Genomic DNA, 133,804 nt, shown 5'->3' on the forward strand with positions numbered 1-133,804 from the left:
TCACAGAGTATACCCATGTTCAAGTTTACCAAGTATGGATCACAAGCCCCCTTCTGCAAATGTGAAGGCCAAAAAATTCTAGAAACCCCTTTTCCTATATCTTTGCAACAAAGTCCTGTGGCAGTGAAAAGTGGCCTCAGATGAGCTAAGGCTATTTAAAGTTTATATTTATCACATTTAATCTGAATACTGATGTTTCACTGCAGACAAACCAATGTGTTGATGTTAGGTGTAGCTCCTGAACTCATTAGGAATGGTAATGTAAAAATGGTATCTGTACCTTTTACTTTCAAAGTAAAAAAAAAAAAAAAATTCCAAAACAAATATGATTGCAAAGATTTCCAATAAGAGCTTGCAGATATATGTACCAAAAAGCTCTCCAAATTGGTTGAACCAATTTACACTTCCTCCAGCAGCATGAGAGAATTCATGTTCCCCCATCTCTATCCAGACTTGATAGAGCCAGACCTTAAAAGTTTTTCCTATCTGACCAGTCAGAAAAGCTAATCAGGGATGCTTTAATTTGCATTTCCTTGGCTTTCAAAAAGGATGAACAGATTTTCTTATGTTTACTGGCCATTTTGGTTTCCTCTACTGGGAATTGTCCACTCACATGTCTGTCTGTCTGTCTTTTCAGTTATCATTTCTTTGGCTCTCCACAAATGGACTCCAACACCATATTCAAGCTATTATAATATTCAGCTGTTGGAGAACTTGGATTTATTCTGACAAACTTATGTTTTTTTCCCCGCTTGAGATAATAAATTTAGAAGAGAAACTAAGACATTTCCAGTAAGGATAATTTCTGCCTTTCCCAATACAAGAAGTATTCAGGGCCCATAGTATAAAAATGGCCGAAAAAAGACATTTCTCCCCCTCCCCCCAACTAATTAAATTTTGAATGCATTTAAGTTTCTAGTGGATGCAAAACCTAAATTATTCAGACAAGCTGGTTTATGACTTAAAGGTACTCCAGTTTGCCACAGTCTAATGTGTATTTTTGTGATGTCAATGTTGAGTTAATGTCAACAGTTGAGCTAAATATACCTGTTTGGTCACTTAAATGATTAACTTAAGCAACTTCCTCCATGGGCAGGGAGGAAGACTGGAGCATCTCACAGGAAGTCACCCTCCCACTAACAGGAAGTTGCCTGCCCACCGACAGGAAGTTTCAGATGGAAAGTCACAAAGCTGCGAGGTTGACAGTCGCAAAGCAGGGAGGTTGGCAGAGCTAAGCCTGTGGCTTCCTCCTTCAAGCAGATAGTGGAAAATTATGGAAAACCTGAAGTTGTTCTTGATCACTGTGTTGCTGAGGCTGTGGGTGAAATGAGTTTCCTAACACATATTTTGTTGCCTGGGTCTAATTTTTATTTTTGGTTTACATGCAGTCACACATTGTGGATGAAAGGACTACACTCAGAAGAACATAATGAGTAGAATATTGTGGCTGCATCTTAACCAGAATATAAAATTATTTCCATTTGAAGAGTCCTTTGCTGTTACCAAATGCTTTTTTAAAAATTTTATTTGAGTTGGGAGGCACCTGGGTGGTTCAGAGGGTTAAGCTTCTGCCTTCAGCTCAGGTCATGATCTCAGGGTCCTGGGATCAAGCCCTTCTTCAGGCTCTCTGCTCAGAAGAGAGTTTCCCACCCCCCCTCTCTGCCAGATGGACTGCCTACTTGTCTTTAAAAAAAAAATAAAGTCTTTAAAAAAATAAAAATTTTATTTGAGTTGGGAAGGATCAAGGGGAGAGGGAGAGAGAGAATCCCAAGCAGACTCCATGCTGAGCCCAGAGTCCTGTGCAGCTCTCTATCTCATGACCCTGAGATCATGACCTAAGCTGAAATCAAGAGTTTGACACTTAGCCAACTGAGCCACCCAGGCATCCTTACCAAATGCTTTTATATTAAATATATTCTTTGACACATTTTTTAAAACATTTTATTTTTAAGCAATCTCTACACTCAATGTGGGGAGCAAGCACAACCCCGAGATCAAGAATCACATGCTCTACCAACTGAGCCAGCCAGCCAGTCTCCCCTGATATTTTTTTTTTAAGAATTTACTTATTTATTTGACAGACCTAGATCACAAGCAGGCAGAGAGGCAGGCAGAGAGAGAGAGAGGGAAGCAGGCTCCCCACTGAGCAGAGAGCCCGATGTGGGGCTTGATCCCAGGACCCTGAGATCATGACCTGAGCAGAGGCTTTAACCCACTGAGCCACCCAGGCGCCCCTCCCCTGATATTTTTAATACTCCTTTGAGATGGAAATTGTTGGTCCCTTTTGTCATTCAAGAAAACTCAGGCTCCAGGAGAGGGAGTGGTTTCTATTTAGTTCACCTAAAGGGCAGGTCTGGGGACTAGTGTAAGGGGATAAGTTATAGATGGGTCTTGAACAAGGACCACATACTCAAAGGTCTACTGGGCTGGCAGGTAATGGAAATAATTAAAAGTGACTGGGATGCAGTAGGGAGTGGTGGGGACTGTGGCAGATCAGAGAGGTCACAAATCCTTATGTGAAGGTGGCAATCCTTGATTTCCAACATAACATTGCTATGTGGGAATGTAGTAGGCCCAAGGTTGCCAGAGTTTCTGATTTTTCAAGAGAGATTATAAATGCAGACTTTATATCAAATACTCTGATTTTGAAATGTTTACAAACAATTCAAATTAAGGAAATCTGGGTAGGTGTTTTTGGCAGTTGATGAAAGGGAGTTGAGGACTCCTAGCAGAGTAAATATTTGAATACTGTTTTAAGCACTGTCCTGAGAACTCTACATGTATTATTAATGGAATGCTTTTCCCAATTCTGTGAGGGAGATAACATGAAGGTTTCCATGTTACAGACAGCTGAAAATGTAACTAAGTAAATTTCTCAGGGTCATGCAGCCAATAGAGAGCAGTGCCAGGATCTGGCCAGCCAGTGCAAGGGTATCAAAGCAAGCATTGTCCGAAGGTGGGCAGTGGGATTGGTCGGCTTTGGTTGCAGGTAGTAAGAGGATGGATGCATCATTCACAAAGAATTTTAAAACAGTAATAAAAATGGGCTAAAGTTCATCTGCTTTTTATTATCACCATGCACCATCATTATTAATGTTAGTGTGTGTTTATTATTTATCACAGTGATGAAATACACAAATCCCTGGAAAAACTCCAGCAGGTCTGAGTTCTAAGGAATTGGTGAGGCTACTGTTGAGGAGTTTTAAAAAAACCTCTTCTTCGTGTTGGTGGCAAATACATGTAACATAAAATGTGTCATCCCAGCCATGGTTAAATGCACAGCGTAAGCCTATTCACGTTGTTTTGTAACCAATTTCTAGAATTTTTCTTCTTGTAAAACTGAAACTCTGTCCCCATTAAACAAATCTCCATTCTCCTCCCCCAACCTCTGGCAGCCACTGTCCTACTTGTGAGTCTATGAACTTGATTCATCTAGGGACCTCATGTAAGTGAAATCACACAGTATTTTTGTGTGTATGTGTTTGACTGTCTTATATCGCTTACAGTGTTCTTCCGAGTTGTAGCTTGTGTTAGAATTTCCTTTTCTTTTGTTTTTATTTAAAGGTTTTATTTATTTATTTGATAGACAGAGATCACAAGTAGGCAGAGAGGCAGGCAGAGAGAGAGGAAGGGAAGCAAGCTCCCTGCTGAGCAGACAGCCCAATGCAGTGCTTGATCCCAGGACCCCGGGATCATGACCTGAGCTGAAGGCAGAGGCTTTTACCCACTAAGCCACCCAGGTGCCCCATCCTTTTTTTTTTTTTTTTTTAAGGTGAGGAATATTCCACTGTTATTCTTCTGCTATATTTTCCTTATCTGTTTATCTGTTGATGAACATTTATGTTACTCCCACCTTCTGGTTACTGTGAATACTGCTGCTTTGAACATTAGAGCACAAATATCTATTTGAGTCCTTGATTTCAGTTGTTTGGGTACATATCCAAAAGGGGAGTTGCTGGATTATATAGTAGATCTATAAAAATAGAGGAAACACCAGACTGTTTCCATACTGGCTGCACCATTTTACATTCCCACCAGCAGTGCACGAGTGTTCCAATTTCCCTACATCTTTGTCAACACTTGTTTTGTGTGTACGTGTTAATTTTGAAGTAGCTGATGAGTATGAAGTAATAGCTCGTTGTAGTTTTTCATTTGCATTTCTCTAATGAATAATGATGTTGAAAACCTTTTCATATGAGTATCGGCCATTTATAGTTCTTTGGAGAAATGTCTACTCAAGTCTTTTGCCCACCTTTTTTTTTTTTTTTTTTTAAAGCGGGCTCCATGCCCGGAGTGGAGCCCAACATAGGGCTTGAACTCATGACCCTGAGATCAAGAACTGAGCTTAGGTCAAGAGTCAGATGCTTAACTAAGTAAGCCACCCAGGTACCCCTTTTGTCCATTTTTTTTAAAATTTTTTTTAAGATTTTATTTATTTATTTGACAGAGAGAGATCACAAGTAGGCAGAGAGGCAGGCAGAGAGAGAGAGGAGGAAGCAGGCTCCCTGCTGAGCAGAGAGCCCGATGCGGGACTCGATCCCAGGACCCTGAGATCATGACCTGAGCCGAAGGCAGCGGCTTAACCCACTGAGCCACCCAGGCGCCCCCCTTTTGTCCATTTTTAAATTGTGTTGTTTTGTTTTTGTTATTGATATGTTATAGGAATTCTTTATGTATTCTGGATGTTAACCCCTTAACAGTATATATTTTGTAAATACTTCCCCCCTTCTGTAGGTCACTTTTTCATTGTTGATCTCATGTTTTTATGTGTAGAACTTTTGAAGTTTGATGTTGTCGAGTTTATCTGTTTTTACTTTTGGTGCCTGTGCACTGTCGAATTTTAATAACATATAAGCTATAAAATAATTCACTTACAAAATTTAGGCTGTAGTAAACAATGTATTATACATGGATGTTAATTCAGGAAATTCCTAGTTACACAATTGACTCCCCAGACACATGGATTTAGCACATGTTTTTGTTGCCAGAGTAAGTTTGTAATGTTTTTGGCATTATTTGAATTTGCTTTGGGGATAGTTATTGTCTCCAATCTCTAGGGCAATACACACTCCTATGTTTACACAATAATTTCAGAATAAACAACGATAGTATAGTGATTGTGAGGACAATGAAATGAAACCCTTTGTGATTCAACCATTTTGTGCAACCACTTATAATTCTTATTTGGTTTAAATTTTACTTAAAAAATTTTTTTAAAGATTTTTCCATTTATTTATCTTGGAGAGAGAGAGAGGCAGAGGGAGAGGGAGAGAGAGTCTCAAGCAGACTGTGCACTGAGAACAGAGCCCAATATGGGGTTCCATCCCAGGACCCTGAGGTCATGACCTGACCCAAAACCAAGAGTCGGACACTCAACCGACTGTGCCACCGGACACTTTATTTGGTTTAAATTTTAAAACATGCAACAGAATGCCAACCATAAGGGGTAATATTTTTGATAAGTGCAAGTCTTACCTTATACCTGAACTGTTTTACTGAATCTGCATATTAGCCTGAATTGGAAATTTATTTTTTCATTTTGTCTTTTTTTAATTTAATGGTTAGTACACTCTAATGTTATTCATTATTGCAATAGGCAACTACATAAATGTAAGTTTAAAAATGCATTAATGTCATTAATTATGATCCACTGTCTTTCCCTTTTTTGATGGTAATATTTTATTTTTTTATTAAATACTTTATTCTTTACTGGCTTAAAGCTCAATAAAACAGCAAAAAAATCATTTTCCCCGCCATTATTATGTTGCATTTAATGTTCACTACTGAAAATAAATTTAAAAAATGATCCTCCCTAGGGTGTCAGATACTGGAGACATGATGTATCTAGATGTGTCCAGGCTGGGAGAGGGGTGTGGGAGCTACAAGTAAGAGGTGACACTGTGTGGTAAGTAGGGATGTCTTTCAGGGCCTGAGGACTGTGGGAAGGAGTTTGGATTCTCTTCCAAAGGCATCTGGGAGGCTCTAGGGGACCAGCCGGGGAAGGAGTGCACTGTGATCTGTGTTGACTATTCCGGCTCCCACGTGGAGCTGTGTGGCCTGGCTGGGACATTTCGAGGAAGCCAGGGGTAGGATCTGCCCTCCTCTGGTTTTGGTGCCACAGAGATGTCTGAGGCTCCCTCATGTGTTCAGCCAAGGGCTGTCAGTGTCAGGCTTCATGGACTGGGTTGACACATGTAAGCCTGAGCTTCTGAGGGGGTCTGACAGTGTGGAGCTGTAATCAGAGTGCTTGAGGTTGAAGGAAGCCAGGGGCAGAGGATGAAGAGCTCCAGCAGCCCACAGGAAGCTAACCGGCTAAAGTAAATGACCACGGATTCTGATGGAGGATGAACGTGGCAAGTGTGAGACCTTCCGAGAGTATACGCACGAACAGAAATCAGATCCACAGGCAGGCAGCTTGTCCGCACATTGATAAAGAAGAGCAATTTCTGTAATTAAATAGTGCCATGATCTTACACGCAATGATGTTTTGGAAATCGTTTTGCAAAGGCTGGAGCCATTCCAAAGCTCCCAACCTCTTTCTTCTTTCTCTTACTTTTTTATTGAAATGCTGAGTGTTCCAGCTCAGAGACCCACGAAGGTTCATGTTGGGTCTGCCTTTCCTAAATTCCCATGACCAAAACCTAGCTGCAGACTTGTGCAGCAGGGAAACCACTGGTGCTGTGGTGGGTGGCCAGAAGTATGCTACACAGCAGGCAGACTCAGCAGGAGGGGGCTCTGAAATACATACCTCTATGTACTCTGGTGATAAAGGGGAAACACAGAAATCGCCAGAGGAGAAGCAGGGATAAAGGGGAAACTTAGAAATTAAAGGCCTACTTCAGTCAATTGCAATATGTGAATCTTACTTGGGTCCTGGTTCTTAAAACACAAACTATGAAAAAAAAATGACACTTAGGAGACAGTCGGAAATTTGAACTCACTGGATATAAGTGAGGAATCATTGTTAATTTCTTAGATGTGACAATAGTATTGTGATTGTGTATATATAAAAGACTTCTCCTCTTTAAGAGATACACACATTGAAATACAGACGAAATGATAGGATCCCTTGGATTTGTTTCAGAACGACATGGAGCGGAGTTTGGGGTGATCTGCAGAAGGCATGGGATTGGCCATGGATTGTGGTCATAGGACTGAAGGGTCATGGGTTTCACTATACTACCCGATCTACTCTTGTGAATGTTTGAGATTCTCCACTGCAAAACTAAAAAAAGAAATTCTTGCAAAAAGGTGGTGGATAGGCTCTAAGATGACAACATCCCATTAGGGAAAAAGTTACCGGCATTTTATTTTCTTGAAGATTTACTTATTTCATTTGAGAGAGAGAGAGAGGAGAGAGAGAAGGGGCAGTGGGAGAGGGCCAGAGAGCATCTCAAGCAGACTCCCTGCTGAGTGTGAAGACAAAGTGGGGCTGGATCCCATGAGATCATGACCTGAGCCAAAATCACAAGTTGGACGCTTAAGTGACTGAGCCACCCAGGTAGGTGCTCCTTACCTGCCTTTTAAATTATCCCTCCACCCTTATCCACTCAAGGAACAAGGCCCTTTGATTGGGCCAGTCTGTCTTCCATATTGTCTAGTGCTTGATCATATCCCAGTTACAAAGGTAGAGTAGGCCTCCGGCTCTGAGGCTTTGGTGGGACACCCTGTCTGTTTGTAACTTGATGGTATCCCTTTGTCTCATTGTATTTATTTTTTGGCTACTTCTGTTTTTGCAACTGGTACTGGTTTTCTATTTACAGAAGTGACAGTTTTCTTCTTAAATACATGTATGTAAACAACCTCATTTAAAGGCAAATAGTACAGAGGTGCCCAGATGGCTCATTCAGCTGAGTGTCCAACTCTTGATCCCGGCTCGAGTCTTCATCTCAGGATCGTGAGTTCGGACCCTACACTGGGCTCCATGCTGGGCGTGGATTATACTTAAAAGAAAAAAAAAAAGAGAGAGATTACAGGTGGTACTCAGTTATTGTAGGATTTTTTTTAGGGTGGGGGGAAATGACAGAAGTGTGGGAGGCACTGATACCAGTCACAGGAAACATTTCCTTATTTTATTTATCATGTCAACGACCTCTAACACAAATCTGAGGTCCCTTCCATGCTGGAGGTTCTCTGTGCCTGGAACAAGGTGGTCTGCTCAGGCCTGCCATCTCCTTGAATTTCAGATAAAGCACTTGACACAGAGAAGGTGGGCCAATGGCAGGCAGTGGAAATGGATCACACAGAGAAGGCGGGCTGGCAGAATGGACCCCAACCGGGCCCAGACACCATCCATTACTAGGTTCAGAGTCAAAGGAGGAGGACAAGTATAAGGACAATGTAAAGGGGAAAATGTTTTATCCATCATTTTGTTGTTTCCCATTGGTTGTTTTCTCTTGGGGGAAATTTCCTGACTGCTAGGGGGTTGGCAAGCTATGTCTACCCAGATTCTTTAAAAAAAATTTTTTTTTTTAAATTTATTAGAGAGAGAGCTCACAGGAGTCTGGGGAGGGCAAAGGGAAGAGAGAGAGGCAGATTCCCACCAATGGTAATGTCTTGCAAAAACAGAGGCAAATACTGCATTCAGAAAACTGACATGATCCAGTCAAGATATAGAACATTGCCGTCACCACGATGGTTTCCCCCATTGAGCTTCTATAGTCACATCACACCCAGGCCCACTTGGGCAGACCCTCACACTTGGCAATCACCCAGAAGCTCGCCATTTGTAGAACTTTGCCTCTTCAAGGATGTTGTATGAATGCAGTCATACAGTATGGAAACTTTGGGGATTGGCTGTTTTCCCCCGGAAAGTCATCTGAGGTATCCACGTATCATTAGCTTTCTCCTTTACTGCTGAGTAGGACTGCATGGGATGGGTGGACCACAGTCTCTTTAACCATTATCCGCGTAAGGACCTCTGTGCTGTTTCCACTTCAGGGTTACTCTAAATAAAGCTTCTATGAACATTTTATGGACAGCTTTTACATAAATTTTCACTTTTCTGGGATAAATGGCCAAGAGTATGTATGTTTGTTTTTAGTGAATTGTCATATTTTACAATCACAATATTTCACCTGCAGAAAAAAACCATGTTCCTGATTTCAGTAATCACAGCATCTGGAAAGATGGGGCACAGCAACTCATGATCCTAATGGCCAGAACACTCCAGTCCCCTCATGTCCTGTCTAGTGCCTTTCTCCTGGTTGCCAATTTAAGCGGGCAAAATTGGAAATGATGAGTTTATATCTATCTATCTATCTATCTATCTATATCTATCTATCTAGATATAGATATCTACCTAGATATAGATATATCTATATATCTATAGGTTGATATATCTATATATAGATATATCTATATCAATCTATATATATAAGTAAAACCGGGATGAAGTGCTTAGATATAGATATATTGATCTAAAGATATATCGCTCTATAGATATGTATCTACATCTACAATTTCTCCACTCAAGCAGAAAACACTGGTTGCCTATGGGGAAGGGCATCTGGTTATACGACAGTGAATGGGAGTCACTGTTACTGGGAGCCCTTTGGGGTCTTTTTAGTTTAAATCATCTGTGTTACTTACTCAAAAATGAATGAAATGTGAAAAAGAGCACTGAAATTTCTTCATGGATCCCGCCTCTGGTGCTGCTTTCCCCATACTGACGTCTCTGTTTCTTAAGAGAAGAGAACCCATTGGAATTTCCCCCTCCTACAGCACCTGGTTCTACACTGGGAAAGCCCCATAGCACTGGGATCTAGTTTCCCCTAATGCACACATTCCCTGGTCTGAGATCTTAAGGCTTTGATCCCAAAACACACCCAAACATATCCGAAAGCCCAATGACCCCTGGGAGGCAAGCACACACATGTGCACCTCTCTGAATCCCAGAAAAATTAGTGGCCACCTCCTCCAAGAAGCCTTCCCAGCCTGATTGATATTCAGCATCTTCTTCCCTGTCCTGCAGTGGCATTAACGTGTGCCTTTCTGGTTACAATTCAATGCACACTTCCTGAACATTTTGCTAAAGCTGGGCTGGTGCACTCTCACCGCACCCCTTTCCTGACCTCCCACTAGACTCCCGCTACCCTCTGTGAGTGCAGTAGGTGAACTCTTTAGAGACACTGGTGCATGTTGTGACCTCTGAACCCATGGCTCATGCAAGTCAGGACAAAGACCTCTACAAACCATAGAGCACAAAATGTAGACTGAATTTAAGAGCTAAGATTTCTGCATGCAGACGAATTCAGTGATGCTGAACTGAGGGGAGAGCGGGCAGAGTGTGCTCTGGCAGTATTGGCCCTAAATCCACCCTTTGGGTAACCTCTCTAGGACTTAGAGAAGACAGCAGGTGTATCACAGAAAACAAGGGCTTTGGGATCTGAAAGCCCTAGCACTGCCCTTCTTGTTGGGTGATCTTTGGGCCACTTAGTCTGTTTCCTCCTGGAGAAATGGGGATCGTAAGTTCTCTCTGGCAAGGCTGTGTGGAGGTTAAAGTGGGAGGAAGCACCCTGCCGGCCTTCAAGTGATTCAGCGGTTCGCTGCTGCTTATGGTACCGGGTCCCTCTTCTGTAAAGTACGACCAGGACGAAGGGCCTTTCGGCACTCCGCATCCCAGATTTCCGAGGTGCCTGTCCCTTTGCATGATGACGGTCAGTCACTCTGACCGAGCGCACCGTCATGGTCACGGGAGCTCGGCGGCCTCGTTTGCCCTTCTCCAGGCCCGGCTCAATCGCCCAAGGCGCTGAACAGAGCCGAATGAATGACTGCACGAACGGCTAGAAGGCTCCACACTGGCGCCCAGTAACAGCCAGCGAGTTTAAAACCACGGGGTGTGAGCGTGGAGACCAGAAAACTGCGCAAGGATTCCCCCGAGGTCGAGAGGTGCCCGGCAGGCGTGCGCGTTTAGGCTGACTCCTTGCGGGCGCGCGCCGTAGCCCCTCATTCCGGGCCGGAGCGTGGCTCGGGCTCGGGCCCCATCCCCCACGTGTCCCGGGGCGCGTGCCCCATCTCATTACCCCCCCCTCCCCCGCCCGCACTGCGTGGCCCAGGGCGCGCGCGCTCCAGAGCCTCCCTCCGCCCGGCGTGGTCTAGGGCGCGCGGGCCCGGGCCGGGGGTGGGGTCGCCGCGGGCTCGGCCCCCTCAGTTCCCGCGCTCGGGCTCCGCCGGGGCCCAGGAAGTGGCCCTAGGCCGCGGCCCTCGCTCCGCCTCCTCCCTCCCGCGCTTATCACCTGCTGGCCCGGCGCGCGCGGGCGGCGAAGGAGGGCGCGAGGGGGAGCGCGCGGGCGGCCAGGCGCCGGGTCGCCGGAGGTGAAGCGCGGCGAGGATGGCGGCGGCGCGGGGCCGGGGGCTGCCGCTGCTTCTGCTCGCGCTGTCGGTGCTGTTGGCGCTGGGCCCCACCGCCGCGGCGGCCAAGCTCAACATCCCCAAAGTGCTGCTGCCCTTCACGCGGGCCACGCGCGTGAACTTCACGCTGGAGGCCTCAGAGGGCTGCTATCGCTGGTGAGGCGCGCGGCCCACGACCAGGGGAGGGAGGAGGGCCCTCGGGCCTGGGAGGCCGGCGGGCGGGAGCGCGCTGCAGGTGCGCCGGCGCGTGAGAGCGCGACCGCAGCTCCCGGGACTGGTCCGGCGGAGCCTGCGGGCACGCGCGGCTTCCGGGCCGGGGCGGGCGCCCGGGCGGGCGCCGGGGCCGGGGGGGGGGGTGCCGGCGGGGCGGCCGGGCGCGCCCCCAGAAGGCCCGCGCGCAGCAGGTGCGCCGGCGCGCGCTGCCCGGGCACTGGGGCGGCGGCCAGGCGGTCAGGGCGGGCCGGAGCGACCGGCCGCGGCTGACTCGGCGGCGTGCTCGCGGGTTGCAGCCACCGCGCATGGCGCCGCCTGGGCCTCCGCGCCGCTCGAGCTGGAAGGCAGCGGGGCCTGGCCCGCAGCTAGCTGTTTGTGGTTTGTGCGCCAGGAGGGGCGCAAGAGTCCGCCTGACCGGAGGAACTGCGTCGGATGCTGCGGAGGGCCCCGGGAAGGCCTTACCAGGAAAGGGGGTCTTCGGGACTTCCCCTGTAGGGAGAGGAAAGCACTGGAGCGCCGGGGATGGGAGGGTCCACGTGGTCTTACTTCCCCTTCTTGTCCAGGATTCCGGGGAGCAGGTGGTCGAGGCCCTAGTCTGGAGACGCAAGTGTCTTGATTTTGTCTAGTGATGGGGCACTCATGCCCCGTACCGGACTGGTGTGGGAATTGGGTTTGTGGAGAAGCCAGAAAGCCATGTGTGGGAAGAATCCCATACGATGTTCAGCGTCTTTGGGAGGAACGTAAACCTTTGATGAAAGGTGTTGCGTAGGAAATCCTAGAGGCCCATTTTACAGATGAAAAATGAAACGCAAGGAATGGTTGGTGATTCACCCCACGTTGTCCAGGGTGGGGTTAGGCTTTATGCTCAAAACTCGGGCTTTTCTCAACAGCTCCCCTCCTGGTTTCCTGGGGGTACTCAGGAATTCTACATTCATTGTGGGGCGGTGGGATCTTGGAAACCCCAGAAACTAATGAAACGAGAGGCCTCTCTGCTCCCCCTTTTTCTGCTTAGACAGAGAGACCTGGCTAGGCCCCTGGCTGGGCAGGGTGATGTGGTCCAGACCTTCTGTCCAGCGGACTGAGCAAAATGCAGCTTTTACTCCTGTGGGCTGGAGACAGCCCTGGGTGTGACTGAGGCCCCACCCACACCTCACAGCCCCACCTTGCTACAGATGAAAGGAGGCTCTCTTTGCCTCTCCCTTTCTTTACCTGTTTGATGCCTGGGTCAGATGACCCAGGTGTTTCCACTGTTACAGAGAACCAAATGCGTGCGTGTGTGTTTCAGGTCTGTTTCCAAATCAGTTTGTGCATATATGCAAGGATGGGCCCCCAGAGCTCAGAGGAGCATTCTTCCTCAATAGCAGTAGTTGAGGCTGTTTATTTTCAGAAAGTCAGCCTTCTGAAATAGGTCATGCTATGTTAGCCAGTTGTATTTTGGATTTAGTTATGCACCTGGAGGGGTCTTGTTCCTGGCTGGGTATCAGAGGCTGAACTTGGGCTTAGGGTTTTCTGTATCCTTGACTAAGGCCTTGTCTTGTGTGGGATGATGAGCTGTTTAGTCCATACTTTCAGGAGATACGTGCTCGTTCTGGCTGAACTCATCTGTCCTTCTTGATATATGGGCAAGAAAGAGGAAGCTGGTTATTAAAAACAGGTGCCTTTGGGGCGCCTGGGTGGCTCAGTGGGTTAAGCCGCTGCCTTCAGCTCAGGTCATGATCTCAGAGTCCTGGGATCGAGTCCCGCATCGGGCTCTCTGCTCAGCAGAGAGCCTGCTTCCCTCTCTCTCTCTCTCTGCCTGCCTCTCCATCTACTTGTGATTTCTCTCTGTCAAATAAATAAATAAAATCTTTAAAAAAAAAAAAATAAAAAAAAAAATAAAAACAGGTGCCTTCAAGTGAATCCCTTTGGATGTATTTGTATGCAACTTCCTTTGAGATTCTATAGCTGCACTCCCCCCCCCCCCTGAGGTAACCTCCCCCCACCCCCAGTACGTTTTCTTTTCTGAGAGAGTCTGGTGCTTTTTAATTTGCTCATATAGCTGCTTAGGAGGAAGGTGGGGAGAGAAAGCAGTCCTAATTTCTTATACATCAGAGAAGTGCTAATACCTTATAACTTGTTTTGCATCTGATCCATAATTTTTATTGCAAATGTGTGACTGCTTAGCTTAAGCGTTTCCTCAGAGGTGTTGTGATTTTCCCCTTCACAGGAAAATCTTCCATCAATCAAGCATTGAAAATACTTATTTTTAGTAGCGCTGCTCCTACTTGAGGCCTCTGTTGCTTTAGTTTTTGAAGAATCTCCTCTGGAGATTTTTAAGAGTTGGCAAGCAGACAACACTGTGTATCCTCAGTTATCTAAACCTGGGAGGAAAATATCCTCTTCATCCAAGAAGTTCATCGTTAAGTCTGAGATGAAGACCAAAATATAAAAAAAATTAAAACCCTCCTGGACCTTGGGGGAATTTTTGCTCACTCCTTTAAATTGGGGGCCAGGCTCCGAGATGACTGAAATCACGGCGTGTCTCAGCCAGTGGCTCTAAGCTCATTTTTCCCATTTCTTGATTTTAGGGCATCAAATAACTGGACAGTTTTCGGGCCCTAGGAGCCTTAGAGATCCATGTAGTCTGAACTACCCACATTGTCCTCTGAGCCTCTGAAAAGGAGGGGCTCTATGTGATATCCCGTAAACACAGGTGGCCCCCAAGTAACAGTGGTTCCACTTCGATTTTTCAACTTCACAATAGTGCAAAAGCGATGGGCAAATGTAGAAACCGTACTTGGAACTTTGAGTATGGATCTTTACCCAGGCTAGCGACATGCAGTACACTTTCCCATGATGCTGGGTAGTGTCAGCGGCCACAGCTCCAGGCCACGTGATCACAGGGTCAGCCACCAATACCCTTACAGCCATCCTGTACTCCTACAACTTTCTGTTTTTCACTTTCAGCACAGTATCCAGTAAGTTACATGATACACTCGGCACTTTATGATCAAACGGTTTGTGTTAGCGGATTCTGCCCAACTGCAGGCTGATGCCAGTGTTCCTAACATGGTTAGTGTAGGTCAGGCTCCCACACCAAGGGAGGGGGCGTTGGTGTATTAAAGGTACTTTCGATTTTTTTTTAAAAAAACATTTTATTTATCTGTGTATTAGAGAGAGAGCACATCAGGGGGAGGAGCAAGGAGAGGGAGAGGGAGAAGCCGAATCACAGAGCATGGAGAATGAGGCTTGATCCTAGGTCCCTGGGATCATGACCTGAGCTGAAGGTAGATGCTTGACAACTGAACTACCCAGGCACCCCTCGACTTAACGGTATTAGGTTGGGTCTTTCGGGGCCTAACCCCGTCACAGGTAGAGGAAGAGCTGTGGTGATAGTCTCTGGGTTGTGTGGAAGCTCACAGGGATGCCCCTGTTCCCACCGCATTCAGGGCTTGAGACCTCTGCACTTGCTGGATGCTGATTGAATCCTTCCCATTGCATTGCTGGTTATATGAGACAAGTCTCTTATCCTTTTTTCTATTTTGTGTTACTGAAAGTATTCATTAGATCTTTTTTTTTTTAAGATTTTATCTTTAAGTTGTCTCTACCCCTAACACAGGGCTCGAACTCACGGCCCCTGAAATCAGGAGTTGCATACTTGGCCAACTGAGCCAGAGCCAGCTGGGTGCCCTAGGTCTTTTCTTTTCTTTCTTTTTTTTTTTTTTTTTTGGTTAAGGTATCCTTTTATATACAAAATGACATTACATGGAAAATGGAAAATTGGGAAAATAGAGAAAAAGAGAAATATACCATAATCTTTCAACTGTAAAAGGGCTCATCACCGCTTGGGCTTTCTTCTAGGCACAGGTTTTCACCCTTGGAGCTTGTACTTGGTGTTTGGGCCCCTCGGTACCCTGCTCTGTCAACCACCAGCTCACATTAAGACTCTATTTTTCTCCAGTGCTTCGTTATCTTCCTAAGCTTTAGGTGTCTGAGCGCCGTTCTGCTTGGTACCTGTTCCATTATCTGCCCATGCCTTTCCCTGTGATTGAAGTCCCAGGGTGTTTTGGTTTCCCCAGTGCACTGCCCCGTCTTGGAGTGAGTGTCTTCGGCTGGTTTCCTGGTTGGGTGTGTGTGTGTGGCGGGGGTGTTGTGCAACCTCCTGGGCCTCTGGGTGAAGCAGGCCTCTTGGCCGGGGGTGTCTGACTGGATGGTGAGGGGAGGTGGTTGGCCTGGTAAAGGGCATCCTCCAAGCCCCACTGAAGTGCCATGCCCAGAATTCCCCCCCTTTCCTGCTCTGGAAGTTCTCCCCAGGGCACCCCAGAGCTGCCTGGAGTGTCTACCAGGCTTGGTCCTGAACCAGGGTGCCCTTCTCAGTCACAGGGATAAGGATTCTTGGGGAGGCAAATGGGTCCCCACTCGGTAGGCTTGTCTTCAGTGTGTGTTGTGTCCCACACTCCTCAGATCCCCCTTGGGAATCCATGGTTTTGAAAGAGCCAGCAGTCCCTCTGTCCTTGCTGACCTGTAGCGGTGCGAAGTCCAAGGCCAGCAGCACCTCCCTCCCTGCCCCTCCCCGCCCCATTACAGCCTGGGGAAAGTGGGAGAGAAAGGGAGAGGGGAAGGGTTTCCTCTGGCTCTTCCAGAAAACCCCTCTACACACTGAGCCAGGCTGGAAAGTCATCCAGCCTGGCTGTCTTCTGCTCAGAGGAGGCAGGAGAACCCAGGGGAAACTGGAGAATCAGGCACTATCATTAGAATAAAAAATATACACTGCGAAAGCTTAACCCCAAAAGTGAGTTTAATTTAGCCGGAGGCCCACCAGTGCTCACTGTGAGGACCCATCCTGCTCAAATGCCCTGGGGAGGGTTGTGGGGGGGGGCCTCACTGATCAGCGATGACAGCTGGGGGTCCACTTTCCAGGTGAGGAGTATTTGTGACTTAGAGCTAATCCAGGCACCTTTCTGGTCCTGGGTCATGGGATAGCAAAGAAGCAGATGGCACTTCCTGGAGCCTGGAGCTGGCTAGGAGCATTCAAGAATCAACCCAGATGAAAGTAGTGGCTGTGTGGCAGTAAGTCTGCGATGGACATAAAACAGCGGGCCGTGAGGTTTGCAGAAGACGGTGGGGTGTGGTTTTGGATGGGCTGGCCGGGAGAGCCCTTTCTGGAGCTGACCGGGACCTGAGCGGGTACCAGTCAGGGCCTCTGGCAGAGCTCACCAGCAGAGCAAAGAGAAGGCGTGCCGGTGAAGGGGAAGGGCGGGGTTAGAGAGGTTGGCAGGGCCATGCCATGTGGAACCTTGTGGGCTGTGGTGAGGAGGCAGGGAGGGGCTTGCCGGGGTCAGGACTTGGTCTGTGGTGGCTAGGGACCAGCTGGCTCTCAGGGCCTTGCTCTCTGCTCTGCATCTGCCGTGAAGGGCGGCGCCTGCAGGGCTGCTGGGGCCTTGCTCAGTTCCCTCCCATGGCCCACGGTGGGAGCTGCCGTGGGTACGTGTGTTGATTTGAGCTGACCTAGTCCTGGGTTGTTTTCCTCCTGCTTCCTTTGTGGTCTGAGCTGCCAGCCTCTCTGGGTCCCCGAAGGCCTGACCCTGCCACAGAGGGGCCGGAGTCTGCAGGTATATGGTGGGGGGCTGTGCTTCCCTCTGCCTCCACCCACCCACCCCTGTTCTTCGTGCATCTCACTTCCCCTTCCTGGATTCTCACTTTCTGGCCTGAGCCTCCCACGTCCTTGGGTTCCCCTGCCCAGCTCCTGAGCCTGTGTTCTGAGGCGCGGGGAACGCCCCACCGCAAGGCAGCAGGGCCCCAGAGCTCCCAATGTCTAGCTCCCGGAGTCTAGCAACATGGTTTTGTTTCGTGTTTGTTTTTATGGTTACCTGAGATGTATGACAAATGATACGGGCTTTCCGTGTACACTAGCAATACACAGTTTACTTTTAAAGGACTTTTTCTTTAAAGAAGCATCTATTTAAGAGAAAAAGAAATGAGAAACATAAGACACAAGGCTTCGCTGGCTGTGACTAGACCAGGAAGGGCAGCATAAAGAAGGAGGCCTTAGTGGTGGGGACAGGTGGGCAGATATGCAGGTGTGTGGCCGGGGGAACCAAAATAGCAGAACCAGGGTTTTTTTTGTTTTTTTTGTTTTTTTGCTAATCTCTTGGTATTATTTCCCCCAGTTGATCTTAAAAACAAAACAAAACCCTTTTTTTGGTAAGAATGATGACTCATGGCAAAATTGGGGAGCCAGGGATCAGGAGCCGGCGATTGGAAAAGCCACGTTCAAAACCAGGTCTCTGACCTCAGAGCCAGCTTGATTCTGGGGTTGGCCAGTGGTTGGTTTAATAAAACCAGTGACACTTTTCAAAAGCAGTGTGAAAGGTACAGGTGGGATAGTGATTCAGGAGAGGGTTGAGGCCATCTTCTGACAGAATCTGGGAGCCCAGGCCCTCCAGATGGGCAGCCCCCAGGCAGGGGCAAGAGGCCTTTGGCCCTGTTTCAAATAGTTGTGTCTTCAGTACAAGGGAGTAGGGCAGTGTCCGGACCAGGGGTCTAGGACTGGGCTGGACTAAGCCGTTTTTCTAGGAATGTGACCTTGGGCTGGTGACTTAATACCCATGCGGAGGTCTCCTCAGGTATCAGGTGGTTTTTGTTTTGTTTTAGTTTTAAGGAGGCTCCCCACCCAACACGGGGCCCAGCGCCGGACCTGAACTCACAACCCCGAGATCAAGACCTGAGCCGAGATCAAGTCAGAGGCTCAACCAACTGAGCCACCACCCAGGTGCCCCCCAAATGGGAGTCTTAATGAGATGCTCAAAGCAAATGAAACATTTGGGGTGCATTTCGCTCTGTGCCTGACAGAGAATAAGCATCTAGTAAATGCAAGGGTTTTTTTGTTTCTTTTTTGCTTTAAAAAAAAAAAACCAGTAGTCTGAATGAAATCAAGCAATAAGCCTTAAAGTATTCAGCCAGGGGTGTTTCTTTTGTCTAGACTCTTCTGACTATATGCAACAGGAAACACAAGCCAAAATAGTTTAAACAAAACAAAGAAATGTTGCATTGGCTCCCCAAAACGGAAGCCCTGGCAGAATTTGTTTCCCGCTTCTGTCTGCAGGGGTTTACATGATTGTCAACAGGACCCGTGTTCTCAGTCCTTGTGTCTCTGCTTTGGCCAGGTGCTCTCCTGAGATCCAAGGTCATAGGTTCAGCCATACAGTCCCCAGAGTCAAGTCTAGTGGGGCACGCATTGCCCATTCTGGCTAACTTACCTGGGCACGTGCCAGGGTCTGAGCCCCTATCTGGTTAGGGGAGCACAGAGTCGACTGGCCAGACCGCAGCCTCCTGCCTTCTAGTGTTGGGAGGAGTGTGAGCATTCTGGAGCCTTTTGGTCTGAGAGCAGAGGAGAGGCAGCACCCATGGAAAAGCTGGGTGTCGTTACTGAGAGAGGCAGATAGAGGCTAGGCAGCCAAAATTCAACACGGGTCCCCTACGGGCGTGATATCCTTGCCTCCTGTTGCATTTAGGACATTTGGTGAAATTAAGTTTATAATTAAAAACCTTCTCCTAAAGAAAATTCCAAACCTAGGTGGCTTGTTTATAAATCCTATGAAACATTTAAGGAAGGAGTAGTACAAGTTTGTTTTTTGGTTTTTTTTTTTTGTAAACTCTTTCAGGAAAGAGACAGGAGCAGTTATTTCCTAATCATTTTCATGAGGCCAACTTTCTGCTGATCGCAAACCAGACAAAAACATTACAAGGAAAAGAAATCCACAGGCCAAAAGCACAAACTTCTTTCACGAAATAATAACAAATCAAAACCAGAAAACTATTAAAAAGACGGATGAGTCATCTTGACCCATCAGGGTAAATCCCAGAAATGCAAGGTTGGTTTAACATTAGCAAACAGTATAATTCACAATATCTGTAGAATTAAAAGAAAAGCCATGTAATTAATTGTCCCCATAGGTACAGAACAGTCAGTGCCTATTCGTGATAAAAATATGTAGCAAACTAGGAATGGAAGAGAATCTATAACCCGATAAAGGACATCTGCTGGAACTTGTACCAGAGTCTTATGCTAGGGGCAGTGGGGGGGCAAGAAACGAACGAGCCACAGGCTCTGTGCACACACTGTCTCTGAGGGAAGTCTGACGAGAAGAGGGTCGTGGCTGAGGCATTGCCTTGCACCACTTGGGCTTGCTGATCCTTTTGCCTTGAATGCTCTTCTCCCAGATAGTTGAAAAGCCAACCTCTGCCTCTCTTTCAGAGTTATTTAAGGCTGTGTTCATATGTCACCCCCTCTGATAGGCTTCCTCCAACCCTCCTGCCTTTCCCATCCCTACTTTATGTCTGTCCCTAGCCCTGTTGTGTAAGATCCTATATTTACATACTTGGTTTTTTTCATCCTTATTTCCCACTGAGACATAAGCTCCATGAAGTTGGGGACTAATATGTATTTTGTATTTTGGTGTATCCCCGACACTTAGAAAAGTACATGGAATATGGCATATGACTCAGTAAATAATGGATTCAGTGAATGAAGGAAGGAATGGTCCTACCCCAAGGAAGACCAGTGGGGCTGTGGGTGCTGAGAGGAGAGGGGAGGGGGAGGCTTGGGGATGGGTCCATGGAAGAGTGGCCATTGCAGTGGGAGAGCTTGGGCGGGTGAAGTGGCAGGAACAGCAGCAAAGGAATGGAGTGCCGGAAGTGAGAGCAAGGGGGAGGGGGAGGGGTGGGCTTCCGAACAGAGGTTAGATGCCAAGTGCAGTGGCTTGGGGTCTTGTCAGCGGTGTGGCCTTGGGCCAGCAACCCTGTCTTGGGCCTGAATCTTTGCTTGTGGTTCTTGGGGATATCTGCCTTGGGGATGGGGGGCCCTGATGAAGCTGCCGTGGGGGCCCCGACAACAGGGACCAGGGGAAGGGGGTGGACAGGGTGAGGCATAAATGGTCGCGATCTGGAAGGACCTGCATTGTCTGCCTGTCTGCCTGCCTGCCTGCCTTCATTTATTTTTAAGATTTTATTTTTAAGTGATCTCTACATCTGCCTGGGGCTCAAACTCACAACCCTGAGATGAAGAGCCACAGATTCCTCCAGCTGAGCCAGCCAGGTGCCTGTCTAACTTTCTTTAAAAAGCAAAGTTGTTGTGGTCAGAATTGCACCAAAGACCCCTCCTTTGGGAACCTCCTTTTATTTCCTGATCTTTGGAGCTTACTATGTACAAGTCCCGTGATGAGAGCTTTGTGTTTTCTACTCCACCTAATCACCCCAATCCTTTGCAGCAGGAATTATTTTTATTCCAGTGTGTAGAGGAAGAAACAGAGGCCCAGAGAGGTTAAATCATTTGCCTAAGGTCAAACAGCAGGTGTCACCCCAATATCTTAGGACGTGCCCTGGCAGCAAGCAGACTGCCCCAGATGAGAGAACAGAATGAGACATGTCTCCGGCACCTAGGGCTGCTTACCAGACTGCACCAGGGACTCTGGGACGCCCTTGGAGCCTGTCCTGTGGGCCCTGGGCAGGGGGCGGGGGTGCTGGTGTTGGGAGGGTGGGGCAGACCTGCTGAGCACCAGCTGGGAGGTACAGAGGAACCCCGGATGTGCAAGCTGGAACACCACAGATCCTTTCTGCAGAGTGGCAGTTAATTTAAACTGGGGGGCAGAGGCGGGTTCTTCGGCAGAAAAGCCATGCGAGCTAGGACCTGTTTCTTTGGCGGAACACGATGCTGTATGCAAACGAGTTGGGCTGTGGTAGCAGAGACCTGGCTTCCGTGGGTGGCAGGTGACACTGCGGGCATCTCAGCTGTCAGGCCCACATGCAGACCTGCCTCCGGATGTCATTAGGGCTTGTCTGTCTCCAAGCCCTGTTGTGTCTGGCCTCCGACTCCACACCCACCCTTCCTGAGGATGCTACATGCTGAGGATGCTCAGGATGCGTGTGGCCCCTGTGTTAGCTCCCGTGGCACACAGTACACTGTCCTTTACAGGGGACTGACACGACCAGAGAGGGGTCTCCCTGGTGTGTTCAGAGCTGCCAGTACTGCTGGGCAAGTACATGGTCCTCGTGTTTCCAGACACCTTGGAAAATGGCAGCGGATACAGTAGCACCAGAGAGAAGGTATGGCTGGTGGGCGAGGCTCAGGCCCTCACACTCCTGGACCCCACAGGCCCCCCACTGCCTACAGACACTTCCTGCCACTGTCAGGCTTGGGCCTTTTTTTTTTTTTTTTTTTTTTTAATTTCTGACCCATATTGGAATTCGCTTTTTCCTACAAAATGGCTCACTTTTTAGGATATTGATGTTGTCGTCAGTATTAACATGCATGAGTGCACAAGTTGGATATGTTTGATTTTCCTCAAATGCTTGAAACCGAAAGAATAATAACGAAAATCCATGAAGAGTCCAGGAAGAATAGTTCACCTGTGTATCCTCTCCAGTGTTGTGTGTCACTCCATGGAGAAGACACGAAGTGGGAGAAACAGCTGACCTGTTGTTGCACAGACTTTCCTGTGACCCCTGGCCCTGCCAGTTATAGTGGTGTGGCTCTGGGGAAATGGCTGCCCCTCTCTGAGCCTCGGTTTCATTGTCTCAGACAGGCCTGCCGGAGGATAAGCAATCTGACAGACGTATTCATCCCTGGGTGTAACACGTGGCGGGCAATTCCCTTTGCTGTCTTCTGGCCTCTTCCTGTATTAGTAAGGATTCTCTAGAGAGACAGGACCGATAGTATGTAATTTTATTATATATAAAGAGATTTATTAGGAGGAATTGGCCCATGTGATTATGGAGGCTCACAAGTCCAAAGATCTGCAGGGGTGTGGGCGAGCTAGAGACCCAGGAAAGCCCAGGATATAACTCCCATCCAAAGCCTGGCAGGCTGCAGACCTGGGAAAAGCTGATGTTTCAGTTTGAAACATCAAAGGCATATTCTGAAGGCAGGAATAAGCCAGTGTCCCAATTCAAAAGTGTTCGGGCAAGGGAAAGCCTTTCTTACTAGGAGGAGGGTCAGCCCTTTTGTGCTATCAGGCCTTCAACTGATGGGGTGAGGCCCACTGACATGGAAACATGTCAAGGAGACACATAAGATTAATTATCATACTCCCTCAGCGCGCGCGTGTGTGCACACGCGCGCACACACACACACATATTTTAAATTTTTTAAAAAAGATTTTATTTCTTTACTTGAGAGAGAGGGAGAGAATAAGCAGAGGGAGGGAGAGGGAGAATCAGACTCCCTGCTGAGCTGGGAGCCCGATGCAGGGCTCCATCCCAGGATCCCAGGATCATGACCTAAGCTGTAGGCAAACGCTCAACCAACTGATCCACCCAGGCGCCCCCATATATATATATTTTTAAAGTTTTATTAAGTAATCTCTCCCCCCAACATGGGGCTTGAACTCACGACCCCGAGATCAAGAGTCACACACTCCTCCAGTGGAGCCAGCCAGACAAGTGTCCCATGCTTTTTATACTAATCAAAAAACGGTCCCTGGAGGTCTCAGCACCAGCCAGATGTGAGCTGCTTCTGCCCATCATCCCGTCTCTTATCTCCTCTGGCACTCCCTCTCTCAGTCTGCCTGGCTTGACATGATTAACAACTATGTCTCAAGAATTACCCGTCCTTCCTCTCTGGGAAAGGTGATTCATCTCTTGCCAGATCCTGGAAGCAGAAACATTCCAGAATTGCATATGTGTGGCCAGCTCTTCCGTGCCCAGCCCCAGGGCCAGCCTGACTTTTCAGGAGCATGTATCTGTAAGGTGTTCTGAGCCCACCTGGAGAGCTGCAGAATGCAGAGACCCCACTTCTGTGTGGCCGGGAGGGACTCGAACTGCAGAAGACCCCCAAATTTGGCGTTGGATCATGTATGTCCTGGCCCTCAGCATGGCCTTTAACTAGTCCCTTCTTCTTTCTGAGCCTCAGTTTACTTCCGTGTACAATGAGGAAGGCACAGCAATAGTTCTCTAAGTTATATCTGCTGTTGGGGAAATGTTTATATTTAGAAGTTGAAATAGTACAAAAAAGAACAAAGAATAATGTAATGAATACCAATACTCATACCATCAGAGTTAGCCATCGTCAACAACTTCTGTCCTTGTTCCTTGTCTGCTGCTACGGCCCCAGGTTTTCACCCCTAGCCCCCGCAGTCTCTGGTTGGACTTTGAGTCCTGACGGGACCTGCCCGACAAATTCCCGACAAACACTTTTCAATGTGCTTTCTTATCTGTCTTTCACTTGAACCTCACTGTGACCTGGGCACATAAATTGCTGGGTTCTGTGGCTCTTTTGTGCCCCTTCAAAGTACGCCCGAAGCAGGCAGGCCTCAGGATGTCCCAGAAAGATCAGGTAACTGAAAAGAGCCCTTCTGCTAGTTAACAAAACCACAACCCAAGGCTGTCCTAAGCTGTCCTGTAGGGGGCTGTCCTGAGGCCTTCTGGCTTCAGCTGTGGCCTCCTGGAGCCCACAGAGAATCCGTGGGTGACACCAGCAGGCTGGTGTGGGTGTGGGGGTGGGGGGGATGTGGCACACTCTGCTCAAATCCTGGCCGTCTGCCATACCTGCTGACATTCTGGCATTTCCGCATTTCTCACAAGGTGCTCTCTGGCCCTCCCAGCTGCCCCATGAGGACAGAGTGTGGCTCCCGTTGCCCCAGTGCAGCCGAGGCCCGCAGGTGCTGCGGGGACTAGTGGCTGCCTTCCCTGCACGAGATCCCACTGTCTTCTGGTTAGGACACAGGCCCCAGATTGGGGTGGGCACCTTCCTTCCAGGCAGCTGTTCTGTCTTATCTGAAGGCTGCACTTAGCGCCCTCGTATCAGCCCGAACTGTGAAGAGGGGGAACTTTCCCAGGAGGCACTAAGAGCACTCTGTGGCCGCCAGATCCCACGCTGGTCCTTGGCAGGGAGCAAAGGATATTCCCAGGACAAGCGGTAAATTGAGAGTCGTGTTTGCCTCCCTGGCTGCCCACCTGTGGGCCGGCCCTCAGAGCTGGCCATCCCCTGCCTTTGCCACTCTCCTCGAGTGGTGGTGAGGGCCTGCAGGACAGCTGGGCCAAGTGTTGGGATGATGACATCTGGGATATGCTGGGTTGTATCCTAAGTCTAGTTAAAATTAACTCGCCAGTTACTTTATTTTTATTTTTTGAATTTACTTATTTGAGAGCCAGAGAGCAAAAGTGAGAGGGGAGGGGCAGAGCGAGATGGAGAAGCAGACTCCCCACCTAGCAGAGAGCCTAGAGCCCGACATGGGGTTCGATCTCGGGGCCCCGGGATCACAACTGGAGCCACAGGCAGATGCTTAGCCAACTGAGCCACCCAGTCATTCCCCGCCTATTACTTTAAAATGGCTTTTTCATAGAAACTTGAAAAACAGGGATGAGTTGGTGGAGCCCAGGATTTCTAGGGCAGCGACGCTGCTCAGGGTCAGGTTATTGATGGTGGCTACATGTCCTCATTCCAGACTGTACAGCCTTGAGAATGAACCCCCATGTGAACTGGAGGCTCTGGGCAATAGTGATGTGTCTGTGGCCTCCCCCGTTGTTGCACATGTTCCCTCCTGTGAGGCATGTCGACAACGGGCAAGACAGTGTGTGTATGTGTGTGTGTGCTGGGGGTGTGGGTAGAAAGTATGGGAAGTCTCCGTACTTAGCACTCAATTTTGTGCAAATCCCAAACTGCGCTGAACAATATTCATTTCACCTGTTAAACTTTTGTTGACAAGGCCATTAAAAACCGATAGATGGGATCTGCCTTATTTCTCTTGGACAGGGCTGCCTTGAGGCCCGCATCTGGATGTAACCTAGTTGGGAGTAAGAGGTGTGCTGAGGCTACCAGGGCCTCTCTGGGGTGGCTGCGGAAGGGCTGGGGATGGGGGGTGGGGAGGCGGGAGAGAGATTCTCCGGCCTCTCCAGCTTGACCTGACCTAGCTCCATTCTTCTCTGCCTCTGATTAACTTGCGCTGTGCAGCAGCGGGAGGAGAGATGGCTGTCCCTGTCTCATTCTTGAGACTGAGATTCAGAGAGTGGGGAAGGGTTTTCAGCCCAGACCAAGAATCCCCATGTCTGGCTGCCAGGGGCCATTGAACGTGAAGTAGACCACACTGTTTCTCAAATGTAGAAGCGGAAAATAGGAATTGTCTTTTGAAATAGACCTTATTATTATTTTTTTTTAGAGCAGTTTCAGCTTCATAGAAATTAAGCCAAAATTACAGAGATTTCCCATATAGAATCGCCTGCCACATTCCCCACTGTTAACATTTGTTGTAATCAGCGAACCTATATCCACACGTCATTGTCACCCAAAGTCCATAGCTTACATCATGGCTTCTACTTGACGTCATACATTCCGTGGGTTTGGACAAATGTGTAACAACCTGTGTCACCATGATAATATACAGAATGGTTTCCTGCCATAAAAATCCTCTCTGCTTTGCTTGTTTATCCATCCTTCCATTGTTTGTTTGTTTTTTTAATTAATTGTGGAATAACTTTAGATTTACAGGAAAGGTAAAAAGGTAGTACAGAGATCTTTTTACACCCTTTTGCCAGCTTCCCCTAAAGTTCATGTGTCACACAACCAGGAACCTTGGTCAAAATGAAGAAACCAGCTCTGGTGAATAGTCACCAACCTCTAGACTTTTCGGAGGTCACAGTTTTCCCATGGAGGTTCTTTTTCTGCTCCTGGACCCTGTCCGGGATCCCACATTACGTTTCTTTGTCCTGCCTCCTTGGTCTCTTCTGTTCTGTGTGAGTTCTCTAATTTTTTTGTTTCCACACACAGTTCTGTGTGTGTATACATGCCCGTGTGTGTGTGTGTGTGTGTGTGTGTGTGTGTGTTTTAATGGCCTTTGAACACTACTTTAGAGGGACTCCAGGGTGGCTCTGCCTTCAGTTCAGGTCGTGATCCTGGGGGTCCTGGGATCGAGTCCCATGTTGGGCTCTCTGCTCCGTGGGGAGTCTGCTTCTCCATCTGCCTCGTCCACTCCAGCTCATGCTCACTCTTTTTCATGCTCTCTCAAATAAATAATTTTTTTTAAGATTTTATTTATTTATTTGACAGAGATCACAAGTAGGCAGAGAGGCAGACAGAGAGAGAGGAGGAAGCAGGCTCCCTGCCAAGCAGAGAGCCTGATGTGGGGCTCAATCCCAGGATCTTGGGATCATGACCTGAGTGTAAGGCAGAGGCTTTAATCCACTGAGCCAATCAGGTGCCCCTCAAATAAATAAAATCTTAAAAGGAAAAAAGAAAAGTACGTTAGAGTCGCAGAGCCGCTGGCAGCTAAACAGAGTGCGTTCCCACATGCCATGAGGCTCATTGCCTCTCATCACCTCCTCTCACCTTCTCATCTGCATATGCATTCCTGCCCCACTTTGTCGTCTTTCCTTAGTTGCTCACATGCTCTTTTCTCAGAAGAAATACCACTGCGAGGAGACCCCGGTGTATTTCCTCGGGGGCTGGGGGTTCCTTCCATGACAGTGGGTGAGCTCTGTGTTCTGAGTATGTTCATGGCGGTATTGATCCGGGCACCCCCCAAGCTGCTCAGTGTGGGTCTGTGATGTGTGTGCCACACTGTCATCCTTAGGTGCGTCTGGTGGGACCACTGTGCCTACCTGGCTCTGGGAGAGGCTCTCGGTGACAAGCCAGAAGACTTGGAGAGGTCTTTTGGGCTCTGTTTCACACCATTGCTTTTTACAGCAGGCGTTTTTTGTTTTGTTTTAAACAAGTTTCTTTCTGAATACTCCACATCGATGGTGTTTTGAGGAGTTTAAGCGAGGGGCTGGGAAGGAAGCAAAGACCGGTAATTCATGCTGTGTTCAGGCCGCTGTGCTGAGCACAGCCCCTAGGAATGAGTGCTGGACACTCTGCACAGGGGACACCCATTCCCTGGGTCCTGGAGTACACTGTAAGCGCCCTGAGGGCAACACCTTGTCCCCTGCTCCATACAGTATGCAACGGCTTGAATTGTGCACCTGCTTCAGATCCTTCCGTGGCTTGTCATTTCTCTCAGAATAAATCTAAGCTCTTTGCTTGTGGCCTCTGGTGCCTCCCTAATCTCGGTTCCTGCCATCTCCTTGGAATCAAGCCCTGCCATCTCCTTTAAGGACTCCCCCCGCCCCAGGTTTATTGAGTTGTAATAGATGTATAACATATGTATGACGTGGGGCACCTGGGTGGCTCAGTGGGTTAAAGCCTCTGCCTTTGGCTCAGGTCATAATCCCAGGGTCCTGGGATCAAGCCCCGTATCAGGCTCTCTGCTCAGTAGGAGGCCTGCTTCCCCCTCTCTCTCTGCCTGCCTCTTTGCCTACTTGTGATCTCTGTCTGTGAAATAAATAAATAAAATCTTAAAAAAAACATATGTATGACATATAACATAGTATTAGTGTAAGGTGTACAACACAATGAGGTGATACATGTGTCTATTGCAGAATGATCAAACAAGTTTTATCTGGTCTGGTCCATCAACACACATAGTTATGGTTCTTTTCTTGTGTTGACAACTTTTAAGATCTATTCCCTTAACCAACTCAAATATGCAGTACAATACTGTGAGCTGTAGTAACCACGCTGTACCTTCCATCACCAGGACTTATTTAATTATAACCAGAACTTTGTACCTTTTGATCCCCTTCGCCCATTTCCTCCATCTCCCACCTGCAGCAGCCGCCAGTCTGTTCTCTGCTGCTGTGAGTTTGGTTGTGAGTTTATGAGTCTTCATACAAGTGAGATCGCACAGTTTTTGTCTTTCTCCCTCTGACTTATTTCACTGAGCGTGACACCCTGAAGATGTATCCATGTTGTCAGAAAGAGCAGGATTATCTTCTCTTCTATGGTGCAGTAATATTCCACTGTGTGTGTGTGTGTGTGTTCCACATTTTCTTTATTCATTTGACCATCGATGGACACTTAGGTTGCTTCCGTGTCTTGGCTGTTGCGAATAATATAGCAGTGAATATGGGGGCTGCAGATATCTTTTCAAGTTAGGGATTTCATTTACTTTGGATATATTCCCAGAAGTGGAATTGATGAATCATATGGTGGTTCTATTTTTAATTTTTTTTTTTTTTTTGGAGGAACCTCCATACTGTTTTCCACAGGGGCTGTACCAATTTGCATGCCCACCAACTGTGCAGGAGGGTTCCCTTTTCCCCACATCCTTGCCAACACTCGTTATCTCTTATCTTTTTGATGATAGCCATTCTAACAGGTGTGAGGTGTGAACTGTTGTGGTTTTGATTTACATTTCCCTGTGAGGATCAGACTCCAAACTTTAAAAAAAATTCTCAAGGAAAGCCATTAGCAGCTTGGGGTGGTGGTTAAGAACACAGGCTGTGGCCAGCATCTCCACCTCCTTGACCTTGGCCTCTGTCCATCTCCTTGACCTGAGTCCCAGGCCTCAGATCACACTAGCCCTCCTGTTTTCTGAGTGCTCCTGGCTGCTCCCACCTCAGGGCCTTGCCCCAAACATCCGATCTTCCTGTGGTAGGCTCTGAGAGGCCTCCCCCAGCAGCTCCCTCGCGCCCCCTGTCGGCAGAGTACCAAAATGACACTCCGCTCTGGGAAGTAGCCGCTCTGGTCATACCCACTCATTCCCATCCTGCCTGGATCCCAAAACTGTCATCAGGCTGTGTCATAACCAAGGTGAGAAACCATGGCACTGACCTTGGGTCACTCCTTCCGTCACGCTCTCCCTTCCACCTGTTGTTGTCAAACCCTGTCTGTCCATGGGAAGGCAGCTCATAGATTTTAATGGTCTGTTTGTGTGTGGTGTGTCTTTCTCCCCAGCTTCACCTTAATGTCAGCTCCGGGCACACTAGATTTTACGGTTGTTTGCTATATTTATAGTCAGTGATCTCCAGGTTTTATGGGACTTATTTGGTGGTGGTGAATGCTGGTGCCTGCTATGACACACAGTGGTTCCTCCTTACCAGACCCCAGAGGCAGTTTTCCCACCAAGAGAGAATTCTTCCTAGTTCCACAGACTAGTCTTTTAAGGCGACTATCTACTGAACGTGGAGGTTTTTCCCCCGTGTTTGGTCTCCTGGTTCATTTGCTCGGTGGGCACGTGCGTGTGGAGGTCCCATGCACCCAGGTGGTCATGCTCCTACAAGAGGGGCCTCTGCCGGGCCCTTCTTCCTGGGTGGGAAGATCCTGGACACTGCCCACATCGATTCTGTGTTTCAGTCTGGGATGGTGCCCGGGATGGGGAACTGCAGCTTTGGCTTCAGGCCCCAGCTATGCCTCCTGGGGTAGCTCCAGAGAGTAAATTCTGACCTTTTTGCCCCAGGTCATCGACCCGGCCGGAAGTGGCCAGTATAGAGCCACTGGGTGCCGACGAAGCCCAGTGCTCCCAGAAGGCCGTGGTGCAGGCCCGCCTGTCCCAGCCTGCCCGCCTGACCAGCATCATCTTCGCCGAGGACATCAGTAAGAGCTTTGAGTGCCCTGTGGGAATACCTGGGGTGGGGGGAACAAGAGATGGGAGGCGGCACCCCCCATCACCTTCCCTGCACCTGCCCCCCCACTGAGACCTCAGCCCCACAGCCCGCCTCTCTCTCGTTGGGTCAGAAGATGCCCAGGCAGGACCCACCCTGGCCCCTCCCATCAGCGCTGTGTCCTGTTTTCCCTCTGTGGAGTCTGCCTTTCATTTCTAAATAATTACTTGTTAACCAAATAACTCTCAATGGGTCTTGAGTCAAAATGAAAAAGAGTTGTTGCAGTTCTTTTCCTGCCCATGTTTAGTTTAACCTGTTAGGGTTGTAAACTGCTTGGAAGACAATTAATGGCATTTTCTGGCATGCTTTCTGCCATTTAACATGATGCAAAGTTTTCATTTTTATAGGGTTATTTTTAATGGCTCAACACTATTCCTCACAGGGGCTTGTCCTATAAGGATCCCCTGCTGTTGGACATTTAGACTGTTTTTGGTGCTTGTGGGGTGTTATATAGAAAAATAAATATATTTGTCCAGGGGACAACTTAGGGATCTTTGGAGCTATTTGCTACCAAGCATAGGTTCCCAGTTTTACATATGAGTTGAAAGATTTTGATGTGGTGCTTTCTAACGAGGTACTGTGAATGGGGCACAGGTGGTTTCTACGGTGCCTGGAGAGTGGGCAGGATGTTTTTGTGTCACCTGCTGTTATTTTTACACTGGAGAATTCCCCGGGTAACGCCATTTATGTATTGCACTTAAGGAGCTAGTAAAAAAGGCTAGTAAAAAACCCTTTCATTCTGTAGTACAGTTGATGGTCTCATATAAAAACCAGTGTAAGCAGACGAACTCCGGGTGCAGTTCCTAATTGGAGCACAGGGACAAGCATTCCAAACTGCATTATCTTCTTTGGTGCTAACTCATCGTAAAGAGCCCTGGGCTTTTAACTTAGTGGTCACACCCCAAACAAAACCAGATTTTCTCCAAGGAGTATTCTCGTGTGCAGCTCTAAATGCTGGTGCTCATGTTGCTGAAGAACAAGAGAGGCCATGATAATGCCTCCGAGCCCTTACTCTGCACGGGTCTGTGCTGACTTCCGGAAGGCCCGTGTGTTGGTCAGCGGCTTAGATGCTGAGAGTCAGTGTGGTTCTCCCAGCTCCACATCGTGCTGGTGGTTCTGTTGGGTGCTGACGTCCTTGCCAAAGTGAGAGAGCTTCTGACCCAGGAGACCCTGGAGGTGGGAGTGGCAGTCAGGGTGCCACCTTTTGTGCCAACCCCTCCATTCCCATCCCCCAGCCACGGGCCAGGTCCTCCGCTGTGATGCCATCGTCGACCTCATCCACGGCATTCAGATCGTCTCCACGACCCGCGAGCTGTACCTGGAGGACTCCCCCCTGGAGCTGAAGGTCCAAGCTCTGGACTCCGAAGGTGAGGACAGGCCGCTGGCAGTTTGCTCGCTGTCCCCTCATGTCTGGCCCTGCCGTTCCCCTGGGGAGGGCGGTTCCAGCCGAAGGCAGAGCTGGTGCTGGGGAGACGCTGATGAGGTCAGGACCACTCGGACCCATAGGGGGTTGACACTCCTTGGCCTCTGTGGCAGGGCCTGTGAGATGAGACATTTGGCAGTTCCTAGAGGCTGATTCTGTGCCCAGGACAGTGCTGGGTAAAGCATGTCTTCAGGAAGCTGACCTCCGGTGTCTTGGCAGCAATAGGAAGCTGGGAGATGCTCCCTGGATGCACTGGAAATGGTGGGAGTGTCCTTCTTGCCCAGCTTTGAGGGCTGGGGTTGGCTTCCTGGTCTAGATTGCAGGGTGCACCTGGGCATGTGTGTGTGTGCACTGGGTCGCCTCCCTATGCTGGCCCGAGTGCCGTATTCACTTTACTTCACCAGACTCCAACATTGGATTGTTCTGGCGTTCTGAGGAGATCTGTTCTTGGACTGTCTTGGGAAGTCCAAGTCTTGGGAAGTCTCGGGAGGACTGTTCTTGGACTGACCTCTTGGGAAGCTAAGCAAAGGGAAATTTGTAGGTTAAGATTCCCGTTAGAGAAAGTGACTCAGGCAACAGATGTCTTTCAGAGGAGGGATCTCCCAAAACGTAAACCCAGTCCTTGGCTCACCTTGCCTTTGAAACCTTCCCTGGCCACCCCACCTCCCTCTGCTCAAAAATAAAATTCTCTAGATTAGAACTGCCCACCTTAGGGTAGTATCTGCACTGAGGGGTGGAGAGTTATTTGTGGTAAGGGTTGTATCGTGCTTTGTATGGTGCTCAGTAACATCTCTGGCCTTCACCCACAAGAAGTAGAATTCCCCAAGTTTGTTATTTAAAGATTTTATTTGTTTGTTAGAGAGACAGAGAGAGAGAGCACAAGTAGGTAGAACAGAAGGCAGAGGGAGAGGGAAAAGCAGGCTCCCCACTGAGCAGGGAACCCAATGTGGGGCTCCATCCCAGAATCCTGGGATCATGACCTGAGCCAAAGGCAGACGCTTAACACACTGAGCCACCCATGCACCCCAGAACTCAAGTTTTGATGACCGGAAGTATCTCCAGCCATTGCCAAATGTGCCTAGAGGACAAAGTCACGGTTCTAGAGCATCAATCAGGCCCCTTCTTCCTGTCCATTCATTTATCAGATAAGCTGCCTCACTTCTCTGATCTGTTCTCTGGTCTGTGAAACTGAGATGGTGGTGCTTACTTGGGGCTTGCAAGGATTCAGTAAGAAGCATGTACAGAGCTTCGTGCTGGGCAGCACAGAGCCGGTCTCAGTGAGCCTGGTGGCATCTGAGCAGTTCCACCTGCTGGCCATCCTGCCAGATGCTGGGAAGGAAGGGCTGCCTTCTGCCCCAGTAGCTCAGGCTATAGGGGGGACCACATGCATTTCAGTAGGTGCTGCTTGTCATCAAATCAGATGTAAGGCGACCTGGGGCACACTGGAAATTGGGTGTGGGGGACAGAATTTAGGATGGTCTCTTAGGGACATGCTGTTTGACCAAGCCATGAAGAGTGTGGTGTTTGCCCACCTTGGAAGGTCATTTTCTTCTTGAGAAGATGAAACTCGCAGCAGGGTGGTGGGGCGGGGGATGCAAAAGGTAAAGGACCTTGCATTGCCCACATGGGGTTTGCACTTGGTCTTCAAGGGAGGGAGCTGGGGGAGGGGTTTGTGCAGTGAGATGATAGGAGCTCCCCACGGGGATGAGTCATTGATCTTGGGAACAAATGACCACACTTGACGCCATGCTGGGGCCAGGCACTCTTCTGAGCACTTTGCATGTTCTAACTTCATTTCACAGCCATTGATGAGATTTAGGCACAGAGGGTGAACACACACACACGTGTGCGCAGGGAGAAGACATATAGTTAGTATGTAACACAACCAGAGTCTGAGCTCCGGCCTGGTCCTGGTCCCTGAGTCCACTCTCTTGGCCTGGGCTCAGCAGACCTTTCCAGTGAAGGGCCAGAGAGAGTAAATGTTTTAGACTTTACTGGCCACACAGTCTCTGCTATAACTACTCGGCGCCTCCCACTGTCACTCTAAAGCAGCCCTAAATGTTGCATAGTGGCTGTGTTCTAATAAAACTTTATTGACCACATACTCTTTTTTTTTTTAGATTTTATTTATTTATTTGACAGAGAGAAATCACAAGTAGACGGGAGAGGCAGGCAGAGAGAGAGGAAGGGAAGCAGGCTCCCTGCTGAGCAGAGAGCCCAATGCGGGACTCGATCCCAGGACCCTGAGATCATGACCTGAGCTGAAGGCAGTGGCTTAACCCACTGAGCCACCCAGGCGCCCTTGACCACATACTCTTGACTACTCTGTTTTATTTCCTGTCTTAAGTTACTTGAAAAAAAAAAAAAAGAATTGTATGCCATGACATTCATCCATTTAAAGTGTACAGTTTGGTGGTTTTTAATATATTCACAAAGTGGTACAGCCATCACACTAGCTGATTTTAGAACATTTGCGTCAGTACAGAAAAGAAACCAAGTACCCTTGAGCAGTGCCTTCCCATTCTTTCCTCTCTCCGGCCCCTGGCAACCACTACTTTTGGTGTATATAGATTTGTCTATTGTGGACATTTTCTATAAGTAGAATCATACAATGGTGCAGTCTTTTGAGTCTGACTTCTTTCACTTGGCATAATGTTTCCAAGGTTCATTCACGTTGTGCCGAGTATTTCCTTCCTTTGTATGGCTGAATGACATCCCACTGTGTGGAGAGAGCACATTTGTTTATCCATTCATTTGTTGATGGACATTTAGGTTGCTTCTACCTTTTGGCTGTTGTGAATAATGCTGCTGTGAATATTCATGTACAGGTCTTTTTGTGGACATGGATTTCATTTCTCTTGTGCTTCTTCAGGGGTGGAATTGCTGGGTCACAGCATAACTCTGTGCTGGCCTAAAAGTAATAGCAAAGGCAGCAGCCCAGTTTTCTGGAGCTTTTGCTAAGCAATGTTTTTTTGGCTTCTGAGATCCAACAGGTGGGGTGGGGCAGGACCTGGGGCCCATCTGGCACTAAGTGCCTTACCCTTTGCACCGTAGAAGGAGCTTTTCCAGATCCCAGATGCTCTTATCTGGGTTGCCAGGCAGGCAGGGAATGCAGATGAGGGCTGTTGTGGGGGGGGCAGGGGGGCAATAGGGCATGGCAGGGAGTGTGGCAAATCCAAGACCATGATCCCACCTAGCAAGGCTGAGCCAACCACTGGTCTCCAGAGGGACATTGGCCCAGGAATCCAGCTCTGTAGACTTTCCAAGAGAACTTGGGAGTTGAATTTATTTGGTGCATTTCTTCATTCGAGATGATGGGACTTAACTCAACAATGTAAAAGCAGCATTGCCTAGGTAAAAGCAAAGCTACAGCTCCTAGGAGATGGGGCCTCAGAGCCACTGGTTGCCATCTCCCACCCCACTGCGGGGTGTTGACTGATGCCCAACCAGACCTTGTACGCACACTAGAGTGTTAGGACCCACTCTGAGTCCCGTCTTCAAAATCATTACTGGGCCCATTTGGGCTCACATGTCCTGACATCCCGAACTGTAAGCCAACTGCAGAGCTAAGTCTGGCTTGGGTGGCTTGCCATTTCCTCCACGCTGGGACCCTGGGAGTCCCAGGATCCAGGGGAGAGATGAGCTGTCGCCCTTCATCCCCTGACTCTTGAGGCCTCAGTTTCCTTTTCCTGAAATGGGGGCATAACACCTGCTTTGCAGAGGGGTGGTCCTGAGTGCATTTTCCCCTCCCCCTGGCTCCAGGGAGTTAACTCTGAGCCTTTCTGCTCCCCCCACTTCCCCCATCTTTTCCTGCAGGGAACACTTTCAGCACCCTGGCTGGGCTGGTCTTTGACTGGACGATCGTGAAGGACACGGAGGCTGATGGGTTCTCGGACTCCCACAACGCTCTGCGGTAAGAGGTGCCTCACCTTTGCAGGAAAAGCAGGAAGGAGGTGTCAGTTGGCTCCACACAGGGTGGGGGACTTTGAGCAGCACCATCACCATCGGCAAGGAACCCAGGGTCGTCAGGATGCTGGCTGGCATCCCCCATGACTGAGCAAGGACGAGCATTTCGGCTCCCACAGCTGTGTGGGAACCTTGCTGCTTCTGCTCTCCGCTGGGGTGTGCTCTGGGTGTGGGAAATTGTGGAGGAGGCTGGCATGCCCAGCTGTGGAAGAGAAGACTTGCCCCAGATAATGGAAGCTGTCCCATGGTACAGGGAAGGGTTGCCTGTGGCCCTCCGCTGGGGGTCAGTTAAAGGGGAGGCAGGTTGTGGCTGGGGAGACATTTCCAGCCCTGTGTTCCCCAGCACTGGGGGATACAGATGGGCTTGTTATGTGCTATGTACCACCATTTTTGCCATTTTTCAGACAAAGAAACAAAGATTTAAGCCACTGGTCAAGCTGGTAAGTGGCAGAGCTAGAATTGGACTTACATCTATATAAATCTTCACTATCCAATGGTTGGTAGCCACCAACCCTGGCTATTTAAATTTAAATGAGGTAAAATGAAAACTCCAGTTCCTTGGATGTACTGGCTGTGTCTCACGTGCTTGTTTGCTATGTGGCTAGTGGTTATGACATGTTGCACAGAGAAGATGGGGAGCAGAAGGTCCTGTTGGCTGGTCCTGGTGTAGACCCAAGGACTGGGCTCATTTCCCTTGCTATCCTGCAGTGCCTCAGGCCTTATCGAATCAAGTTTTAGTCTCTTTTAAGGGAAGAAGATCTAATTTTTAAAAGTATTCTCTTATAGTCTTTATAAAATTTTAATTTCAGTATAGTTAGCATACAATGCTATGTTAGTTTCAGGGGTATAATATGTGAGTCAGCACTTCCATAAATCACCCAGTGCTCATAAAAGTGCCCCCCTTAATTCCCATCCCCTATGTCATCCATCCCCCCACTCACCCCCCCTCTGCTAACCACAAGTTCTCTGTATAATTAAGACTCTCTTTCTTGGGTTGTCTCTCTCTCTCTTTTCTTTTTCCTTTGGTTGTTTATTTTGTTTCTGAAATTCCACTTGTGAGTGAAATCATATGGTATTTGTCTTCCTCTGATTTATTTCACTTAACATACTCTCTAGTTGTGGAGGAAGACTTAACTTAAAAAAGAAATTCTTTTAAAGATCTTGTTTATTTATTTGACAGAGAGCACAGGCAGAGGGGAGCAGCAGGCAGAGGGAGAGGGAGAGGCAGGCTCCCCGCTGAGTAGAGAGCCCGATGCAGGACTCGATCCCAGGACCCTGAGATCATGATCTGAGCCAAAGGCAGATGCTCAACTGACTGAGCCACCCAGGTGCCCCTTTAAAACTTTGCAGCTATTTTCAGCTTACAGAAAAGTTGCAAGTATAATACAAAAAGTGGTGTCCCTGAACCGTCTGAGAGCCAACTTGATGTCCCTAATTATTTTAATGTGCCTTTGCTACCACGGAGACATTTTCTGGCTTACGCGCAACATCATCAAAATGAGGAGATGAACACTGATGCCTACAGTCATCAGACCTCATTCAAGCCTTGCCAGTCTATCCTAGTTATATTGTTCATAGGAAGCACAAAACCCAGCCAGAGTCGCCTGCTGTCTGTTGTCCTATCTTTCTCAGCCTAAGATAGTTCTTTGGTCTGTCTTTCTTTTGGGACCAAGATGCTTGTGAAGATTACAGTTCAGTTTTTTTGTAGAATGTCCCTCATTTTGGGATTATCTGATATTCCCTCCTGATTAGATGCAGAGCTTTGCATCTTTGGCAGGAAGATCACAGAGGTGAGCTTCTGTAGTCTCCTGATTGTATCTTATCACGGTTTGGTGGGTCTGTCGCGGACGACCTTCACGGTCATCACTTGGGGTAGATGGTGCCTGCTCAGGTGCCCCACTGTGAAGTCACTGTCCTATCCCTTTGCAATTAGTAAGTATTTTGTGGGGAGTTAAGAATCTGGTCTTCTGTTTACACCTTTCCAAGTCCAGCTCCAGGCTTTAAGGAACATCTCGGCTTAGCCCATGCTTATTCCCATGGCAGACATCACTATGCCCTGATACTGTGCAAGGCGGGTTGCTCTTTTGGGTCAGAGGTCTTTGGGGGCAGGGGGGAATGGGGCCCTCAACCTTCGTCTTCTGCGTGAGCACTGGAATTTCTGGTGTCTCACGAAGCCAGGAACATGGGCTGGACAGTCAAAGAGACCTGGATTCCCAACCTGGCCTGGTCACTTCCTGCCTATTGCCTTAGTCAAGGAGTGCAGCCTGTCTGGGCATCGGCGTCTCCCTCTGTCAGAGAGAGGAGAGTAATGTGGCTACTTCTGAGAGCAGCTGTGTGGGTCTACATGGTATTCGGAGCCCCGCCCTGGGCCTGACACCTGCTAGACATTCAGAGAACGCTGGTTCCCTGCCCCAGTCTGTGCTAGCAGGTGCGTTTCCTACCATGACAGCCCCTAAGTGTCCATGCACTCTGTACATGAGCTGAATGTTAATCGAAATCAAAAGCACTAAGGCAGGTTGCAACCACAGTGCCCTTTGTTTTTATTAAAATCAGCATGTGACACCTAGTCAGACGAGACAGGGAAATCAGTCACAGCACACTACCACAGCCGGCATATCTTGGGGAGAATGGAAGCGCGTCCAGCGCACTGCTCTTGTTCAAGTGGAAAGGCGGGCTCACCTGTAAATTAGAGGCTGCGAGAGAGAGAGACCACGTGGAAAGATCCCTCAAGCCAGCCCTGCTTCTTGCCTACATGGTGGGGTCTCCACATCCTGGCTTCTCCCCACAGCCCAATGCCTTATCGTGGGGCAATAAGATGGGTGTGATACCCTCTTCCTGACTTGGAGGAAGGGTCATTGAACATCATTTCCCAGTGGCAGGAGCTGGCCCAGAGGGGTGGGTAGAACATCATAGGGGTCCCTGGGAGCCTGGTGGGCACTGCTGGCCCCACCCCAGCTGGGTCTGTGCTCCTGGGCCTGCTTCCTAGTTTCCATGGGCCTCACCTGTCACACCTGTGAACGTGAAGCATTTTGTTGAAGCAGGTGGTCCTCATGTATCAGGGTTTACCATCATTGCATGTGGATTTTGATAAAAAGCACAGTGCCAGGCTTCTTGCGGACAAAGGCCTGTATGGGGCCCAGGAATCTGCACTGTTCACCAGGAGGTGGGCAGTTCTGATGTAGGAAGTTTCGGGGACACATTTCTATGTGGTGCCAAGCAGGGCACCGCCACTCACTTAAGGGTGTGGCCCCTCCCAGGAGGTGCTAGCAACTGGTGAATCTGTTAAGGTCCTTGCTTTTGCAGTCAGGTCTGATGACATCTTCCCTCTCCAGAATCCTCACGTTCTTGGAGTCCACGTATATCCCTCCTTCCTACATCTCCGAGATGGAGAAGGTGGCCAAGCAGGGGGACACTGTTCTCGTGTCCGGGATGAAGACGGGGAGCTCCAAACTTAAGGCGCGCATCCAGGAGGCTGTCTACAAGGTGGGCCTCAGGGGTCAGGGGGCACTGGGCTCTTTGAGGTGGCTCACATCTGTGAGCGCATTTAGGCGTGGTACCATGAAAGTTTCACTCTTCATGAACTGGGAACTTCAGGGTGTGATTCTGTGTTTCTGTTCGTTGGGTTTGGTTTTTGGAGGAAGGGTTCCACAGCTTCTGAGGGACGTAGTTGGAGGACCAGAGGGTACCATCTCCAGAGTCACAAAGTAGTTGGTCCATGGTCCGTTTTGAGGCAGGTCAGGGAAGGGGATGCCCATTAACCCACTGATGTTCAGCAACCCCCCTGCACTGGTTCCTGTGGAGGGATGCAGCCAAGCCTTTGGAGCTCTGGAAAAACTGGGGGCTTCCAGGTGTCCTCCATGCCATCCCTTCCTAGGTCCCACTCTGAGCACTGGGACTGGTGGTCCCATCTGTGGAGAGCTAAGACTCCTTCCCTCCCCTCCCCTTCCCCCAGTTACCCTGGCCTCACTAGCACCTGCTCCAGCACCGTCTGGAGAGGGGTATAGGACAGCAGAAAGGAAAGGCTCTTTTTCCCTGTTCTCATGGGCACATGTCTGCCCTGCCTCCATTGAACTACAGCCCTGAGACCTTCCTTTCATTTGCCTGGTTCCTGGAGCTCACACAGGGAGCGTGCCGTACTCCATCCACCACTGACTTTCTAAAGTGACAGATGAGAGTATGCCTCCTGATGCCCTCTTTCATCTTTTAGCCTATAGGCCCTGCAGGGGTCATGGGGGGTTTTAGAAGCGCAGGACATGCCACATTACAGGAGCTCATCCCGTAGCACCCTGCAGATCATGTTTGGAGACCATTTGCCTCTTGTTATTTGTGGCCTGAGCCCAGCCTACCCCGCCCCTGAGCTGGAATTCCCTCTTGTCCTGCCTGGTGCCTGTAGGAGGCTTCCCTGCTTGCCACACTAGAAAGCACTCACCAGAGCAGAGCCCGGCCCAAAGGCTGCTTTTGTCTCTTTGGATGATCGAAGATACTATGTAACTTCCTATTAAGTGAGGAAACCTGTAAGATGTTACACCTGGGGCCCAGGAGACCCCCAAGAATTTGGGAACAGACACAGAACTGGTCAGTATCCATGGGGTGCTGATCGATGCCCTCTCCACCTGAGACAATGTATTGGCATTTCTGTGGATGAGAATCATTTTCTTTGCCAAGTTTCCTCCAACTTGATGAGTTGCCAGTAGATCAAAGGCAAGGGAAGGCGCGGGCCCCCAGAGACTCCGGTGACCCAAGGGGTGTGCTGGGTTCAACACTGGTGATCGTTCTCCCATTTCAAGTCTTTCATGCCATTTCCCGTTGAGGAGGTCACGGCGTGGTGGGGGTGGGGTGGAGGGACATGTGTTGCTCCCCCTTTCCAGGTTTGCCCTTGGTTCCCCAAGCTCCCTGATCTTTGGGCTTCCGTGGGTGGAGCCCCTGAGCCCCTGAGCCCCTGGTGGCCACAGTATCCATGATCTCACTCCTTACTTTTCTTTCTTTGTAACTATGATGACTGCACATTGAGCTATAGTGTACGTTAATGTAAAGTGATGTGCTCAGCACCGTCCAGCAGTAGCCACTGGACATGGGCCTCGTGAACACACAGGGTTCCCCTGGGGCTTTGAGGGGTCTGAAGGTGTGGGGCTCTGAGCATTGCCTTGTTTCTTTACCGCTAACTTTCCTATCCTCATGTAAGCATCTTGAGAAGTTCTAGACTCTTTGTCCTGCCCACACTGCTCCCTGTTCCCCACCCGCACCTCACTTTTTCTTCTTCTTTTTTTAATAAGTAGGCTCTGTGCTGGGTGTGGGAACCAGCGCCGGGCCCAAACTCACGATACTGAGATTGAGATCTGAGCTGAGGTCAAGAGTTGGAGGCTTAACTGACTGTACCCGCTGAGCCCCCGCACCCCCCACCTCATCCTTTCTACCCTCTTTCTTCCAAGCACGTGCGCCCTGCGGAGGTCAGGCTGCTCATTCTGGAGAACATCCTTCTGAATCCAGCTTATGACGTCTACTTGATGGTGGGGACCTCCATTCGCTACAAGGTGCAGAAGATCAGGCAAGGAAAGATCACAGGTGGGTCACTGACTCAACATGGCAGAGGCTACCCTTTCTATCATTGTGGTAAAACGCCCATAACAGAATTACCATTTTCACCATTTTTAAGTGTGCGGTTTGGTGGCACTAAGATAACTCTCATTATCATGTCACCATCTCCTCCAGCCCTCTTTGGAACTTTCTCATCTTCCCAAAATTGAGACTCCCGTTTCCATTAAACACTAGCTCCACATTCGTCCTCCCCAGCCCTTGGCAGTGGCCATCTTTCTTGCTGTCTCTGTGACTTTGACTTCTCTGGGGACCGCAAATAAGATGAATCCTACTGTATTCGTCTTTTTGTCACTGGCTTTATCTCATTTAGCCATAATGCCCTCAGGGCTCATCCACATTGTAGCATGTACTAGAATTTTTTTTTTAAGGCTTAATAACACTCTAGCATATGTGTATTGATACTTGTTGAATGCTTACCTATTCATCTGTCGATGGGCGCTTGGGGTTGTTTCTAAGTCTCGGCTATTGTGAATAGTTTTACTAGGAGCATGGGTGTGCAAATACTCTTTTCAGGACACTGTTTTCGGTCCTTTTGGGTGTATATCCATCCCTTTGTTTGGAGAGTGTCAGAAGCTGTGAGCGTCTCATGGGAATGGGTTTGCCTTTGGTCTGCTGCTAACTGCCGGCCAATCTTGGCCAGCTACTGCCCACCCTCTGGGGCTCAGTTTCTCCTTCAGATACCTTGAGGCCTTTCTGCTTATGCTTTGAGGGCAAAGTTAATTAGTGGATATGGATTTGTTCTGGTAATTCTAGAACGCTACGGACCTAGGATGCATTTTATATGGTGAGAGTTCTTAATGCAGCACCCATCCTCCTAAGAATTATTACTATTATTATCGTTTTAAAAAAAGTTTATCCATGTATCATGGCCAGAGCCCAGGAGGTCAAGGGTGTCACTCACCTGTCCCGAGGGCTTTGACATGTGTTGAGGCAGATGTCTCCCCCAGGTTGGAGGGTCACTCTGTCTGTGATGCAAGGTATTGTGTAAGAAGCACATAGATGCTTCCATATCCATGGAACTTGGGTTTTGTTCCATAGAGGAGGTCCTAAAAGACCCTGCCTCACCTGGGAGCAGTGGATCTGGGGAGCAGTTATAGTGTGAGAGAGCACTGTTCCCCTCAGACTGTGGAAGCTGGGACTAGGCTCCTTCTGGGTAAGAAGCAGGGCAGGGGCTCGTAGCCAGAGATCTGAGAGCTGGGCCCCAACCGGGGAGGGTAGTCAGCATGGTTAAGGGTGGGTGATTTAATAAAGAAGTCTTAAGAGCCCACCCTGAATTAGCTCAGGTGTCACAGTCCAGAGGAACAGCACATCTCAGGGGACCCAGAGAATTTGTGGGCTGGGTCACTGATCTACCATAGATCTCAAAGGGCCAGAACACACAAAAGATAGCCCAGGGCAGGAATTAGGAATGTCGTTGCCTCCCTTTCATTGATGGAGAAACAGGATCGAAACTTCCTCCAAAAATGAACACACCTGTGTGACTGATGGTTCTGGTTGACTCAGGTCTAGAGCGGCTTCCACAAGGAAGCCTCGAGACCTGAACCACCAAGGTCCACAGTGACCTAGTCATACAAATGGAGATTCTGCTCATTTGTTTTAGATGGATTGGGCTTGGGTGTTTTGTTTTGTTTTTTAATTGAAGTACAAGTCACATCACTGTCATTTTGAGTGAGTTGACTGGACAGGGAAGTGAGGACTGATGACAGGACAGGAGTGTGAATTTCTGCTGTTGCCTGTCTCGCACAGCACCCTGCATTGGCTTAGAGAATCCTAAGTTAGAGGCCAGTTACCCGGACTTATGAACATGCAGATCCTTACAACCCCAATTAATTTTTTCTCTTTTTGTTTTTAGTTTTCCTTCCTTAAAAATTTCTTTTTTCCTCTTTTCTTCCATGTCTTTATTTCCCTTCTGTCTGCCTCCCTTTGTTGGGTGGCTTGCTTTCTTGCAAGCCCGTTTTGTTTATTTTTTAAAGATTTTATTTATTTATTTGACAGACAGAGATCACAAGTAGGCAGAGAGGCAGGCAGAGAGAGAGGGAAGCAGGCTCCCTGCCGAGCAGAGAGCCTGATGTGGGACTCGATCCCAGGACCCTGAGATTATGACCTGAGCCGAAGGCAGTGGCTTAATCCACTGAGCCACCCAGGCACCCCCAAGCCCGTTTATTGAGCACCTACTCAGTACCATGGTTTGCTGGCTGCTGCATATGTCACCTGGGTTCCTGCCTTCCTGGAACACACAGCCCAACAGCCACTCTGACAGTTATTCTGCAAACATCTTACAAGTGGGGACAGGGGAGGGAGGAGAGGGGCTCTTAGAGCTCCTAACCAGGGGGATGTGTGTTGCTTTCAGAGCAGTGTTTCCAGCGGGTAGGCGGGGGGAGATGCTGGTCCTTCTCCTCAGTTCTTAACGGTGTTGGTGTTTGTGCTGCTTGAAGACATGATTGGCACAGTAACCAAATTACCGGACAGAACAAAATGCGGGAAGACCATGCTGACTAAGGGAATTGGTGTCTGAAAGAACTTGGGTGGAACGGTGGAAGGGACAGAGAAATGCACTGAGGCTGGGAGAGTCACCTGCTGAGGCTGGTGTCAGTGACCCAGGTGTCAAAGGGACTTGGAGTCTAGCACCCCCTTGAGCTGTGGCTACCTAGAACTAGCTCACATGGTCTGTGTGAGCAGGGGCTGGAGCCAGAAGCAGGGGAGTGAACTTCCCATCCTCTTGGACTGAGATCCTTTGCAGGAGCTCCATGGTCATCCCTGGAGCCTACCCTGGGCTGGGTGGTGGTGGCAGGGGATGAAAAGCATGTCTGGAGGGTCGGCCAAGATCAGGAGGGTCACAGAGCCTGGTCTCCTAGAAGCATGTGGGCCTCCTGGTTTACAGAAGGGCAGCCCTGGGGATGGTCCTTTACCCCTGCAGATGATAGATGGGCTGGTCCAGTGCCCCAAGAGCAGCCTTCCTATTTTTACAGATAAACAGTGACCCTGAACATCTGCAAAGCCTTCTGCATTCAGTGCTTTTCATAGTAGCGAGCTCTGCATTCTGAGAGGTGTTCCAGGAGTCAAGCCCCTTATTTTCCTTGTTTTAGGATTTTTTAATTATGTTGTCATGCAAGATCTTTTGAGAATCAGTATGTTCATTTCTCAAAATGGCCTCTTTGTCTGGAGAAGTCAAATAAGGGAGGAAGCTAGCACTTCATAAAACAGCATAAAGTAATACTGCTTGATTGAGCAATGGCATTATTTTCTTACGGTGTGGATCCTTGATGCCCTGCTGCCATATTCTGTACATATAATCCTCAAGAATCTCAGCCTAGTTTGGCTGGGCTTCCCCTGGGTAGAGAACGAGGAGACGGACTGTGTATATGCTAGAGGATTCTCCATTCTAGCATGTGCTGGAATCACCCAGACAGCCTGTGCAAACTCAGAGCTTCAGGCCCACCCCCCAGAATTTGTATCAGCAGCTCTGGGGTAAGGCCAGTCATTGGCAGCTAGTAGGTGACATTGATGGTCCATACTTTGAGGGCCCATACTTTGAGAACCCTCTGCTCTAGGGCAAATTCTTGGGGATTTATCAGAACAACACAGAAGACACCCTAAGACAGGAGGTGGACCAGTTGCCTCCCTTAGCTAGAGGGCCGGGATGTGGCCACGCCTACAGCGTACTGAGCAGGTTGCTTGGTAGGAAAGTTGAGGGACAGGACTGGGAGGGGTCAAGTAAAAGTGTTCCTGTGCTCTTTGTTTTTTTAGTTTTTTGGTTTTCTTGTTTTTTTTTTTTTTTTGTCTTTCTGGGTTTTTTTGTTTTGTTTTGTTTTTTAATGTTCAGTTAGCCACTGTATAGTACGTCATTAGTTTTTTGTTGTAGTGTTCAGTGATTCATCCTGCTGTCTTTGGTTTGAATCCCAGCTCCGCCACTCCCCCACTGGAGGACCCTGTGGGATTCTTGCCTCGATTTCCATAGCACCACCATCTTGAAGGTGTGGGCATCAGCAGTACCTGCGCCAGGGGTTGTTATGGGATAAAATGTGGTGATAGGCCCCTAAAGCAGCAGGCACAGTCCCGCCACATCTTGTTTTTGTGGACAGCAATAGCCATTTATAAGAGCGTTCGTGGTCACTACCCACAGGGTGTGGAAGAAGGACACCAAAGTGGCGGGTTTTGCAGGGTCCCTCATTTCCTGGGGAAATCGTTTTTCATCCCGGCCCAGACTGAGTGAGTTCTCTTCTACAACGTGACACTGAGCTGGGAAACCTTGATGGATGGTCAGGATGGTGACGGAGAACATTCTTTGCAGATCCTAGACTGAGCTCCCCAAACCCGGTGGAAAACCATGGACTGGTGCCTTTTTGGAAACCCCCCACTCCCAGAGGCACATGGCTCCACTGAGCCCCACTCTAGGCCCCTCGGTGCAGCAGCAGAATTCACTTAACTTATGGATTCTGCAGGGAGCCTACAATTGCTGTCAGAAGCTGTGCTTAATTAGGAAAAAAAAAAAAGCAGTTTATGACAGTCACTAAAAAACTGATTGCTTCTGAAAATTTATGGAGAGTGTCAGTTTTGTCCATGGGCACGGAGAATACTGTTAAATTTTAAAGTGTCGAGAAAATTATAACACTGTGTGTTAACTATACTGGAATTAAAAAAAAAAAAGTGTTGAAGAAACTAAGCAAATAAAAAAAAGAAAGAAAGAAAAATCAAGCATTCGTACGGATGGTTGGGTCCAGGGATTTGGGGTGGGGTGGTGGTATTGGTTTGTAACGTTCCCTGTCTTTGCTCTTGTCTCTTCCACTTGGTTCTTTCTGCTTCTGGGCGGCCAGAGCTGTCAATGCCTTCCGAGCAGTATGAGCTCCAGCTTCAGAACAGCATCGCAAGCCCCGAGGGAGCCACAGGCCAGCCTGTGACCATCTTGGACCAGGATACGTCGACAGTCACCGCTGTGCAACTGGGACAGAGCAGCCTGGTCCTGAGCCACAGGAATATCCTTTTTCTAGCCCGGCTGCAAGTCCATATGTGCATCCTGCACAGGAGATTGGCCTGTTTAGGAGTCATTTTTCTCCCCGAAAGCTTGGCTCAGCTAAAAATAACCCTGTTTTCCCTCAAGGTCTGAAAAATCAGAAAAGAACCGAAATAGCAACACGGCTGTGTGGCATCGCTCACCTCCGTGGGTGACTCACTGGAGAGGCTCTAGGCCAGGAGGTGGTGGTAGGAGCAGAGCCTCGCTCCTTGCCTCCGGAACCTTCCCTGGCATGGACAGCCCCATCCCAGGGGCCTGGCCAAGGCTGTTTTCATACCAGCATGTAGGTTGTCCCTGTCCTAGCCTTGTGCGGGTAGTCTCCAGTGTCCCTTGCAAGAGATCCTCCCCTGCTGGTGTGGGAAATGTGCCGGGGCCTCTGATTCTGGGACATACTTTGTTCTACTTGGCCTCAGGCAAGAGGGTTTTCATCCTCTCTCCCATTCACGTGATGTCTTAGTGGTAATCAGGCTGCCCTAGCCTTGCTGAATCCTGCCACCTGCTTTGTTTACCTTTGTGTGTTTTGTTCCTTAAGTAAGAATTCAGGTATCCGCATGCAGGGTGCTTCCAGGTTACCCAACAGCACCATCTACGTGGTTGAACCCGGATACCTGGGTGAGTCTGGTCATCATGGGTCCTCATGGATGTTATTGACAGGAGTTAAAAAAATAAATAAATAAAGGCAACAGCAGTTGCCCAGAAAATGCTTCACCCTGGCCAGCTCTGCCAGCTTTTTTGCCAGGGTTGTTCCCCAGTCCTTCTTGCATTGATGCACAGAAACAAGCAGAGGGTAGGCCAAGATCAAGGTAGGTGGGTAGCTCCAGAAGGAGAGAAGTGTTTGGGTAGAAGCCAGAGGGTTTTGTCTCCTGCTTCCTATACCAGGGCTCTGTCCAGACCTGACCGTGGCTGTGGACATCTAGAGGTTAGGGGCCCCAGTGATCAGCTCAGTGACAAAGGAGCCCCTCAAGCAAGGAGACACTTGGTAAAAGTCTCAGTGGGGAAGAAGGGGAGGCATTTGACCAAGAGAGGAAGGGAGGAGTCTGTGGTCATGGAGGACCTGTGGGGGCAGAGCCCAGGCCCAGAGCTGCTGTAACTGTTGAGTGCTTGAGAGATGTCTGGGACATATGTGTAGCCCAGGTCATAGAGATGATGCTCCCTTCGAGTTTCCTCCCTGTTGATGTACCTGTTGGGTGTACTGAATGGGTTCAGGCAAGAGAATATGCAGCAAATCCCTGGGTCCTCCTGTTAGCCACCAAACAAGCTTGCTGACTGATTCAGGCCTGAGCTGACAATGTTGAAACACCAAGCAGGGTAGCCCTGTGGGTCCTAGGAGCTTCATTCATTCAGAAAGGCGTCATTCAGATGTAGACTCACTGTGGATTCAGATGTAGATCTACTGAGGATTCAAAGGGTAGACCTACTGTGGATTCAGAGTGCAGATCTTGTGTGGATTCAGATGTAGACTTACTATGGATTCAGATGTAGACTCATTATGGATTCAGAGGGTAGACCTATGGATTCAGATGTAGACTCACTGTGGATTTAAAGGGTAGACCTACTCTGGATTCAGATGTAGACCTATTGTGTATTCAGATGTAGATTCACTGTGGATACAGAGGTAGACCTGTGGATTCAGAGCGCAGACCTACTATGGATTCAGATGTAGACTCACTGTGGATTTAAAGAGTAGACCTACTATGGATTCAGAGTGCAGACCTACTGTGGATTCGGTTCATAACAGTTACAATGGATTCAGAGTCTAACCTTCAGTGGACAGGCTCAGGCTGAATGAGCCCTACAGCAGTTGGTGTGGGATATGCTCAGGTGGTGCTGGGGTAGCTGAGGGCTCAGCCCAGCATCTGCATCCCCAGGGCTGCTGGTGGGCATTAGGTCTCCCCGTGATTAGCAGCTGTTCTTTCTCCTTGGAGGAGTGCAGGTGAATAGTTTGTGGGGTCCTACCGGTGTGCCTGCTACCATCTTCTTCCTCAGGGGCATGTCCCTGTGGCCCAAGTGGTCAGGCTTTGTTGCCTGCCTGTTTTGTAGGGTTCACAGTCCATCCTGGTGACAGGTGGGTGCTGGAGACCGGCCGCCTGTATGAAGTCACCATCGAAGTGCTTGACAAGTCCGGCAACAAGGTCTACCTGTCAGACGTGAGTGCCTGCCGTGGGTCCCAGCGGGGTTTCAGTGAGGGATATGTCTCCTTGAGTGGCACCCCAAAGCTGCAGGGCCCCCATATAGGCAAGCTGAGTTCAATGATTGCTGATGGTGCTGCTGGGTTCATGGGGGACAGCACCGTGACATCCCTGGTGCCTCTCTGGACTTTGTGAACCTGCGAATCTCTGCCCCCCCAGCCCTACCCCTGCAGGGTCCAAGTGGGGAGAGCAGGCTGCAGGCTCAAGAAGGTTCAAGAAGGCAGGGATGGGAAATAACATCTGCCAGCTGCCTTCCTGCTCCCTTGTCGTTGGCCTGAGACTTCATGGTGCTGAGAATCTGTCTCTGCCTGCTTTATGGAAGTGCAGGCAACAGTTCCTGACCTTTCCCTGCGGGGCCAGGAATACTTGTAACTGTCTAATACCCGTAACTGTGACCTAGGCCAAGCTTGGCTTTCTGGCTTTAGAAAGGAATGGCAGACATAGGACGACAGGAGTCTTGGCAGGTTTTGGTCCTTCGTGAGAAGTTCCCAGTATCATCAGCTAGAACGTCTGCGACCTTCCTAGGGGGCTCTGGGGTTTTAGAAGAAGGAAGCAATGTTCCCCCTTGGCAGCTTTGCAGGTCATTGCTTTCCTCGTGTTGTTTTACATAGACTATCGATCAACATTTTGGGGGGAAGAAAGCTCTAATGGATATTGGTGACCTTTTTGGTGTTTGCTGGTTTCCTCTTTGGAACCTCAGGGTCTGAGAAAGCTGGCGAAAGTAGGCTTTGGGCTCCCCTGAGCACCACATGGGTAATCACAGCAGGGCCATGTGGGGAGAGGGTAGTGGCCTGGGAGGGAGTCAAAGGCCAGAGGAGACAGAGCCCAGTTTTACATCTAGTCCAGCTGCTCTGCTGGTTTTGGAAACCTCTGGGCCTCAGGGGGCCCTGTTGCCGGGTCTGGCTGCTCTCTGTGGGTCACATTGCTCCTTTACTGCGTTCTGACTTCCAGACACACTCCCAGAAACACCTCTTTCACTCATCCTGCCTCCTTTCCAGAATATTCGCATTGAAACCGTGCTGCCTCCTGAGTTCTTTGAGGTGCTCACTTCTTCCCAGAATGGATCATACCATCACGTCAGGGCAACAAAGAGGGGCCAGACGGCCATCGAGGCAGCCCTCACCTCCGTGGTAGACCAGGCAAGTCGGCACCTCCCTCCTCTGTCCCCTGCACCCTCCCAGGCTGGACATGCGCTGGGGGAGCAGGGTGCCCAAAGTTCAGCCTGGTGTGCCACTCTTGTGGGTACCATGGGGGTTGCCTCCCTGTCCCCCATGTCCACACGGGGTACCCCTCCTCCTTTGCCCTTTGCCAGCCTCTGTCAAGGTAAGCCTGCCCTTCTAGGATTGGGGTGGAAACCCTGTTAGGGAAACGGAGTTGGGCCCATGTGCCTAGCTGTGCCGTTTCCAGGAGTCATGAGCACCCTCTGGCTATTTTAGCTCTTGGATCCTTTAAAGTCTTCATTTTCCCCCTTCATTTAAAATGCCAGTCTCTTTTAGGCATGAGCAGTTTTTTATTGATTGGAACATTAGCACAGGTATTCTTATCTTCCTACCCTGCACAAAACCTGTCCTGGCCCCTTAACAGGCAGCAGAAAAGAATGGCCTGCAGGCCAGACTGCAATTCCTACCAGTCTGTCACTGCAGCTCCAGGGGCTTTGGGCAAAGTTGCTGCAGTGGCCCATGCCTCAGTTTCCCCATCTGTCAAGCGAGGGTAACCACAGCATCCCAGGTAGGGTGCTGAGAGGGTGAAGTCAAGCAGCATTACTTGCGTGGCTGTTCCAGAGCCCTGGGAAGCTGTCTCCATGGAGACAGAAAAGGCTCCAGGGTATCTAGCATTTTCCTTCCTGCTCCCAGACCATCAAGGAATCTCTTTGTGACCTGATCTCCAGGGAGGGGTGGGGGTCTGCTTGACTGGGAAAACCTCTAATGACCTGGTTGTCATGGTGACGTGTGGCACCCTCACCTCTCTGTAGGATGGAGGGGTCCACACATTACGGGTGCCTGTGTGGAACCAGCAGGAGGTAGAAATTCACGTCCCCATCACCCTCTATCCGAGCATCTTGACGTTTCCGTGGCAACCAAAGACAGGCGCCTATCAGTACACAATAAAGGTAACCGTGATTCCCCACATCTGGGTGCATTCCTTTGGGTGTTTCCTTGGGATTGGGGCTTTTCACCCCTCCTGTTTCTTTTACTATTACCTTCTAGTGGTTGGAAAGAATTTAAAGTCAGGGAATTATGCTTCTTGTATTTTCTGGGGTTTCTATCACAGCATTGTATTTTGGTAATCAGAAAAAAAAACCCTGAAAAACAGAAAAGAAAGCATAATAAAACCTGGAATACAGATTTAACTTCCACCTGCATTTTTGTTGTTGTTGTTGTTGTTTAAAAAACAACAACAACAACAAAAAAAGATTATTTTCTACAAATAGTGTAACTATTCCTGGAGAAAAATGTGAAATGTGAAATTCCAGGGAAAAACATCTCTAACTGTCACCTGTCAAGTGTTCTCAGTTTCTGATGTTCATGTGCCCGCCTGGCCTTCACTGGCAGGGACTGACTCCCATGGGGGCTTGAGTCCCCATCAGTGGCCAGTAGAGTGCCCATCAGTCCCCGCTGTCTCCCTGGCAGTGAGGACTGTCACTGGGATCTGCTGCCTGTTCACACAGGTGTCTCCCCTTCCTGGCCTCTCTTGGGCTCTGGGGTGGTGGCCCCTGACCTGGGAAGCCACTGGACTGTCTCTACTCCATGGTGGATGACCAGGAGTGGCAGGGGTATGTGTCAGGAGGGAGTGTTGGGCCTGGTCAGGGAAGTAGCTTCTAGCACCTGACTGTGGCCCAGGGTTCTCCTACTCCAGTCTGTAGGTGCTCCCTGATCTGGGGAGCAGGTGACACAGGTGACAGTGGGTGTCAGCCACAAGACCCCCAGATTATGAGGAGGAGAAACGAGGCAGGGCAGAGAGAATGAGGTAGGGAGATGGCCTCCAGCCAGATAGCCCCGATGCCAGGGTTTTCCATGGGGTGGGAGGCTGCTGACCATGCGAGTCAGAGAGTGAGACAGAAGGACAGACAGAAAGACCAAGTAGGTGGATTGATCTGATGGTTCTTCTCTGCAGGCCCATGGTGGGAGTGGGAACTTCAGCTGGTCTTCGTCAAGCTATGTGGTTGCCACTGTCACTGTCAAGGGTGTGATGACCACAGGCAGTGACACCGGACTCAGTGTGATCCAGGCACATGATGTGCAGAACCCGCTACATTTCGGGGAGATGAAGGTGAGACCTCAGGGGCCCGAAGCTCAGGATGGCGGTCTCTAGCTACCTCCTCACATCCAGTCCTCAGTCTTATACTTGGTGTTGGTGATGGGCAGGGGGATGGATGTGACATTCCCCACCAGCCAGGGGATGGGACACAGAAGGGCCAGGGTCAGCATAGGTGGAATTTCTGGAAAGGAGATCAGAGAACACAGAAGACATGAGATATTCAAAGGAGTCATTCTAGAAAACTCCTCAGACCCAAGAGGTCTGAATCTCCAAATCAGAAGGGCCACTGAGTGTTGGTAAATTCACAGTGAGAAGGAGGTGCCAGACTCCAGGACACCTGGCTCTGACTCCTTTCCTCTCTGTGTACTGGGGCCCTACACCTGGCTCTTCATCACAAGTGATGTTGGACCAACTCACTTAGCATAAGGCTTTGGGTGGGAGTGGTCACCGGCCACTGACCTCTGCCAGCCCCACCTTGGCCTCCTGACTTCTTGACCCTGACCTCAATCTGTCATTGTTACTTCATTGAGAGGAAAAGTCAAAGCTCCATATGTTATGTGTCCAATCCCAGCCTTCCCTTTTATTATTTGGAACATGGATGGACAGATGATTCTAGTCTTTTTATTTGGATCGCGTAGACAGACAGACAGACAGACAGACAGACACACACACACCCATCTAAAGATTGATCTCATTCTCGCATACAAAGTGTTGTAACTGAGACCCTTTAGCTACAGCATAATTGTGGAATATGACATAAACTATGACCACCTTGCTCCCTTCCCCTGCCCCAAGCTTTCTTATGTCAGCACAGGTGCCACCTTTCACCCAGTTGTCCAACCAAAAATCTGAGGAGAGTTCCTTAAGAGACAGTGTGTGTCATGGTTAGAGCCTGTTCTGGGGCCAGGCTGCCCAGGCCAGACTCCATGGTGGGTGGGCAAGTCCCTTAACCTCCTGTGTCTTCATCAAATAGAGATTGCTAATAGAATCTTCTTAAAAAACAGGCTGAGGGGATTGAACTTAGCAACATTTTTAAAATAGAACCTGGACTATGGAAAGTTTTGTTTCATCGAAGTGTTAGCTGTGGGCAAGGACGCCTCTCGCCCTGTACTGTGACCTTCTTTATATTCCTCCAGTAAGCCGAGCTGCTGCTTGGCTTAGGATATTTGCACATACTGTCTCTTCTTCCTACAACGTCTTTCCCCCACACTTCTGTCTGGCCACCTCTGACATGCCCCTAAGGTCTGAGCTCCTGTGTCACCATCTCAGAGGGGCCTTCCTGGACAGCTCTGTCCCTGAACTCACTCCAGTCCCAGCACCCATGTCCTCCAAAGCTCAGTCTTCTTACTGACGCATCCTTGGTGCCCAGAGCATGGCAGCTCTTAGTAAATACTGGCGCGGGCCCTTCCTCTCGCATGGAGCCTGCTGACCTCTGTCTGCACCCCTGCCCTCCAGGTCTATGTGATCGAGCCCAGCAGCATGGAGTTCGCCCCGTGCCAGGTGGAGGCCCGTGTGGGCCAGACCTTGGAGCTGCCCCTGAGGATCAATGGCCTTATTCCTGGCGGGGCCAACGAGGTGGTCACCCTGAGCGACTGCTCCCATTTTGACTTGGTGATTGAGGTGGAGAACCAGGGCGTGTTCCAGCCACTTCCAGGTAAACCAGCACTGGTGAGTGGGCAGGCGCCAGACGGGGATCAGGCCAGACCGCCGAAGTTCTCAACATGGGCTGCCCCAGATTCCTAAAGGGAGGGCTTGAGGGTTACAGCATCAGGAATGGCATTCGTCCCCTTGTCCCACCATCAGCAATGGTCTTGCCCACATGTGACCTGCTCTGTCACTGGGCTTTCAGAACCTCAGGTTCCACATCTCTAAAATGGGTGTCATCCTAAGTAGAACTGCATGTCCTCGTGCCCGTTACAGTGTCTAGATGGTAGGAGGAGCTCAGAATACACGGTCCGTAGGGATTTTGGCTGGTGACAGTCCTGACACCTTCGTGACATGCAGGGTCCGACCCCCTGAATAGTCGAAGCTGTGCACATTGCTCTTTCCTCTTGGGCATGCTGGGCAGGGTTTCAGTGGTGATATAAGTGGTGATGGTGGCCACAGAAGTTAGTTTAAGGGATGTCAACCCTACCAGGTGCAGTGAGCACTCAGTGTGTGTGACTCATCAGACTTCCTGGGAGTGTGGGAGGGGGACTGTGGTTGGCCCACGTGTCATGGGAAGAGACTGGGGCTGCCTGGCTGCCCAAGATCACACAAGGGCACAGGTGGGATGGGATAGAGACTGATGTGAGTCTGACACTGACCCTGAAGCCTTTTGTCCCCTGAGAAATGGTGCCTCGCAGGGGAGCCGGCTAGGGGCAGCGGGTCGGGGCGGTGGGGGGAGGTTCTGTGGACAGAGAAAACCAAGGACTGATAATTCACTGAGGGAAGAGGAAGATTTGGGCAGGGTTAGAAGTCACAGGTGGGCAGGGTCTTTGTGGTCCCAGAGGTGGACACATCTGTGGGGCACAGGCGCATACCGTGGCCCTGGGATAGGGACCTGTGGAATCATGAATCACGAAGGGCTTGGACTTCAGGGTCTAGCCAGTGGGGAGCCACTGTTGGTGGTTGAGCACAGGAGTGACCACTCAATCCCAACAGGTTTAAGAAGCTCAGTTGGCAGAGGTATTTGTAGGATTGCCTGCAGTGCCTGGGCGGCTTCACATGCCCCTGCTGTATTTGTGGTTACTCATGGAGACCTGTGAACCTGAAGCTATGTCAAGGAAGGGGGCAGTGTCTCTGAAAGGCCACTAAGCAAACCACGTTCACGTCCTTCCTTGGATGCTGCTGCTGTGCCCTCTCTGACCATCCATGGAGGAACAGCTTTTTGAAAATTTAAGTGTCCTTAGTGAGGCAACCATTTAGAATGGAGGAAGATCTCAGCATGAGGGAGAGAGAGGCTGGCTGATGGCTCCCCCTGTAGCACCCCTGATATGTGTCTGGGAGGAGAGTCTTCAGGCTGTGGCCCCAGGCACTAGGTCAGTGACCTCCTCCCAGGACCTCCTGGGAATGAAGGATAGGGTTGGGAGCTCTACAACTATGCATCCTTCTTCCATAAATTGGCTGCATGGTGGTAGACAAGTTGCCCAGCTTCTCTGAGCCTTGACTTTTCCATGTATAAAACAGGGATACTATCTTCTCACTTGCTGTGAGGATTACAAATGAACATCTCTCAGCCCAGTGCAGAAGGATTTTTCAAGGAGTTTGGTTCTAAATACCACAGCCAAGACCAAAATCCTGTGGCATCAAAATTTCCCTTACGAAGCCCCTGAAATGTCTCAGTGTAGAGCTGATTTGGCTTTGGAAAGCCTGTGTGTAGGATCCAGGTTTTATGAGAACTATGTATATTACCACCTAAGCCTCATCAGGGCAGAGGGATGATGGCATTGTGGAAATCTGTGGGACTAGAGACCAGGTGGGGCCAGCAGATCCCCCTGTTAGGTTTTCTTCTGTCTCAGCCTCTTTCCCAGGCAAGATTGCCCAGGTTGAGAGGACAAGCGATGGGACTTAGGTCCTGGTTCTCAGGAAGGGACGGCCCCAGGCTCCCAGCACCCTCTGGGTCAGTTTGAGGTTCCACTCTTTTCCTATTGGAGTTGGCCGCTGGGACCCCATTTGCTCCTCGTCCTCAACACTGAAGTCCCCCTGAAAGTTCTGGGGCTGTAGGCACCAGGGAGCTTCCGGTGGAACCCCAGGGCTTTGGACTTGGCCAGGCTCAGTGCCCAGGGTGGCCACATCTCAGCTCTTGCTCTGCCCTGGCCCCTTCTCTGTTCCCAGCCTCAGCTGGTTTTCAGCAGCCTGTTCATGGGGCACCTAGTAAGTGCCGTGCTCTGGGGGTTCCTGGTAAACACCAGGGCGTGGTGTCGCCTTCATGGCCCACACAGCCTAGCAAGACCCACCCTTCCGCAGGCAGTTATGTACCTGGAAGGGAGTGCGCCTGCGCGTAAGCCCAGGTCCCGGAAGTCCCTCCCACTGTTGGGCGGGCCCTCGGCAGAAATGCCCGAATGTATTCCTGAGCAGAAATGTGCCCAAGATGGGTGCCCAAGCCAGTTTGGGGGTGTCTGGGAAGGCTGCTTAGAGGAAATGAGAGCAGAACCCTAAGGATGAGAGGGGACAAACTGGGGAGTGTACCGAGGAGCAGGAAGAGTATGTCAGAGGCGAGAGACCGCAGAGGCGGTGGCATGTTCCAAGTTGGGCCCCAGGTTCGTGCAGGTGGATCTCTCATTGCTACGGTGGAGGCCACAGGATGGGGAGAGCCTGGATACTGGGGGAGCCCTGAGTCTTCCCACGGCAGGCTGGGTGGGAGGAAGCTCAGGGGGCTCTTCTGCCAGGTGTCAGGACCCCCGGTTCTCCAGCATTCTCTTCCCAGCTATGCAGAGGACTTGGTTTCCTGGCTCATAATTTAGGGCCGTGTCCAGAAAAGCGCTTGTCCAGACTCCCCGCCAGCAGAGTCCACGCTCAGACCTAGCATTTCCCTGTCCACTGTATGTAGCTATGAACACAAATCGGTCTATTTGGCAGACTTGCAGTTTTCCGGAACTCGTGGGCTCTGTGCGTGGACTCCCTAGCTCACCCTTGGTGGTGTAGGGACTTCTGCCCAGGGCACAGCCGACTTAGCTCCTTGATCACCCCAGCCAGGAAACAGCCCCAGTGCTTATCAGCTGGCAAATGGATGAGCAAACTGGAACCCTTGCAATGGAAGACTCAGCAATAAAGGGGAGCCAACTATTGGTCATGCCACAGCCTAGATGAATTTCAAACGCATGCTGCTTGAAACCAGCCCTACTCAAAGAGCCCACTTTATTGATGTGCAGTGTGAGGCAGACTGATCTACACAGAGAGAGACTGGTCGTGGAGGCAGGGTTTCTTTTTCCCGAGAGGAAATGTTCTAAAATTAGCAGTGATAGCTATGGACTCTATGAACATGTTAAAAACCACTGAATTGTGAGTACCCTCTAAATGGGTGATTCTGTGGTAAGTGAGTTATAGCTCAATGAAACTGTTATTTAAAAAGAAAAAAGTAAACTGGGACACTTGGGTGGTTCAGTCATTAAGCGTCTGCCTTCAGCTCAGGTATGATCCCAGGGTCCTGGGATCAAGTCCTGCATCTGGCTTCTTGCTCAGCAGGAAGGCTGCTTCTCCCCCTCCCACTCTCCCTGCTTGTGTTCCCTCTCTCGCTGTGTCTCTCTCTGTCGAATAAATAAATAAAACCCTTAAAGAAAGAGAAAAACTATGGTGGAAAAAAAATCAGAATGTCATAGTGATTGCTTCTGGGACCGGGGGTGGGTTGGGGTTGGGGTGGTGGCTCCCGAGAAGGAGTAGGAGGGAACCACAGAGGCAGATCATGTCCCACATCTTGGTAGAGGTTTGGGTTTCACGGAGGATGTGTTTGTCTGAACTCATAGTGCAGCCCACTTAAGATCTGTGTATCTCACTTTGTGTAAATTTGACCTTAAGAAAAAAGAACCAGGAAGAAATACTGAACTGGAGATAATTATGCGTATCTAAAACATTTCAAATGAAGTGTGCTGATGCCTGCAACTTACTTTTAAATGCACTGAAAAGTAAGATCAGTTGTTGGATGAGTAGGGGGATGGATTGCTATGCAGTAAGAGAAATACAGCGAAATATTCTTCGTAGAATCTAGGGGATGAGTATATGGGGTGTCACGGAAATTTTTTCTCATGTTTAGAAAGAAAACAGTAAGATGCTGCTACCCTCCCACCAGAATGGCTTTTTTTTTTTTTTTTTTTTTTAAATCATGGGAAATACCGAGTATTGGTGGGAATGCTGTGTAGCTTCTAGTGGCAATATGCCTTGATGCATCCATTTTGGGGAAGAAATTTGGCAATAAAGATGAGGAGTGAACATACATGTGGTCCTAGCAGTAAAGATGGGGGGTGGACATACCATACTCTTAGGGGTACACGTAATAGAAATTATAGAATATATCCAGCCAGGAGAAGACGTACACATGCCCATTCATAGCAGCACCCTGCATCAGAGCCCCACCCTGCAAACAACCCAGATGTTTGTAATAGTATGGGGACATCAGCGGCTGTCTATTCACACAGCACAATCATACTACAAATGTGGATTAAAGGTCTACCTCATGCAAAATAGAAGGAGGGCTCTCACCACCAATACTGAGCTCAAGAGGGCAAATACAAAGGAGTTTATGTTTAGTGATTCACTGTGGTTAAAATAGGGCAGCCAGCAAAATTAAGCTGGTGGTAAAAAGTCAGGTAACAGCGGTTTTCCTTTGGGGAGGGCTAGTGACCAGAAAGATCTATGGGAGATGCAGGGTTATAGGTCATCCTGTTTCTTTTCTTTTTTTTTTTTTTTTTTTTTTTTTTTTGGTCATCCTGTTTCTTGATCCTCAATACAGGGTGTGTTCAGTTTGTGGGGAGGGATGGGGAATCACTGTGAATTGTATGCTTATGCTACGTATATTTTTGGTATGGGAATTAGTCTTGATATTTTTAAGTTGAAAAAATTAGATTGCATATGAAGCCCAGGATGAAGGAAGGGCTGTCAGCCTGTCATGCTTTTCTAGGCAAAGGCAAGTTCACAGTGACCATTTGACTCTCTTCTTACAGGGAGGCTGCAGCCGGGGTCTGAGCACTGCAGTGGGGTCAAGGTGAGAGCAGAGGTCCAGGGCTACAGCACACTCCTTGTGAGCTACAGACATGGCCACGTCCACCTGAGTGCACGGATCACCATTGCCGCCTACCTGCCCCTCAAGGTGAGCCTGGGGTCCCTGCCCTCTACCTCCTCCCCCGATGCGAGTAATTCACTGGCTCTGGCAAATTTGTATTAAAACCCTGATTGGTGAGAATAGTTTTTGGAAGAGCGACCGCTCCCTCTTGTCTGAAATGTTGAAGGAGCAGAGCCTCCCCAATTGGAGACAGTGATTGTTAACACGTGTGTGGATGATATGTTCCCTGCAGGGGTCCGGACAGGAAGGCTTCTGGTCCACTCCAGAGCTATCCAGGTCTTCATGGAATCCTAGGATGGCACACGGTGCTGACTCTGGGGTCTGGGAGATGCAGCTCAGGTCTGAATTGTGCTGTTTGCCCTCTGTCAGGCAACCAGCTGGAGTAGGAGTCCCCCTTCGTCCATCTGTAGCCAGAGGCAGCTAAAGCCTTTGCAGCTCAGAGCCCACTGCCTCGGCTTTGACACCAACTCCCAGTCACCAGCTCTGACACCATCTCTGTGGCATTGGCTCATTTCATTTTCCGGACCTCCCCTTTCCCTGTCTGTAGAATGAGGCTAAGACAACACCTAAACCCTAGGGTTGTTGTGAGGAGTAGCTGAGCTAATGAATGAAACAGATTTAGAACAGTGCCTGGAAGGGAGTGAGTGCAGCAGGGTTAGTTATTAAAATGTTAATGAAAGGGAACCAGACCTTCTTCCAAGGGGGGTTTGGAAGGATTTACACAGCAGCTTGCGGTAGGGGGATGGCAGACCTACTGAGAACTTTGCCTCTCACACAGGAGGCCCTGATTCGGTGAGTTGGCTCCCCCTGCAGGGGAGGGGGAAAGGGTCAACCTCCTGGAGGCCCCCTCCTCTGCCAGCCTCCCAGACTGGGCCAGTTAGGGCCACATTTCCCTGACATCCAGCATCAGCCTCTAGAACAGCTCTGGTCCCTGTGGTTTGTGGGAACAGGTTTTCTTCCCCCTCTCAGACATTAGAAGTGGAGTCAGTGGAGTTAGAGCCTTTTACCTCTGAATCTCTGGCCCTGAGCATAGCGCCTGATACAGAGGTTGGTATGTGTTTCTTTTGGGTAATTGACATGTGACATACTAGTTCACCTGTACAAGGTAATGATTCGTATTTGTATACATTGTGAAATTGTCACCCCAGTAAGTCTAGTCTTACTCTGTCTTATCAACTTTCTTAGTCATAATCTACTCTCCTAGCGACTTTCAAATATGCGACATGGTGTTATTAACTCTAGTCACCGTGCTGTACAGGACATTGCCAGGAGTTATGAATTTTATAACTGGAAGTTTGTACCCCTGACTCCCTTCACCCATTTGCTGCCCCACGGCCCTCCCCAGCAGCCCTGCCACCACCAATCTGTTCTCTGTCTGTGAGCTCTTTTTCTCTTTTAGATTACAGTGAGATCATACAGTGTTTTCTTTCTGACTTATCTCACTTAGCACACTGCCCTCAAAGTCCATCCATAGTGTTGCCCATGGTAGGATATCCTTCTTTTTTATGGTTGAAAAATATTCCTGTGTGTGTGTGTGTATCACATCTTCATCCATTCATCTGTTGCTGAACACTTAAGTTATTTCCATACCTTGGCTGTTGTAAATAATGCTGAAAGAAACAGGGGAGTGCAAATATCTTTTTGAGTTAGCGTTTTCATTTCCTTTGGTTAAATACCTGGAAATGGGTATTTTTTGAGAAGGGTTGTTTTATTTAGAATCAATGAGTGTGCACATGTGTTCAGACTTACTAGCCAGGACAGAAACCAACATCTCCTTAGCCCTCCCCTCTAATCCCCTCCATTGCCAAAATCTATATGAACACCTTTTCTACACCAGTTCTTGCTCTGAAACTTAGGAATGCACAGTACAGAGAACACACAGAAGGGGCATCTGGGTGGCTCAGTTGGTTAAGCAACTGCCTTCAGCTCAGTCCATGATCCCAGAGTCCTGGGAGCGAGTCCTGCATGTTCCATGGGGAGCCTGCTTCTCCCTCTGCCCTTTTCTCCTCTCATGCTCTCTCTCTCTCTCAAATGAATAAATCAAATCTTAAAAAAAAAAAAAAAATACAGAAATCCTTGTCCTCATGAACGGACATGCTGGCAGAGACAGTAATAAACCAGTGCTTCCCATGCAAAATGTAAAGTAGGAGAGGACGAAAGGGAGGGTAAGGAAGGGGGAGGGTGGCAGTTTAAAAATAGGAAGTCAGGATCCCCTTCCTGATCAGGGAACAGGGGTAGGGCTCAGAAAACATGATTCCAGAGATGGGCAGCCTTCTTGAGGAACCCCTGCCACCCACAGCCTCAGGTAGAGTTTCTTTAGGACCCTGGGAAGGAAGTTCCACGGGACTCTTCCTTGGTGCTTGCTCTAAAGGACCAGACATCCTATTTAACTGGGGTGTGTGACTGAAGTATCAGAGGCAACCGACTGAGCTCACTGTCCCAAGGTGGGATTAAGTGTGAAGAAAATATGGACAGGTTCCCAATCGAGGCTTCCTGACTGGACAAATTATAGAAGGATATAGGTCTTTTCTTCTCTTTTTTTAATCTTTCTTCTCTTCTGATAATAATTAAGATCAAGTTTATTTACATATAACAAAATCCAAAACTGTGGCTTAGCCAGTGTAGAGGGTTTATTTCCCTTTCACATGAGAGCCTTCACATGGGGCTAGTGTGGCAACTCCATAGTCACCAGGGCCCCAGGTTTCTATTTTTCATCATTCTAGTACATTGCTTTCATCCTCACATTTGCCTTATAGTCTAAAATGGCTGCTGGAGCTCCAGCCATCACATCTGCGTTCCGTGTAGCTAGAAGGGGAAAGGGCTCTCCTCCCAGCTGAGGTAGTTTTATCTAGTAACCTCGTCAGAAGTTTAAAGGAACAGTTTCTACTTCATTGGCCAGAACTTAATCCGTTGGGCATATCTATCTTCAACAGAGGCTAGGAAATATTTTAGCTGGACAGTTACCTACACTAACAAAATGGGGTCCTTTCTCTAAGGAAGAGAGCAGTGTGGAAATCATCTCTGAGTAAGATACACAGTTGGTACCTGACCCAGGCTGGAGAGACAGAGATGCAGGGAGAAATCCCACACTGTGCTCTGGCTGGCCACTAGTCCGTGGGGAAGGCAGGTGGTCAGACAACTGCAGTGAACATAGTAAAGGGAATGAAGAGCCCCAAGGGGGCAGGTCATCGATGAACACAGAAGTAGAAGGAGGGCCTGCTTTGCAGGGAGCCTGGCTGATGAGAGCATTCGAAATCGTGTGTGTCAGGTGACATAGGAGGCTGTGAAGTCTCCCTGGGTCAGTCAGATCAAGGAGGTGTTTGAATGCCGAGTTAGGGGTGGCTATTTACTCTCTTCTTACCTAGCAGTGGACAGCTGGTGAAGGTCAGGGAAGGACAAAGTCAGGTCCACATTTAAGATGGGCACCTCTCGGCCCTGCCCCCTGACATACATGGTAACCCCCTCTATTTGGACCTTGGAGGGGCTTATGTTTGCTGGCTACCTCATCCCTTCCACAATCAGCACCCCAGTTACAATCCGGCTTCTGTCTGCTACAGGGATTGGCATCCCTTAACCTACCAGCAGGTTACCCCCGGGAGTCCCTACTGCATGGGTCTGGGGACCCCACTTGGCTCTCCATTCCCACAGTGTCAGCATGACTGAACTCGACAACCTCAGCCCCTGGGACAGCCAGGTGCAGTGCGGCCCTGACTTCTTCCCACCCCACCTCTCTCCTTCTGTTTCTTGATTCTGGACCCAGTGTGAGCATCCCTGAGAGGGGGCGCGTGGTGCTGGCTGCTGGAAGTGTAGGCTGTCTGCGCTAAGGGCCTCCTGATGTCTAGACTCACCCTCTTGTTCTGCAAACCAGGTTCCCAAGGCCCCAGAGTCGGGGTCTCGTCCGAGGTGCAGGGGCTCTCTCCTCTCTGGCCTGGCCAGTTCAAATACCTATGCCTTCATAGCCGCCAAGGAACCTATACGATTTATGGGTGTCCTTCATTAGCTGGGCTGATTATTAACCTTTCTTCTTGGCACAGGATGCTGTGACACTTTTATGCCTGAGTGGGAAGAGCATTACACATGAAGGTGATAATTCATTGTTCTCCAGTTGTTAATTACAGGCCACGTGGTGCCTTTACACCATCTTTCCCTTTGGGCTGGCCATGGAAAGAAAAAGTCCTTTGGCCACATTTACAGTGACCTGCTTTGCCACAGAGAAGTTTTGCTGGTTGTAGCATTGAGACTTGGGGAAGAACAGAGCACTGGACTTGGAACAGACTGGGTAAACCTGGACACGTGGTTTCACTTTGCTGGGATTCATGCTTTCCATCTGTAAAATGGGGATGTCAGTTAATAATAATGATGGTTGATAACAGCAGGAGCCATTTATTGAACACGCATGGGACATGTACTTAGGGCTTTCGTTCACATGCCCTTGAATCTCTATAGCAAACTCATGAGGCTTGCGTTCTTGTTGTACCATTTTACTGGATGGGGAGACTGAGCCTTATAGAGGTTAACCTGCTTAAGGTTGCACAGCTGGCCAGTACCAACTTCATTCTAGTTGTGGTGACCGAGAAACATCATACGGAAAATGGTGGCAGGGAGTGACAAGGGTGATTGAGTTGGGAAAAGAGGTAGCTGGGGACAGGAGGTTCTGTCTGAAGGGGTCAGAGAAGGTGTCTCCGAGGAGGTGAAGTCTGAGCAGAGGCCTGAGTGGTGCAGGCCATGAGGCTGTCTTGAGGAAGAAAAACGAAGGCCCTGATGTTGCTCTGGCCATTCATGTGCAGGAAAAGGACTCTTTTGATGGTTTTGAGACCTGGGCTCACAAGCAAGGTAGAGTCTGTGGCTGCGGGCGCCCCAGGTTTTTTGAAATTGCACATGTGTGTGTACATGTGCATGGAGGGAGACCTGGAGAAGTGATACCCAATAACAAATTCAGGAAAGTGTCCATATTGCAAAAAAACAAAGAAGTTCAAAGGACAGAATTCTCATTGACAAGTGATATGCTTTCTTTGCTAAGGGTTTAATGTAAGTACCCAACCCAGAGAACCTGTGCCCAAGAGGCCTCAGCAGGTCATGTCACCTTGCCCTCCTGCCTCCATCCTGGAGGGTGTGTGGGTCTTAAAACCTGTCACTCAGGTCAGACTCCCCCTCCATATGGAGGAAGATGGCCGCTTGCCAGGACACGGCTCCAGGTGACAGCCGAGCAGCCATCAGTCTGTACCTGTGAGGATTTGAAGCTCTTGGCAGTTGGGGGATGAGAATCTAGCCACCATGGGGGATGAGAATCTAGCCACCATGTGGGCATGGAAGGACCTGGGTGGAGGATTAGGTGCCCTGGTGAGTGGGTCAGTGTAGACTGGACTGGAGTGTGCACTGACCGTCCAGTCTTCATGACAACCCAGCAATACATTCTGGTCTCTACCTGCAAAGTGTCTGAGATTGGATGTTCTGCCCAGAGCGGCACAAACCCTCGGGGCTTTATAGATTCCGGGAGAGTAGAGCTTGGGGAAGCAAGACCCAGATGTAACTCTGGATGCTCTAGGCAGTAAACCGAAGACACACTCGAGGTGTGTTAACAGTGGCCTCCCAGCTGCCAGCATGCTGGCCATTCTGAGCTAGAAGTGGCCCCACCCACGTGGGTGGCAGTCTATGACATACGTTACACCTGTGTGTATCCATACCCACAGCAGACATTGCTAATCAGTCCTGGCATCCTTTTTTGCCTGATGGTGATTCCACTTTCGGAACCAGTGCCCCTTCCTCCGTCTTGCCAGCTGTTGCAAGGCTGTCAGGGTAATAGGTATTTGCAATGCTTGTTATGAAAATGTTGGGGATCATGAGAGGTCAAGGGATCCTTCAGGCCAAGAGTAGGGGACTGGTGCAGGCTCCGTCACTGCAGCATTGCGGTGACCAATTCTTCAGACTGGTCTGTTTCCCTTTCTTCTCAATTTTAGGGTTTGCTTTCGGATGATTTTTTTTTTCTTTAATTTTAACGCATATGTAAGTTGTTTATGTGGTTCCAAAGTTAAACCTGTCTTAGGAGGATCTTTGCAAGTCTTGCTTTCACTTCCCTTTAGGGAAGTTACACATGGACTTTCGGCTGCCTGGTGGATCAACAGCTCAAACCCCTGCATTGTTCAAGGGTCAGCTGTGCATGCACATATTGAATAGTTATGCTATACGCCTGAAACTAATACAATGTTCCATGCCAATTATACTTCAAGAAAAAAGTAAATTTTTCCTACTAAAGGGTTCACGTTTCTCTACCAACTCACCAGCAGAGCATGTGCTCAAACTCCTAGATTTTTGCTAATCTCATGGTTAAGGGTTTTACCCATGATTTTACAGAAGAGGCAAATCAGTTTACCTCCCACCCCGCCTAGACAGTGTATCAGAATGGGAACACAGTTCTTCTGAAAACACTCATATGCTTTTGGATCTTGACAACAAACCACAGTGGTGCTGTCAATGAGCAGACCAAGTTCCATGGAGGGGTTGCAATTTGTCTGACCTCCACGGGGTCGTCAGTGGCAGGGCAAGGCCTCCCGTGCACATGAATGCTGACTTTCCTTCCCCCCATCCCCCAACAGGCTGTGGATCCCTCCTCTGTTGCCTTGGTGACCCTTGGCTCCTCAAAGGAGATGCTGTTTGAAGGAGGTCCCAAACCCTGGGTCCTTGAGCCTTCCAAGTTCTTCCGGAACATCACCTCCGAGGACACAGACAGCATTAGCCTGGCTCTCTTTGGGCCCTCTACCTCCCGGAATTACCAGCAACACTGGATCCTTGTGACCTGCCAGGCCTTGGGAGAACAGGTGAGAGGGCAGCCATCCCTAGACCCATCTTGTCCAGAAGGAGGGGTGGAAAATCCCCTTCCCTGAGTACCCTGCCATGTGCTTACAGCACCATTTCCCAGACAGGCAAACTGAGGGTCAATGGGATAGGCAGGTTGACCAGGGTACCCATTTGGAGACCCTGCCAATACAGGACAGCTTTGCTAGAGCTAGCTAATTCTGGCTCCCTTTCCACTAGTGGGTGACTTCTCTCCCTGGGCTTCATCACTGCCTGCCACCAAACTGGGGGATGGGACAAATCCTGGGGTATCACAGTCAGAGGCAGCCAGGGTCAGGCAGATAGCGTACATGAGCGAGACTTTAGTCCAGGTTTGGCATCTCTTTTCAGTGTTTCAGGATAAGCAAGGAATCCCAATATTTTTTTCTGCAAAATCCCTCAATTTTTATCACAATGCTGAAAACCAGAGAAACTTGGAGACTGGAAGACCGAACCCAACATGTCGGTGATCTGAGCTCTCGTGGGGCTGGTGTGGGCTAGAGAGAGCAGCAGCTCACCCATCGGGGCCACCTGTGCCTGCGACTCCAGAGGCTCAGGGCCCAGTGTTCATTTTGCTGATAGTAAGGACATAGCCCACCATTCACAGGGTACCCCAGAGCCGGAAAATCAAGAGCAAGGTGGGAGGCCAGCGGGGATCAAGAGAGATAGGAGAGAGGCCATGTTTTTAGGGAAGTGGAGAATGTTAGGGAAATGGAGGATGCCCTTGCACGTGCAGTAGTGCAAAGGATGTCAGTTGCGTTAGAACACATGTGCTCACATCACCCGAGTTACACTTACAAAGCTTGCCCAAACCCAGACAGCCTTGGTGTGGATGGGAAAGATGCACAGTGAAAGGCCCTGACTCCCACTGGCTTTGTTTTGTCATTTTTTTTTAATTAATAAGAAAATTTTTTAAAAAAATAAGAAAAATAAATAAGGGAATAAACTTAGTCCAGAAGGAAATGAGAGAAGTTTATCCTCCCTGGCTTGGCATCCTCATCCGTGTCCCAGCTGGGCTGGAGGACTTGGTCTTCTGAGCAGAGGGCCCTCCGGGATCCTCCCACTCTGTGTGCTGTGCCTCTCACTTCCTTGGGGGCATTACGGTGGAGGCGCGGGGCCTGCAGGTCAGCATGGAAACCACCCTTTGTCCTGCCTTGTGGTCAGGAAGGGTGAGGGGCTCTAGGATCTGACCATTGGGTCCTACGACAGTATCGTGTCATTTGAGGGACCGAAGGTGCTCCCTTGGCATGGGTCATTCGCTGGGGTGCTTGCAAAACTCAGGCCTGGGCTTGACTTCTGAGTTCCCAGGCTAAACTAGACTTCAGCTTCCCTCTTTTGTTGCCTCTCTAATTGTGGCTTCTGCAGCAGCCAAGTGAACTTCTCTCCAAGAGAAGGACAGCATGCAGGCTGAAGCCCCTCACACAGCCTCACAGGCCGGGCCCCCCACAGCCTATTGTCCAGTCAGTCTGCCATGCAGGTCTCTGTCCATCAGCACATGCCCTCCCAACACCTGTACCCCATTGTAATGGATCTTCTAAGTCAGTGTAGGCCCCTCATTTGAAAACCCACAGGCCTGGGAATTTGCCCCTACAACTCTGGGGTCTTTGGAGGGTCCCGGCAAGCTGGGAGGCCTTACTGCTCCCCCTCCTCCCTGGGTCACAGAGCAAGCAGTGGTTGGGCCAGCATTTGTAGAGGGCCCTAGAGACTCTGTCCAAAGGCCTCTTGCATACTGAGAGAGCCTTCTCCCACACATACGTCCCTGGCCCTTTGTATTCTGGTGGTGCAGGTCTTATCTGCCCATTCTACAGGGCAGCAGCCTGAGTCCAAGGGAGCTGGCTCTTGAGGCCAGGCTCACAGTGGAGCAGGCACACAGACTCTGACTGCTCTGTTCTGCCAAGGTCATCGCCCTCTCGGTGGGGAATAAGCCTAGTGTCACCAACCCTTTCCCGGCGCTGGAGCCTGCCGTGGTGAAGTTCGTCTGCGCCCCGCCCTCCAGGCTCACACTGACCCCCGTCTATGCCAGCCCACAACTTGACCTGTCGTGTCCGCTGCTGCAGCAGAACAAGCAGGTGGTAAGTGAGCAGTGCTCAGGGAGGGTAGCAGGTCCATGGTGCGCCCTTGCCTCCATGCTCGGTGGCCCCTGCTTGGGGCCTGCTCCTGGGCAGCTTTTACATATCAGAGGGTTGGGGGTTGAAGCCCCAGAGAGGTGAGGGGCTCACCTAGATTCCCAGTTGCTTGTGACAATGCCAGGTGGAGGTAGGGTGCCTCTGGTCCCAGGCTCCCCCTCTCTGTGCAGCACTTGGCAGCTGGTAAAATCTCATCATTTTCTGTGACTTGGGGGTGTTGAGGTGGGCCTTTGGTCTGTGGGCAGCCAGTGTGTGTGTGGTCAGAGGGGAGACTCTGCACCTTTCTCCATGGGTGAGGGGAACGTAGGGAGGCTGTGTTTCAAACGTACACATGGGAGGGGAAGAAAATCTTTGGGGGTTGCTCTCACAGGCAGGGATGGAAGATGAACCCTACAGGTCTGGTCCCCCTGGGCTTGTGACCAGTCTAGCTTTCCACCCCAGGACACCCAGAGGCCAGAGTGACAGATGCAGAGGACTCTGGAGCCCTCCTGTTCAGGCTCAGGGGCACCAACAACCTCCCGGCCAGCCCCAGCCCCCAGGCCCTTCTCAGGCAGAGACCCAGCTGGCAGTTTTTCCTTCCTTCTTTCAACATGTGTTCATCCAGCACCTTCTGTATGCTGTGCTCAGAGTCCTGGGTTCGAGAATACAGAGTACTCAGGACAGGTGAGGCACCTAGAGGGGACAGGAGACCAGGAGGCCCACGGATAGCAGACGAGAAGGACAAAAGGTGGGGATTGCTGTGGAGTGTGGGAGTCAGGGTAGGATTCTTATCAGCGGAGGCCACTTCAGATGGGGCCATGAAAGGCCACTGTCAGGAGGACACTGTGTCAGGTCCCATGGTCAGGAGATGCCAGCCCAGAAGAGCTGAGGTAAGGGTGTCCCAGGCAAGTAGAATGGCAGTGCAAAGGCCTTGAGACTAGCCTAGGGTCTCTGTGTCCCTGCTGCCCACGTGGAAATCAGAATGGTTGTCTGTGCCAGGAACTCTCACCTGTGTGCCTCATTGCCCATTGCCAGGACCATCTGGGCAGCCAGGCTTGTTGGATCCCATTCATGGCTTTGCCCACGAGACCCGGAGATGGGCAGGGTCCCAGAGGAAGAACCTAGATCTGCCCACTCCCATGTTTTCAGTGCCTTCTCTATGGCCCTTGCGGCTGGTTCTTTCCTCCCAGCCCCGGCCTTATGATCAGCCCGAAGGCATGTCCAGCTGCCCTCTCCCTTGGTGGCTTCTAAGGGGCCCTGTGTCTCCTCCCCCTCTAGGGATAGGACCCTCTTCCCTCTTTGCCGTTTGCCTGGAGAGGACTCAGTGCCTAGTCTTTGTGCACACAACGGAAGCTTTCTGAAGCTTCCTGAAGCTGTTTACCTAGGTAGCCTATCCCAGCGGGGGAGGAGATTTGGGATTTGGCTTCCCTGTGGGTAAAGGAGGAGAACAGCTTTGTGTCTGGTCAAAGTCACATTTCTTTGAAGCTCTGTGGGGGGTCACCAACTCCAGTTCCAGGACTCAGGAACAGCTCTGCCTGTCTGGCGTGTAACTCTGCCTCTTGGCCCCCGCATTCCCTGCAAGCTTGGGTGACTTGTCTTCCTGCTGTCCCGGTGGGTGTCTGCCTTCTCTCAGGCTTTCTGGATTGCTAAGCTCTGAGGTTCTCGGCCGTGGGAGCCCCTCTGTTGCCCCCGACGCTGGTCCCTTTAAGGGTCACTGCCTCAACAGCATTCAGCACGAAGGGAGGGTTCTTTGTGCCCAGACTCGGCGCGCTCTCCTGCCTCTCCCACCGCTGGCCAAGGAGTACTCCCCTGTGTTTCCTCTCAACAGGTGAGGCTCTGGGGGCTTGTCACCTTGAAGCCACATTCACCCCTAACTCAGGCTTGGGTGTTGGTGGCAGGGAGCTGTCGTTTCCAAGCTGAAAATCTGTGCATCCAAGACTTAATTCTTCTCCCTGGTTTGAGGTGCTTTTGAGACGAATGTCCTGAAAGCTTCACATCTTAAATCACTTTCACATATTTATTTAGCACATTATCCCTGAAGAATATAGTCAGGCAAAGTTTGGACTCTTCTGGAAAACCTAGCCTGTTCGTCCCCTGGGTGTGAGGCCAGGAGTCAGCCATCAGCTGACATCAGTAGGGACTGACAGCTGGGGCTGGATCCCTCCTTGAAGGACCTTGGTGACAGTGGTCTCCTAGGGCTGTAGGGGACAACCGTGGGTGAACCGAAGGTGTTCAAAGCAGTAAATGTTACCCTTCTTATCTTATTCTCTGCTTAGACCTGGCCAGCAGCTTCCCATTCCCCCAGAGCAAAAGCCAGTCCCCTTCTGTGACCGCCAGTCCCTGAGTCCAGGCCGCTGTTAATGTCCCTCCCACCTGCTCCCCCCATACTGGGACACCCTGTCATGCCATGAGCACCCCAGAACATGCCCTGTGTGCATCCCCAACTTACTGTTCCCTCTGGCGTGGCTTCTCCTGTGTTCCCAGGACTCCCTCCCTGCCTCCTTTGCTTCTTTATTCAAATGCTACTCCTTGCAAGGGTGTCCTCAGCCTTTAGAACTTACCCAGAGTTTTCCCCTTCCCTCAACATTTTATATTCTGGCTCTCTTCTCCCCTGTCCCCAAGCTCTTACCATCATCCAGTGCCATAGAATTTGCATGTTTATTTCCTTCTTTGTGAGTCTCTAGAAGAGAGCACTACTTGGGGTAGGAGGTCAGTAATGTGATGGACAAATGAACACAGGAATGAGCATACCACGCCCGTGTCCCTGTCTTCTGCCACCCCCCCTTTTAAAGATTTTATCATTTATTTTGACAGAGAGGAGAAAGAGAATGAGTGCATAATCGGGGGAGTGGCAGAGGGAGAAGCAGTCTCCCATTGAGCAGGGAGCCCGATGCGGGGCTTGATCCCAGGACCCTGGGATCCTGACCTGAGCTGAAGGGAGATGCTTAGCCAACTGAGCCACCCAGATGCCCCTCTGCCCCTGACTCTTGCAGGGTCAAATGCCCGGAGAAGCCAGGTGAGGTGCTGGTGAAGGAAAAGGGGCTGGGGTATGAGGCAGGGATGCACACCTGGAGAGCAGGCACCCCTTTGCAGGACAGCCTGCCCCCCCTCAGCTCCAGCCCCTTCAAGCCCAGGCTGGCCAAACCTTCTCATTTTCAAAGAAAAAAACAGGCCAGGCAGATCGATGGGCATCTTCCTTGTCTTCACACGCTGGGTACCTGCCAAGTGAGCTGTGTCTGGCTGTCTGTTGGCTGTGACCTCGGGGTCAGCGCGGGGCTGTCTCTCTTGACGGAAGGATGACAGTCAGGCTGCGGAGCATTGCTCTGAATGGGCTTGTGCATGTCGTAGATCTCACTCGTCAGGAAATAATGGACCTCAGAGACAGGATCACTGGGCCATCCATCAGGCCTGGTGTTGCGGAGCTGTGAGCTGCTCAGGCATGGCTCCTGCGATTTCTGATCTCACTAGGGGACCTTGAGAAAGATATATCCGTGCCATGCATTCCCGGGTGCAGTATCAATTTAATTTTATACCTCTCCAAAGCCAAAGGCCACCCAAGATATGTTTGCAGAGTAAATTATGGGCAAGGCCAGACACCAGAACGCAGCAGAACAGTCAGAGTAACAAAGTGGAACCAGACTCCGGCCTGACCCCAGTCCTCAGCTCTGGTCGTCCTGCGCTCAGCTCACTGCGGCTGAGCCCCGTTGCGTGCCATGATGACTGATCACCCCAGGGCATGTGTGGAGCCCTTGCCCGACCTGTACTCCGGGGAGAGGCCACATAGGGGAGGCCGCACACTCACAGGGGAGGCCTGTGGGCTTTAAAATCAGACCAGCAGAGTTCCACCTACCCCAAGTAGTGCTCTCAGACCAGCAGAGTTCCACCTACCCCAAGTAGTGCTCTCTTCTAGAGAACAAAACCTGTGTAACCTTGGGCAAGTTGCTGGATGTGTCTGAGTCTCAGTCTTCCTGTTTGTTAAAATGAAGATAATGTTGCTCCAAATGCCCGTTGGAAGGATCCAAGTGTGCTTGGCACAGGATGTTAATGTCCTTCCCTGGGAGCACAGTGGTGGGGAGGGGGGAGGCATTAGTTTCCCACCCAGGTTGCTTCTACAGGAAAGAGAAAATGCTACTTCTCATCCCTGCCCAGAGTCAGCAGCTCCTGGGTTGAATCCAGACTGGTTACAAGATCCTTTGCATCCCTGGGGGTTTGTGCTGACCCGCGTTTAAAATTTGCTATATGCTTTGGCTCAGTGTCATCTAGGGGAGAGAAAGCTAGAAGGACCTGGGGAGGAGTCTTCCTGGCACCAGTCGGGAATTCAGGGACAGTCTCAGTCTGGACAGGCGAGGCTAGGCAGGAACAAGTACCCTCAGATCCCAGGGCCTTCCCACAGCAGTTCATTTCTTCCTTGCACCACCCGTGCATCACGGTAGTGGGGGACCTGGCTTCGTGTCACTGCTCTCTTCCTTCCGAGACATAGTCGGTGGGACACCCACCAGGTGGAATGTGGCCGGAGAGAAGGAGAGCCTGGCAGGCTGCTTTGCCCTGGAGGTGTTTTAAAGTCAGTTTCTGCCTTTCACCGGTCAAAGCAAGTGACCTGGTCCCTCCTAACTGCAGGGGCCAGAGAAGTTAAGCCCTGGTCTCTGGACCCATGGCTGCTGGAGGACTGGACATACTGGTAACTACCACGCATGACTGCCCATTTCCAGACTTGCTCATTTGTTTCAGTGAGCCAGGCTCTTGAAAAGGATCTCGTATGACCCTTTTTTAAAACGGGGTCCTGGGAGGTGGGTTCTGCTGTGATGCTCACTTCACAGATGTAGAAACTAAGGCTCTGGGAGGTGGGCAGCTTGCCTGGGTGGTGAGAGGCCGAGGTTTGAGTCCAGGCAGTAGAATCCGGATGTCTATGTGCTTAGGGTCCCTGCTTTGCTTCCTGCCCCACCTACCCCCTTGCCATCCGGGCAGGGAGCAAAGGGGATGAACCAGCCTCTGGGAGAAATGAGGCCGACTTGGCATGGGTTCCAAGGGGTGGATTTGCTTAGGGAGCCAGAGGTAATGGTACAGTGGTTGTAATTCAGGGTTTGGAACTGAACCCTGACAGTGTACTACTCATTTGCCGAGTTGCCTTTGATTTGTTCCTTTGCTTCCCTGGGACTCTGCTTCCTCACCCTTAATGTGGGGATGGCAGCTCCCATCTCACTGGCATATTTAAGGATGAGGTGAGAGAGAACCTGGCTCTGAAAGGAGCTTTGCAAGCTGAATGACTAGGACATTTCGAATGTTGTAACTGGTGTTCTTGTTGAACCCTTGGGGGCGATCATCCTAGAGGGGCTGGGCTGGGCGTGCATGGGTCAGAGAGGAGGTGGCAAGGATTTGGGAAGGTAAGGCCAAAGAAGAAGTAGAGCAGCCTGGCCAAGGTGGCGCTGGGAGGGTGTGGGCTCTAGGGTGGGGTCTCCTGACCTTGGCATTCCCAACATTTTGAACCAGATCCTTACTTCTTGAGGGTGGTCCTGTGCTTTGTGGGGTGTTAGGCCACATCCCTGACCCCTACACTTTACATACCCGTTGCACCCCCTGCCCCCCCATTGTGATCATCAAAAAGGCTTTCAGACATTGCCAGGATCACCCTTGGGGTAACAAATATTTCCTCCCTCAAGGGGGACCATGGGCTGGAGTGAGAGGCCAGGTTGGACAGAGCTATGAGGCATCTTGAGGCGGGGCAGCATAGTTGGTGACTTGCCCCCTCCCTCTACCCAGGCCCCAGGGAGCCCTGAAGGCAGCCATCCAGTTCTAGGGTGCCCCACACGATCAAGGGCAAATGTGCCCTGTTCTAGGTACGGCCGGGATGCGAGATTTCTGCCCCTTGCAGGTTCCGGTCTCCAGCCACCGCAACCCCATGCTGGACCTGGCCGCCTATGACCAGCAAGGCCGCAGATTCGACAACTTCAGCTCTCTGAACATCCAGTGGGAGTCAACCAGGCCCCTGCTGGCCAGCATCAGGCTGGAGCTGCCCATGCAGCTAGTGGCCCGGGATGATGGGAGCGGCCAGAAGAAGCTGCATGGTGAGCCCAGGGTTGGGGGGTGGGGGTAGTCTGCTGACCCAGGCCAGGAGGACAGAGTGTAGTGACACCCCAGATGGACAGGAGGGACACTGAAGGAGGGCTGGCGGCAACTATGGACCCCACTGGATCACTTTTTCAGGGATGGGCAGACAAACTGAGGCTCAGGGCAGGGGAGTCTCACGTCTCAGCTGGTCCAGATCAGCCAGCCTCCCAGGCCCACGTTGCTCCAAGCCACACACCTTCACAGACCAGTGGTGGCCAGAAGTCAGGGCCAGCGCTGCTCCCCGAAGCCGCACCAAACTTGGCTCCACGGGCCTGGTAACTCATATGGTGCATATAGTTTAAACCAACTCAGTCATGTATTTTTAGGACCAGAGACTTAAACTGTAAGAAGGAGGGAGGGGCTGCTTCCCTGGCAGCAAGGGGGCAAAAACCCAGCATCTGTTCTCCTCTCCCTGGACTTAGGCTTGCAGGCCATCTCGGTTCATGAGGCATCGGGGACCACGGCCATCTCCGCCACCGCTACTGGCTACCAGCAGTCCCACCTCAGCACGGCCAGAGTGGAGCAGCCGGTATCTGCCTGGGGCCCCGGGGAGGGAGTGGTTCCCCCAACCCCGCCCCACTGTCCCCACTGTTCCCGCTCACATCCTGCCCACTGTCTGAGCATCTGGAGCCCCCTGAGCTCACTGCATTCACTAACCCACACCCAAATCGAATGCCATGGGCTCGCATGAACTGGTGTGCCTTCCTGCTGACCTCCTGCCTCCAACACCCATATCCCTCATGCCTGGCACTCAGGCAGCTGGGGTGGGGGGGTCCAAATTAAGGGCAGTCTGGCCCCAGCCCCTCATGGCCCCTGCATACAGCTTTGGGAGCCCTCGAGCTCATCTCTCCTGCCTCTTCTCCCGCAAGGTCCTGACCTCACACCCCACCTGGATGTGCCTCAGGGCCTTGGCCCTCCATGACTTTATACCCCGAGTCCCTGCTGCCTGGAACACCATCCCCCTCCTTCCCTTCACTCCTACCCAGCTGGTGGCCTCCTGTTCCTTAGTCCCAGCCATACTGTCAGCCTGTCTGCGGAGTGGTCCCTGAGCCTGGGCACTGAGTAGCTGCCCCCACCCCCAGCGGTGGTGTAGATGCCCCCCCCCCCACACACACAGTTGCCATCATCCACATACACTTGGGTCAAGGCCTGTTGAATCTTCTCTCCCCACCCCAGCATCTCATGGGCTGCCTGTAGAGGCACGGCTTATGGACAGTAAGGGAGGGCATCTGGGGGGTGGGGCATGAGAAGGGCTCCCCTAGAGTGGTCTTACCTGGATGATCCCCACCCCATGGTGAGGGAGGGGCAGCAGTCGACTTGGGTTTTATATAGGGTGAAGGCAGCAGATGGTGGCTAGAAAGAGGAGGTGGGACTGGGTTCCAGGAAACCCTAAGTGCCAGGATAAGGAGCTTGAAGTTTCCTTCTGGGTAGTGGGGAGTAAGGGAAGCATTTGAAGGGGGTGGAACCCCAGCGGGAACAGCACTGAGGCTGGCCTGGGGGGAGGTTGCCCTCAAGAAGCACACCTGTATGCCCCTTGCGGTTCAAGTTTTGGGTCCTCTGTTCCCCACCTGCACAGGGTGTCCCTTGGCTGTGGGTGGCCTCACGGGCCTCCCCCTTCTGGGCCTCAGCACTTAGGCTCTTTGGCCTGTGGGCTTTTCTCTAGTGATAACTGCCCTTAACCTTCACTTCCTTGGCGTCTGCTCACCTGCGAGCCCCCCCACCCCTGCCACCTCCAACATGCCCTTCACTGCCTTCGCAGCCCACCCTAAGCTCTGACACAGGCCATTCATTTGCTTTCCCTTTTAATCCTGACCTTAGATTCAGTTCGCATCATTGCCAAGGGCACTTGTTGGGCCCCTAGGGCTAGCACAGGGCTGGGTACAGGGGAGGAGCTCGAGCACGAGGACACGGGTAGGTCCGAGCTGGATCAGGTCCAGCAGTCTCCCTGAAGGCCATGTGGCTGAACCACATACTTGCAAATGTGCGCCACCCGAGGGAGTGAGGGGCAGTGCTAGTTCCCTTGTGAACCCACTGTGACGACATCCCCTCCACTCAGCCCCTTTGCTGCTTACCCAAGCCCCAGCCCCTTGCACATGGCTCCACAGCTGGTCATTTGCTATGTGTCCCCGCTTTCTTGGTGAGTGGAGGGTATGAATCACCCGTTTCATGGGGCCTGGAAGGTGGGGTGGGATGCGGGCCTGGGTAGAATTATTGGATGTCTCAAAGGGATGTGGCCTCTTGGCTGGGTTGGAACACGAAGGTTTTCCTGGGGCTTGTGTCCCCAACATACTGAGTGCCCTGGGATAACACCAGGACCCAGGGTTTCTAGAGCTGCTCTTTTAGTGGTGAAGTCCGTGGGCTGGCCCTGGGATGGCCCATTGCCTTGGACCTAATGGCCCTGTTTTGCTTCTCCAGTACGACCCTCTCGTGCCCGTGTCAGCCTCCATAGAACTCATCCTGGTAGAGGACGTGAGGGTGAGCCCAGAGGAGGTGACCATCTACAACCACCCCAGTGTGCAGGTACAGAGTTCTTTCCCTGTTACCGTGACACCTGGGTGTGGCCCATGCGGTGGGGATGGGTGGGGGCTTGCCTCTGACACCCAGGCTGACCCCTCCTTGCAGGCGGAGTTGCACATCAGAGAAGGCTCGGGCTACTTCTTCCTCAACACCAGCACCATGGACGTCATCAAGGTGGTCTACCAGGAGGCCAGGGGCGTGGCCACGGTGAGTGTGGGTCCCCACGCTCCTTGCAATTCCTCCTTAGGCTGGCCTTGGGTGTAACAGAGTGGTTACTTCCAAAGTAGGTGCTTAATCACACCAGATGCAATTGGTGAAGCCTTTTGAGTCTGTAGTTCATTGTGAAACTCTCATCATTTGTGAACTACCTTTGAGACTTCGTTCCACGTCTATAAACTGCCCACACTATTAGTGAACCAGCGGTTTCCTGTCAGTCTTTTAATTAAAACATGATATATAAGCAGCAGTGTAACAGTGATAAGGAAGGCTGCTTTTGAAAGGTGTATCAGCTTTTTCTGTTTTCCCTGTGTCTTTCTTGACCGGCTCCCTGTTCTGGCAAATACAGACTCAGCTGTGCCCACGGTGTGGAAGGGTTTAAGATTCTGCTTTTTGTCAGGAGTTGCACCCTTAGTTTTTCCCCACCATGTTGCTATGTAGGCTGGCTGAGCTTTTTTTTTTTTTTTTTAAGATTTTATTTATTTATTTGTCAGAGAGAGAGAGGGAGAGAGAGTGAGCACAGGCAGACAGAGTGGCAGGCAGAGGCAGAGGGAGAAGCAGGCTCCTGCCAAGCAAGGAGCCCGATGTGAGACTCAATCCCAGGACGCTGGGACTTGAGCTGAAGGCAGCTGCTTAACCAACTGAGCCCCCCAGGTGTCCAGGCTGACTTTTAAAAAAATATATTTTTTAAAGGTTTGTTTATGTATTTTAGAGAGAGCATTGAGGGGAGGGACAGAGAGAGGGAAAGAGAGTCCCAAGCAGATTCGACTCTGTGCTGTGCTTAGAGCCCGATGCAGGACTGGATTCCATGACCCTGAGATCACGACCTGAGCCTAAACCAAGAGTCAGACACCCAACCAACTGTGCCACCCAAGCGCCCCGAGGCTGCTTTTATGTAATTGTTTGTACTTAGCTATTCTCTCTTTGTAGAGGATTTCAGTTGTTCAGATCTTTTTGCTTTTTAAAAACAGCACTACAGTTATAGCAAAGAGTAAAGCAAACAAACACCAAAATCCTAAATGTCTGCATATGTGTGTAAGGAGTTATTTTGCAATCATGCAAACAGAACTTTCTCCAAAACAAACGTACTATGGAATATACAAACAAAGACATGACACCCAAGCAGTACCATTAAACTGCAGTTCTGCCGTGGCCCTTAGACTGCTCTGACGTCCATTTCTCTGTTTGCACTCACTGACTGTCTTGACACAGGGAGTCACAGTTATTTGCCTCTGGAGTGGGACACGTGTAAAGGACATGAGGGTCACGAGCAGGGTTTCCCGGGATGGGGAACATACATGGAGGTGCTGTGCCACATGGCCCCTGATGTTTACTTTCAGTGTCAGTAGTAGGGAGTGGTGGGGACCATGGCAAAGTAGAAAGCAAAGACCGTTTCTGAGGGACAGCCACCAAGTGCCTCCAGGTGGCTTTTGTTTAATTTTTATTTTTAAAATTTTTTTATTTTTCAAAAGGTTTTGTTTAGTTCTTTATTTTAGAGAGAGAGCATGCATGCAAGTGTTGGGGGAGGGGCAGAAGGTGAGGGAGAGACTCTCCCAGCATCGAGTGGCAGACTCCATGCTGAACTTAGAGCCCAACAGGGGGTTTGATCCCATGATCATCACCCGACCTAGGCCAAAACCAAGAGTCAGATGCTCCACCAGCTGAGCCACCCAGATGTCCCCCACCCCACCTTTCGTTTTTGTTTTTTGTTGTTGTTTTTAAAGATTTTATTTATTTGAGAGAGAGAGACAGAGTATAAGGGGGGGGGAAGCAAACTCCCACCTAGCAGGGAGCCCTATGTGGGGCTTGATCCCAGGACCCCCAAGATCAAGATCTGAGCCAAAGGCAGACGCTCAACCAACTGTGGCCCCCAGGCACCCCATCTTTTATAATTTTTAATACCAGCTTTATCATGGTATAATTCGCATACCATACACCTTGCCCATTTCAAGTGTAAGGTCAGTCGGTGTTTAGTCACTAGGAGACACGTGCATTCAGGACCACGGACAGTTCTGGAGCGTTTACATTCCCTGAGAAAGAAACCCCTGTACACTCTAGCTGTGTCCTCCCTGTTCTCACCCAGAGAAACAAAAGAGCATTGGATTTTGTCAAATGGCTTTTCTATGTCTCTTGAAATACTGATGTGGTTTTTGTTTTTTATCCTGTTGATATGATGTGTTGCATGAATTGCCTTTCAGACATTAAACCAACCTTGCATTTCTGGGGCAAATGCTACTTGATCATGATATGGAATTCTTTTTACATGTAACGAGACTCTGTTTGCTAATATTTCTTTGGGTTTACACTAACAGCCCTAAGAGGTACTGGTCTGTGCTTTTCTATCCCGTGATGTCTTCAGCCAGTGTGGGTATCCAGCAACATTGGCCTCACAGAATGAGGCCTGCTTCTTAGTTTTGGTAGAGTTTGTGTGGCATTGGTATGAAGTGCTCTTAAATATTGGGTAGAATTAACCAGTGAAGCCACTGGGACATGATCTTTTCTTCCAGGGCAGGTTTTTGATTATTAATTCTATCTCTTTATATGTTATAGGTCTATTCACACTGTTTCTTTTTGAGTCCATAGCTTGGGTCTTTATAGGACAGAATGCCCTTTTTAGGACAATTAAGATTTTTTGCTTTCTGGGTGTTTGTTCTGTTTTCACATTTACATCCCTCCAGTGATTGACCTTGGTCTCTTCCTGGCTGTGGAGAGGCTTTCTTTTGGTTCCGTCCCTTGGTGAGGAAGCATGTCATAATAATCCTGTTTTCTCAGAGGCAGAGTCTTAGCCGACAGAACCCCTTAGGTGTGTCACCATAAATCAGAGCAAGAAAACATTTTCTCTCGCCACCTGGGAACAAATGTGTGTTGTTAGAGGCAGGAGGAGGGTTACTAGAAGTCTGAGATCAGAGGAAACTGTCCCCAGAGTATTTTTGTTCCCTTTATAAAAGAATGGATAGTTCCCTGGCCATCACTCCTGCCATGTAAATGAGCGTTCACTGTCACATCCTTCATACTAAAAGGAAAAGCTCAAGTTGTAAATAATTCTGACCGCTTGAGATATGCCTTGCTTTGCTTTACTTCTGGAGATTAAAAAAAAAGAACTCCCTTGTTATCAGCAGGGCACCTGGGTGGCTCAGTCAGTTAAGTGTCTGCCTTATGGCTTGGGCCACAATCCCAGGGTTCTGGGATCGAGCCCTGTGTCAGGCTCCCTGCTCCGTGGAGAGTCTGCTTCTCCCTCTCCCTCAGCCCCTCTCTGCCACTGGTGCTGTCTCTCTCGTGCTCTCTCTCACACACATAAATGAATAATATCTTTTTTAAAAAGTCCCTGTTATCAAGAAGAGGGAAGCCTTGAGTTCAGAAAAAATGGGTACAGTGCCAACAAAACTTGAAGACCCCTTTAGTTACATTTACCTTGCCCCTTATCTTTTGAATAAGCCCAGAGCATAGATCTGTAGCCAGAGAGTGAACTCTCCTCCAAGAACAAGAGCTTCTAAGAGCCCGTGTTGGACTGGGCTGCCCCTATAGGTAGTGAGTCCCCCATCTCTGGAGGCAGCCAAACAGGAGGTGGGACACTTGTCTGGGAGACTCGAGATGGGATTTCAACATCAGAGCCAAGTTTCCCCAGGAGACCTCGAGTGCCTATATAGTCCCACAATATTAGGTTTACCCCCATGCCGTCCCTGTCAGTAGCAGAAACTAGGCTTCTCTAGTCAAGACCAGTAATGATGTTCCCATTCTAAGAGGGTCCCAGGAGAGCCCCAGCAGTTCTCTCTTGGTTGTGGGCAAGCCCTTGCTCATGTGTCTCATCCTGCCATGGTTCCCGTGGAACGAGACAGAGCACTCAGGGCAGGCACGACCCCCAGGACGAGCCTAGCACTGTGGAAAGCACCACAGCGTCCCATGTGGCGGGCCCCACGAGGCGTTCTCGGGGGCACCTTGACCATTGGGGTCTCTGCTTCCTGTCAACTCAGGCCTGGACAAAGACCCTTGCACCTTGAGGTAGAGCTTGGGCTCTGGTTCCCTCTGTCTCTTCTGTAACCTGCCGGAGGGGTTTTTCATGGAGCGTTGACAATCGGTGACAGTTGTTTCTGAAGGACGTTTACACATTTTCTTTGGCATTTTCCAGCTGCTAATTAGCAACATTCTCGTTTCCCTTAATCACAGAGATGAGAAAGCCCACAGCAGTTCTTCAATTAGCTCACAGAAGATGTTTCTTTCTTTCTTACTGATACACATTCAGGATGCAAGAATGTCTCCTGGGTGCGCTTCGGCTTCTGAGCATCTCTGGAAGGGAGCTGTCACGCTCACACACCAGGGCCATTATGAAGGCTCTCTGGCCACACAGTGGAGGGCCGTGCATGGCTGTGCTGAATTCTTACACCCCTTGCCCCCCACAAACTCCCTGAGAGCAGCCTTTAGTTCATTTCTGGCTGGCATGCCCCTAGGAGTGCTTACCTGACTGAAACTTATGGTTCCTTTTTTCTCACCCATTCTTTCCATTTCAAATCAAGTCCTCTACGCAGAACCCATGTAACTAGAAGGGGAGGCAGGGATGGGGGCACGTGACCTACTGTGCGCCAGGCACTTCATACCTTTAAAGTAATGCGTTCATTCTGCAAAGATTGGTGATGGTCCAGGTACTGGTAGTTGGTGGGGAACAAATCATGAGCCACATTGTTTGTCTCCGTATCCTCAGTCCTGTGAGGCCTAGCCAAGCACAGTGACCATGTATATTCAAGGAGTGTTTCCAGAAGCAAGAGGGTATGGGTAGCAGGTGGCAGCCATGGGCTTTGAACTCGGGTGTGTGTCCTGCTTTTCCCCTGAGAATGACCTGAGTACAGAGGTACCTGTCCCAGTCCTGGATGGATTTTCATCCAACATCCAAGCCAGGGCTCTTCCCTCTGCCTGTGACTTTCCTTTGTTTGTGGTCACCACTTACAGGTCTCAAGGACATGCCCTGACCACCACCCCCTACCCCATGCTATTGACAAGCACTCTTTAGTAGGAAATGGGAGCTGATGACTCCTGGGACATTTGGACATATTTGTAGGGCTCCTCCTCTTCTATAAACACCACCCATCAGAGGATAAGCCTGAAGCGTGTGGGGGCCTAGGGAAGCAAGGAGCTGAGCCGGTGCAGGCGGCATCTCAGGGGCTGGGCGGGTACGCGGGGACATCCACAGCATCACTCACAAGCGGAGCTGCCTCTGGCTCCACTAGCAGGGTCTTAATGAGCAGTAATGCATTCATCGTCTCTGAAGAGATGACAGGACTCTCCTCTCGGCTCAATACGTGCTGAAGTTCTCAGGTGGCACCTTCAACACCTAGAGATGAGAATTCGCTCTGGGCCTGGAGTGCCCCCTCCTCCTCCCCTCCATACGCAATGCCCCCGGATGTCAGTCAAGAAGCAGGTGGACCCAAAACGCCTGGAGAGGCAGACAGGCACAGTCCAGAGTTAGTAGTGATGCTGGTCCCCTCGCGGCCAGTAGATGCCTGGTAGACACCCTCCCTTCCCCAAGAGGGGCCAGTCTCACAGGCGGCCCAGCAGAGCTCGCCCTTGACGCCTTGCTCAGCAGGGGCAAGGGGAGTGGCTGTGTGGTGGGAGGACAGCTTGATGCTGCCCTCTGCGTCCGTCATTCGGAAGGATGAAGGCAGCCAGACGTCCAGCCTCTGGGAAATCAAGTGGAAGACGAATTGATTTCTGCTCGCCTTTTTGTCATTGTTTAAAATGCACAAAATGGTCCTTTTGAAGGGGGAGGGGAGAGCTAGAAAAAGCCCTCCGTGCTTTTACCTGTGAGGGTCCATCTGCCGCCAGTGTAACATGTAATTTCTCAGCGCCGTGAAGGACGCACTGGCCCCTGACAGCACCGAGTTCCACAGGAGGATTAGATTGGAGCCTTGAATTAGGTTTTCAAAGATAGCTCTGGTTTCTCTCTCGAATTTGTAAATGCATTCACATTAAGGGAAAAGGAATAAGCTGGGTGAATCATCCCCGGCCAAAGGGGAGGCCTGGTGCTTCCCAGACCCCGCTCCTTGGCCCGTATTTTGTACCAGACTCGGGTGGCGGTGGCTCAAATTGCCAAGGCATTACTCCAGGATACGACTGTGATTTCCACTATGGGATCTTTGTTAATCAACTTTAAGTCATAGTGCAGAAGAACTTGGGCACGCCTCCTCGGGGCTAGTGTGCCCTTGAGCTCAATGATACTGCCAGCGTGGCCAAGCTTGCTAATCTTCCATGCCCCCAGCTCACTGTGGGCTCGGGCCTCAGTCTCAGTCCTGGCCTTTTCCTGGCCTGCCCTCTTCCCCTGCCCACAGTTCCATTTTGGTTGCTGCGGGCATCTCGCTCTGGCAGAGTGTGGTAGAAGGAGCCCTGAACTGGGAGCTCAGGCACCTGGCTTTTCTTCTCAGTGCTGCCCCTTCAAGGCTCGGTTCTCAACCTCTGTGGGCCTCAGTTTCCCCCATATGTGCACTGAAGGAGTTGGACTGCAGTCAGTACTTCCCAAAGAGATGAGGGTACATGGGTTTGCAGACTGTTTTTTTTTTTTCTAGAATTTGTAGTTCTTCACAAAGTTAATATTAAAGCTAAGCAGACAGACTAGAATACCAGGTTTCTTTGCCATCACTACAGTAACCTAGAGCTGTACCCTGGGTCTTGGTCTGATCAATACATGTTTATTGGGGACTGAGCCTGTGCCAGACGCTAGGCCCAGCCCTGAGAGAGGCTGGTGAGAAGATAGCCTGGGGGAGGATGGACACTAGACAATGATCTCTGTCACAGCCCAATTGTAAGCAATAAAGCTGCACCAGGAAAAGTGAGCAGCAGAAGCAAAGAAGCCTTAGCTGTCTAATTTGGGAAGACTTTCCTAGGAAGGATGCTTGAGCAGAAGCCTGAAGGATGAGGAGGAGCCAGCCGGTGAAGATGGGGTGCAGGGAAAAAAGCCCCAGGTTGTTAAGATGGGCTATGCAGCCCTGAGGCAGGCAGGCCCTAGCTGGCTTTGAGAACCAGAGCAGAACAGTGGCTGCTGGAGCCTGACGGTGGTGAGGGAGCAGGTTTTGCAGTGACATTAGAGCCCTGGGCAAGGGCCAGCTTCATGCCAGTTTCTTCTAGGACATATGAAGGATTTGGACTCATTTTCTGGGCCACCTTCAAAGGATTTTAACCTGGATATAATGTGACCACGTTTGGATGTCTCCTTTGGTTCAGAAACCTGCTTTTCTTCCCCCCACAGGTTCTTAATACTGACATTGTAGCTTTTCAAACACTGAATCCCTGTAAACTGCCCCCCTTCCTACCTCCTGCCAAATGACTCCACCAGCGCAAACTGCAGCCAGCAAAGCCAGGGCCAGACAGGGATGGGAAGCCACCCTCTGGACCCAGCCACCAGCTCCGTGGCTTACCCCCCACCTGCCCAGCCCCAGACCACCCAATTGAGATACATGCCTAAGCAATACAGCATACCACTGTGGGCACATTGGCAGCATGAGATAGTGATTATCGTGCAGTTTGAATGTGGGATCTGTGAAGCAGATAGGGAAAGAGGGAGGTTTAAAATGGGGGTGGGGGTGTCTTTGCAGCGAAGACTGGAACACAGTCACTCAGGTGTGTCCCTCCACTCAGAATCTTCACGAGGTCCCTACTTCAAACACAGCCAAGGCAGACATGAATGTCGGGATGAATGAGACTCACAGAGCGAATATTTGAAACTGTGGTGGCCTCTGTGGTCTGTTTACAGGTTCTGAGATTCTGTGGGGTCAGATGAGGACTGCCAAGTGAGAGTTTCGTTCAGAAAGGAGCTATGTCACGCATAGCACAGTCTTCTACTGCTGAAGCTGCAGAGGCAGGTGGCATGCACTGGAGATGTGAAACCCTGGTTGGTGCCCTTGTGCGTGTCCGTGGCCTCTGACTGCCCTGCTTTGAGCAACTTCCATTTTTTTAAATCTTAAATTGTAAATCTTAGTAGGTTGAAGTAAATGTACTTCAAGATCCACCCTGGTTCTATCATGTTACATTTCAAGCCCTTCGCCTGGCTGGCAATGAGGGCTCAAAACGAGGAGTAGGCAGGACAGTAGCTGGGTTAGGATTTTCCTTGTCCGCTGCTTCTGTGCCCTGGCCTGGAGGCCTCCTGGAGGTGGTGTCTCATGGGTGATGGGCTGATGCCACAAGCAGCTGTCAGACTGAGCACCACTCCCCAACCTTGCAGGTGCACCCTTTGCTCCCAGGCATGTCAACCATCATGATCCACGACCTGTGCCTTGCCTTCCCAGCCCCAGCAAAGGTGGATGTGTTCGTCTCGGACATTCAGGAGCTCTACGTACGCGTGGTGGATAAGGTCAGTAGCAACTTCCTGACAGGGCCCTCCGCTGCTGGTTCACAGAAATGCGGAGAGTGGTGAGGCTGCAGGAATTACTTTCCTCATGCCCTTTGCTCTTTTTTCTGGTCTCTGGGTCCCTCTACCCACCTCCTGAGTTGTTTGGAGCTTCTAGAGCTGTCTTGCCTCCGTCCCTCCTTGTGCACGATGTGGAGGGACCTCTGAGTTTAGACTTCTACACCAGTTTATGTCAGGAAAGTTCAGCTGTAAGTTCTGCCTGAAGTTGTCTCCTCCTTAGACCCAAGGTGGAAATGCCCGTCCTCTAGCTGATGTAGGTTACTAGTCTACACTAAGCAAGGCTTACACCCTGCTGATGGTGAATTTCTCCCTGTTGTGTGGGTTGTGGATTCGTGGGAATCTTAGTGGCAATGAGTAAAACACACTACTGCTAAGTGCTTTTGGGAAAGGAATACATGACAGATCTGGGCTTTTCTTGAATGCCAATAGGAATTTATCTTGCTGATACCTGAAGGAGCTATGGCCAGGCTTACGAGGGTCTCTGGTTCCTAGTTTCCTGACCAGAGAGAATGGTTAGTATTAAAATGTTTGAGCAGCTTACAGTACCCAAAAAGCCAATATTCTCTTATGTGACTTCAGATATTCCTTCTGTGGTCCTATTTCCTCATCAGACTTCGGTTTCTTCACTAAACATGTCTGACGCTTGGTATGCCAAGGCTCTTACTGTATACGCTGCCAGGTGTGAGCAGTTTGGTCAGTGACCATTATTGAACGCCTACTGTACGTCATCCTGGCTGCATCTTATCACTCTAACTAGCTTCTTAGCTCTTTAAGAGTGGGGAGTGTAATTGATGAATCTGAGTATCCCCAAAGTCCCCTGTGTACAGGAAGCACTTAATTGATGTTCATTTGTTGATTGGCCTGTTATCTGGAGCTCAGCCTGGGCCGGTGGGTTTGAGGTTAGCAACGCTTTGGCAGAAAGCCTTGGAGTGCCACCAGTGCTAGAATTAGTCACTCAAAGACTACCCTGAATCTCTGTCCCCACGATGCAGGTGGAGATTGGGAAGACGGTCAAGGCCTATGTCCGCGTGCTAGACTTTCACAAGAAGCCTTTCCTGGCCAAATACTTTGCCTTCATGGACCTGAAGCTCCGAGCGGCTTCTCAGATCATCACGTTGGTGTGAGTCCTCCCAGGCGTCCCAGAAAGCCATCTCAGGGATAGCACTGGCAGGTTGAGGGGAGAAGTCCCAGCCCTTCCCTCTGTTCCAGGGCCCTCGACGAAGCCCTTGACAACTACACAGCCACGTTCCGCATCCATGGTGTGGCCATTGGCCAGACCAGTCTCACCGCAACGGTGATGGATAAAGCTGGACAGCGAATCAACTCGGCCTCCCAGCAGATCGAGGTAAAAGTAGGCAGCCATGTGGTGTCCATCCATCCCTCGCCACCTGTACGCATGGAGTGGGAAACGTGTCATTATTGCAACAGGCTTGGAGTTCTAGGGGTCATCCAGGAAGCTGCCATGGAGAAACCATATTAAGATCTCTGCCCTGCCGTGTCCTCTGACTCAAAGGGAGCTCCCCCCCAACCAGTCCTCGGGAAGGTAGCACCACAGGGAGGGGTCTGAGGAACTCCCATCTCCCTCTGGGACATGGGGGACAGGTTGTCACTCAGAGATGTCACTCAGAGGAGAGAGCCACTTGTCACATGGCCGGGGAGGGCACAGTACTCTGTAAAGCCTTAAGTGCCAGAAAGGAGTAGCTGGGCAGGAGCTGTGGGCCAATTAGGCTCACATCTAGAAGCTCATCCTGACCATTGCTCCAAACCAGCCCTCCGAAGGAGTGGGCTCCTGTCATGGCAGCTCCTGGAGCAAGTGGGGATGTCAGGAGTCATCTCCATGTGTGAGTTAGGACTGTCTTGTGACCTTAGGTGTTTCACAGGAGCCTTCTAGTCCTCAGGGGCCAAGGCAGCCATGGCTCCAAATTCAAGTCCAAGTTTCTCCCTCAGTGGCAGTGCTGAGATGCGTGCCCTCCCGTCGGCATCCTCCACAGGCCTGTCCACTCAGCGGCTGGCAGGCTTTATATTAAATGGTTCTGAAGCCGGCAGTTGTGGTTTGTGCCTCTGGATGGAAGGGCTCCTTTCTGGTGATGGAGAATTCATTTCTGCCTATAAATAGCGCAACACCACAGAGATTAATCCTCATGTACAAAGCAGCCCCTTGGCCAACTAGGCTCTGTGCTCCGGTCCGGGTTCCTCCTGCGCTCCTGCTAGGTGGAGCCGGGGGGGTGGCCAGGCAGGAGGAGGACGTCAGGCCTTCCATGGTGCAGAGAGACAAGGACGTCCTTGTCCCTGACCACCCCCCGCAACCCCTCTTCCTTCATCTGAGAATTTTGAGAGCATCGAAAAAGAGAATTGTCCCCGGGCAATTTATCAGTAGAAATTGGAGAAATGCTGTGCAAGGGGGAAAACCTTGAAGGCAGCGGAATGTGAACTTTGCCATGTATCAAAATCCCCTGGAAGACTTGTTAAAACACAAATTTCAGGGACAATCCCCTTGCCATTCTGATTCCATAGATCAGGGTGGGCTGAAGAATGGGTATTTCTAATAGATCTCAGGTAACACTGATATGGCTGGCCAGGGGACCATGAGGTGAGAGCCTTTTAAGAAGGTTTCATGTGACAAAGATGTGTTTATTTTCACGGGGCTTCAGGTCTGGCGAAACGAAGCAGGGTTGCAAACAGCAGAACCTGCCCCTGGGTACCACAGATCCTCAGGCCCTGGACCGGCTGAGGTCCTGGGGAGGGGAACTCAGGCTCTTCTTGAGCTCAGCAGGACCCAGGTCCACCCCAGTCCCCTCTCCCAGAGCAGGGACATCCAGGAGCCACGTGTCCCTCTCCCTGAATATGTTCAGGGTGGATTCTGCCCAGCCGGGTGCACTCAGAACACAACAGCCCCCTTCTCTCTTTTGTTTCCACATGCAGGTCTTTCCCCCATTTAGGTTGATACCCAGGAAGGTGACGCTGATCATTGGGGCCATGATGCAGGTAGGAGCCGAAGGCTGCATGCTTGCCCACACCCAACCTGTGGCCCCTGCCTGGCTCCAGTCCGCGCCCCACCCCCACTCTGGGCGTCAGGAGGCTGAGATGGAGAGCTTGGGTGTGTCGGCGCCCTTGCCTCCAAGGATGAGACCCAGGGGCTGACTGGGCACTGCTGCTTCTCCCTGCTCCAGATCACCTCGGAGGGCGGCCCGCAGCCCCAGTCCAATATCCTCTTCTCCATCAGTAATGAGAGCGTTGCCGTGGTGAACAGCGCGGGGCTGGTGCGGGGGCTGGCCGTCGGCAATGGCACTGTGTCTGGGGTCGTGCAGGCTGTGGATGCTGAGACTGGCAAGCTTGTCATCGTGTCTCAGGTAATGCACATGGGCTCCTCTGGTCATGGGGGCTCCTGAAGCCTCTAGTTGTGGGGTGCACTTCTCCCCCCAGCAGCTGGCATGCCAGTCAGCCGTGATGGCAAGGAGGTCTGTTTACTGGGGTCGGGCTGTTACTGGTCCCAAGGACACTCCCCCCTTCCTGAAGGCCTGGCTTCTGCCCTCTGAGTCCACAGCCCCTCTCTGCCATCTGCCCTCCACCAGGGCCAGCCCGGCCAACCTGGGGACATCTTCTCCAGACTGAGTCTCCCTAGCTGCTTCTTTTTTTTTTTTTTAAGATTTTATTTATTTGACAGACAGAGATCATAAGTAGGCAGAGAGGCAGGCAGAGAGAGGAGGAAGCAGGCTCCCCGCTGAGCAGAGAGCCTGATTCAGGGCTCTATCCCAGGACTCTGGGATCATGACCTGAGCCAAAAGCAGAAGCTTTAACTGAGCCACCCAGGCGCCCCTCCCTAGCTGCTTCTTAAAGGACAGGATCTCCAACGCTATCCCTGCCCTGGGGACATTCCAAGGCATGACAGCAGACTCTGCACTGGGCACTTTATCCTTAACTCCTTTAGCTCCCCTGGCACCCCTGCCCCCGGACATTTGCTGCTACCCAGTTTCCCTATGATGGGCCTAAGGAAGAGCTAGGGGCCCAAGGCTTGGGGACATTCAGATGGAAGAGAAGGGTACTGTTGCCTCCGACATGCTTTATGGCTTAGTGTGGGTTTTCAGGAGTGTGCATAGCTTGGCTACTACTGTAAGCATGGACAGTTGGACACCAGTAGGATTTTAGAAGCAGACTTGTATTTTCAGGAAAAAAGGAAAACCTGAATCATGAACTAGTCACTTTTGCCACTGCAGGTTAAGTTATTCCCCAAGCTTCTTGGCTGGACTCCGAGACATTTACGAAGTGCTTTTCTGGATTAGCAGACATTGGAAGGCGCAGCTAGAGGAGTTTTCCCCGTAGTGGGGGTTCTTCCTGCCCCTAATCAGCGGCCCTGATTCCACGTGGGAGAAAGTTGGTTTCTTTTTTGTTTCTTTTTTCTTTTTTTTCTTTCTTTTAAGTAAGCTTCACACCCAGTGTGGGGCTTGAACTTAAGGCTTTGAGATCAAGAGTTGCATGCTCCACTAATTGAGCCAGCCAGGTACCCTAAACATTGATTTCTAAGTCTGATCATGTTCTTTGTTTCCTGGGGGTGGGCACCTCATTGGGCTCCTCAGGGGAGATGGGAGAAGGTCTCCACGTGCTGAGGACTTGAGTTCTCCCTGACAGCCTGTGAACATGGTGACTTGCGGAAGTGTCTGCTCTAGCAAGACCATGGACAGCCTTTTCAGAACCCCATTTCCTGGTTCCTTGTCTGGCATAAGGGCTCCCTGGAAGGTGTCCGTGAGCTCCACTGTGTTCACCACATCTGAACACAGGGCACCCAGGGGAGCTGGTGTGCGTATCATCCAGGAGAAGGGGAGGCTAATGCGTCCTTCTTCCCCGAGGCTGACTTTGATCCGACATTGAGTTCATTGATTTACTCCCTTTTGCTGGAGTTTCAGCATCTCTGCAAGGATTGTGCTTAAACCACAAAGTCTTTTTGAATCATGGAGGTAGATGCCCTGATTCTACCTATCGATTTTATAAAGCCGACAAGAAAGCCTTGGGAATGTGAATCTGCCCTGTGGCATATAGCAGGATTCAGATAGACGTCCTGGAGAATAAGATGAAGGACCAACGAGGTGTTGCTTTTTTTTCTCCCCCCTTCTAAAGAAAGGATTGCAGCTTCGGGAACTAGTTTATTTTTCTCCTCCTGAGGGCCCAGGTGGCTGAAGTGGCAGCTGGCTGTGACTTCAGCTGGAGGGGCAGACAGCCATGCAGTTCCCTCCCAGCCACTTCTCTTCCTGGTCTGACCTCGCTGGGCCACCTCTCTCTGTGTCTCCCATCTGGCAAGTCAGGAGAGGAGCTGGGTTAAGGTCCTGGTGCCCCCTGGCAGCTGGAAAGGTTGGGCCACCAGCACCAGCTGAAAGCCATCTTCTTGAGCCCAGGCAGGTAGGGGCTCAGCTGAGTCCCATGTATCCACAGAGTGTGTGGGAGCTCAGAAACTCCTGGTTCCATCTGTCCAAACCAGGTCACCGATGCAGCACCCATGGCCAGGGTGTGGGCCGGGACTAGCAAAAGGAGACCAGGCTGTGAAAAGGACAAAAGGAAGGACAGGAATGGATATTTATTGAATACCTACTAAATGCCAGGCCTTAGTCCGGATCACAGGAGGTGGTCCTTGTATGAGCAAAAAAGGCTTACAGGTTTTAGTAGCCTGGGTTTAGCAAGAGTCAATAGCACTATAAAGAAACTTAATAAAGTCAAACTTTTTTTTTTTAAGGTTTTATTTACTAACTTGAGAGACAGAGCATGAGTAGGGGAAAGAGGCAAAGGGAAAAGTAGGCTCCCCACTGAGCTGGGAGCCTGACACAGGGCTCCATCCCGGGGTCCTGGGATCATGACTTGAGCCAAAGGCAGATGCTTAACCGACTGAGTTGCCCAGGTGCCCCTAAAATTAATTTTTGACCAGATTAATTCAAGTACAGACTTCAGGATAAAAGAGCATATACAGTCTGCTCTAGCCAGATTCTGTGTCCTGCCTTCGTCACAGTACCCTATTCACTTACAGAGAGACACATGCTAGATTTGGGGTTGGGAGACTCTGGAATCCTGTCCTGTGAGGGCCACCCAGAAGAGCCAACCCCAGTCACTGCCCCCAAGTCCTTGAAGTGCGGACCTGGAGCAGGTGGCTCAAATAGGCCTCTTAAGCTCAGAGGCCCAAGGTGGGACCCCCAAGGGAACAGGAAAAACAGCAGCCAGATCTCTGGGGGGGTGAGCCACCCACAAAGCCAGGCTGCGTCGGGAAGAGAAGCAGGTGCTGGACATCTTGTGAGGACCTCCTGGCCTGCAGGACCCTAAGCTGGCCTTGACAAGATCCTCCTTCCCTGGAGGGGTCCCTTCGTGTGATACCCGTTGCTAGCCCCTAGTCCCTTCTGCAGCCAGCCTGAACTCCCAAAGCCCTTCTCCTAGGACCTCGTGGAGGTGGAGGTGCTGCTTCTCCAGGCGGTGAGGATCCGAGCCCCCATCACTCGCATGAGGACAGGAACCCAGGTGAGGCGGGAAGCTCTCCGGCCCCTCCCATCCGTGCTGGCTGTCTGAGCAGCCTCCTAGAGGGTCTTGGGCTCTGAGTTCTGGTTGAGCTTGGCTGAGTCATGGCTAGGTCGCTATTCCTTCTCCCATTCAGCAGGCCCCCCAACAGTCCATGGGTTCAGCTCTAGCTTTAGGAGCCTTCCCCATATTTCCTGCTCCAGGTCCCTTGTGTTTTCTCCAGCACAATTACTGAGGGACACCTGTGCCCCCGCCCCACCCCCCCAGAGTCTGCCAGCTTCCCAAACCTAGAATAGCACCTGGCATATAACAGGAGCTCATGCTTGTATGGCGGGTACTCTGCTCCACGCTTTCTATGCAATAATTCAGTCAATGTTTGCTAACAACCCGTGAGGTTGCCCCCCATGTCATCTCTCTGATATGGATGAGGAAATGAATGCATGTAGAAAGCTTATGGCCTGGGCCCTAGGTCACACAACTAGTAAGTGATAGAACTGGAAATCGACCTGACAGCCTGGCACGGAGTCTGCTCTTAGCTTTTGGCAGTATTCCTCCACGTGTTTTCCCTGGCGAGCACTCAGAAACTGCAATTCCCACCCATGCCCATCCCCCATGTGTGGGGACCCCCGGTTAGGTTGAAAGAAAAGAGCAGAGGCAGGGACCCAGGGCAGAATGAGCTGTGCCATCTGGGAGACTGCCGGCACCCTGGAGCTCCGGGGGGGGAGGGGGGGGTCATATCATGAAGAAGGGGGTCGGTCAGCCAAGATGAGACACTGTCCACAGCCCAAGAAGGACAGTACACAGAGGGGCTTGTTCTGTCTTTCATTTGATCATTGGCTGTTCTACCCGCCCCTCCTGCACCTGCACTGGGCCCATCCAGGTAAGGGAAGAATGGGGCACATGTCCCATGGCACAAAGGAGACAGTCAGTGCCCTGGGGCTCTGGGGGGCCCTCTCGGCAGCGGGACTCCTGTGGTCATAGGCCTGCCTTCTCTCCTGCAGATGCCTGTTTATATCACTGGGATCACCAACAATCAGAACCCTTTCTCCTTTGGCAATGCTGTGCCAGGCCTGACCTTCCACTGGTCTGTCACTAAGCGGGACATCCTGGACATCCGGGGGCGACACCACGAGGTAACTACCCACCCAGGGCCCCCTCCCCCAGCATGTGCGCCAGTGTCCAGAGCAGGAAGGTCTCTCCCCATATTTCTGCCCATGAGGTCTGCACCCTCCCTCCCAGGCTACTGCTAGCCCCATTCTATCTCTCAAGGCTCGTCTGGACAGCTTCTTGCAAATGCTGCCACCACAACCATCATCCCGTAGTGTCCTTCCTCCACTCCCAGTCTTCTCGTGTCCCGGAATCTGGGCTCCTAGCTCTCCCTCCTCGTAGCCCTTTCCACTTGAAGCACACACTGCTAAGTGCTACAGATGGGCTTCATAGTAGCCAACTTCAGAAGGCAGCAACAATGACAGGCTGTGGGGAGGCTGCAGAAGTTCCAGAACATCACAGGGGTCAGGGTCCCTAGTCTGTAACTTCTCACGTTCTCTCGGAGGTGATGCCGGGCAACCCTGGGGCTTTTTCCAGATTTTTCCCTAAGGACAAACTCTCCTCCCCTTAGCCCTTCTTAGAGGGACCCTGGCCTTTCCTCAAACCTCAGAGCTGGAAGAAAAGGTACTGGACCCGTCTTAGTGCTGACTAGAGCCCACCTAAGGGAAAGGACTTGGCGTATGTCACCCAGTGCACCAGTGGGGAAATGGGACAGGGAGTCAGCCCTGGTGACTCTGGCCTGCCACCCCCAGTGCACTGTGGTCATGCAGGGCCCAAGTAGGAGTTGGTTTGGGAGGTTTCTTCTTACCTTACCTGTGCACAACAGGGAGTGGGTGGTTGGGAGGGTCCTGTACCCAGGACCAGCTGTCAGGGGTACCAGGGCCCTAGGCCTTTCCTGAGAACGCGTTTGATGTCTGTCCCAGGCTTCACTACAGCTGCCGTCACAGTACAACTTTGCCATGAATGTGCATGGCCGGGTGAAAGGCAGGACCGGGCTGCGGGTGGTGGTCAAGGCTCTGGACCCTGCTGCTGGGCAGCTGCACGGCCTCGCCAAAGAACTCGCCGATGAGATCCAAATCCAGGTAAAGGGGCAGGGGGACAGGAGCCACCATTAGAGGGAAAGCCAGTGTGCCCATCCCACACCCCAACCCAGGGCCATTCGGGCCCACATGAGCCCTGCTACCACTCCTACACCTGATGGCTTCTCAGTCTGCAGGGGCCAGGAGTATATAAGGTGCTGTGGGAGCCCAGAGTTGAGGCTTCCCTGGGCCAGCAGGATGGGGGCGGGAGGCTGGCAGGCCGGGTGGCTGGCAGGCCAGGTGGCAGGAGCAGTGTGTACAAAGTCCGGGAGGCATGAAATAACTTGGTGTATTCCCCAAATAGCAGATAATTCTATGCTTGGTGTTGGAAGCACCTTCGTGGTAGGAAGAAGCTGGAAAATTGTGAGGCATTCATTGAATTGTCTGTGTTTATTTCACAAATACTCAGCACTTAGCAGAGGCATACTTGCCTTTCTCCACCTCCCAGTGTTGTCTGTCCTGGGAGGTGCTCCCATGAAGTCCGCAGGGGCTGCTGCTTGAGGACAAGCCTGCGGCCCAAGGGGGAAGGGGTCCAAGTGTCCCCTCCAGGTTGTGAATGGGCGGTGGGCCCAGAAAGGCCTAAAGGGCTGTGCTGTGTGGACGACCTGAGATGGCTCTTCTCCCTCCTGGGACTCGACACCCGTTATTTCTGTCTCTGGCCTGCCCTCCTACCTCCCCTGTCCTTCGGGGCCCTTGTAAAACTAGGAGGGGACAAGTTGCTTCTGAAGAGCATTTTTAGCTTCAGAGGGCCCCGTTCTGCCCATCTGGGACTCAGTAACCTCTGGGTCCCCCTAAATTGCAAAAAAAAAAACCTGAAAGTGGTCCCTAAATATCATGAGAAAAGAAACAGATTCAAGCCCCCTCGTGTCTGGTGCCTCTCACGGGATTAAAGACAGGGCTTTACAGCTTCCACATTCTGTGACCTCAAGTGAGACACTTAACATCTTTGTGCCTCAGTTTCCCGAGCTGACAGCTGGAGGCTTGAGTACCTCAGAAACTTCAACATGCTGGATCCAGCCCACAGATGTATTTGCTTTGGCTCATGCAACGCTCTAAAACAATTTTTATTTGTTGCCAACATTTAAAAATAGGAAGATGTTGTCTAAAAACCCAGTAGGCAGCTTGTCCTAAAGATTCGGTGTCTTGGTACACAGCAGAATCAGCAGGCGATGAGAAGCAGCCTCCCCTCAGCGGAGCCAGCCCCACCGCTCCCCCTTGTCATCCCCTGGGTGGTGAGGCCACGGGTCCGTCGCTGTTGACCCTGGTGCTCACACTATTGCTTTCCTGACACTTGAGTTAACAGGAAAGTAAGATCCCTCTCACAGCTACCTCTCCATCCGAAGAGGGGCAACAAAGAACATGCATATAAGAAAAGCAGGAGGAAACCTATTTATAAGTATGTCTCCCGGCCCATGCATGTATCCAAGTCAGAACCGATGCTCTATGCTGGGTACCCCCTGCCCAGGGCAGGGACCCCCCCCCCCACCGACATCAGAACCCCATCTTGCTCCCAGAGACAATTTATCAGTCACCATTTAGGAAGCACTGCTCCCATTGCCACATGAGGCCTGCTGTTTGAGACGAACGTGGCAAGGATTATTGCTTTTAGACCCATTTTACAGATGAGGACGTTTGGGCTTATGTATATGATCAGAACATAGCAAGGCTGGAAGGGAAGGAAAATTGGACCCTTTAGACTCCAGCCCATCTGATGAGATCAGAAGCCAGTGGGGGAGCACAAAGCTGGACTCAGCATCCAGGCCCAGAGGCCAAGAGAGGTCGTCCCAAGGCCCCCTAGAGAAAAGGACTTGGAAGGGTGGTAGGCAGTTAGGGTGCTTGTCGGGAGGGGTCTGGAGTTCCCATAAGAGCTGCAACCGTAGGCTGGGGAGCTGTGGCAGGCCTTGGGGCTCCTGGGAAGCGAGGATCAGATTTGATCTGATTCACTCCGACATGACCAGGTTTCTCACCTGCCAGTCTGGTTCACTGACCCACTTGCCCCCGCACCGTGTGGCTCCCAGGAGAGCAGGACAAGAGGGAAGATCAGGGCCAATGGGCAGCTAAGGGTTATCCTGACTTGGGCACAATGAGGATCAGCTGAGACAGACCCTGAGCCCTGTAATTCTGCACCCCTCCTTCCATGCCCACAAAGATCCCCCCCCACCACAGGAACCTGGGGAGTAGCCTGTGCTCCCTGGCTTCAATGGGGTATGCACACATGAGCCTGCCTGTCCACTCTTTCTCATCACACTCCTGGCCTCTGTTAAAAGCCTGCCCTACGCATCCCATTCCCTGCCATCTGGCAGGTGCCCCCAACGGTGTTCTTCATCTCTGCCCCTCCCCCCACCCGGTCTCACTGCCAAGAGCGGGGACAAGGGGCTGGACGGGACTCCAGCGCCTGCCAGGAACCAACCTCACCCTCCGTTCCAGGTATTCGAGAAGCTGCTGCTGCTGAACCCTGAAATAGAAGCAGAACAAATACTAATGTCACCCAACTCATTTATAAAGCTTCAGACAAACAGGTACGTGACTCAGCGCTCGTTTGCAGCAGGCTGAGGAGCAGCGCTCCACGTCCGACGACTCATTTGTCAAAGTTGTCAGACGCTTCCAGCCAGCTGCGTCCCTCTCTGTGCGAAGTGGGTGCGGCTTCTGCAGGCCCCTTCCCTGCCCCGCCAATTGCTCCTGCGGCTCCACGTTGCTGGTCCCCGTGGGCCTGTCTCTTCTTCCCTCGCGCCCAGCAAGCTTGTAATGCCCACTGCTCCAGTCCGTGACTCCAAAGGGGGAAAATGTACCACCTTGGAAGAGTTAAACTTCCAAATGCCCCTTTGTCTTCAAGACACGCTGCTCGGCGGGTAGCATTCCTGAATCAGCAGCGTGGGCATCTCCGGGGCACAGGGTGAAAGGCAAGTTCTGGGCCCCACCCCAGCCCTGCACTCAGCCAGGTCCCCACTCGGTGGGGGACGCACACTGACTGCGGTTTAATTCCTGTCTTGCCTTCATGCGGGTGCCTTTGGTAGCCCTGACTTGCATGTGAGTGGTGGTTTGCCACAGGGGGTGCTCCGAGGACCACAGGGTACTTGCATGTTGTGTGAAACACACATGTCTAAATACCATCTGGTGTGCCCGTGGTGGTGAAGAGGAGCATGGCACGAGAAGGGTGACAGTCAAACAAGGTATGATAGTTTAGCTGTAACCCAAAGCAGGGCCTTCTGTGCGAGACTTTAGGAGAGACATGTCAGATAGAAATGCTTGAACTAGGTCTTCTTTTCTTTTCTTTTCTTTTTTTTAAGATTTGATTTATTTGAGAGCGAGAGAGCTCAAGCAAGAGCAGGGGGAGGGGCAGAGGGAGAAGCAGACTCCCCGCTGAGCGAGAAGCCCTACTGGGGCTCCATTCCAGGACCCCGGAATCATGACCTGAGCTGAAGGCAGACACTTAACTGAGCCCTGCAGGCACCTCTTGAGCTGCGTCTTTTTTTTTTTTTTTTTAAGATTTTATTTATTTACTTGACAGAGAGAAATCACAAGTAGATGGAGAGGCAGGCAGAGAGAGAGAGACGGAGGCAGGCTCCCCGCTGAGCAGAGAGCCTGATGCGGGCCTCGATCCCAGGACCCTGAGATCATGACCTGAGCCGAAGGCAGCGGCTTAACCCACTGAGCCACCCAGGCGCCCTTGAGCTGCGTCTTGAAGGATGAGCAGGACCTCTGCAGGTTCCAAGGAAGGGGCTGGTGATGGGGCAGAAAGTTGCAGCCGAGGCAATAGCCCTTATTATCGTCGTTTGAGGAGGGTCCGTAGGGCTGCGTACAAAGAGCAAGGTGACAGAGGCTAGCCCTGGGGGCGAGCCCATTTCCTTCTTGTCGTTTTTTGTTTTTGTTTTTAAGATTTTATTTATTCATTTGACAGACAGAGATCACAAATAGGCAAAGAGGAGGAAGCAGGCTCTCAGGGAGCCTGATGCAGGACTTGATCCCAGGACCCTGAGATCATGACCTGAGCCGAAAGCAGAGGCTTTAACCCACTGAGCCACTCAGGCGCCCCTTGTCGTTTCTTTATTAAACAAAACACTGTGGTATTTGTCTTCTAACCAGTGAGGATCATTGGCAGCTTTACGAACCGTTTTCTGAGCAAGTAGCCCATTTTCACCCAGTCCCCTGCCCTTAGAAATTAGACAGGGCAAGACCATTGCTTCCCTTTCACAGTTGGGGAAACTGAGGGCCAAGAGAGGAGACACGAGGTGCCTCGAGGCATGCAGCTATCTGCTGGGCATTGGGACTGTGCTCAGAATCTGCCCGACTCAGGGCCCTATCCACTTTCCACTGTGCCAGGCCGCCTTATGTCAGTAAATGAGAAACAGTCTGCCCCAGAAACGATCTTTTTTTTTTTTTCATTTTTTTTAAAGATTTTATTTATTTATTTGATAGACAGAGAGGCAGGCAGAGAGAGAGGGAAACAGGCTCCCCGCCGAGCAGAGAGCCCGACACGGGGCTCGATCCCAGGACCCTGGGATCATGACCTGAGCCGAAGGCAGAGGCTCAACCCACTGAGCCACCCAGGTGTCCCCCCAGAAACGATCTTTACAGCAAATGTCCCATGCAAGGGATGGGAGAAGCTCAGCTGTCAGTGTTTTCTCCCAGGAGCAACGCTCTCCTTGGAACCATTGGTTTTCTATATTAGGTTTCCCACAGGGGACCAAGGAGGTTATGCACAGGCTGCCCACCCGGGTCCTAATGTACAGTGGGGCCAGGTTCAGGTCTTTCCTTATCCCAGGAGCCCTCAGGAAGCCCAGATGGCTGCATCTCAGGGCAGAGACGCCAGGCCCCTTCGCTGCGACCTGCTCTCCCTGCTACACTCTGAAAAACTGGGTCTGTTTGTTTTTCAAAGGGATGGTGCGGCATCTCTGAGCTACCGCGTCCTGGGTGGGCCGGAGAAGGTCCCCGTGGTGCACGTGGATGAGAAGGGCTTCCTGACGTCCGGGTCTGTGATTGGGACGTCTACAATCGAAGTGACTGCTCAAGAGACTTTCGGGGCCAACCAAACCATCATCTTTGCCGTAAAGGTAGGATCGTGTTCTCCTCCTGTTTTAGAGTAATGAAGGCAATAGCACTGAAGGAAAAACCTGCCCCTTGCAGGTGTAAAATGGTTCTATTCACCTTTGAGCTGAGAAATTGTATGGAAGAATTCACTGACAGATAACTTGGGGACAAAGGTCCCAGAGGAAAAGCTATAGCATCTTCTGGGTGTCACAGCTGAAGGTCCTTGTAGGTTACTGATCATAATGGCCTCATTTCACAGAGGGGGAAACAGGCCCAGCAAGGCCTGTGATCTGCTGGGACTGGCATCCCCGTGTCCCGATGGGGCCGCCGGTACCTGATTGGTGCCCAGGAGCAGTGGCTGTGTGTGCTAGATGCCCGGTGCAGAAATCATCACATTATATCCATGGTGACATGAAGAATTCAGTAACCAATTTTACAGGCAAGGAAAGTGAGACTTATTGTGGAAGTGAGTCACTCTTGGTGACTGTGAGGCAGAGCCTGGGCCCTAATCCACATGGGCTGGGCTCAGGGTTGTGTCTCCCAGCCTTATCACAACACTTTCCATGGCCCCCTGCCATTCCATGCTCCTTAGTGCTGGGGGCTTTCTCCTTGGGCATCCTTTGGGGAGGTCCCCCGGATTTCCCTCCTGTACCTCCTTGCCACAGGCTGAATCCTGAGTAACAGACAAGACACATGACTTCAAGTTTTGAGATTTTTGCCTGGGTCCCTGACCTGCTTCCTTAATTAGTGCCTTTTTGTTTCAAAGTGGGTGCCTTGCAGGGAACCCTCCACCCTACTTTTTGAGTAAGTGGAAGCTACTCATTGCTCATCCTACTTCAGCAAATAGGTATTGAGCACCAGCTGTTTACCTATCACTGCACCCACTGAGCTTCATCCCAGAAATTAGGTCTTTCGAGGGAGCAAATGTTCTGGCCAGGATAGATTTATCTCGGAGTTCGGGGGCCAGGAGCTCGGGTTTCCTCCTCCCCATCCTGCTTTCCCTGCAGCACCCACAGCCTCCCAGTGCCCCCCAGTTAATGCTTCCCCTGTAGTCCCCAATGGGCATTCCTTCACTTGAATGCCCAGAGAGCCAAGTTTCCCAAAGAAACCGAACATTCAAAGCCTAGGGGATATTTTGCAAAATGAATAACGATAATAATTTTTCAAAGTCACGGGTTTAGGCTCTTGTAGGTTGAGTTTTCTTTTCATGAGTCTGGCACGCTCTGTGGGAAGGCAGGAATCTCATCACTAGCTCAGGACTCTCAGGAGACCAAGGCCTTTCCTCCTCCTAGGACCCCCACGTCAATCTAGTCCCCGGTCCTTCCCGAGGGCGGTACCCAGCTGGGGAAGCTGGTTCCCAGAGCGGTCACTACCACATCTGCTCATGTCCTCAGGTGTCTCCTGTTTCTTACCTGAGGATCTCCATGAGCCCTGTCTTGCACACCCACAACAGGGAGGCTCTGGCAGCCCTGCCTTTGGGAATGACTGTGACCTTCACAGTCCACTTCCACGACAACTCTGGAGACATCTTCCATGCTCACAACTCGGTGCTCAGCTTTGCAACCAACAGGTAGGCTGTGGGAGACCCTCATTTCTCACGGGAAGGAGTGCCTCAGTTGGACCTGGATGGCAACTGGACAGTCTAGTGCCACTGAAAGGAGACTTCATTACCTGCGGTCACCAAGAGGAGGGGACATGCCACACTTGTAGGGTCCCAGGGGGAAACCCTGGGCAGGCTCCGGAGGCAGGAGTGAGGGGAAAACAGGCCAGAACCTTTATTACCATGTGGCAGGAAGCTATCGGTGATGTCCCCAGTGGGCAGGAGGTGACCTGACACCTGACCTGACCGACACAGGTGTCGGGTTTGGGTTTGGGGTTGGAGGGCTTGAGGTAAGACTTCTGTATACCTGGGAAAGCCCATCGCAGGGGACATGGAACCACGACACAGTCATGGCCAATGAACTGGCTCTGTGATAGGCAGATGCAAAAGTTGGTCACCCCGTAAGGCCACACCTTCCAGCACTCTGGTGCTGGTGAGGAAGGAGTGTGATGTTCACTGCCTCTGCCGTGTCTCACTGACGCCTCACTATAGCCCATTTACTGAGGCCCAGAGAGTTCAAGCCACTTGCCCTGGGTCACACAGCCAGAAAGTGGGGTTTGAATACCAGGTCGCATCTGGCTCCATGGGCAAGTCATTTTGGCTATCTCTTATAGCTGTTAGCTGCACTGTATTTTGGAAGGTCTCAGGTGAGGTGACAGGGTGCTCTCCAGAGCAGGAAGAGAGCTGTGGCCTCCATCTGGGCCCACTGAAACCTCTGACTGGGTCTGCTGGAGCAGTGAGTCTCAAGGCGTGGTCCCCAGACCAGCCTGGCCAACAGCAGCCAGGAGCCCTTAGAAATGCAAGTTCCCAGGACCCAGCACTTGGTGTTTTTAGGAGACCTGCCGGTGATTTTAAAGCCTCTGGTACATACTAGCTAAAAGCAGGAGAGCGAGCCATTGGGCACAGGAGGAAAGAGGACAGCTTAGGCGGTGGTTCTAGGGAATACGGGGACAGAAGAGTATATGCAGGTGTGAGTGACCATTGCAAGTTGGCCTCCCCGCAGGCCTGCAACAGATGTGTTCCCTGTGGCTCACATACCCAGGGCCAAGCACTGGGGAAGTAGCATGGTAGGAGGACTGGGGTTTGGAGTTAGGCCCAGTTCAAGCCCCAGCTCTATCCTTTGTGGACCCTTCCCAGGCAAGGCAACTCATCTCTCCAGGCCTCAGTCTCCATACCTGTCATGTGGGGAACCTGCCTCATCCTTAGGGCCATCAACCAAGGCCATAGTCATGAAGGCCTCCGGCAAACCATGGAGCTCTGTGCCCATGGTCTGAGCCGTGCCTCGGTCTGGGACCAAGGCTACCCTGGAGGAAATGGAGGCAGGTTCTCCCAGCCCCTCGGCTACCCCACAGAAGTCGTGCTGGCCCTTTTGTGGTGGGAGCCCATCTCCTGGGGACCAGTCAGGGCTGAGGGATCAGAAGGCAGTGGAGGGAAGTGATAAAGCCAGAAACCCTGCCTCTCTGGCCGGCCAGTGCAGGCCTGGTGCTGACCAAGCATGTGTCACGCACCAGCTGCTGGTCCCTGTGCTTTATAGCCGCCGACCTGGTTTAACACTATGTCAAGCCTAGGACGCCATGGGTTTATTCTCATCCCCATTTTAAAGGAGGCAGAGGACAGAGGTCGTGCCTCCTCCCACTGGTCTGTTGGGAAGGGACTGACAAGCGCTTTGTAACTCCCCTTGCCCTCTGGCCTCAGCTTTCCCTTCTAGAACATGGGGACGTGCTCCAGGCCACCCCAGCTCTGGGCCAAGGGCTCCTCCTGGGACAGAGGAGAGGAGGTCAGGTTTAGCATGGCCTGCAGTGGCCCCAGATCTGCACCAGCTGCTCAGTAACCTTGAGCCGGAGGGACATCTGGGGCCACGGTCAGCAAGAAGCTTGTCTGGGCAGGGGCCTCCATATTTCTCCCTCCGGGGTCAGGCACCTCTTCCCTGAGACTGAGCGCCCACCTCCCCCTCCTGTGCCTAGAGACGAGTTTGTGCAAATCGGGAAGGGCGCCACCAACCACACGTGCGTCGTGCGCACCATCAGCGTCGGCCTGACGCTGCTCAGCGTGTGGGATGCCGAGCACGTGGGCCTCTCCGACTTCGTCCCGCTGCCTGTCCAACAGGCCATCTCCCCGGAGCTGTCCGGAGCGCTTGTGGTGGGAGACGTGCTCTGTCTGGCCACAGTCCTGGTCGGCCTGGAAGGTAAGAGAGATGGATATGGGCCGGGGACTCCTTCTGAATCCGGGCAGCCCCAAAGATGGGAGCGGGCTCCCTTGGTGTGGGTAAGATGAACAGAGCTCGGAGGAGGTCCAAGAGCAGGCATCAGAGCCCTACAGGCAAAATCCAGTGTGCTGCCTCTTTTTGCAAACAGGATGGCTTTGGAATTCCGCCATCCCTCTTCATTCATGTGCTGTTGGTGGCTGTGTTTCCCCTACAACGGCCGGGCCGAGCAGTGGCATCAAAGACCTCCAGGCCCCCACAGCCTGACACATGTACCATCTGGCTCTTTACAGAGCAAGCTTGCCAGCCCCTGCACTCGCGTAGCACTGTCTGGTAGAAGTTTCTGCCACAGGAGACATCCCATATCTGCTAAGGCGGGGGGGCCCTCCCAATCCAGCCCTCAAAATGCACCCAGGAAACTACCTATTTCATATGAAGGCACTTGTGCCTAATGGCTACAGAGCTGGTCAGAGTACGTCCAAAAGGAAATGTAAGCAAAGAATAGCTACTGGGCCTGTTCCGTGATTTCCGGATTTCAGCTGCTCCCATGCCACCTGTGTTGTATATCCATGATCTACATCATTTGTTTTTTGTTTCCAAAGTTTCAAATTGACTCCCTATTTTTTCTTTATCTAATTCATTTTAAAAGGAAGTTAAACACTGCTCTTAAAGAAAAACAAATCTAACTTGCCAGAAATAGAATATGGTTGTTATTTTGTGGTCTATATTCTGTTACATGATTGGCTCTTAACTAAGAAATGTTGTCTAGCACCAGCCCTCAACCCTGACATCGGCTTTGTTTGCTAAAAAACACTGGATAAACAGTTGGGGCTGGGAAGGGGGTGGTCCTGTGGAGAGGGCCAGCTCCCAGGTCATCCCAGGACAAGGGAATGATGAGATTACAAGCAGGGAGGCACTAGAGAGAAAGGAGGGCGGAAGGTTCACTCTGGGCAGGGGTTGCAGCTGTGCAGAGAGCAGGTGCCCTAGGCCTACAGCTAGCCCCAGGTGGCTGCAGCCAGGAGCCTGCGGTGGGAGTGGGGGGAGTGGGCCCCAGCCAGGGTGCCAAGGCCAGTGGGATAGATGGCTTCTACCCTGAGGTTGATGAGTTGAGTCCCCCGGGGCAGCAATGTGGAGCATGGGGCTGGGCAGGGCCAGAGGCTGATGCTGTCACCTGGGGGACAAGAGTTTGGCCGTGGTATTGGCTATGGGAATGGTGAGTGACAGCCAGCACTTCCTCTCCCAGGCCTCTCTGGAACCTGGAGCTCCTCATCCAGCAACGTCCTCCATATCGACCCGAGGACAGGCGTGGCGGTGGCCCGAGAGGCAGGATCTGTGACCATTTACTACGAGGTTGCTGGGCACCTGAGGACCTACAAGGAGGTGGGACTTTGGGGGGGCACACGTGGCTGACCCTCTTGGGGTGAAACCCTTAGCTTTCTCTACTGAATGACTCCCTTTTCTCGAGCAAAGAAGCAGTAGCATCTTGCTAGCAGTCAGGATTCGGAGTCATGAGTCTGGGTTCCGCTGCCCCCTGCCTCTGGGATTGAAACAAGCTCCCTTTTTGGCACAGGCTCCTGCCTCCCCGCATTCAAAATGGTGCCATGACAAGGGCTGGTGTCCTGGAGTTGCCATCCCCCATCCCCCGCTCCCATACACTGGTGGACTGGCAGGAAGGTCCCCCATGGGCATCCCCCTGGGAGACCTGGGGTGGGTGGGCCAGTGTGGTGATTTGGCGTCACTGATGAAGTTAAGCCTCCCTGGCAAGCCACCCCTTGAGTCTTTCTGGAGGCGAACAAAACTGTTCTCTCCTCTGTTTATCTCCAGCCGAGAATGAATCAATGAGCCACGTCGGGCCATGTTCCAAATGTGTCTCATTTTAGAGCCAGCGTGCACGTGATCGAATCCAGCAGTTTAACCTGATAGCTCACACGTTTAGTGCTGGAGCTGTGCAGTGGGGGAGCCGATCCCAGATAGGGGCACCTGGTGATTGACGAAGCTGTGTTCTCCCAGGAGGAGCCACCGAGAGTGGGCAGGGGCTGGGCGGCGTTGGCTGGGGGAGGGAGGGGCGGCTGGATGAGAGAGCGTGGCATAGGCAAAGTTGTACCCAGCTCCAGAGCCCAGCCCTGACAGCGGGAACCTACCTAGGCGGTAGGCGGGGCGGGAGGGGGGCAGTGGAGGCTGGCATGGCCATCATGATGCACCCTGGGTTCCAGGAAGTTCTGTGGAGTGGTTAAGCATATGAGCCTGAGGGCCAGGCTGCCTGGGTTCATATCCCAGCTGGGCCACTGAGAGGCTGTGTGGCATCAGGTAAGTTATTTCACCTCTCTGTGCCTTGGTTTTCCTGTCTGTGAAATGGATGGAAGAGTGTTATAAGGATTAAAGGCACTCACATGTGTGAACAGCTTGGAATGGTACTCAGCAAACCTTCAGTAGGTATTAGCTGCACTGTTACTGCTTTACAGCAAAGAGACAAAAGCTTATGCCAAACCTAGGAAGGCTTCACCAGGGATTTTGTTTGTTTGTTTTTTACAGTAGAGAGTGATCTAGATCAGAGGTAAGGTTTGGAACGGGTCCCAGTGCCTGGCAAAGTTTAAGAGCCCGAGAGAGGGAGAGTTGCTGCAGGGAAACCAGGCAGGGGGCTGGGGATGGGACTGGCACCACTGGGCGGGCAGAAACTAAGGGTGGGTTTGGGGGAGACTGAGCGGGGAGAGTCATTGGCAATCGATGACCATTTGGAAGTAGGGATTGAGGGAGAAAGAGGCTTTGGGGATCCAGCGTCTGGCTTGGGTAACAAGGTGGATGTTGGTCCTTTACACTGACTACGGTGGGGGGTGGGTGGGGTGCAGAATGAGGGGCCGGTGTGGGTGGAAGATGAGTGAGTTGAGAAATGGCCAGCCTAAGGTGGTTATAGCTCCTCTGTATGGGGCTGGTGGTAAGGCAGCAGGTGTTCCTGGAGCTCCAGAGCAGGGAGCAGGAGAGGGGTTGGGGGGCTAAGGACAGGGATGGTTCTGGAAGACCTGAGAATGGATGGGACTTTGCAGAACATACTAGAGCAGGAGGGGAGAGGGGCAAGGCCTTGGGTCCCCTCTGCAAGGTGTGGAGGAGGAGGAAGAAGAAGTGGGGAGAAGATGATAGCCTGGTGGTCAGGAGGAGTCCAGGAGAAGATGGGAAGACCTAGGGCCAGAGTGCAGGTGCCTACCAGTGAGTCTGAAGGCCCTGGGGCCAGCCCACAGGCCTGCCTATGCTTCTGCATCAGCCATGACCCTGGTAGCTTCGTGAGCTTTGGGGAGGAGTGAGACCGCATCCCTACTCTTAGGGAGATCACATTCTGGTAGAATTCAGATCTGTGGGAGGCAGGAAGTGCTGAGTGCCTTCCCAGAGGTGGGTAGACAGGCTTCCAGCTAGAGGGGGTGACTCGAGCTGGGCCTACAAGGACCAACAGGGTCAGTCTCTGCAGGGAGGGTGGAAGCTTAAGGTAGGTGCACAGCTGCGGCGAGGGGGTGGGGGGAGTCTGGGTGTGGCCAGGGCAGGATGAGCAAAGGGGATAGGTAGGAAAAAATCTGGGAAGACTTCAGTCTGGCCTGGGGGCGGGGGGTGTCAGTCCTTAACCCAGGGTATGTGGGTTGCATTTTCATCCAGGTGATTTATGTTGAAGAAATGACAGTAAAGTAAAACAGTGCCTTCTCTCTTCACTGAAAGCCTAATTAACGAAACTAATGAACCAGAGAAGTGATCGCAACTGTCCCAGGAGCCAAATTCTGTAGCCCACCCCAAACCATTGAAGGAATTCAGGCCCAAAGTCCAGCTGGGGCTCTGCTGCTCTGGAAAAACAGTCAGCTCAGAGAGAGGGCAAGACTGCAGGGTCTAACCCCAGCTCCACCACCTCTGGGCAAGTCCCTCGAATGCTGAGCCTCAGTCTTGTGCCCTGTGCAGTGGGTTGTGCCTCATCACAGACAGCAGGGTGAGGTCACGAAATTGCCCAGCCACCAGGCCCACACGTGGTCGGTGCTCAGTGCAGCTGCCTCGGCTCCCTCCCCAGATAGCGATTGGTGTCCCTCAAAGGATCGTGGCCCGTTCCATCCGCCCAGGCCAGACCAGCTTCCAGGAGGCCTCCAAGGTGACCGTCACCGTGGGAGACAGAAGCTCTAACCTGAGAGGTAGAGAGTAAGGGGCTTGCTTGGTCTGGGGAGGGGCCCTGCTGGGCTCAGGGGCTCTGCTGCCATTTTGTCTGCTTTTCCCACTCAAACTTACGCCAGAGCTGCATTTAAACTCCTTGTAGCCTGTTGCTTCCAGCTTTTTAGAAACCCAAGTTGTCCCCAAGCAGAGACAATGAAAAGAGACCTTCCTAAAAGATCCTGGTGCCCAGAAATAGCCTGTATCTGAGCCAGAAATGCCCCTTCACCCTTGGGTCACCTGAGGAAAGAAAGCCACACTTTACCCCCATGAATCCCAGAAAGTAGTGACTTAGCAGAGATCTCATGGCTGATTTTTATAATTAGCTCTTCCAAGCCTTGCATGGAACATTTGACCCTGTCCCCTGCCCATGACAGTCCTGGACAGCAGCTGTCAGGAATAAATCCATCAATACGGACTGGTTTTTTGTTTGTTTGTTTTTGGTTGTTGTTGTTGTTTTTTTTAACCACTTAACTGGTGGAATTAAATATGGCTGTCCTCGTTCTGATTGATGAGACACCTTTACCGTATCCACTCACCTCTGTTTTCCTACCTCAATGTGCGGGGACAGCACCATGCAGTCGCTGAAATGATCCTCAGCGCATCCATGGGGAACTCTTGCCCTCCTGATGTCCAGAAATAAATTGCCCATTTTTCCCCACTGACAGGGACAGACGATGCGCGTTAGTGGGCCTGACCTGTCCAGCCGGGCCGTTGGATACAGCCTCTAGCACAAATGCTCGAATTTGGATCTGGACTTGCCCCAATTCCGAATGGCCCTCCTCCCCCCTAGAATTGTCCTCGGCTTTTATAACCTCCAGCAGCATCGTGAAGCTGGGGGCAGTCCCGGGGCACCCCGCAAGCGTCTGTTCGCAACCCCTCCGGCCTGTGTGTGCAGCCTGCTCTTGCGTCCTCATTTTGGGGCACCACGGGCAGGTGCACAGGCCCCGGGCGGGCCTGGCTCACACCCTCCTCACCCACTTCCCATCCCCAGGGGAGTGCTCCCCAGCCCAGATGGAAGTCATTGAGACTCTGCGTCCAGAATCCCTCATTAGCTGCCAGGTTCAGTTCGAGCAAGACGTCTTTGACTTCCCAGCACGCGACGTCTTCACAGTGGAGCCAGGATTTGACGCAACTCTAGGTGAGTGGGCGAGGGTGTGAATGGGTGTGTTTGGCCCACCATGCCTCTGTGCAGAGGGGCCCTGTCTGTCAGGAGCCCAGCCTGGGGACTTAGGCCACCCTCTGGACGCGGGTCCCTTGCAGCCGCCAGGAGTGCTTGGCAGGCCCATGCTGGGTGACAGCCGCTCTCCGCAGCCCCCCTCCATGTGGCAGGAAGGACACACTTCCGAGCTGGAAAAGCTGGGCTCGAGGCCCAGAGCTGTTGGGTGTCAAGGATCTGCAAACTGGGCAGGATGGTGCCTTGCTCGCCCTGGTGACAGGGCTGAGCAGTGCAAATGAGCAATGGCTAGAAGGGTCCTGGGTAACGAGTTTGGGCCACACGGTGTGTCAGAACATCACTGTTCCATGGCCTATGGAGCGGAAGGCTGGTGCCTTGGGGCTGGAGCAGCCGCCTGGGCCCCTGGCATTCTGGCCAAGTGATGCTGTCACCAATGCACCCTATGAAAAGGGGTGCCCTCCTGGGGCACTTCAAGGGTTCAGTAGGATAGTACCTGTGACCTGCTTAGCATGGGCCAGCACACACGCCTATCAAGTCCTTGATGGTCGCTGCCAGCATCAGTATGATGATGATTATTGATGAGCATTTGGCCCGTTTTTCAGTTCCTTCCAAGAACATGCAGCTCAGTCTTAATTAGCAGGAGTTAGCCACAGCACCATGCCAGGCCCTAAGCCCAGCCTGCAGCTCTCTGTGGCTCGGGTTAGTACCCAGGCCACTGCCCAAGACACTAGAGGTATGTCCTCAGGGCACGTCATGGGTGGGGCCCAAGCGTACAGAGTGGGTACCTGGGGGTCCCATATCCTCTTTACCCGCGAATGTGGCCCCATGAGGGGTAAAATGTTATTCCCACCTGACCGAGGGAAAGCATGCCAGCAAGAAGGCCGACTTACCCACCAAGGGGCACTTGGCCGGCATGGGCATGGAAGCAACTCCAACACAGGCACCCAGGTTCTAAGCTGCAGGGGAGGGCTCTCTAGGGCCCCTGTTGGCAGTATCCATTTAACTCGTTTGTCCATTCAGGGCAGGCATGGAGGATTCAGCAGGTACCAAAATGTCCCGATCCATGCCCTCCAAGAACTTCCTGTCTCTGTACTGGGAGTCAGCCCCAGCTGGCCTGTAAGCCCAGCATTGGGTCAGGGTAACTGTTGATCATGGACTCACAGTCCCTCTGAGCCAGGATGGCTGGGCCCTGAGATGCAGCACTGGCCCATGCCTTCCCACCCCAGGGAACGTCAAGGCAATGGGGATCTGGTAAACCAGAGCATTCTGGGAAGGGAGCCAGAGTGCTGGTCCCAGAGAGGGTGTCCAAGCCACCAGGGCTACGTCCCTGGAGGGTCCCAGAGGAGGGGATGCCTCAGGTGGGCTCTGAAGTGGGGTGGTAGGAGTTGTCCAGTTAGAGAAGCCAGTAGAAAGTGTAGCATGAGGTCACGGGCAGGAGAGGGGACTAAGGGGAACATCCTCATCTCCACAGGCCGGTACCTCTGCTCGGTCATGATGCACAGGCTGACGGACAAGCAGCTGAAACATCTCAGCATGAAAAAAACAGCACTGCTGGTCACCGCCTCCATCTCGGGCAGCCATGCCCCCAGAGAGCATGTGGGCGCCGAGGTGCCCTTCAGCCCAGGGCTGTACACTGACCAGGCTGAAATCCTTTTGAGCAACCATTACACCAGCTCCGAGGTCAAGGTCTTTGGTGCCATGGAGATTCTTGAGAACCTGGAGGTGAGTGGCATCCACACGTGAGCCAGGGGCCTCGGAGATGACTGGGAAGCAGGGAGGCCCAGGTGGATCATGGAGGCCTGGACCACCTCTCTTTAAAATGAGAAATTTAAAAGAAAATGTGAATACACCATATCCTTTTCTTTCTTCCCATGCCACTACCGTTATCTATGAATTACTGTGATTTCTGCAAGTCTTCCCCAACCAGGAGTTAAGTATGTGGAGCCAGTACTTAGCATAGGGCTTCCCAGGCACATAGTATGTGCTCAGTGAACGTTTGGTATGCTCAGTGAATGAAGTCAGTGCAGGACTGCACACTGACATAGGGCAGGAGGGAAAACCTCTAATCCCTGACCTGTTGCTGACACCTGCACAGCTGGGGACAAGTCCCTTGCTCCGGGCCTCAGTTTCCCATCTGCTGAGTGCTGAGTGAATGGTGTCCTGTGTTTTGCCATGTAGCACGCTGGGAGATCTGGGGTGACAGGCCCAAGGTGGTTTTGGCTCCTCTGTTTACCTCAGCCCTTGTCTCACTGCAGCGAATGTGGCTGAACATTCTTGGAGAGAGACAGGGATGGATTCATTGCTGGTGACAGAGGGTCTGCCAGGCCTTGGGGTTGAGCTGCTGGCGATCAGCCAGTAACAGAGCTCCAGGCTATTCCCTTGGAAAGTTGGCATTTGGTGATAGTTCATGTTAGTTTAACACTTTTTTAATAAAGAGCCCTTGATTAGAATTCAATGGTATTGATTTGTCCTTTCCTTAAAAACACTCTAAGTATAGACACCGTGCTCCTTCCCTGACTTCGCGCATTTCCTGCTGTCAGTTAAAAGCACCCAGGCATCATCACCTGCCTAGGAAGGGGGCCTGGGGAGGGGTCTCCACTCCTCCACCCTTGGGCCCAGGAGGGAAGCACAGCATTTCAGGCAGAAGTGCTCCTCTCCTGCACTGTTTCTCCCAGGTGAAATCGGGGTCCCCAGCCGTGCTGGCCTTTGAGAAGGAGAAGTCTTTGGGGCTCCCCAGCTTCATCACCTACACTGTCGGCGTCTCAGATCCCATAGCCGGCAGCCAGGGGCCTCTGTCCACCGCCCTGACCTTCTCCAGTCCCATGACTAATCAAGCCATCACCATTCCGGTCACCGTGGCCTTTGTGATGGATCGCCGAGGGCCTGGTCCTCGTGAGTCATGGAACGGGACACAGCTGGGATGGACCTGGGTGGGGAGGGCTGGGCTACAGGGTCTTAGCTGTTTGTGGCAACCTGGGGGCATCAATAACAGGACGACTCAGAAATGCAGAACGTCCTGTGACGCGAATATGGCTCTTTTGAGCGGCCACACATGCTTTGCTTCCCCGTCTGCTCTCAACGCGGCAGTTAGAGGGATCCTGTTGAAAAGTGACTAGACCGTGCCCCTCCACTGCTCAACACTCTGCTATAGCTCCCACCTCCCTCATGAGGTAAAGCCCAAGTGTCTCCAGGATCTTGGAAAGCCCCACGTAATCCGCCTTCCCTACCCATTTGTGAGCATTTGCTCCAGCCACGCCGGCCTCCCTCCTCTTTGGGGCACATGTGTGGCCCCCAGCTGAGTCCCTGGCATTCACTGTTCCCTCTGCCTGTGATGCCTTTCCCCCAGATAGCCCCTTAGCCAACACCCCTCGCCTGCTTCCAGCCAACCTTCCCTCAAACTTTCTCTGTTCATATAGTAGGAAACTTCGAACCTTACTTCTACTCGAGCCTTTTTCCATCTTCCATGGCACTATTCTCAACTGCCAGCCTATGGAATAATTAATACAATTAATGATTGATTAATTAATTAACCATTAGTTAATAATTAATTAATACAATTATGATTGCCACCAGTCTTTCCCCCACTAGAAGCTAAGCACTGTATGTGGGGACGGCGCCTAGAAGAGGGCCTAACATACTATAGATGCTCAGTAATGGGCAATTCATTGATTCTGTAGACATTATTAGCACCTGCTGTGTGCCAGGCCCTGTGCTGGGTAGAGGCCTGAGAAGCCCCCTACCCCAAATAGGGCATGGATTATAAACACAGCAAGAAAGGAATAGAGGCATATGGAGGGGTAATTTTACCTCTGCTGGCTTGAGGGTACCATTCAAAGGGGCTGCTTCCACCAGGTCCAGAAGGAGGAGTAGCTGGGGGAGGGCAATGCAGTTAGTAAGACCCTGGGGTGATAATGCCGGATAAGAGGCTGGGCCACGAGGAGCCTTGAATGCCAGGTCAGGGGCTCAGGCCTTTTCTTGAGAGCAAGAAAGTGACCTGGTCCGTTCTGGCTGGGAGCAGACTGTAGGGATGGGACCAAGGTCAAGGGCACTTGAAGAGGCGAGCGCCTCCTTACTGCCAAGCAGGGATGTGTCCTGACACAGGACAGCCCAGTGAGGGAGAGGAGGTGCAGGATGAGGTAGAGGGAGACGGAAGAAGAGGCCACAATCAGACCACCCTGAGGCGGGGCCCCAGAGGTGCGATAGCTTTGGAGCAAATGATACTGGCATCCCTTGGTGCATGGGCCCCAGTTCTGAGAACGGCAATATCCCTGTCCAGTGCCTTTACCCAACACTGACTGGCATTGCCATGTGCAGTGCAGCTCATGGCTTGACACTTTCAACACTGCCTTGCCTTTCCAGGCAACACAGCTGCCTCCTGGGCATCTCCCCCTCCCCCTTGACTCCCCCACACACATCTGTTCTTCCTTGGAATGGGTATGGACGCTGAGCCCACCTCCAAGGAAGTGGGGCCTCAGATGGAGCTGAGTTGGTTCCAGTGACCCAGAATGGGCTAGAACAGAGCACTGGGGTGACTGCCTTACAGGACTGGACACTGGTCCCCCACCCCAGGCCTTGGGCAGGCCACCTCACCCTCTGGGTGGGCACACAGACACAAGGCAACTCCATATGTTGGTTTGGTGACTTGTCTTTCCATCAATCGCAGACGGCTCCAGCCTCTTCCAGCACTTCCTGGACTCCTACCAAGTGATGTTCTTCACGCTTTTCGCCCTGCTGGCTGGGACTGCTGTCATGATCATAGGTGAGGTGGGCTGCACTGTATGCCCTGGGTTGCTCCCCCCGCCCACTCTAACCAGCCACGTGGTCTTGCAGCCTACCACACCGTCTGCGCGCCCCGGGAGCTCAACGCACCTCCGGCCCTCTCCCCCCGAGCCAGCCCTCGCCACAGCCCCCACTGTGAGTACCCCACCACTGGCGGATGCAGCCAGGCAGGGCTGGGGCTAAGAGGAAGTGGGGATCAGGGCCCTGAACCCCAAGTCTCAGAAGCTCTGGCCCTGGGCAAGAGTGGAAGCTGAGGTATGAGGCCCAGAAGGCAAATCGGGAAGCTGAGGAGGGGTAACGGTACACTGGTCCTGGGCGAGGAGAGCTTTTCCCAGGCAGAACCGTACAGGGTGGCGGGGTGGCGGGCTGGTGGCAGGGAGCTGTCTGTGGATGTGCTCGCTGGAACTGGCTCCCCATGCCAGGGCTGCCACAGAGGCCCGCAGAGGGTTGGGCTGGCTGACTCAGAGGTGCAGGTTCGGACAGTCCCAGGGATAGATCTCAGAGGGATCTCAGAGGGAGAGGAATCACGAGGACCATGCCTCTTCATAGTCCAGTTGTCCCTGGTGACCCTATATAGCTCCAGGGGATACTTCTGTCTGTGAGAAGTGCAATGTCCGACCACGATGGTGCGTGGCAGCCCTAACATCTTCTGTGTTCCGTTGGAGGGTTCTTTCCCCTGTACAGGTGTCTGCTGAGCCCAAGAGGGCATGGCCAGGTTTCAAAGAATCTGAATTTTTGGAAGATAAGAGTTTCATGTATAGATGCATTTTCCTGGGTGACAAGATCCTGCATGCACCCTGGACCCCTAGCACCGTAGCCTTCCACAAACATCCCCCAGCCAGCCTCGCAGCAGACACTCACCTTTTCTAACCCCCTCTCCCAGTGCACTCCTCCCTCAGTGTCTTGTGGCCACTGTGGAGTTTTGGCTTTATTTCTGGAATATTCCGGACTTTTCTGCTCACATGGGAGCCTTTGTTCATGCAGTTTTCTCAAGGAGCTCTTCCTGCCGGGATAGCCAGGACCTCCTCCCAGCATGCCCTGTGGGCTCATGGATGCTTCCATGTGGTCCTGAGACCTGCTGCTTGCTCTCTCCCACAGGTCTGCTGTAGGGGAGGGAGGTCAGGCTTCTGCTCCAGGTCTCCCTGATGTCCGGACATCACTACCATCCCTTGGGTGACATCACGCCACTGACCCAGGGCTGCCTAGGGGACTGGTCGCTGGGGGAACGAGGTGGCCGAGGTGGGCTGCCAACACTTCTTCCCAGGGGCTCTTCTGGCATGGCTGAGGAATCCCTGGGGAAGGCTGAGCTCTCCTATTTGCTCTGTTCCTCATTTCGTCTCTCTCCCTCCTAGATTTTGCCGCCTCATCGCCAACGCCTTTCAACGCACTGCCTCCCAGCCGCAGAGCCAGCCCGCCCTCAAGGCTGTGGAGCCCCGCATACACCTCCCACTAGTCGGCTGGCCAGCCCTGCGCCCCCACGGTGGGGACACCCCTGCTCAGCCTGGCCTGGAGTACCAGGCCCCCTCGCTGCCTGTCCTGGCCTGTAGCTCAGGCCGTGCCCGCTAGCTGCTGCTGACATGTAGGAGACCCAGGTGGCTTGGATTTGGTTTTGTTCTTAGCCTTCGCGAACACGCTGGCTCGTCCTTCATGCCTGGTTGTCTGGGGTTTCTGGGCAACGTGCAGTCCTGCTTCTCTTTTCCCTCCAGGCTCTAGAACCCCCTTCTTCTTAAGACTTTAAACAGGCAGAAGCTCCATTTCCTAGGAGGGGTTGGTACTGCAGTGGCCTCAGGGATTTTTGTGGGGTTCCCCCACACCGTGAAAACTTTACCCTTAGTCTGGCTCCTGCTAGGAGATGAGGAGAGAGAACAGACATGAGTGTCAGATGTGGGCCCTGTGACCACACAGAAGCCTCAGAAATGCAGCAATGGCGACCCCGTGCTGGCTCAGCCTTCCCGGGGGACCCTACAGGCCATGGGAGCTGTGAGCCGGCTGCTCTCTGCCCCTCTGTGGACCACTGTGAATTTGTGTTTCTGTTTCCTAAGCGTGGAAAAGTCTCCTGGGACGTGGCCACAGCCCCACTGGGCTATCTGGTGGGGTCTGGTTCCTTCTCTCTCTCCCCACTTCTCTATGGAATCGTAGTTAGGAAAAGGTCCTTGAGCCAGAAACCAGGATCTTTCCTTCCATGTGTTCTTCCGGAGAAGCCACTGTATTCTGCCCAAGCACAAAGACCCAGGGTTATCTGTTCCTCCTTCCGCATCTCAGCAGACCTGAGCCTCTGGCCCGCCCAGTGTGGGCCCCAGTCTCCCCGTGGCATTCCCCCAGCGAGCCACGGAGCCCGGCCTGGCCAGTGAGGGCAGTGGGCCTGCTCTCCAGGAAGGGGCTGGGAAGGAGAAGACAATGAAGAGAAGGCCCTCTTCCTTCCCAGCCCGTCATTTAGCACTGGAGGCCTCCAGACTGTGGCCCCTCTGCCTGTGGCCAAGAGCCGGGCCACTCTCAGGATGAACTCGAGACACCCCCCCGCCCCCGAGCCAGGTACGCGTGGCTGCTGCGTGGGGAGTCATCCACTTTGACTCTGAGCCACAAGTGTGAATCCGCTGCAGGCCTCTAGGGCTGGGCTGTGCGATTTATTTTTGTAAAGCTGGAAACAGGAAGAATTGTGCCTTGCATATTACTTGAGCTCAAACTGACAACTTGGATGTAAATAGGCGCATTTCTACTTGGTTTATTTAATAAAGCTCTCTCTAATTTCGTAAGAAGGGCATGCTCGTTGCCAGAATTGCCGACGTCCTGCCTGGAAGGGACCAGGCTCTGGTGACTTTGCTTCTGGTTACATGGGTTTGGGGAGCAGATCGGTTCTGCTGCCCCTCTGTGTCATACTCCCCCTTCTCTGGCTGGCCACCCCGGCCTCCCTCCCACGCTGTGTTCCCATGGCTGCCAGCCTGGGGCCCCCATAAGTGCCCCACTTATGGGGGGGGACATGGCAGCCCTGCCCACATGTCACCACGGCCTCCCTACCCCATCTCCCTCTCTCCCTTGGGCTCTTCTCACTCTGTAGCTGTTCCTTCCTCCTGTCCCCCTGGTTTCCACCCCCACTCTCCTCAGAAGCTGACCTCCCTGGGATCACCATCCCCTTGCCTACTGGTCCCCAGCCCCTCACACTCTGCCTGTCCGGGTACTTGCTCCTCGGGGTGGTCCTCAACCGGCCCGCCATAGGCTCACCATAAGAGCCCAAGGCAGTTTCTGCTGTCCTGTGTCATGGAGCAGATGCCTAAAGAGACCAGGGGGCCACCCAAGGTGGCAGGCTACCCGGAGGTTCCTCTGGCAGAGGCCACCTGTCCCCCACGTCACCCGCCCTTTTCCTTAGGACCCACACCACCAACTCGGAGCTGGGTGAAAAGTGGCCACAACACACTCCAGGCCCTGCAGCCCCTTTGGCTGCTGGAGGCAAACACACAACTGTGTTGTGGGGACAGAACGTGGGCAGCGGTGTCCCGTGCAGCTCGTGAAACGGACTAAATGGCAGGTGGTGTCCCCAACACCACATCGTCCCTCCCCTGGCTGAGCAGACCAGGTAAGGGCCACCAGAATGGCTAGGTCCTTGTCTGTGGAGCCTGTGCCCAGACCCAGAACGGCCTCCCTCAATAGGAGAGGACACTCCCAGCAGCCTCAAGATCAAGTGGGTCTTCTGCCATGGCCAGACCTCCTCCCCGTGGATTCAGTGGCATCGCCCAAAAGCAAGCCCAGCGGCCCAGCTCTGTGACCCTCCTGCAGGCCACAACCCCACATCTAGCCGCTGCCTCTCCGGAGCCCTGCCCCAATCACCACTGACACACTTGCTTCTGCACGACAAGTCACTCCTGCAGTCCCTTGTCACCCATACCTTACATCTGGCCAGTCTCTTAAGTTCTCATGAATCTGCCCTCCCCGTGGCCCTCTTCTTGGCCCAGGGGCCCTCCCCCAGCATGAGGTCCCAGGCTGCTCACAGATCTGACCATCACCCCCTCCAGCTTACATGCTGCAACAGCCCAGCCTGCGCTTGGGGTGGTCGCTGACCCTTGGGACACACCCAGCAAACTGCAATTTCCAGACAGGCTCTGCACCTTCACCTCTGCTCTAACCTCAGGGAGAAGCTGCCCCCAGGCCCTGGGCCTTTGATACGAGCCAGGGCTGGGCTAGGTCCTGTACCCGCCTGCTCCCACCTGTGTGGTCTCTTCCCCACCCTGGGCTTCAGTTTCCTCTGCAAAGTGGGCATAGCAGCGGCTTCAGGGTTATGGTAAAAATCAGCAAGAGACTGTGTGTGAGGCCTTCTTTTGGGGCAGTGGGTTGGTGACAAGGGGTGCCCTCTCTCCCAGAGAAGATGGCTAATCGACTCTTAGAGGGGATGGTGGGGGCAGGAGAAGCTAAGGGACTGCAGACAACTCTGTGCAGCAGACCTGGACTGAGGGCCCCGGGCAATGGGGGTGACTGGGCGCACAAGTGCTTGGGGGACAAGGGGCACTTTTAGGATATGTAAGCCTGTGTCTTGGCCTGCCTGCACTGAAAAGCTGAGTGCAGAAGCTAAAAAGCTAAAAGCTCCATCAGTGCCCTGGGCCTGGTTTCCCTGATTGGGAAATGAAGAGGACACTGTCCTCAGAGGCTTCTATGAGGACAAAATGAACCGATAGACAGGAGGTGCTATGTCCACATATGCTGCAATCACTGTTGTTGTGGAAAGCTGGCATGGGGCCCGCGAGGAATCCAGATGTAGACAGTGTTGGTTTGCAGAATGGAGCAATAGCAGGTGAACAGGAGGGAGGGTGCTCCCCTAACCCCCTGGACCTCCGCTGTCATTCCCTGTACTATGTTGGCATTGTCTGACCCCACTATCCCCTCCCAGCTGGGACCTCCTTGAGGCTGGTCCTACTATGGCCCCAGGACCTGGCACATATGAAGACCTAGAAAGCATTCAACCAATGTCCTATGTTCAGCACAGGGCCTGCCTGGCATGCAGCACTCAATTCAAGTGTCAGTATCGCTTTCAAGGAGACCCCCCCCTCACCGACATAAGATGGCTGCCAAGATCCAGGCATCACATCACATCCAGACATGACAGCATTCACAAAAAGAGGAGAATCAGAGAGACAAGCTCTCCTTATCTCCTAAGGACTAAAGATGTCTTTTCTGGAAGGCTCCTCAGCAGAGAGCTCCCTCCCTATCTGTAGCTGGGATTGGCTCTCATGGCCATTCCACTCCCCTGGCTAGCGAAGACAATGGGGTGATCACCTCCATGCAGTGCGATCCTTTAGGGTTAACTGAATATCAGCATTGTCAACCCCCTCGACTTCTTTCAGATCAAAATAGAAAGGTCTCTGCATCTGCTCCGTTGGTTTCCTCTCAGATGATGGTATTTTCTTCCCTTTATCCACCTCTAATACTCGAGAGAGATGGCCAGACATGTAGCTGGGAGGCCTGGGCCTTGTTATCCCCAGAGGGGACCACCATTTCAAAGCACACACAATGACAGCAAACACACATGCTGCCTGAAGCAGGCCAACCTTGCCAGAAGTGAGTGCATTGACGAAACCAGAGGGTGCCCAGCATGTTCAGCTTTCTGCTCCCCAACCGTGCAACTTTCGTTCTCTAAAGGGTGCCAAAAAATGCTTTTAGCACCATTTAGTGCTAAAAATATAGTATTGCATATAGATTTTTTTTTCCTGCAGAATTCCCAAGTTTGGATAAAAATTAACTATCTGCTTCTTCCTGCTTCTCTGTTTGTGTCTTGGGTGCTCTGGAAATGTTACGTCTCCAGGTCTGATGGACTGGCTAGGAGAAAGCCCAGGACCTGGGGCATCCAGGATGGGTGGCAAAGGTCTAGGCTAGTGCGGAGTCCGTGAAGCTTAGAGGTCAGGTGGCCAGGAGTTGCAGGCCTAGCTTCTGGGGCTAGAAAGCAATCATTTTCCCTTTCTGGGCCATAGAAGTTTCTGTTGTATAAAATGTCCATCCTAACATCTGTTCTGCTGGCCACCCTGAGTGGCCACCCATGGAAAGCAGGTACATTTTCATTCCAGGCTTCTCCCTCATTGCTCGCTGCTCCCTCTTGCTCAGAAGTACGGAGCCTGGCCATAGAGGCTGAGTAGGTTCCCGCCCCCTGGGAGCTGGCCGTGGTTCTGTGACCTGCTTTGGCCAGTAGAAGTGGTAGAAGTGACAGCATGTCAGTTCAATGCCTGGGCTCAAAGAGGCCTCAAGTGTCCACTCACCCTTCTTGTGCTTCTGCCATTGACATAATAATAAGGACGTTCAGGTAACTGCTGGCCCAGGGAGGAGGGACCCGAAATGAATCCACCCATCTTCCATCCACTGGCATTGGGAATAGTTTGTTAGACAGCATTATTGTCACGGGAGGTGATACGGATTCCCTTCCCGCTGAACCATTGAAGGCTAGCTTCCCGCCACTTGTCACAGGTCTGATGGACATAGCTGGGCCCTGCGGTGGGTCCATCCTGCTTTCTGGGAGGGCTCAGCGAATGGCTGGAAGGGCATGGGGCCACATGCTCAGGCAGGATCCTCCAAGGATGAGGGGCACAGAAAAGCTGTCTGGTAGAGGGCCTTCCCCTCCCTTAGCTCCGATTGCCTCCATCCTGAGGGGGAGGGAGGTGAACGCCATCAGCCACATGTTCAAGGCCGCCAGGGACTTACAGCCACATGACTCTGAAGGACTCCTTGCTCCATTTGTGTGGGTCCTACATCCAAACAAAAACTGTGGAGGTGGGACCACACACGAAAGGATGTGTTCAGGATGGTTCTTTGAATGAATACAAGAATGAGCCCCATGAAGGACTCAGTGACTTGTGGGTTTTCTGGAATAAATACCCTGAGCTTCAGGCCAGCGAGGAGAGGAGCCAGGCCGAGAGAGGCAGGTGACAGCAGACATTCCCAAGTCCCTTTCACTCCAAAGGCCCAAGGCAGGGGGCCTGTCCCAGACCCCCAGCCACTTCCATGCCACCTGGACCAGGGCCAAGCAAAGTCAGCCTGGCAGGTAGCTACCTCCTCCCACAGCCAACTATGGCTCCCTATGGCCTGTCTGGCTGTTAGGAGAGGCCGGGGCCACCTGACCAAGCAAACTGCTGATTATCTACTATACCATCCACCCCAACCAGGCACAAGCCAAGCCCTTTCCCACCTCTGGTTCACGTCATCATCACCTCAGCTTTTTACATATGGGGAAACTGAGGCACGCAAGGTTAAGCCACCATTCTGATGTCCTGCAACAGGTAAGCGACAGAACCAGAACTCAGATCCCCCCAGACTGGCATCGGGGTTTACCGTCTCACACTGGTTCTTGTCTCTGCCCATCTGGGATGGGGCTGGGGGGGGGGGAATCCCCCCTGCAGAGAGGAGGCTGTGTGGGCAGGGAGCCAGGGCCCACACCCCCTCCCTTCCAAGCAGTTCTACTTGATGGCTCATGGTCATCTTATTTTTTTCATAAGAAAAAAACAAACAAACAAAAAATGCTGAATATAGAAAAGTACAAAGCATGACAAGACAGCCACTGTGAACGTGTGCTCCCAGGCCGTGGTAAGAAAAACGGAAAAATGAAAAACTACAACTACGACTTGAGTTTCATTTACCCTCTGCCTCTCTCCCTTCCCTCCCTTCTCAGGGATAGCTAGCTTTATAAATTTGCAGTATGCCCCCCCAAAGCAACTTTGATCATTAATAACGAGTGTCTATAACTAGAATATGACTATTTTGTGGTATATTTTTAGAACTCGGCATGACCGTGGCCACACTTTGTCTCATTCGGCTCTTATTTTTTTTCTTCAGATGTTCTGTATTATTCTATCATAGAGGTTCATTTCATTTGTTTTTTTTTTTTTTCACTCCCTTCTTGCTGGACAGCAAGCTTCTTTCTTTTCTTTTTTTTTTTTTTTTAAGATTTTATGTATTTATTTGACAGAGAAAGATCACAAATAGAGAGGCAGGCAGAGAGAGAGAGAGGAAGAAGCAGGCTCCCCACTGAGCAGAGAGCCTGACGGGAGACTTGATCCCAGGACTCTGAGATCATGACCTGAGCCGAAGACAGCGGCTTAACCCACTGAGCCACCCAGGTGCCCAGCAAGCTTATTTCTGAGTCTTGCTATGTTGAACAGTGCTCCAGCCGATGCTCCTGTGCACGGCTCTGTGGGCCCAGGGGCTGGAGTTTCTCCAAGGGGTGGATATCAAGGCACGGAGCTGCTAAAGCAAAGGGTACGTCCGTTGTAAGTTTGCCTCGATGGTGCTAAATTGATTTCCACAGCACTGCCCGATGCTCACACCCACCAGCGGGATACAAGAGCTTCTATCCTCCCTGTCCTTGCCAGCACGTCCCCTTGTCATCCATGTGTATTTATTTTTGCTGGTTTGGTGGGTGTGGTTGAGTGTTGTAAGTTTAGTTCAAATTCTTGGATCACTACTGAAGGCAAGCTTTTTTGTTGGTTTAAAATTGGCCACTGATATTTTTCTCTGCGAATTGTTTGTCCTTCACCCCAGTGTTGACTTATTTTTTAAAACTTATTTGTCACGCCAAAAGAGAAATACTGGGGCATCTGCGTGTCTCAGTAGGTTAAGCGTCCGACTCTTGGTTTCAGCTGAGGTCGTGTTCTCATGGGTCATGGGATAGAGCCCCGTGTCAGGTTCTGTGCTCATTATGGAGTCTGCTTGGGTTTCTGTGCCTCTCCCTCTCCCTCTGCCCTTACCCCCACTTGTGTGCTCTCTCTCTCTCAAATTAATAAATAAAAATCTTTTTAAAAATGAAAGAGAAATACTATAAAATACCTATTCATATGCCCAATTCTGTATTCAGTGTATCAGTTAGCTATTTGTGTAAAAACTTAACTCTCCCCACCAATCCCAGTATCTTAAATTACTTCTCATGAGTCCAAAGATCAGGTACTCTAGGCCGGGTTCAGGTACTCAGAGCCATGACTCTGATCTGTGTGTCTCTCATCCTCCACCCAGAACCCACAGGACAGGTGAGACACGTCCTTCTCATGGCGACAGCCTAGATGGAAGAGAGCAAGTGGGAACACCATCCAGCTTCTTGAGTGCTAGGCTGGGACTGGCACGCTGTCATTTTTCATGTCAACCTAGTGAACAAAACATGTCATGTGTCCGAATCTAGAATCAGGGCTTGGAGAACAGACTCTCCCTTTGCTAGGAGGACCTACAAAGCCACAGGGCATAGAGTGTGAAAGGAGGGGAGAGGAACCAAGGTCATTGATGCAGATTTGTCCCAGTTGTCTTTTTTGTATTGATCATCAGTAACAGCTCTGTATTCAAGATACATACACATCAATATTTTACTTATGGATATTTTGTCTGAGATCTTCTGCTTCTGGAATAAAATTTTGAAACCTGTTGATCCAGCTCAATTCTCTCAATGTACAGATGGGAGAACCGGGCCCAGAGATGACAAGGAACGAGGCCATGGTCACATGAGTAACACACCGGGTTGTAGCCCCTTCCCCTGACATTCAAGGCTCCCGACCTGATGGCATGGCCGCTGCAGCTAAGACAACTCATGCGGGTGTATGGACAAATCCCTGTTAGCATTTTACCCTATGAATAATTCTCGAGGAGCCAGTTTAGAGCCACAATTTTTTCATCAAATGAAGTGAGCTATCGTAGTAGTTAAGGAGTGAGTGAGAAAGGGAAGAAACTAAAACCCAAGACCGTGGGTTTGGGTACCGTCTATTATTTTGTTAAGTTTTATGTTGTATGTAATTAGCAAATAAAATTCTGTGGAGGATTTCATTAGCAGCCTCATCAGGTGACCACTTTCATTTGGGAAGTATTTACTGAAAGCAAATAAAGACCATTTGTAAGAATCAGGAAAATGGAATCCGAAAGACCCATTGCTTCAGTGCATTAAGACATAATCACCCCAGAGCAGCCGCACTCCCTCCCTCGGGGCCCTTCCGCATGGAGGAGGGGCAAGGCAAATGCCCATGAGCCTGGAGAACGGGGCCCGGGCATCAACTAGCACTTCTGCCTCTGCCACTTACCAGCCCGGTGACCTTGACCTTGGGTAAGTCACATCATCGCTCTGAGCCTTAGTTTCTCTGTCTATAAAATGGCTATTATAATCTGACCTCCTCCAGAGGTTTGTTGTGTGGGCTTAATGAGTAGAACACCCCCAGTGTGGTGGGAAGCAGATATTTGGTGCTTGAAAATGTGAAATTTGCTTCCTTCCTCTCCCTGGGTGGTCAGAGACAGCCACCTTTGCTCTCTCGGGAGCCAGGACGCTGCCCTCTGGGAGCCTTTCCATAGTACTCCCCTCTGCCACCTGCCAACCAAGGAAATCAGTAATCAAGCCCGGGCTCCTAAGCGTGAGTATGACAGGCCAGGTGGATGACATGCCCAAGGAGCCAGTGGCGGGGACTAACCTGGAGTTCATGACCTCACCCACTTGGCTCCAGTTGCCCCAGGGGGATAAAAGCCAAGGGGTTTTTCTAGAAATTCCTCAAATCCAGCTTTGGAGGCTACAGGGATAAAACCTTCCACTTCATAAATAGTGGTAATAAAATTTGAGGTTAAAGAATAGGAAAAAAAAATACCACTGGTGTGGACTAAAGAAACCACTTTTCAATCTGAATTTCATAAATGGTCAACTTCTCTGTGCCTTTCTCCTTCCCATGGCCCTGGCAGACATTGCTAATTGCTCTGCACACTCTTTCCCACCCGGCTCAGGCAGGACTTAATCAAGCAGCCGCAGCCAGTCCACTGGGGTCGATGGAGAAGCCCTTCATCTTCGAGATGGAGAAGGACTGGTTTTAGTTCACCCATAATGAAAGCTGTGGAGGCAGGAACTTTTCTCCAGCACTTTGCCCAGGATGGACAACAGAGAGAGGAAGGGACAGAGGGAGCGGTTCAAAGATGCTGTGTATGCTAGAAGGTTTTTCACCCCTGCTCAAAATTATAGGTTGGGAGCCGGAGCATCTTAAAATGCAGAAGGAGCAGGCGGCAACGGCAGCCCCAGCTCCTTGCTCCTATTGCCGTGGGTTCCAGACATAGTGGGCAAGGGATCTGCAGGCGGGCGGGGCACAGGGAGTTCACACGTGCGAATGTAATCATTCTGTTGTTTTCAGAAACCCCTGAAATGGCATTTCCCATGAGTTGGGGGAGAGGGGAATGGGATCTCATGATCTGCATCAAAGAACACTTATCAAGGGCTGTTTCTCAGACACCCAAGTTGGTGGCAGATTCCTGTGGGCTGCCAAGTCAATAATTCTGTTCCCTAAGCCAGGAAAGTTGAGCTGCTGTTATCACCTCCCAGGGGTGTTGGCACTCTTTATCAATGCCCTGCTTGCCCATGTATTTATTCTCCAAATATTTATTAGCTCAAGTTATGTGTTGGCAGCTTCCCAAGGAGCTAGCGGGGATGAGGGGGAGGGGAAAAGAGTTCAAGTCAGATGGAGTTCCTTTATGGAGGGGCAGGGAGGGAAAGAGACAAGCACCTCCTATGGGATGGAAAGTGTTAGAACCTTGGAGAAGGGACTGTGCCAGGTGGGTGGGTCAGAGGAGAGCCCAAGGAAGAGGTAAGTCAGAATGTGAGCTGAAACCAGGGCATCTCAGCAGAGGAACAAGTTTGAGCTCAACGTTAGAAACTCACCATAGGAACAGTAAGTGATGAGCAGTAGAAAGAAACAGGCAGTAGCCTGGGTTTGAATCTTTACCTGTTTGGAATGGAGCTGTGGCCTATTGTGCTGGGTATAAAAAGCTCCCAACCCCTAGACATGGGGATGATGGCAGGTACTAATTTGGGGTGACGGAGATCACGGCATTCAAACCACAGGCTTCCTGTTTCTCCCTGCATCTTATAACACCCCCCGCAACCCCTCGGGGACATGTGGCCTGGGTGGAGGTGTTCTGAAGTCAGGACGGCCAAAGAGAAGTCAGCAAAATTGATTCTTTCCCATTTCCCTGGACTCTTTTTGAGGTTTCTCACATTTTAAATTATGAAATGGATAAAACCCATTTGATAAGATGTCACATGATTTCAAAGTCTGAGGAGGGTATTTAATTTGATAATTAAAATATTTTGTCAAGTTGTATCCTAAAGTATTCTAATGATGGTTGGTCCTCATTGCGCTTCATCCTGCAAAATGTTTAATATGTTCTCTTCCCTATTCATAAGAGTATACCTTTAAACATAGGGTGAGGTCATAGATGCCAACCTACAAATGTTAGGAGGGTTGGAGTTTTGTGAAAATTATCTGAGAGTCAACAAAAAATTGTAAAACCTCTCCCATGGGCAATGGGGAACCATGGATGGTGCCTGAGCAGGATCCTGATGTGTTTAGGCTAAAAGAGGTCTCGTAGGGGTAGATGGGTGTGAGAGTGGAGTCCCCTCAGGGGTGGCTGACAGGATGATTGGTCAATCTGGGGAAAATATGCGCCATCACCTCGCTCTGCCCCTTTGTCCTTCATCCAGTCTCTCTGAGGCTTCTGCTTCTGGTCCTGACTACTTGGCCAGTCCCCTCCTCTCTCTCTGGGCCTCAGTGTCCCCCTCAGCTCTGATCAGGTGATCCCCGCTCCCAGGGACTAAGGGTCCAGGGAGCATATATGCTGCCCTTACTGGTCTGGGTGGGTCTGAGGGCCAGCTGCCCACCAAACTCTGGCCTGATTTAACTGCCAGGGACCACTGTGAGAGTCTGCATGCTGCAACAAGCAGCTTTAGGCTCTCCCTGCCTGCCTCAGGACATCTAAGAGAGAGACTTGTCCTCCATTGGACGTCGCCGGGGAGCCCTGCCCCAGACCGGCTGGATCAGAACCTGCATTTTAGCAAGACACCCCCCAGGGGTTTTTATGCACTTTTCTAATTCTGGGGTAAGCAGAGCTAATTGAAGCAGAAAGTATAGATAAGCAAGAAAAAAAGGAACATCACCTCAGTCCCTCTGCTGATTGCTAACTCCATTTTGATTTGCCGTGCTTTCTCCCAAGATTTTTTTCTTTTATATGTATGCATACAGAGAAATCATTTTTTGTACAGAAATGTCAGCAAACTGTAGAGATTTTGTAAACTACATTCTTCATGCATGTGAATATATCATGGGCATCTCGCCATGTCGGTAAGCATGGGTCTATATCCAGTAGTCATTCATTAAGGCAGACATCCTTTCAACAAACAGTGAGCCATCGTCATGCACCAGGCACCATGCTAGACTCTGGTTTACACTGGGAAACAAAACAGATCAGTTCCTACCTTTGGGAAGCTTACAGCTCAATTGGGGAAAAGATAAGCCAAGAATCACACCAATCCAGGGACCACAGCAAATACAACGGGTTCCTGGAAGAACCATGTTATTGGGGGATTTGACCCAGGCAGGGAGGGCCCCCCACCCTCCAAGGAAGTGTTGACTGTGTTGGAATTTGAAGAGGGAGTAGTAGTTAACCAGGTAAGGAGGGGAGGGAAGAGTGATCCGGACAGGAGGAACAGTGTATGCAAAGGCTTCTAGGATAACTTTCTAAATGCAGCATGTGCTTTCCTCTGGAAGGGTCTTGAGAGTAATTGAGCCAAAACCCCAATGTAGATGTGATTTCTGGAAGCCCCTCTGACAGCCAGCTACCCCAGTTCCATGGCTGTTCCTGCTCTAGTCACATGAGTGGAGTCAACTACAGTGGGCCCAGGACACTCTGAGATGGGAACCAAAGTCCTGCTTGAGGACAGGAAGGACAAAAGCAGCTGAGGTTCCCTGCTGATGGGAGGGATGGCCCTCACAATCCTGAACTTCTGTTACCCGCTCATCCCAGTCTGCACTGGGCACAGGGACCCTGGGAGGCCTTCAACCCACTCCTGCCCTTCCAGAGCTCATGATCCAGTGTGGAGAGAGCCCAGGCTTAGTCCAGGGATGGATGGGAGTCCTGAGGAAGCTCCGAGGAGGCCTCAGCCTAGTGTGGGGATGGGGTAGTCAGGGAGGGCTGCCTGGAAGAGGAGATACTTCTTTAGGCACCTTGATGGAATAATAAAAGGTTTTCTGGTGGACAAGAGAAAGGGAGAAGAGTTCCCAAGAAGAGGGAACAGCACTTGCTAAGTGGCCCAGGGGGAGGACAAGGAATTGCGTATGTGTTGGGTAGGCAGTGGTGATGGCAGGGAGGGATGCGGCTGAGACTGAGGGGAGTGTTGAGGTTGTATGGCTAGGGCGGGACTTCTCTGGGTTTCCTGTAAACATTTGAGTGCGTGAAGTGAGAGGCTGGAGCAGGCCACTGTTTTCCATGTGCAGGCTCTGGAACAAGAAGGCCTGGGTTTAAATCCTTGACTCCACTTCTCATGAGCTGTGTGACTGTGAGCAAGTTGCTGAAATTCTCTGTGTCTCAGTTCCCTCAGCTGGGAAACGGAAGTCATCAGTGCCTCCGTCATTTGGGCTGATCTGAGATTAAATGAGCTAATTAATGGCAAGTAGTGGGCGTAGTCCTGGCACTTAAAAGGCCAGCTGGAGACTAAGGACAGGTCATTCCCCTCCGCACTGGGCTTCTGGAGCTACAGCATGGGCCAGACGAAAGCTCTCTGCAAGGGGGGCTTGTACATATTCAACAACGTTCAACATGTATACAGGTGCCTGGCCCCCTGCTATGCAGACTAGCTTCTCTCATGGGCTGATACTGTAGTGGAGGGAGACAGAGAAACCACAAACACATAAGGTCATCTCAGAGTTCATGGGCAGTGTCACAAGAAGCACAAAGCCAGATTGTAGAAGAAAGGATGGCAGCCTCAATGGTGGGACACTGCATCAGTCTGGAGATGTCAGGGAAGACTTCTGCAGCAGTGAGATTTGAGTTGTGATCTTAGCATCAAGGAACCAGCAAAGATGGAGCAGAAAGAGTGTTCCAGACTGAAGGAACAGCCCATGCAAAGGCCCTGAGGTGGGAAGGCTAGCAGTGTGATTATGGAAGAGCAAGGGGACTGTGTGGCTGGAATAGGGCTGCCGGATTTAGCAAATAAAAATATAGAACACCCAGCGGTATTTCTGAAATGAGAATTTCAGATAAACAGCAAATAATTTTTTAGTATAAGTATGTCCCAAACATGGCTTAGGATATACTTATAACTAAAAAAATCATTTGCCGTTTATTTGAAATTCCAATTTAACTGGGTACCCTGTATTTCATCTGGCAATCCTAGGCCTGGGAGGGGTGCAGGAAAGAGAGAGCTGGAGGAGATGAGTCAGCAACAGAGGCTTGGCAAGCCTGGGGAGGCGGGTATGTTTTATTCTAGGGGTAATGGTTAACTGGGGCCGTGGCCTCCAGCCTCCAGCTCCACGCAGGTGCTAACTGGGTGGGTGTTCTTCACTTAATAGAGGAAGCATCCGTCGGGGACCCCAGGACAAGTGATTCGAGTCACCCACATTATGAAGAGCCCTCCAGAAGATGATTCATCCCAAGTAACAGACAAGAGAACTAGGGCCGCACATGCTCCTCAGAGGCGAAAACATCCCTTATAAAAATGACAGGGAGGGGTGGCGGTTGGAGGTAGTACGGGAGCAATGTTAAAATTAGAACAACCGTGTTCTCTTAATTAGAAATGCAGTTGGTGCCACATGAATCTGTAATGGGATTCCTTGCAGACTTCTGGAAAGGGGAGTCTGGACAGGGTCAGCTGCGTACATATTTATGAGGATACGGGAGAGGGTCCCCTGGGGGATGATGGAGGACGCAGGCCTGCCGCTTCCAGGGGAGGCACAGCACTGAGGGGTGGGTGCTGATCACTCCTCTGCCACCAATTAGGGGATCCTCTGTTACCTCAGGCGTCCCCTGCTCTCTCTGAGCCTCAGTTTCCCCATGTGTACAGGAGGGGTGCCCTGCCCTGGGGGAGATGGAGGGAGGAATCTAGTGCAGGACAAGATCCTAAGAGAAGAGGGCCGGGCAGAGGCAGTGGCTCTGAGCCACCCTCCAGCAGAATCAGGGACTGCTGGGGGCTCCGCTGAAATCACAGACTCCCCGCTCGCTGAATGAATGATTGGGATGAACGAACGCAAGTGGGCTCTTTGGCAAACCCCTTCTTTTATGTGGGCAGCACTATTTTAAGATCTCGGCGAGGTCCTGTTTGGCATAGCCACACCATGTCACGTCAGACATATTAAAAGGCACCCACACGCCTCATTAAATAAAATTTATATATAACTATACCAGCGCTGAGTTGAGACACAATTGACTAGTTGGCTAATGTTATGTTCTCTGGACATTTAATTAAACATTTATTCATGTTGACGTGTTTGTTGGTGTATTTTTTTTTCCTGCCTTCCCCACTCCCCTTCGCAAACATATTCTTGGGCCCCTGAGAGGCTCCTGGCTTCAGTCTCTAGGGGAGAAGTCCTTGTCCCAGGGCCGCAGGCTTCCCATCTGTAAAAAGGGAGAGTTATATGTTCCTCCCATAGGGTGGGGGATTGTTAAAGCGACACCCTTAGGAGTTATTGCAGCGAGGGCATCTCTGAGTCCTGAGTTGCCTCCAACATCCCTCTGCAGGACACAGGCTAATCCCTGACTTATATTTGAAAAGCAGAGACTTGGGGTGGCAGGGCCCTAACACATCCAAGACCAAGTCTCCGAGGTCATTTGAGATGCGGACAGAAGCACACCAAACAACAGAGGACGACAGGGAGAGAAAGTCTCTTCTCCAGTCCTTCCGATAAGATGGAGCAAGGCTGAGCTGTGTGCTGACCGGTCTTTACCATGTCTTTGACACTTGCTAATCTGGAAAGGACAGGCCTCGTCTCACAGGGTGGATCGACAACGGTTTCCATCCAGATCATAACATCTTTTTCATTCTCTTTTATTTTATGGATTACCTTCTAATTATGGCAAGGGATACAGTTTTATTTCAGACTAAATATTTTGGTAAGAAAGATTTTAAAAAATCAAAGATATTTTGTTAAAAAGATGCTTTCAAAGAAAAACATCAAGGGGGCATTTTGGTGTCTCTGGGGATGGCCAAATTCACAAAGGCAAGATTTGAACAACCAAATTTAGGGTTGCATGGAGGGGGGGTGGTCTGCCATTAACAGGTTGTGTGTCCTCAGACTAGTCACTCTCCCTCTCTGGGCCTCTTCATTTGCAGTAAGGGATTCTTGGCCCTGACAGACTACAGCACTAACCATCTAATTCTGAAGGCTCCTTTTTCTGAATGGAAGATGAAAGTTTTCCATTTAGGGGGTGCCTGGGTGGCTCCGTCATTGAGTGTCTGCCTTCGGCTCTGGTCAGGATCCCAGGGGCCTGGGATGGAGCCCCGCATAGGGATCCTTGCTCAGCAGGGAGCCTGCTTCTCCTTCTCCCCCTCCCCCACTTATGATATCCCTCTCTCTCTATCTCTGTCAAATAACTAAATAAAGTCTTTTTAAAAAAGAAAAAGAAAGTCTTCCATTTAGGCCCAGCAGACAGTGGACCAAGGGCCCTCAGAACAGGCCTGAGTCCTGATACTATGCTGTGTGCACGTGTGCTCCAGGAGCGGGGCATGCCAGGCCTCGGAGGGGCTTCAATTCCACCTTATTGTGCGCAGCTGCTCGCAACTGTAACCAGTTACCTGCTTGTGGAACGTGGGGCAGCCGAGAAGTGAGCAGCCTTCCTGATTTACAGAAAAACGATAGACAAGGGGGACTGAAACCCCCAGCCAGCCCCATCTGGCCAGACCACAACATACTGCTCAGCTGCCCCCTGGGCAAGGGTCCAAATGGCCAGCTCTGAGGACCGGAGGTCTGGAACATCAGCACAGGTGAGGTGGGAGGGGTGGCAGGCAGGGCTGTGACCTGGAGGGAGCTCTTGCCTCCTCTTTCCTCTTACAGCTACAGGCAGGTGGGCATGGTGAGAGTCGTGAGAGTCTTTGCTTTTTAGTAGGGGAGTTGGAAGCATGAATATTTATTGCCGTGGTTGATGTTTGGATTCCTTCCGCCACCTTAGTTTGTGTTTTTAATTCATCATAATTTCATTGTTTCATTTTTAAATTGATCAAATTGTCTTTGTTCCCCCTTCTCTCTCTCTCTCTCTCTCTCTCTCTCTCTCTCTCTCTCTTTTTTTTTTTTTTTTTGCCTCTATAGCTTTGAAAATTTTGCCTTCCATCTCTATTCTTCTAAGGGCTACTTTGATATTGCTTAATGCACATGCTTAGTTTCCTTTGAATGCTTATTGTTTAACAGTGTCTCTATCCAGCTTGGTCTGGTGATGCTGACAGACCTTCCAGGCAGGGATCTGAGGGCAGAGAAGGGATGGAACAGTGTTATGGCACCTCCCACGTGCCAGGCGCCTTTTTGTGTGTTTCCATACATGACCCCATTTTACCCTCGGAGCAGCCTGGGAAGGGGGCTTAGTGTGCCCATTTACAGATAGGAATGTGAAGCTTTAAGAGAGTGTTAAGAGAAGAGAGTTTCTCTGGGCTTATCAGCAAGATGGTGGCCAAGTGGGACTTCTGAGTCCTGGCTCTACCACTTTTTTTCTGTCTGTCCTGTCCAATACTTGTCTGTATTTACTAAAGGGTCAGGCGAGCTGGGGAGTGAAGACAAGGAATGCCAGGGGTAGGGGTAAGGGTGTGCGGGGGGAGGAAGGAGCTCCCCCTGATTCCTGCTAGAGCGGGTTCAGGCTACCAAGGAGGCTGGCCGAGCTCTGAGAAGGACCCCTGTGCTGATTCAGGTCTGAACTGGGAGCTCAGAGACTGTCCCCACCTCGTAGGTTTCTCGGCCCGGTCCCTTATTCCCTCATCTATTCATTTTCTTATTCATTCACTCATTCATTCATTCATCATATGTTTCCTGAGCCCTTCTTGGTGGCAGAATGTGGAAGTGGAGGTACAGGGACTAATCAGACACAGTTCCAACCCACAGAATGTGGTAGAAATGAGAGGCAGATGTGCACAGAGAATGTAATACCCCGAGATTATTTGTTTCCTGTCAGTTAATTATTATAGCTATATTTTGGAAAGACAATACACGTGCCTGGGAAACAATATCTGAACTTTACAAAAGGCTAGAGGGCCAGTCTTCTCCCCATCCCTGGGCTACTGTCATTTTGTAAAAAGGTAAAATATACATGAGGAGTATAAAAATTTCAGAGGGGCCCACATCTCGCACTATCTGGAGTGCATCCTTCTGGAAATAGACTATATATATTCAAGCACACAATCTGCATATTCCTTCATATCTTTATGCTGTTAGGAACACCCTTGTCTATTGCTTCTGTGCCCATCTTCCATCCCCTCCTCTTTCCTGAGGTCACCCTTGTGGATGCATAGGGAGCCATCCAATGTCATCTAAGGTTGCAGAGTTTCCGCAGAACAGACTCCCCACAATTCCTGAGCAGAGGAGTGAGTTTACTGTGGGATAAATTCCTAATACTGGAGTTGTTGGGTCAAAAGGTACATGCATTTGAATTCTGGAGGACAGTTCCATGGTCTGGTTGTCCTTCAAGGACCTTGTGCCAATTGTCACCCCAGCAGTGACTTCGGCTCAGGTCATGATCTCATGGTCCTGGGATGGAGCACCATCCCCACCCCTGCCCTAAAGAGCCCTCTGTTGAGTCTGATTAGTGCCCGACACTCAGCAAGGGAATCTGCTTCTCCCTTTCCCTCTCTTGCTGCCCCTCCCCCTGCTCATGCACACATGCCTGCACTCTCTCTCTCAAATAAATAAATAAAATCTTTTAAAAAAATTTTTAAAATAAAAATAGCAAGAAGAGCCAAAAGAGCCCTCAAGTAGGCTAGGGAAGTCACAGAGGGCTTCTGGAGGAGGTGCCTCTTGGATTGTGTCTTGTAGGATAGATAGGGGTTTTCCAGTCTGGGGAGTGTGGGAAAGGAGTATGTGGAAGAAGGAATAGCATGTACGAAAATGCAAAGACATTCGAGCCTACGACATGTCCAAGGCAAGGAAATGCAGCGTGGTAGAGTGGAAAGGAGGGAAGGTGGGTACCCAGGAATGGGGGGCAATGGTGGCTATATGTGGACCATTTTTCTCAGCACCCTCTATGGTAGGGTATGAAAGAAGGCTCCATTTCAGTGTGAGACCTTGTGAAATAATCAATAAACCACTGGCAATGGTGCAGGTTGAGGGCAACAGCCCATATAGAGTCTAGAGTTCAAGGTCAAGAACCCTTGCCTGTAACTTGCCAAGTGGCCTTGGGCGAGTCACTTTTGTCATGAGGTTTCACACTCATTATTTGCGTGGTGCATCCAACAAGCCACCCCTGGCTTGTTGGCAGGGCCCCCACACAGGATTTGGGGAAGATGGCTGGTGTTAGGGCTTAGCAGGCAGTGGCTGTCCTGGCATGCAAGGACTTCAGGTGTCCCGTGGCTCGACTCACCTCCCAACTCTTGGGCCTTCTGAGCTCTGCCCATGGCCTTCCACAGTGAGACTCCCTTATCAAGAAGTTACTGCACATTTCAGTGGGGCCACTTGGTCCTTACGCTTGCTGGGAATGGGAAATTGGGGTGGGAGCCCATGGCCCAGTGTCCCTCCAGGGAGGTAGACATGGCCGCAGAAGCACCTCACATCATCTCTGCCACGAGCAAGGGGCAGGGGGGCTGTGACAGCACATGGGAGCCCTGTGGAGGGACAGCTACAGCTGAGGAGACCGGTCCCGCCCAGGAAGGCCAGCTCTATGATGCTGCCAAGGGGCCCTGGAGGCTGGGGTGTTCTGAAGGTGAGCCCCTTCCCTCATGTCCCCATCTTCCTGGCTTCTAGCCAGGCAAGGGAGTTGGGGACAGCTACAGGAGTGAGGGATGCCAGCCATCACTTCCTGAGCCCCTGTTGTAAGGCTGGTACCACGGTAAGCCATGCTGATCACTCCCCTTCCAGTCTCCAAAACCTTTGCCATGTGGCGTTGTGGCACCTCCCATCCAGAGGGCTGGGAAGGATTACCCTTCCTCCAAAAGTGGCTGGCCTCAGGGCTTGCTTTGGCCAACAGAACATGGTCAAGTGACAGGCCAGTGACACCCCCATCCACCTGGGACAATGGCAGCCTGGAGGGGCCAGTCTGAGAGGAGACCCAAATTAGATTCTTTGTATGAAAGCTCCTCCCCTTAAAATGTTAGTGACTGATTTGCATTATCTTCCCATACCTGCCATCTTGGGTTGGGACAGGCAGCCAGCCGCCCATTTGCAGCCTTTGTCCTGGGGTCCAGTTCAGTCATGGGGATGAACTATAAATTCCCTGGGTCTGTCACAGGGATTCACACAGCTATTTCTTCAAGAGGAACACAGTGATCTGACTGAGACTTCTGCGGGCCAAGCCCTGAGGTGCACTGAGGTGAGGGAGGCCATCTTCCCCCCAATTACATCAAGGGCCTCAACTGGGCAGGGGCCCTGGGAGGGCTACATGCTGAGCCTGGAGAAGCTAGCTACCCACCCCTTAATCCCCACCCCGCCTCTGCCCTGCACCTGATGGGGACTCTGGAAGAAGAATGGTCAATCTTCTTAACTGAAGCCATCTAGTAGATATGATGTTTTTTTTTTTTCTTTTTGACTTTTTAAAAGATTTTATTTATTTATTTGACAGACAGAGACACAGCAAGAGAGAGAACACAGAGGAAGTGAGTGAGGGAGAAGCAGGCCTTCTGTGGAGCAAGGAGCCTGATGTGGGGCTCCATCCCATGACCCCAGGAGCATGACCTTGGCCAAAGGCAGACACTTATTGACTGAGCCACCCAGGGGTCCCATTTTTTTTTTCTTTTAATAGCGTCATTGAGATATAATTCACATACCAAACAGTTCACCCTTTAAAAGTATACCATTCAATGACGTTCAGTATAGTCACAGAGTCTTACAAACATCACCACAATCCATTTTGGGATATTTTCTTTACCCTTAAAGAAATCTTCACCTACCCACTACCCCCAGCCCAGCCCTAAGCAACCACAAA

General features: G+C 51.2%; 1 protein-coding gene across 5 annotated transcripts; it reads left to right on the top strand.

The window, feature by feature from the left end:
* Positions 1 to 11,140: 11,140 nt before the first annotated feature.
* On the top strand, positions 11,141 to 114,705 carry NUP210 (nucleoporin 210). Of its 5 annotated transcripts, XR_006601568.1 has the most exons (41): positions 11,144 to 11,508; positions 29,811 to 29,947; positions 31,251 to 31,382; positions 35,255 to 35,351; positions 38,737 to 38,887; positions 40,834 to 40,966; positions 45,814 to 45,972; positions 46,554 to 46,622; positions 48,051 to 48,157; positions 49,198 to 49,338; positions 50,172 to 50,309; positions 51,314 to 51,469; positions 52,913 to 53,111; positions 58,096 to 58,241; positions 64,808 to 65,029; positions 66,944 to 67,117; positions 73,020 to 73,212; positions 73,678 to 73,784; positions 75,671 to 75,775; positions 75,878 to 75,979; positions 84,192 to 84,320; positions 85,370 to 85,497; positions 85,587 to 85,722; positions 87,300 to 87,362; positions 87,548 to 87,727; positions 90,789 to 90,869; positions 91,868 to 91,999; positions 92,837 to 92,995; positions 95,420 to 95,511; positions 97,869 to 98,043; positions 99,415 to 99,590; positions 101,585 to 101,805; positions 103,067 to 103,203; positions 105,863 to 105,980; positions 106,991 to 107,137; positions 108,645 to 108,895; positions 109,849 to 110,065; positions 111,837 to 111,932; positions 112,004 to 112,087; positions 113,051 to 113,191; positions 113,305 to 113,415. XR_006601568.1 is itself a non-coding variant. In XM_045063372.1 (40 exons), the coding sequence occupies exons 1-40, from the start codon at positions 11,333 to 11,335 to the stop codon at positions 113,403 to 113,405; spliced, it is 5,667 nt and encodes a 1,888-aa protein (XP_044919307.1). In that variant the 5' UTR covers positions 11,146 to 11,332; the 3' UTR covers positions 113,406 to 114,705. The 5 variants fall into 5 exon arrangements, 3 of the variants coding, with proteins under 3 accessions (XP_044919309.1, XP_044919308.1, XP_044919307.1); XM_045063372.1 differs by lacking the exon at positions 113,051 to 113,191 and having other exon boundaries at positions 11,146 to 11,508; positions 113,305 to 114,705; XM_045063373.1 differs by lacking the exons at positions 66,944 to 67,117; positions 113,051 to 113,191 and having other exon boundaries at positions 113,305 to 114,705.
* Positions 114,706 to 133,804: the final 19,099 nt, after the last annotated feature.

Source organism: Mustela putorius, unplaced genomic scaffold (assembly GCF_011764305.1).
Source record: "Mustela putorius furo isolate JIRA1106 unplaced genomic scaffold, ASM1176430v1.1 tig00003850_pilon_pilon_pilon, whole genome shotgun sequence".
Lineage (NCBI taxonomy): Eukaryota > Metazoa > Chordata > Mammalia > Carnivora > Mustelidae > Mustela > Mustela putorius.

What these genes read in the sequence shown, in the direction of transcription:
- NUP210 (XM_045063372.1), top strand. Translation starts at nt 11,333, where the DNA reads ATGGCGGCGGCGCGGGGCCGGGGGCTGCCGCTGCTTCTGCTCGCGCTG. An exon ending in CCTATCAGTACACAATAAAG is followed by an intron (nt 50,310 to 51,313) that starts GTAACCGTGATT and finishes TCTTCTCTGCAG; the next exon opens with GCCCATGGTGGGAGTGGGAA. An exon ending in CGTGTTCCAGCCACTTCCAG is followed by an intron (nt 53,112 to 58,095) that starts GTAAACCAGCAC and finishes CTCTTCTTACAG; the next exon opens with GGAGGCTGCAGCCGGGGTCT.